General features: G+C 45.0%; 1 protein-coding gene across 1 annotated transcript; it reads right to left on the bottom strand.

Moving 5' to 3' along the window:
* Positions 1 to 848: 848 nt before the first annotated feature.
* rfng (RFNG O-fucosylpeptide 3-beta-N-acetylglucosaminyltransferase) lies at positions 849 to 52,252 on the bottom strand. The gene is made up of 9 exons (XM_034194230.1): positions 51,964 to 52,252; positions 48,328 to 48,866; positions 34,977 to 35,025; positions 30,348 to 30,450; positions 26,009 to 26,162; positions 21,145 to 21,230; positions 18,731 to 18,896; positions 10,277 to 10,368; positions 849 to 1,324 (listed from the first exon to the last, which is right to left on the bottom strand). The coding sequence occupies exons 2-9, from the start codon at positions 48,793 to 48,795 to the stop codon at positions 1,249 to 1,251; spliced, it is 1,194 nt and encodes a 397-aa protein (XP_034050121.1). The 5' UTR covers positions 48,796 to 48,866; positions 51,964 to 52,252; the 3' UTR covers positions 849 to 1,248.
* Positions 52,253 to 121,896: the final 69,644 nt, after the last annotated feature.

Below are 121,896 nucleotides of genomic sequence, written 5' to 3'. Positions count from 1 at the left end.
ACTTCTTCTGAAAGTTCTCTGTTCTCTGACGACTTCCTGGATAAACGGAGCCTGAAATGTGGAAGTTTTCAACTTGAAACGGCGAGACGCTGCCGCCTCGAAGCGCAGATCGCCATCAGGCGCCGTGGGCCGTCCTTACGGCGACACTACCAGACCAAAATCTCTCATCAGCCATTAAAATCTTTACCAAAAACCAGCTGAATTTATCGAATGGTGTCCACTCAGTTGTGCCTTACAGTTTTGAAAAAAATTTGATCAAATAAAGCAGCAGTCTCTGAGCCATTCCTAAACAATGAAAAATCGACGAGAGGGTGGGCCACTCCTCACTCAAAGACTGCCCACAGGCGAATGACGTAACCGGCAGGCGTGAAAAAACTCTCGCATGCCCATGAGGGTTCAAGCATGTCTGATGTAATCACACGTGATTCAAATCCATATGGTTTTTGAAAAAAATAATAAGGTCGGATACTTTTCTAATAGACCTCGTATATAAGTTAGTAGTTTTATATAATGATATAAACTGACAAAAATCCGTATACAAACAGAGGTTTTGCACCCTTGAGTGCTGCCTCGGCGTCACGCCGAACAGTCGCTGAAAAAAAGCTTCTCCCAGCAGGGTGACAGGTGCCTCCTTCTGGTTTTAGCAGACATGAATCCAAGATGGCAACTGTAATGGTTTTTCAGGCTTTTGGAAAAGCCAGACAGTGACGTGGGAACACCCCCCCCCCCCCGTCACATCCAACGCAAGGGGATGCATCAAAACATGCAAATAATGCGTGCGGTGTGAAAGGCCCATAACTCGGATCCATGAACAGTCACGCCCCTCTTCATGTTGCCAGTTTAGATGGAGACCTTCAAACCATCTCATCATGTGACAGCAGATTTACATTGCACACATGCGTGCACACGCAGTTTTGTAAATAGTTTTATTAAGTGAGCTATATAGTAAGAATAAAGTAATACTGCTGTAGGAAACAGACAACTACCTCTTTAAAAGTAAAAATAAAAAATAAAACAGTAAGTTGAGTCTGACTGAATAAAATTCTGCTTCCACAAACTCGTGGTTCCACCACTTGTCTTCTGTGAAGTCATTCTTTGGTTTATGACATCAGCGGTGTGTCGTCTAAAAAAGATCATTCTCCATTACGCTGCCATAAACACGCCACTCTGAGGTGACAAAGAGCCAATCAAAACGTTTTCAGTTGGAGGTGCAGACAGCTGAACCACCGCCGGGGGCTCAGAGCGGCCTCAGTTCTTCTGCTGACCACTGGACTTCGGACACCATTCAGTCTCAGGATACAAATGGCAGTGGACAGTCTTAAACCTGCACAGTGTCAATGACAAAAGGACAGCATCAGCACGACAAAAGGACACTGTCTGCAAGACAAAAAGACTGTCAGCATGACAACAAAAGGACATCGTTGACAAGACGACAAAGGACAGCGTCGGCAAGACGACAAAAGGACACAGTCAAGACGACAAAAGGACACCATCAGCAAGATGACAAAAGGATACAGTCAAGACGACAAAAGGACACAGCACAAGAAAAGGACCACAACAAAAAGAAACAGTTGGCAAGACAAAAGGACACTGAAGACAACAAAATGCCTCGCATTTGGGTTCTATTTTGCTAAATACCTGGCCCTGAATCTTGACAGAATGGACCAGCCACGCCAGAACCCAGCAGGCAGCAGTCCGAACTTTCTAAGCTTAAGGCTGTTTTTTTCTGAATTTAATAATTTGTTTAATTGTTACCATTGCTGCTACACCCGAGCCAGAAAACTGATTTTGTGGATCAAGCACTGGATCTGGTGGTGCAGAATAGATGGATTGTGGTCTTATTTCCAGACTTTGCACTTGTAGGAGCTTGGTTTGAGAGGAAGAGACTTCCTGATTGGGTGAGGAGCCCTGAGGACTATTTATCAGCTCAGGAAGCAGACGCACATGACTCAGAAACTCTGCTGTTCACTCCTCCCATTACCACGCCCTCCACAACTACCCAGCGTTCAGCCTTCCAGCAGACCTGGGGCCGACAGCCACACCTCCCAGAGTCTTCAGTGCAGTTCAGTCCCGTCATCATCACCAGGGTCCTCCACAATATCGCACTCAGCAGCTCCGGCCAGTTCGCCACAGGTTTCACTCACGCCTGAGATGAAAAGTCAGAATATGGATCCTGCAGGTAGCTTTCTGGACTTCCTAGTGTTTGAAAGGTTTTGTGAACAATTCTTCTGCTACAATTCCTTCCATGGTACAAACTATAAGAACCTTAAGAAGCGATACCTGGCTACTGCCCATACGGTGGTTAGCACCCACGCTTGGGCAGTGACGATATTCCCTGAACTCTCTTCTGTGAAGTGTTGGAAAGCGTTAACCCCCCAGACTGGGCCCGGGATCTCAAAGCGTTTTATTGTAAGATGGGCACCTTGGGAATGGGTGTCATCCATGCCCAAGGTGCCTCCGGCTACTCCACACAGATTCACTTTCACTCTCCTTGGCTTCAGCTTCACTCGCGCCAATCCGTTCCTGTCTCCAGCACCACCAGCTCGAGCAAAGGAAGTGGAGCTGCACTAAGGCCATCAGAGGAGACTTCCAGCGGGGAACAACAATGGCCAACATCCCTCTCATCCCTTCCTCTGAGCCAGCTCAGAAGGAGAAGTCTGGTTGTCTTGTGGAGATGTCTCTAGGTTCCAGGGTGGGGATCATCTATAATGATTGTGACTTTCTTGACAGGTCTCTCAGCGAGCCCAGCTGCTCCGATGAGGAAGCAGGGAACACCCACTCTGCCTCCAGTGACGTCACAGAGGGGAAGCCCATCCTGACCCCTGAGGACGTTATGGAGGAGTGAGCCGTCCTTCCTCCCTCCTCCAGCTAGCTTCTTTGATCCTGCAGTAACTCATACTGCCACAGGGCTTCAACCTCTCACAGTTGAGTAAGTTCTTTTAGAAAAAAAACAGACATGGTATCCTCTAAGTCAGAGTAGCTGGCCATGTAGTAGCTGGTAACAGTGACCTAAGCAGTTCCAAAGACAATCTTGAGGGAAGTAATGGTAATCACTCAGGATCCTGCTGTCTGCACAATATGGACCTGGGGGCAGGCCTAGACAAACAGTCTCAAACAGAAAGGTCTACGACATCTCAGGATCCCGCTCATCCCATTCCCAATCTTTGTCATGATACTGATTCTCCTGATGATACAGATTGTTCTGACATTTCTCAAAACCCAGAGGATACCAGTTCCAATCGCAGTCAAAATATCGCTCATACCTTCTGATGGTTTTGATTGGGCTAATATATCCCCAGATCCAGATTGCATCAGGTCCAATCTCACTCTGACTATAGGTTCTTGTGACAATACAGTGAGGACAAATGCTTCTCAAAAGCCAGTCCATACCAGTCCAAACTTCAGTCAATGTAATGATTCTTATGACAATGGAGAGCCAAGTGAGCTTAATTACTTCGGATCTGGCTTGAAGCACAGTAGCTCATACGCAAGTGTTAATGTTTCCCTCGAGAAAGACATGACGGTCTCTACGTGGACATCCAGCTCAACTTCTCTGAACTGAGAAATTAGCAGAACTGCTTTCTCATGTACTAGTCAATGTTTAGATGTCAGTGACCGCCATGAGCAAAGTATTTATAAGTGTAAAAGAGCCTTCGTACTTTCCCGAACAAATATGAGTCCGTCTATGGAAAATTAATGCATATCCTCTGTTGAGAGACTTGCAGCAGTATCTACCCCAGATCTCAAATGTTCTAGTTCAGGAGTCAGTGTTTAGAGGGAAATGGCAATGACGAACATGGTATTTGTGCTCTCACAGCTCCACGTTGGATTCCACCGTGGGCCCAGGAGGGTCGCATGGCTCCTCGTCGGTCTCCACCGTGGGCCCAGGAGAGTTGCGTGGCTCCTCGTCGGTCTCCACCATGGATTCAGGAGGATCGCGCGGCCCCAAATTAGTCTCCACGGTGGGCCCAGGAGGGCTGCACAGGAGGTCACCCAACGGGCCAGTCCCCACTTTTTGTCTTGGGCTCCTGCCGGCCAAAGAACCAGTCCCCTACATCTTCAGGGAACTTCAGCCAGCCTTTCCTTCCTTCAAGGGGTTTCAGCTGGTCTCCTCATCCTCCGCCATTCTCCTTCTGTTGGCGGCCAGCTCCGGTTTTCTATGAAGGTCGGCCTATGGACTTTGTGTTTAATCAAATCAAATCAATTTTATTTATATAGCGCCAAATCACAACAAACAGTTGCCCCAAGGCGCTTTATATTGTAAGGCAAAAGCCATACAATAATTACAGAAAAACCCCAACGGTCAAAACAACCCCCTGTGAGCAAGCACTTGGCGACAGTGGGAAGGAAAAACTCCCTTTTAACAGGAAGAAACCTCCAGCAGAACCAGGCTCAGGGAGGGGCAGTCTTCTGCTGGGACTGGTTGGGGCTGAGGGGAGAGAATCAGGAAAAAGACATGCTGTGGAAGAGAGCAGAGATCAATCACTAATGATTAAATGCAGAGTGGTGCATACAGAGCAAAAAGAGAAAGAAACACTCAGTGCATCATCGGAACCCCCCAGCAGTCTAAGTCTACAGCAGCATAACTAAGGGATGGTTCAGGGTCACCTGATCCAGCCCTAACTATAAGATTTAGCAAAAAGGAAAGTTTTAAGCCTAATCTTAAAAGTAGAGAGGGTGTCTGTCTCCCTGATCCAAATTGGGAGCTGGTTCCACAGGAGAGGAGCCTGAAAGCTGAAGGCTCTGCCTCCCATTCTACTCTTAAAAACCTTAGGAACTACAAGTAAGCTTGCAGTCTGAGAGCGAAGCGCTCTATTGGGGTGATATGGTACTATGAGGTCCCTAAGATAAGATGGGACCTGATTATTCAAAACCTTATAAGTAAGAAGAAGAATTTTAAATTCTATTCTAAAATTAACAGGAAGCCAATGAAGAGAGGCCAATATGGGAGAAATATGTTCTCTCCTTCTAGTCCCCGTCAGTACTCTAGCTGCAGCATTTTGAATTAACTGAAGGCTTTTCAGGGAACTTTTAGGACAACCTGATATTAATGAATTACAATAGTCCAGCCGAGAGGAAATAAATGCATGAATTAGTTTTTCAGCATCACTCTGAGACAAGACCTTTCTAATTTTAGAGATATTGTACAAATGCAAAAAAGCAGTCCTACATATTTGCTTAATATGCGCATTGAAGGACATATCCTGATCAAAAATGACTCCAAGATTTCTCACAGTATTACTAGAGGTCAGGGTAATGCCATCCAGAGTAAGGATCTGGTTAGACACCATGTTTCTAAGATTTGTGGGGCCAAGTACAATAACTTCAGATTTATCTGAATTTAAAAGCAGGAAATTAGAGGTCATCCATGTCTTTATGTCTGTAAGACATTCCTGCAGTTTAGCTAATTGGTGTATGTCCTCTGGCTTCATGGATAGATAAAGCTGGGTATCATCTGCATAACAATGAAAATTTAAGCAATGCTTTCTAATAATACTGCCTAAGGGAAGCATGTATAAAGTGAATAAAATTGGTCCTAGCACAGAACATTGTGGAACTCCATAATTAACCTTAGTCTGTGAAGAAGGCTCCCCATTTACATGAACAAATTGTAATTATTAGATAAATATGATTCAAACCACTGCAGCGCAGTGCCTTTAATACCTATGGCATGCTCTAATCTCTGTAATAAAATTTTATGGTCAACAGTATCAAAAGCAGCACTGAGGTCTAACAGGACCAAGCACAGAAATGAGTCCACTGTCAGAGGCCATAAGAAGATCATTTGTAACCTTTACTAATGCTGTTTCTGTACTATGATGAATTCTAAAACCTGACTGAAACTCTTGAAATATTCCTCTGCAGATGATCAGTTAGCTGTTTTACAACTACCCTTTCAAGAATTTGAGAGAAAAGGAAGGTTGGAGAGTGGCCTATAATTAGCTAAGATAGCTGAGTCAAGTGATGGCTTTTTAAGTAATGGTTTAATTACTGCTACCTTAAAAGCCCGTGGTACATAGCCAACTAATAAAGATAGATTGATCATATTTAAGATCGAAGCATTAATTAATTCATGGTAGGGCTTCCTTGAGCAGCTTGGTAGGAATGGGGTCTAATAGACATGTTGATGGTTTAGAGGAAGTAACTAATGAAAATAACTCAGACAGAACAATCGGAGAGAAAGAGTCTAACCAAATACCAGCATTACTGAAAGCAGCCAAAGATAACGATATGTCTTTGGGATGGTTATGAGTAATTTTTTCTCTAATAGTTAAAATTTTATTAGCAAAGAAAGTCATGAAGTCATTACTAGTTAAAGTTAAAGGAATACTCGGCTCAATAGAGCTCTGACTCTTTGTCAGCCTGGCTACAGTGCTGAAAAGAAACCTGGGATTGTTCTTATTTTCTTCAATTAGTGATGAGTAGTAAGATGTCCTAGCTTTACGGAGGGCTTTTTTATAGAGCAACAGACTTTTTCCAGGTTAAGTGAAGATCTTCTAAATTAGTGAGACGCCATTTCCTCTCCAACGTACGGGTTATCTGCTTTAAGCTGCGAGTTTGTGAGTTATACCACGGAGTCAGGCACTTCTGATTTAAGGCTCTCTTTTTCAGAGGAGCTACAGCATCCAAAGTTGTGCTCAATGAGGATGTAAAACTATTGACGAGATAATCTATCTCACTCACAGTGTTTAAGTAGCTACTCTGCACTGTGTTGGTATATGGCATTGGAGAACATAACAAAGAAGGAATCATATCCTTAAACCTAGTTACAGTGCTTTCAGAAAGACTTCTACTGTAATGAAACTTATTCCCCACTGCTGGGTAGTCCATTAAAGTAAATATAATGTTATTAAGAAATGATCAGACAGAAGGGGGTTCTCAGGGAATACTGTTAAGTCTTCAATTTCCATACCATAACAGAACAAGATCTAAAGTATGGTTAAAGTGGTGGGTGGACTCATTTACATTTTGAGCGAAGCCAGTTGAGTCTAATAATAGATTAAATGCTGTGTTGAGGCTGTCATTCTCAGCATCTATGTGGATGTTAAAATCTCCCGCTATAATTATCTTATCTGAGCTAAGCACTAAGTCAGACAAAAGGTCTGAAAATTCACAGAGAAACTCACAGTAACGACCAGGTGAACGAAAGATAACAATAAATAAAACTGGTTTTTGGGACTTCCAATTTGGATGGACAAGACTAAGAGTCAAGCTTTCAAATGAATTAAAGCTCTGTCCGGGTTTTTGATTAATTAATAAGCTGGAGTGGAAGATTGCTGCTAATCCTCCCCCTCAGCCCGTGCTACGAGCATTCTGACAGTTAGTGTGACTCAGGGGTGTTGACTCATTTAAACTAACATATTCATCCTGCTGTAACCAGGTTTCTGTAAGGCAGAATAAATCAATATGTTGATCAATTATTATATCATTTACTAACAGGGACTTAGAAGAGAGAGACCTAATGTTTAATAAACCACATTTAACTGTTTTAGTCTGTGGTGCAGTTGAAGGTGGTATATTATTTTTTCTTTTTGAATTTTTATGCTTAAATAGAATTTTACTGGCTGTTGGTGGTCTGGGAGCAGGCACCGTCTCTACGGGGATGGGGTATTGGGGGGAATGGCAGGGGGAGAGAAGCTGCAGAGAGGTGTGTAAGACTACAACTCTGCTTCCTGGTCCCAACCCTGGATAGTCACGGTTTGGAGGGTTTAATAAAATTGGCCAGATTTCTAGAAATGAGAGCTGCTCCATCCAAAGTGGGATGGATGCCGTCTCTCCTAACAAGACCAGGTTTTCCCCAGAAGCTTTGCCAATTATCTGTGAAGCCCACCTCATTTTTTGGACACCACTCAGACAGCCAGCAATTCAAGGAGAACATGCGGCTAAACATGTCACTCCCGGTCCGATTCGGGAGGGGCCCAGAGAAAACTACAGAGTACGACATTGTTTTTGCAAAGTTACACACCGATTTAATGTTAATTTTAGTGACCTCCGATTGGCGTAACCGGGTGTCATTACTACCGACGTGAATTACAATCTTACCAAATTTACGCTTAGCCTTAGCCAACAGTTTCAAATTTCCTTCAATGTCGCCTGCTCTGGCCCTCGGAAGACAACTGACTATGGTTGATGGTGTTGCTACCTTCACATTTCTCAAAACAGAGTCGCCAATAACCAGAGTTTGTTCCTCGGTGGGTGTGTCGCAGAGTGGGGAAAAACGGTTAGAAATGTGAACAGGTTGGTGGTGTACAGGGGGCTTCTGTTTACGACTACGCTTCCTCCTCACAGTCACCCAGCCGGCCTGCTTTGCCGGCTGCTCGGGATATGCTGGGGGACAGCTAACGGCGGCTAAGCTACCTTGGTCCGCACCAACTACAGGGGCCTGGCTAGCTGTAGGATTTTCCAAGGTGCGGAGCCGAGTCTCCAGTTCGCCCAGCCTGGCCTCCAAAGCTACGAATAAGGTACACTTATTACAAGTACCATTACTGCTAAAGGAGGCCGAGGAATAACTAAACATTTCACACCCAGAGCAGAAAAGTGCGGGAGAGACAGGAGAAGCCGCCATGCTAAACCGGCTAAGAGCTAGTAGCTGCGCTAAGCTAGCATATTCCTAAGAACACACAAAGTGAATAATGTGTAAATAATTTAGAGGTGATTCAGCAGAGGGAGTGCTTTAGTTAAGGCACGTGAAGATTACACTGTGAAACAAATCGTTATCTAGTTATCTAGATCAATGTAACTATGTAGATTAAAAAGCTAACAGATACAGCAAAGCACCGCTGTGCTCCGGAACAGGAAGTGATACAATACCGCAGTGAGAGCCAGCCACCAGTAGAGGCCTGGTGGTTGGTTTAATGGTTTATTTGTAAATCCTGGTTCCTGGACTGATGCACCCTGGTTCAGGGGTTGTCCCACCAGTCAGCCGCCAACAACCGCTTTCTACGGAGGTCTGCCTATGAACTGTGTGTCTGACAGTTTTGTTACCTCTGGTTTCCAGGCTGGTTCTCCCCGGTTCGCTGGTGGCCGCCTGTCCACCACCCACCTCCTGCCCGTGATGGTTTTTTTGGGGGGGTGGGGTTGTTGGATTTTTTTGTTTGGCGTTTCTGTTTTTGTCCCATGTCCTCTGTTTTTGTATCCTCCTCCAGTCGTTTTTTTTGGGGGGGGGGGTTGAGCTGTCGGGGTCAGCTCTAGGAGGTGGGCAGTGTCATGCAGCCATCTGCGATGGGTTATTTTTTTGGTGTTTGTTCAGATCTGCTTCCATTTTTAATTTAAGTAATATTTCTTTGTTCTTTATTTCTGTGTTAACAGTCCTTCAGGTTTCACTTGATTTTTGCAGTTCCTTTCTCTGGAGTGTTCAGGTTATGACTTGGGGTAAAGTGTTGTATTTCTCTTCACATGGAAGTCTGTTCTCTATTGCACCCTTGTGTTCTCCTTTTGTCAGTACATGTTCTTGTTGTGTAATCAGTTCAGGAGTGCCTTATTAGTTCAGCTGGTTATTTAATTAAGGTCACATTTTGAGTTAGTCTTTGCTGGTCCAGTCTGTTGCTCATGCTTCTCATGTCGTGGTGGTATGTATAATACTGATCATTGCAATTCTTTAAGTGTATTTGTTAGTTAATATGTTCATGTAATTCCCAGGGGCTCTAAGCATTTTTGTCTTTTGTTTGTACTTTGTTTTTGTTTGTGCTTTCTTTACTGTTTTTTCCCCCTCACCCTGTGTTCAGGGTTAGTTTGTATTTTAGTTGTAACCTTCCCTACACTTTCTGTTTATGACACTTCACCCCTACATGGATAAAGACTATTTGTGTTGAATCATTTCACTCTCCTGTTTCTGTATTTTTGCCTCACTGACTGTGTATTAAAACTTGTTTTTTTTTTTTTTAACTCACCTCCACTGGTTTGGCTGTCTCACATTTGGGTTCAATTTTGCTAAATATCTGGCCCTGAATCTTAACAGTCAGCATGACAAAAGGACACAGTCAAGACAACAAAAGGACACGTCAGCATGACAAAAGGACACGTCAACATGACAAAAGGACACGTCAGCATGACAAACGGACACAGTCAACATGTCCAACAAGGGCTGATTTCAAGTGTTTGCACCCTGAACCACTTCTGGGTAAAAAGAAAAAAAAAAAACAAACATATCAGCCAATTTGGCACCTCCCCTTCAAAGTACATCACATGTGACTTAGGAACAAACCATAAATGCAGAGAAATAAATGATCAGTTATTAAATCAATTATAATTAAAGCCCGTTCTCACTCTTTTTTACCTTGTGGGATCTTCTATCAGTGAAAACCCTCCAGTGAAACCAATGGACACCACGTTTCTTCTGTTCTCAAACCCTCCGTAGCTCAAAGTCACCTGGACAAAAACAAACACTGATGAAGTGAGTTCTTCCTCTGCTCCAACTTCAGGAACACCAACCCCGAGTGAGCGCGCGCGCGCACACACACACACACACCCCGGACAAAACTCCAGGCTGAAAATATGGGGTGTCACGACTAGGGATGAGCGAGTACACCACTATCGGTATCTGTTCAACCATCTAAATGATCTGTATCTGTACTTGTAGTGGGCGTAGCCTAAACCAGAAGTGGGCGTGGTTTAACCCAAAATTGCTGGAGCTTTAATCAGTACATTATTTTAAGTCTGAAATTGATATGGATTTATCAGAAGTTGCTCTATTTATTGTTTACTTGAAAACTATTTACAGAACAGCCTCAAAATTGAGATTCAAATCAATGTTTTTGATCACAAAAGTAAGAGAACTATTTACAGAATGTTTTTATGAACTCAGAACATGAATAATTGTCTATAAATATTTATGAACAGCCTCAGAATTGAGATTCAATTTTTTTGATCACAATAGTAAATTAACTATTTACAGAACAAGTTTTTTAAAATAAACTCAGAACATGAATGTTTTTGATCACAATAGTAAAGGAACTATTTTACAGAACAAGTTTTTTTTAATAAACTCAGAACATGAATGATGAGTGATGCTGAAAAACTAATTCATGCATTTATTTCCTCTAGGCTGGACTATTGTAATTCATTATTATCAGGTTGTCCTAAAAGTTCCCTGAAAAGCCTTCAGTTAATTCAAAATGCCGCAGCTAGAGTACTAACGGGGACTAGAAGGAGAGAGTATATCTCACCCATATTGACCTCTCTTCATTGGCTTCCTGTTAATTCTAGAATAGAATTTAAAATTCTTCTTCTTACTTATAAGGTTTTGAATAATCAGGTCCCATCTTATCTTAGGGACCTCATAGTACCATATCACCCCAATAGAGCGCTTCGCTCTCAGACTGCAGGCTTACTTGTAGTTCCTAGGGTTTGTAAAAGTAGAATGGGAGGCAGAGCCTTCAGCTTTCAGGCTCCTCTCCTGTGGAACCAGCTCCCAATTCAGATCAGGGAGACAGACACCCTCTCTACTTTTAAGATTAGGCTTAAAACTTTCCTTTTGCTAAAGCTTATAGTTAGGGCTGGATCAGGTGACCCTGAACCATCCCTTAGTTATGCTGCTATAGACTTAGACTGCTGGGGGGTTCCCATGATGCACTGAGTGTTTCTTTCTCTTTTTGCTCTGTATGCACCACTCTGCATTTAATCATTAGTGATTGATCTCTGCTCCCCTCCACAGCATGTCTTTTTCCTGGTTCTCTCCCTCAGCCCCAACCAGTCCCAGCAGAAGACTGCCCCTCCCTGAGCCTGGTTCTGCTGGAGGTTTCTTCCTGTTAAAAGGGAGTTTTTCCTTCCCACTGTAGCCAAGTGCTTGCTCACAGGGGGTCGTTTTGACCGTTGGGGTTTTTCCGTAATTATTGTATGGCCTTGCCTCACAATATAAAGCGCCTTGGGGCAACTGTTTGTTGTGATTTGGCGCTATATAAATAAAATTGATTGATTGATGAATATGTCTTTGATCACAACAGTAAAGGAGCTATTTTACAGAACAAGTTTTTTTATAAACTCAGAACATGAATATTCTTAAGTGTATGAATGAATAACAGAACAGCCTCAGAAGTGACATTCAATGTAGTAGGAAATTATGAACTACTAAGTATGTATGAAGAGTTGTCATACTCAACACAACTTTCTTTTTTTTAATTTTATGATCAAACTGATTTTTTTTTTTTTTTTTTTTTTTTTTTTTTTTTACTACCTAACGTTCTTGGCATTTCTTTTCCCCACACAAAGTTAAACAATATTGATTAAGGTGTATGTGTCTGTGTGTGTGACTGACTGTATGAGAGGGAGAGAGGTTGTTCGACTGACCAATTTATTTTTATGAACTGCAGTGAGAAAGTGTGAGATACTGCATGCAGCCATATTCAATAAAAATATTAATATAGGCTACTTTGTGTGTTCAGCAATGTGTGTATGTGTGTAAGTGGTCTGTAAGACTTTATTTTTTAATGATGTGTAAACGTGGTCATTCATGTAAACATCCAGTGATGGCAAACAGGGAAATGTCAGTCTTGTTCACTGTATTCTTCTCAAAAGCACCGCGTTCAGTAGGAGCAAAGTTTTCCAACTGACTTTATATCACCAACCAAACGAAGAGCAAACAGTTAAAAGAAAAATAAATAAATAAATTACCGGATGCAGTGACCGACACAACAGGAGCCATTTTCAGCTGTGTCTTGTCAAATGCTCCGCGTACGACACAAAACAACTTCACCAATTAACTTTAAATATCAGACAAACCGAAAAAGAGGAGAGCTGAAGAAAACTTAAGAGTACTGACAGAGAAACGTGAGGCAGAATCCAGCTAACCACAGAGATTGATCCTGTCTGTGTGTGTGAGAGAGAATAGGGAGCCAACAGCTTTCCCTATTTTCATGTTTGTTTTTTCTTTTTTTCTCTGTCATATTGATTCCCCAAAGTCCAACGGCGATGCGATAAGGGAGGCGGGAGCAGGCTCAGTGTGGCTGGAAGCTCCCAGTCTGGACCTATACATTGGTGGCATTTGTGTGATGGTTGTCAGCCACACTGGATTTCGGCAGCTGCATCCAGGCAGACCTATTGAGGATCACTGCTGTCCACCTAAGTTTGGGAAACTCCTAGAAAAGTTGGACGAAACATCAGAAGCCACAATCTGCCTGACCGGGAAGCCATGTCCGGTGGGCTCACCTTCTTTGTGGTCAAAATACATTAAATACTAACACAACCCCAAACCCCAAAATTCCACTTTAAACCCCTGAACATGGGCACCTGGAGCGTGACAACTCATGGATGCCAAGGAAAGCAGCTGCCCAGAATGGTGCAAAGCATTTTTGCCCAAGAGCTGTCCCATTTCGACACTGACATTGCTGCACTCCGTGAGACCAGATTTGCAGGTGAAGGAAAGCTCGAGGAGCCAGGTTACAACCCCTGGCAAAAATTATGGAATCACCGGCCTCGGAGGATGTTCATTCAGTTTAATTTTGTAGAAAAAAAAAAGCAGATCACAAACATGACACAAAACTAAAGTCATTTCAAATGGCAACTTTCTGGCTTTAAGAAACACTATAAGAAATCAGGAAAAAAAACTGTGGCAGTCAGTAACGGTTACTTTTTTAGACCAAGCAGAGGGAAAAAAATATGGAATCACTCAAATATGGAATCACTCAATTCTGAGGAAAAAATTATGGAATCATGAAAAACAAAAGAACGCTCCAACACATCACTAGTTTTTTGTTGCACCACCTCTAGCTTTTATAACAGCTTGCAGTCTCTGAGGCATGGATTTAATGAGTGACAAACAGTACTCTTCATCAATATGGCTCCAACTTTCTCTTTCTCCAACCTGCAAAGCTGATCTGGAGCTTTGCAGGTTGGAGCCTTGTCATGGACCATTTTCTTCAACTTCCACCAAAGCTTTTCAATTGGCTTAAGATACGGACTATTTGCAGGCCATGACATTGACCCTATGTGTCTTTTGCAAGGAATGTTTTCACAGTTTTTGCTCTATGGCAAGATGCATTATCATCTTGAAAAATGATTTCATCATCCCCAAACATTCTTTCAATTGATGGGATAAGAAAAGTGTCCAAAATATCAACGTAAACTTGTGCATTTATTGATGATGTATTGACAGCCATCTCCCCAGTGCCTTTACCTGACATGCAGCCCCATATCATCAATGACTCTGGAAATTTACATGTTCTCTTCAGGCAGTCATCTTTATAAAACTCATTGGAACGGCACCAAACAAAAGTTCCAGCATCAGCACCTTGCCCAATGCAGATTCGAGATTCATCACTGAATATGACTTTCATCCAGTCATCCACAGTCCACGATTGCTTTTCCTTAGCCCATTGTAACCTTGTTTTTTTCTGTTTAGGTGTTAATGATGGCTTTTGTTTAGCTTTTCTGTGTTGGGAAAGTGTAGTGACACGGACCCACAACAGGGGGCGTAAATGAACGGACAATAGAGGGAGTTAAATTTGAACACTTTACTGTTGTGAATGTCACAACCACACACAGCAGATTATAGAATAAATACAAGTCAATGGATAAAGGTGTCGTGTGGGCAGGCTCGACGATAGGAGACGTCCGTCTGGAGAAGAACCGGAACCACACGATTTCCACCGCCACCGAACCCGAAGGATACTGGAGCCGCCAGGTCTCGAGTCACCCAGGTGGCAACCGTCTCAGCGTGTCGGATCTGGTACTGCTGGCGAAGAGCAAAGACAGTCAAGTGTGGGTGTGTGTACACCCCGTAATAACAACGGTGGGAATTCCACCTCCACCTCTAACACACACTCGTGCAGCGTCTGAGTAACCACTTATCTGGTGGGAAGTAGAACAAAACAGTCGCGGCCCACGCCGGTCCTCTGGGTACACAGCTGCAATAAAGTAGCTCTTGAAATCACTTATTATAATATGCAGGCAGAGAAAGTTACCTCCAAAGAAGTACGATATCTCGGCGACGTGGTGGAGGTGTCATCCTGCTTTTATCCAGGGTGAAGTGCAGATAATCGGTGACAGCTGTCATAGTTGATGAGTGACAGCTGTCACCAGCGCCCCCTCGTGCCTGAAGCCCACTCTTCAGGCAGGGTGCCCTCTGGTGGTGGGCCAGCAGTACCTCCTCTTCTGGCGGCCCACACAACATTCTGTATGTAAATCCCATTTCCTTTAGGCGGTTTCTTACAGTTCGGTCACAGACGTTGACTCCAGTTTCCTCCCATTCGTTCCTCATTTGTTTTGTTGTGCATTTTCGATTTTTGAGACATACTGCTTTAAGTTTTCTGTCTTGACGCTTTGATGACTTCCTTGGTCTACCAGTATGTTTGCCTTTAACAACCTTCCCATGTTTGTATTTGGTCCAGAGTTTAGACACAGCTGACTGTGAACAACCAACAACTTTTCCAACATTGCGTGATGATTTACCCTCTTTTAAGAGTTTGATAATCCTCTCCTTTGTTTCAACTGACATCTCTCGTGTTGGAGCCATGATTCATGTCAATCCACTTGGTGCAACAGCTCTCCAAGGTGTGATCACTCTCTTTTAGATGCAAACTAACGAGCAGATCTGATTTGATGGAGGTGTTAGTTTTGGGGATGAAAATTTACAGGGTGATTCCATCATTTATTCCTCAGAATTAAGTGAGTCCATATTTTTTTCCCTCTGCTTGGTCTAAAAAAGTAACCGTTACTGACTGCCACAATTTTTTTTCCTGATTTCTTATAGTGTTTCTTAAAGCCAGAAAGTTGCCATTTGAAATGAAAGCCAGAAAGTTGTCATTTGAAATGACTTTAGTTTTGTGTCATGTCTGTGATCTGCTTTTTTCTACAAAATTTAACAACTGAATGAACATCCTCCGAGGCTGGTGATTCCATAATTATTGCCAGGGGTTGTAGTTTGGTGAAGAGTTATGTTGTGACCATGAGTGAAAAGTGCCTTGCATTTGATGTCTTCTGCCACAGTCTGTATTGTTGTGTGTGAAAGGTAAATGGCACGTCTTTACAGCAGCTGGCAGGGTGCATACAGACAAAAGCTCTGGTTTGTTGTTTGTTTTGGGTTTGTGATTGTCTTTGAATTTACTCAGAAGCCCCTGTGGTGCTAAAACTCAAAAATGGCTTACCAGTAGTCGACAGTGTGCTGAGTCAGTACTAAAAGTTAGCTGCTAGCTGTAACTTCAGCTAAATTTTTTAGCGATTTATTGGTTTAGTGTTATAAAAGGTAACTTTTCAGTCAGCGGATATCAAAACTAACTTTTCAGTTAGCTGTGCCCACCACTGCTGAAAACCCCAGGATCAACATCAACTACTGTTTGGATGGTGGTATTTTCTTGCAAATTTTCACTCAAGTAGACTCGTTCAAAACACCAGAATTACTGAACTCCAGTATGCAGACTACGTGGCTGCTCCAACTCAGACAGAAGACTCAAGTATCCATCAATAAGTTTGTCAGTGCACACACTGTTTTTTGGACTCAAAGTGAACATCAAACTGATGAAGGTTCTTGTCCAACAGATCCTTGGCCAGTCTGTGTCGAACTGTGATGTGAAAATAGAAGGAACACCTCTTGAGAATGTCATGAATTTTCTGTATCTGTGAGGCACTGCATAATCAAATGGCAAATCTGAAAACGATATCAAAATCCTAATTCGCTTGTCTTTGGGGAAACTCCTCTCTCGTGTTTTGCAAATCAAAGAACCTCAATAAAAAGATAAAACCCATGGTCTACCAGGCAGTAGTTCTCTCCACCATCCTCAACGGATGTGAAACACGGACAATGTAGAAACTCAAAAGATTCAATCAGAGCAAACTTAGACGCATTTTCAACATCAAATGAGAGGATTATGCCACCGACATCGCTGTTGGACGGACCTTAAATGGTCGTTTGTTACTGGACTTCTGTGCTAGTTATGGACTGTCCATAACAAACACCATGTTTGAATATCAGGATGCTCATAAATGTACATGGTACCAGAGAACCCTCGGCCGATGGTTCGATTTTGTGATTCTATCATCTGATCTGAGGCCGCATGTTCTGGACACTCAGGTGAAGAGAGGGGCAGAGTTGTCAACTGATCTGGTGGTGAGTTGGATCAGAGGGTGGGGGGGACCTTGGACAGACCTGGTAAGCCCAAACGGATAGTGTGAGTGGACTGAGAACATGTGGAGTTGTCCACTGTCCATCAACTCGCACCTCCGGCGTAGCTTTTCTAGCATCCCTGTGGAGGCTGGGGGCATTGAACCAGAATGGGCAATGCTCAAAGCTTCCATTGCTGAAGCGGGGAGCTGTGGCCTGCAGGTCTTAGGTGCCTCAAGGAGAGGCAACCCTCAAACAGCATGGTGGACATTGGTGGTCAGAAAAGCCGTTCAACTGAAGGAGTCTTTTCGGGGCATGTTACCTCTGGGGACTCTGGAGGCAGTTGCAAGGTACCAAGCAGATGGAAGGGCATCAGCCTCTGCTGTGGGGGAGGCAAAGCAGCCGGTGTGGGAGCAGTTCTGAATAACCATGGAGAAGGACTTCCGGTGGACTGTGAGGCACCTCAGAAGGGGGAAACGGGGAACCATCCAAGCTGTCTAAAGTAAGGATGGGACTCTGTTGACCTCAATTGAGGATGTAATCTGCCACTGGAAGGAACACTTTGAGGAACTCCTGCATCAGACCGGAGCACCCTCTATAATAGGGCAGATCTGGAAGCTGATGGAGGATTATCACCAATTTCCCTGGTGGAAGTCACTGAGGTAGTCAAACAACACCGCAGTGGCAAGACCCCGGTGGTTGATGACATCCATAAAGAAATGCCAATCTCTGTACCCACAAAACGAGAGTTGTGTTCAGGTGCCCCGCAATAAGTCAGAGTCATGGGGGTTGGCCTCTGCCAGGGCTGCGCCTTGTCACCAATCCTGTTGGTGCTATTCATGGACAGGACATAGAGACATAGTAGGAGGGAGGAGTGTTTCCAATTTGGTGGGCCCAGGGTCTCATTGCTGCTTTTTGCAGATGATGTGGTCCTGTTGGATTCATTGGCCTGTGACCTCCAACACACTCTGGATCGGTTCACAGCTGAGTGTGAAGCAGCTGGAATGAGGATCAGCACCTCTAAATCTGAGGCCATGGTTCTCAGTAGGAAACCGATGAATTGCCTACTCCGGGTAGGGAATGCGATCTTGCCCCAAGTGAAGGAGTTCAAGTACCTCGGGGTCTTGTTCATGAGGCAATGGCGCGAGACTGGCCAGGAATCACTGCAGCAAGGGCGGTGTTGCATTCAATCTACCGCACTGCTGTGACGAAAAGGGAACTGAGCCAAAAGGTGAAGCTCTCTATCTACTGGTCAACCTTCATTCCTACTCTCACCTATGGTCATGGAAATTGGCTTCCTCAGGAGGGTGGCAGGTGTCTCCCTTAGAGACAGGGTGAGAACCTCGGTCATCCATGGGGAGCTCAGAGAACAGCCACTACTCCTTCGCATTGGAAGGAGCCAGCTGAGATGGTTCGGGCATCTCCCTAGGGAGGTGTTCCAGGAACATCCATCTGGGAAGAGATCCTGGGGAAAACCCAGGACTAGGTGGAAAGATTATATCTCCACACCGGCCTGGGAACGCCTCGGGATCCTCCAGTCAGAGGGGGTCAATGTGGCCCAGGAAAGGGAAGTCTGTGGTTCCCTGCTGGAGCTGTTGCCCCCGCAATCCAATTCCAGATAAGCGGCTGAAGATGAGTGAGTGAGAATCCAAACAGTGAAGTAGTTCAACTGGTAAAAATAAGAAGAAGCACACTGACCTGCTGCAGCACTGTGGCTGCCGGGAGCTTCTGCAGGTTTTCTAGGTGGGAATGGAATAGCAGGGTGTGTGTCAGCATCACCTCCAGCAAGGCCTCAATGATGTAGCCTACAGTACAATCGTCAGGCAGACGGATCTTCTCCGCTGTACTGATGAAGTTCCCCAAACTGAAAAACAACATTCATGATTTTTCAAGGACACAAAGACACATTTACCCCTGGCATTAAAATCAACCTCAGGTCCAAAGTGACAGTTTGGATCTCCCAATATCAAAGACACGGCTATTTAGGGTCTGCTCTTTTCTCTGTCACTGACCAAGGCAGCTGGTCCCAATGTGCCTAACTCTGGCACATTGTGTGCCTAACTCTGGCTGCACACAGCCCCTAGTGGTTGGATTGAGTCTGACTGTAATTAAGGTGGTTAAACATGGAAGACACATTTCACTGTATACAACCCCTGGCAAAAATTATGGAATCACCGGCCTCGGAGGATGTTCATTCAATTGTTTAATTTTGTAGAAAAAAAAGCAGATCACAGACATGACACAAAACTAAAGTCATTTCAAATGGTAACTTTCTGGTTTTAAGAAACACTATAAGAAATCAGGAAAAAAAAAAATAGTGGCAGTCAGTAACGGTTACTTTTTTAGACCAAGCAGAGGGAAAAATATGGAATCACTCAATTCTGAGGAAAAAATTATGGAATCATGAAAAACAAAAGAACGCTCCAACACATCACTAGTATTTTGTTGCACCACCTCTGGCTTTTATAACAGCTTGCAGTCTCTGAGGCATGGACTTAATGAGTGACAAACAGTACTCTTCACCAATATGGCTCCAACTTTCTCTGATTGCTATTGCCAGATCAGCGTTGCAGGTTGGAGCCTTGTCATGGACCATTTTCTTCAACTTCCACTAAAGATTTTCAATTGGATTAAGATCCGGACTATTTGCAGGCCATGACATTGACCCTATGTGTCTTTTTGCAAGGAATGTTTTCACAGTTTTCGCTCTATGGCATGATGCATTATCATCTTGAAAAATGATTTCATCATCCCCAAACATCCATTCAATTGATGGGATAAGAAAAGTGTCAAAAATATCAACGTAAACGTGTGCATTTATTGATGATGTAATGACAGCCATCTCCCCAGTGCCTTTACCTGACATGCAGCCCCATATCATCAATGACTCTGGAAATTTACATGTTCTCTTCAGGCAGTCATCTTTATGAATCTCATTGGAACGGCACCAAACAAAAGTTCCAGCATCATCACCTTGCCCAATGCAGATTCGAGATTCATCACTGAATATGACTTTCATCCAGTCATCCACAGTCCACGATTGCTTTTCCTTAGCCCATTGTAACCTTGTTTTTTTTCTGTTTAGGTGTTAACGATGGCTTTTGTTTAGCTTTTCTGTATGTAAATCCCATTTCCTTTAGGCGGTTTCTTACAGTTCGGTCACAGACGTTGACTCCAGTTTCCTCCCATTCGTTTCTCATTTGTTTTGTTGTGCATTTTCGATTTTGAGACATATTGCTTTAAGTTTTCTGTCTTGACGCTTTGATGTCTTCCTTGGTCTACCAGTATGTTTGCCTTTAACAACCTTCCCATGTTGTTTGTATTTGGTCCAGAGTTTAGACACAGCTAACTGAACAACCAACATCTTTTGCAACATTGCGTGATGATTTACCCTCTTTTAAGAGTTTGATAATCCTCTCCTTTGTTTCAATTGACATCTCTCGTGTTGGAGCCATGATTCATGTCAGTCCACTTGGTGCAACAGCTCTCTAAGGTGTGATCACTCCTTTTTAGATGCAGACTAACGAGCAGATCTGATTTGATGCAGGTGTTAGTTTTGGGGATGAAAATTTACAGGGTGATTCCATAATTTATTCCTCAGAATTGAGTGAGTCCATATTTTTTTCCCTCTGCTTGGTCTAAAAAAGTAACCGTTACTGACTGCCACAATTTTTTTTCTTGATTTCTTATAGTGTTTCTTAAAGCCAGAAAGTTGCCATTTGAAATGACTTTAGTTTTGTGTCATGTCTGTGATCTGCTTTTTTTCTACAAAATTAAACAACTGAATGAACATCCTCCGAGGTCGGTGATTCCATAATTTTTGCCAGGGGTTGTATATGTGCCTGAAGCATTTTAATGTAAATAGTTGTATATAACTTTTTTTTGCTACATTTGTTCATATTTTTGAATTCTTTCATTACTGTCCATGACAGAGAGGCTGACCAGAGATAGGAATCCATCGACCTTCATTCTACCGCACAGGTATTGGCATCTCCACACCTCAGTCCAGAGACCTCATGGCACCATTATCTCCTCCCAGATACTATACCCACCCACCCCCATTATGGCTTCAGGGTACAACACAGAGAAACCCATCTGTGAGAAGTACTCACCTGGCCCATGGACTCATCTTCAGTGCAAGCCCTCGGCTGATGCAGAAACCAGCTCCACCTGTGGCAAACCAGAACTTCACAGACACCTAAAGTCAAGAGAGGAGATTCCCTGACATGAAAGCAGATGATCCATTCAGGCGCACAAATATGAATCCGCCCCATATCATATCCCAACCGATGAGAAGGTGGACAGGTTGGCCAAAAAAGCTGTGACAAATGAAAACATAGACAACAGTATCAATGTTCCCAAAGGAGAGGGTAAGTGTATTGACAAGAGGGAAATTAAATTACAGCATCAAAAACGCTGGGAGTAGGAGACTAAGGGTAGGTATTTACAGTGGGGGGAATAAGTATTTGATCCACTGCCAATTTTGTAGGTTTTCCCACCTACAAAGAATGGAGAGGTCTGTATTTTTTTTTATTGTAGGTACACTTCAACTCAGAGACAGAATCTAGAAAAAAAAAAAATCCTGAAAATCACAATGTATGATTTTTTAAATAATTAATTTGCATTTTATGGCATGAAATAAGTATTTGATCCCCCAGAAAAACAGACCTTAATTGGTACAGAAACATTTGTTTGACATTACAGAGGTCAGACGTTTCCTGTAGTTCTTGACCAAGATAGCACACAGTGCAACAGGGATTTTGGTCGAATCCTCCATAGAGATCTTCTCCAGATCTTTCAGGTTTGGAGCTTCAGCTCCCTCCAAAGATTTTCTATTGAGTTCAGGTCTGGAGACTGGCTAGGCCACTCCAGGACCTTGAAATGCTTCTTATGGAGCCATTCCTTAGTTGCCCTGGCTGTGTGTTTGGGGTCATTGTCATGCTGGAAGACCCACCCGCAACCCATCTTCAGTGCTCTTACTGAGGGAAGGAGGTTGTTTGCCAAAATCTCGCAATACATGACCCCATCCATCCTCCCCTCAATACGGTGCAGTCATCCTGTCCCCTTTGCAGAAGAGCACCCCCAGAGTATGATGTTTCCACCCCCATGCTTCACGGTTGGCACACTTTTCTTGGGGTTGTTCTCATCCTCTAAACATGGCAAGTGGAGTTGATTCCAAAAAGCTCTATTTTGGTCTCATATGACCACATGACCTTCTCCCATGCCTCCTCTGGATCATCCAGATGATCACTGGTGAACTTCAAACGGCCTGGACATGTGCTGGCTTGAGCAGGGGGACTTTGTTGCCCTGCAGGATTTTAAACCATGACGGTGTTATGTGTTACTAATATAATCTTTGCGACTGTGGTCCCAGCTCTTCAGGTCACTGACCAGGTCCTCCTGTATAGTTCTGAGCTTTCTCAGAATCATCCTTACCCCAAGAAGTGAGATCTTGCATGGAGTTCCAGACCGACGGAGATTGACAGTCATCTTATGTTTCTTCCACTTTATAATAAATAATCATAACAGTTGTTGTCTTCTCACCAAGCTGCTTGCCTGTTGTCCTTGTGCAGGTCTACAGTTTTGTCCCTGGTGTCCTTAGACAGCTCTCTGGTCTTGTCTGTGGTGGATAGGTTAGAGTGTGATTGATTGAGTGTGTGCACAGGTGTCTTTTATACAGGTAACAAGTTCAAACAGGTGCAATTAATACAGATAGAGTGCATAATACGAGGGCTTCTTAAAGAAAAATTAACAGATCTGTGAGAGACAGAATTCTTGCTGGTTATAGGTGGGAAAACCTGCAAAATTGGCAGTGGATCAAATACTTATTTCCCCACTGTATTTTTAATAGCTAGTAGAGCAACAGATTCAGGAAGGACTTGTAGACAAAAAAAAAAAAAAAAAAAACAGGTGGAAAGGTAAGGATGGAGTCACTATTGCTCGAGTGAGAATTGGACATACTTTCTAGAACAGTACTGTCTTCGTCCCAGGAAAGCACCAGGATGGACTATGTTTGGAATATCCACAGCAGAGACAGTGCACCATGTCCTCATGTATTGTAATAAATATTCCAGAGAAAGGCAAGAGCTTCTCTCAGAATTTAGAAGAACAGGCCTGAAAGACATTTCTGTAGGAAGTATTTTAGACATAGGATCAAGTGGGAGTGGAATGTGTTGGCTTTTCGAATACTTGAAACACATTGGACTCATCTAGAGGATTTAGTAACACTATAACGGACTGATGTGGAAGGTGGTAGCAACGCAACAATAAGGATGCCTGCTGCCGTTAAACACCATAGAAGAAGGGAGGGATGCACTTGATTTCTTCATGCAGCATGTTTGTCTCTGCTAGAGGCTCAGTGTAGTGCACACATGAGTATCGTCATCGACAGACCTGTGAAAAATCCAAGAAATTAGGTGATAATTTTTATGCAGTCACAGCAGCTGCTGTCCACTATGAGAAAACGTAGTGCATGTTCACATTCACTGTGAATGCAGCCAGTTAAAAACAGTCTTGTTTGTGCACGCTTATAAGTGTTGTCATCGATATAACTGAAAAATCTAAGAAATACATCTGTATGATTTGACAGCCTGAAAAACAGTGGAGAGTCATGCGTGTTCACGGGGGGAAATACAGTGGTCCCTCGCTATAACGCGGTTCACCTTTCACGGCCTTGCAGTTTCGTGGATTTTTTTTTTTAGTGCAATTTTGCATGCTTTTTTTTTTTTAACAGAGCATTGTGTTCTGTGTCCTTATCAGGCGGGCCAGTCGCGGCACCGGTCGGCATCACCGCGATTGCTCTCACTGCCTCCGATGTGCTTACTGAGTCTGCGGGCTCGGTAAACGCAGCAGTGGGACACTCACACCGCCCTCCTGTCTGCTGTGCGGAGCTGCGGCAAATCTGGTAACAGGTCCAGAGACTACGCTCGCTGTTTTGATGCGGATGTTGACCGCAGCCGCAGAGCTCTGTGGCCACCGAGAGAGGACTTGGATTCATTGCGGGTCCCGCATCCGTACCTCCGGAGGCAGTGAGTAAAGGGAGAGTTCTGCGTGTGTCTGTTTATAATCTTCTCGCCCAGAAGAAAAAAAAGAGTGTTTACACAGGAGACAAAAGTGAGAAAATGTTAATGCCTGTTTGAGAAAAGTGTATAAAGTGTGTAGTGAGGGGTTTTACAGCCTTAAAACATCTATTACAATTGCAAAAAAATAGCGCTGACTACTTTGCGGATTTCGCTTATCGCGGGTTATTTTTAGAATGGAACTCCCGCAATAAATGAGGGACCACTGTATATCGGGGTTAAAACAATATACAACTTCTCCAGTTCTACCTATAAAGGGATGCTATATGTAAAACCATTTCAGTGATAGAAACCATACATAAAGCAAATGTTTCTAAGTTGGCTTTCTTGAACTTCAATGTAGTGAAGTGCTGGTTACCATTTAGCATAGCTAGGTTTTTGCTAACCTGGCTTGCAGTGTTTAATGTTATTTTGCTATCCCAGAATTGCTTAACATTAATGTTAATGGCACTACACCAAAAATGATCAATGGATGACTTGATTAAGTTTAAGTACACCTGCATATAAAAAGGAAAGACCAATATTGGCTTTGCGTGCCTGAATCATTCGTGTTTCCATCTGTCTTCTCAACTGAAGCTGATTGTTGGGCACGGAATCGTTTTTTTTTTTTCCTGTCTTGCTTATCGGGTCTTGGTGTAACCATATCGGGGAGTTATTCTTTAGGCATAATTTACCAGGTCGTGTTTGGAGCAGACTACAGAATTTATTATACTTGTCAAAATGAAAACAGGAACTCCACTTTAAATGTATTTTGTCCCATTTTCAGCTTCAGCTAAGAAAGAAATAGTTCTCCACACACGTCCAAAATTCTAGAACTCATCAGATAACCTGTTGCAGTGACTGGAGGCTCTTTGGTGGAGCTCTGCTTTCATCGTGACAAATGAATGGACTATTTGTGGAGTGTCATTATGTTTACCAACACCAACCCGGCGTGTGCACCTGACATGCAACCCCCTCCCACTCCACCCCCCAAAAAACAGAATCTGCATGATTCACGAGCGCCTCATTTTCAGGTCGGAAAAGCCGGATTTATCTGGAAGAATCACACCCCTGCACTTAGTTTTCCAGAGAAATCCTGAAAACATCCAGCACAACAAAAGGCATCTGTGATTGTGTCAGCGTTTCAAAACAACCAAAGACAGAAAGCTATGTCCACCATGCCGTGTAGAACCTGAGGCACCTGCACAGCAGGCCAGACCCAGAAAAACGCACCAAGTCCTGCTCCTCCTCAGAATCTCCCCAAAGAATCCAAAGTAACTTGTAAATCCTGGAATTTAAAAATTGATTTTCATATGGGGGAAAAAATAAGCATACCGTGGATATTCAGTTTATTTATATAGCGCCAAATGTCACCTCAAGTTGCTTCACAAGAGTAAGGTCTAACCTTACCAACTCCCAACCCCAAGGTCAAGTACATAGGCAACAGTGGTCAGGAAAAACTCCCTCAGGTGTTTTCTGAGAGACACCCAAGCACAGATTCCTAGACTTAAACCATGCCCAATAAAACTGACAACTGTGGCGAGTTTCAGCCAAACTGAAACCTGGTTTACAAGTGAACAATCCAAAGAGGATCAGAAAACAGGCACCAGTGTTACAAAGGACTGGGACAGAGAATTATGTCTTTGTCCACAATCTATAAACACACTGACTACGCTCAGTCATGACAGTCCCAGGTCAGAACGTCATTGATTTGTTCAATCGATGGATGGCTTTAATTTGTTCACCTGCAGCAGGAAAACCTTCTGACTGGGGTTGTTAACATCTTTTACACTATGTATTTAACACTCTGTCTTCAAAAATCAGCCTGTGTGTCAGACTTCCAGGGAGCCTGTGTTACCCCTCGATAAATGTTGACGTGAGGACGGAGACATTCATAGACACAAAGCGCCGCACTGACCGAGCCGTCGCTCTTCACTCTCTCTGCTGCCTCCACGGGGTGGTCTAGACTGGGCCGGCCCAGGTACACGTCCTGGCTGTGGTGATAGGAGGACAGCAGCCGCAGCAGGCTGGGCAGGACAACATAATTATCATCATCCACATGGCAGAACCACCTGAAACACACACAGTCAGGATCATGAAGTACAGCACCATCTACGGGCCAAATGCATATGCCTATTGTGAAGATTCCGAGTCAAAAGTCTTTTCTTGGAGCTGGTGTGGAAGCAGACATAGATGTTGTGTCTTTTTACCGCCACAGTTATGTTTTCGCCCATGACTGTCTGTTTGTGAAGATCCTGGAGACCACAATTTTTCATATATTGTATTATATATTGTAAAATTTCAAGGTCATAGGTCCAACGGCAAGGTAAAAAAAAAAAAAAAAAAAAAAAAACCTTGGAAAAATCCCTGTGCTTTAACAGTGAATGAATTTAAAAAAAAATTCATAACTCTGTCAACAAAGATCAAATATCTTTCATATTTGAAAGCGTTATGTAGGATGGTATCCTTCATCGACTGATGCAGATCGGATTCAGATTACAGATTTTGTGGCCATCTAAATTTAACATTGAAAACCCCATATAATGTATATTTTACATTATATCTTAAGCAAATGTGCCCCAATCATTCTAACATTTGAAAGTGAGGTGTTTGGCCTTAAGAACACTGCCCAGTCCTTCCAGTACCTCATGGGCTCTGTACTACGTGACCTGCCATTCTTGTTTGTGTACCTAGAAGAAATCTTCGTAGCCAGTTCCTCCCAAATGGAACACTTGTCCCACCTGTGGTTACTGTTTGAATGCCTCAGCCTTCACGGGCTGATCATCAAACCAGCTAACTCCTAGTTTGGTTCAACCACCATTGACTTCCGCGGGGACAGAGTCACTAAGGACAGACCCTGCAGCGGGTCCGTAATCAACTTTTCTGCAGCGCGGCTTTGCTTTGAACCAATCGAAGCAGTGGTTTTCAGATTGAAGCAATGTTTCGATCTATTGCTTCGTTTATTCTTTCTTTCACTTAATTTTCCCCCGCTGAAACCCTAAAGAGCATCTGTGAGTATTATTTACCTTTTCTATGTTAAACCGACCTGTTATCGTCTTCTGAAACAGTTGATAGATGTATTTTATAACTTAAAAACGGGACTGATGCTAATGCGTTAGCAAGTCTATGGCATTTTCAATGTTAAAAGTTAGCATTAAGCAGTTGCAGCTGTCATCACGTTCGGGTGCATTTGTTTTCAAATTGTAATATTTCTTAAATTTATTTTTGTTTATATATTAATCTAATAATTATTATATACAATTTTAGAGAAAGAGACAAAAAGAACCGGAATAGAAACACAACAGAAAATATAAAAGCAACTAACAATGAACATACATAAATAAATAAATAAATATATATATATATATATATATATATATATATATACATACATACATACATACATAAATAAGTGTTTCCTGTGAACACCTAGTGACTCTTACACCTCCATTTCATCCCTGTCTTATTTAAGTTTAATGACAGTTTGTTTCGGTCAAACCATATTTTCAATGTGTTAATTTCTTCAGTGATTTCCTCCAGAACTATCTGCCAAGCTAGAAAACTGCTGCATCCTAGTAAGAGCAGAATACTACTGGAATGAATTTGAATAAGGAAAGTTGTTTTTTTTTTCTCACCTAAATGGATGCTGCACTCACTCCAGTTTATCATCTGGAATAGTCCCAGATTGCATTTCAGAGCTTCTAGAATTCAAACATTTTCGTGCAGGTGGTGTTGGGGGGTAATTTTGGGTTTCAGCTTTTTTTGTTTTTCACCACTTTCATCCCTGAATGTCAATCGTGAGTCACTTTTGTGCAGATTAAAGTTACTAACTGGGACTCCTGTCTTGTTGCGAGAAAGAAACGAGAATCGTCCTCCGTTCTGTTCACACAGCTCCAAACGTTGCGCGGCTCTCTGACGAGTCAAGTTAGAATGATAGAACCCAGTCTGAATTAATAACTTTAAAGCGAAATACCGTTTTGTTTATTTTTATTTATGTCCAGAGATCAAGGATACAGTGACCAATTTCATATTTATTTACTTTAAGACTCAGTGAAATACATAGAAAACCTGTAAAGCCTACTTTTAGTACAAAATTCATGAGGTATCAATAAGGGAATCGATAAGGAATCGGATCGATAAGCAGAATTGATAATGGCATCGATATCGATAAAATCTTATCAATACCCATCCCTACAGATGGCAGTTGGGTGGACAGACTCCCGTGGGTCATGCTGGGCCTACGAACTGCCCCTAAAGAGGACCTCCAGTCCTCAATCAGCGGAGGTGGTTATGGTCAACCACTGCGGGTTCCAGAAGATTTCATTCATGGCACCACCACCCCCTAGTTGGCTGCCCACCAATGGAGTGAGCTTCAGGACAAGGTTAGGCTTTTCGTGCCCGTGCCTACTTTACAGCATGGCCTTCCTTCTTCCTACACTCCTTCACGCCTGCAGTCAGCGGAACAAGTCTTTATTTGCCATCACCCTATGATGCCCCATTTCACATATTCAAGAAAGGGGACAAAAACTTTGTGGTCAACATAGGCAGCAAAGCTGAGCACATTTCAGTAGATCACTTCAAGCGTTCGAGCACAAACTGCTACATAATGTAGCTTGCCCGAGACCCCACGGGGGATGCCTGTGGTTCCCTTATCCCACAGTGCCTCCAGCGCTCTGATACGGAGAATTCATTGCAGTCAGATTATTCGCACGCTCCCTCAATGACAACTATTCTTTTTGCTTATGGCAAATTCTTGGGGGGGAGCATATGTGGCGGACAATGAACATGTAATGGACATTATGGACATAATTCACTCTACTACGTGTCATCAGCTGTGGTTAAAGTGTGTTCCCTGTTTTGCAAGTGACAAAACACTGACATAACACTGACATGTGTGAAGCACACACCAAAGTGTCTCGGCCCAATTAATGTTTTCCATTCAGGACCCCTGTGGCTAATGGGCGGGGCCAAGCTGTTCTATAAAGTCTGAGTGTTGTGTGAACCAAAACAGAAATAAATGGCACACCGTTGTGTTGTCAAAATGGGAAATTGTTTCATCCATCGCAATTTCAACAGTATTAAAACAAATAAATGCACGAGTTTAGTGACAAGCAGTCACTCACTCATAACTCATCTTCAACCACTTATCCGGGATTGGCTTGCGGGGGCAACAGCTCCAGCAGGGGACCCCAGACTTCACTCTCCTGGGTCACAATGACCACCTCTGACTGGGGGATGCCAAGGCGTTCCCAGGCCAGTGCGGAGCTATAATCTCTCCACCTAGTCATGGGTCTTCCCCGGGGTCTCCTCCCAGATGGACGTGCCTGAAACACCTCCCTAGGGAGGCATCCAGGGAGCATCCTTACCACATGCCCAAACCATCTCAGCTGGCTCCTTTCAACGTGAAGAAGCAGCGGCTCTACTCCCGAGTTCCCCACAGATGACCAAGCTTCTCACCCTATCTCTATGGGAGACACCAGTCACCCTCCTAAGGAAGCCCATTTCAGCCACTTGTACCCATGATCTTGTTCTTTCAGTCATGACCCAACCCTCATGACCATAGATGAGTAGAAACAAAGACTGACCAGATTGAGCTTTGCCTTTTGGCTCAGCTCTCTTTTTGTCACAACAGTACGGTAGAGCAAATGCAACACCGCCCCTGCTGCACCGATTCTCTGGCCAATCTCATGTTCCATTGTCCCCTCACTCGTGAACAAGACTCGGAGGTACTTGAACTTGTTCACTTGGGGCAACACCTCATTCCCTACCCAGAGTAGGCAATCCATCGGTTTCCTGCTGAGAACCATGGCTTCAGATTTAGAGGTGCTGATCCTCAATCCCGGCCACTTCACACTCAGCTGCGAACCGATGTTCACAGCCAAGTGAGTGTTAAAAGTCACAGGCCGATGAAGCCAATAGGACCGCATCATCTGCAAAAAGCAGTGATGATACCCTGAGCCCATCAAACTGGAAACCCCCCTCCCCGACTACACTTCGATATCCTGTCCATGAATTCTGTCCTGACTCATGGCGAGCATGAAAACTGAAAATTTAAAAGGATGGTAATAATTTTAGTGCACAGAGCTCCTTCATCTTCACTTGTTCAAGTGGGTAAAGGCCATGCTGAGAACTTTGTCATTCTACGTTTTAGTGGTGGAGCGCACAGATTGAAGAGGATTTATTTATGCCTTTGGACAGTTACATCACTGCACAGTCTGGCATCAGAATTACCTGTGAAATTTTAGTTTATGACTCACTTTTTCTGGGATTCGATGAATTTGTCGTATTCCACAGACATCTTGCAGCACAGAGCCTGACGCGTGTGAGCAGCCGAGCAGTTGGTGTTGATGATGTTGACTCCTGACAAAGACACAGCAGAAGATGCCATCATGCTTCACTGACTCAGCAACAGTCGGGCAAAGAAAAGTGTCCAAACACAAAAAATACAAATCAGATTCAATAAACGTGTGGTGCAGTTTCTTGACCTGAGATATATGTCAGTAAATACAGAGGCATCTAAAAATTTGAAAACATCATGAATATTGTCAGCTATTTCAGAAAGTTTAATTTTAGATATTCTAGACCAAGCTTTCTCAAAGAGTGGTCCGCAGACCACTAGTGGTTCATAAGTGTATCGGTAAAATCAAAGTGGGTTTTTTTTTTCGGCTGAAAAATGTGTATCTCAAAATATTAGAATATTTTATTTGCAGTTTATGTAGCTCAGTATTTCTACAGTATAAAAACAATGAATCGGTCAGTCTAGTTCAGTCCACATGACCAGAACCATGGGGAAGGCCGCTGAGGTGGCAGTTGTCCAGAAGACACTCACCGAGGTCTTAAGTAGATATGATCTTTCTCTTTGTTTTCAAAAAGCGTTTCCTAAACACGGCACTGTTTCAAGAAATATCTGCGTCCACAGGAAATCACTGAAAACAATACTGTAGTATATATGCCAGGCCTGTATGTGGCGCTTTAACTGTCCCACAAAACACAGAGAAGACGACATGGAGCATGAGCATAAAAAGTGGAACTTCTGCTTGGAGTCACAGTGGATTATAAATGGACTGAAGCACAAGAGAATGATGACGCCAGGGAATCATGTTAATCCAAATATGCAGATATAACAGATGCGTTTCAGGCGCAGTATCCAAGACACTCAGCAGAGACAGACGTGACATCTTGTGGCTGGGGTTAAGGCTGAGGTTAGGGAGGTGGGACTGTGACTTCACTGTTTCACAAAAAGTACATGTTGGTTGTACACGCAAAAACCTGAAGGCGGTATTTTAAAAAGACCAAAGACCAAGTCCTCAGCCTGAGTCCATCAGGACGCTCATTCCTCTGTTCATAAACGAAGAGGACACCATCCATTAATCTACAAACATTCAACTCAACAACGGCCCATACCTCTTTTCCAGCATTCACTTGATGTTGGATCCAGCTTCTTTAAAGCAGAAAACGAGCTTTAGTTTGAAGTAAAAATACACCATTAAGAATTATTACAGAGCAGGGGCCTCATGTATAAATGTACAAAAACATGGTGAACATCCTCAAAATGGTAACAGCACTCAGGTTTCCAGACATAGGACAGAAGCTGCTGCCTCATCACAGCTGCATTGTTGCGCGCGCACACACACACACACACACACACACACACACACACACACACACACACACACACACACACACACACACACACACACACACACACACACACACACACACACACACACACACACACACACACACACACACACAGAGCTTGGCTCCATGAAGCTACAGAGTGACATGCAGATGGATTTGATACATTGGGGAAAAAGTCAGAATACATCATTTCCAGGAGTTAATGGACTTCATTAACGTGCCACAGTCATGAGAGAACTTAAGTAGGTGACAGTGCCACAGTCTTGAAAGAACTTGGAGGTGAAAGAAAATGTAGACATGTCCTCTGAACATGGAAGCTTGGCCCACCTCTTCTTCAGTGGTTTTGAAGCTTCACTGCCAGCAAAGTTTAGCTGGATGAATAAAATCTATCAATGTGGTATGCACTGATAATAGGATTTTTCGCCCTGGTGTAGTGTGTAGTTGCAGAGTCTTGGTGTACAGTAACGTAGTGTAGATTTACGTACAGTACCGGTATGTTGTGTAGACTTTCTTAAGAATGGTTACCAAGGCTACGGTTACTGGAGTTGCGCACAGAAATGCGGCCAGCCCAGAGTGCAATACAGTGAGGGGCCCGGGGTTGTCTGTGCCCACACAGGTGCTGACCACGCTGGGCTTCCTGGCAACAGGGGCATTCCAGCGTGAGCTGGCCGATCAGTCAGGTGTGTGCCAGTCAACCTTGCGCCAAGCCATGCCAGCTGTGTGGAACGCAATCATCCGAATGTCATCCAGGTCCATCACATTCCAACATTACAGCGCATTTTGCAGCGAGAGCCGGTTTCCAGAATGTAATCGGAGTTATTGACTGCACACATATTGCTATAAAGGCACCATCACATGATGAATTTGTTTTTGTTAATAGGAAACATTTTCATTCCATCAATGTTCACATCATATGTAGGCTAGAGGCTGGCACAGTGCACGATGGGTGGCTACTTGCTGTGTAAATAGTGTATTTGTGTAATTGTTCCAAATGTAAAGCAGCGCAAGTATATTTGGGCATGTGCGCATTGAAATTTTTTTTGTTATTATCAATGCGTTTCCTTTTTCTTGTTGGTGAGACTGGAGCTGCAGGGCGTCTTAACTGATTGTCTCCCTTTGTTCAGAATTTGTCAATAAATGTGTGTGTAAAGTTGTGACGTCACCCACTGTCAATGGTGGCACACCTCATGTTTTTAACCTCAGTGTGTGTGTGTGTGCGCTGTTCTGAGATGACAGTGTTTACATTCTCTCTCTCTCTCTCACACACACACACACACTTTTCCAGTTTCATGATTATTCCATTCAACAGGGTACCAAATAAACTATTTCTGCATGTGTCCACGTCATTTCCAGTCCACTGTAGCTCACACAGGGCATAATTTCTTTTCTGTGTTCATGTTGTCTGATCTGACAGTGCGTGGAATCCCAGCTCCAGGGGGTACTTAAATGGATCGTGCTTGGATCCATGCCTACACACATTTTGATACACCCGGCTATTTTTGTGCCTACTCCAGTTTCTGGGTTTTGGTGTACGCCATGTTTCAATGGCAAATCCACACAGGTCTTGGGGCCTCATGTACAAACATGATAAGGAAATTACTTCACTTCACTTTATTTGTGTCCCCCATGGGGCAATTAGTTTTGCAGCTTGAGAATACATTAAAAGCACATGACACACAGAACACATATCAGTACCATGGTGCAGCATCACAAACAATTACACAGTCCAAACATTAAAAAATACAGTCCATTAAAATGCTTCCACAGTTTTAACTCCTTCCTTGGCCTGTGTTCAGAAAAGTAATGGCTGCAGGAACAAAAGAGAACTTAAATCTGTTACCCTTCACAGAGGGAAACCTGAGCCGTGAGCCAGAAGGTAAATATTGAAATCACTAAAAAGAGGATGAGCAGAGTTCGACAGTATACTCAATGCTTTTCTCTTTACTTGTCTGTAGTATAGGTCAGACAACGTACTCTGTGGTACTCCCAGTACCTTTCCACAGGCCTTCACTATTTTAACCAGTGAATTTTTATCCTTAAGACTGAGATTCCCATACTAGCACAACATAGAAAAGGTTAAAACAGACTCAATACAAGATTTGTAAAAAAGAATCATAACAGTCTTATCCACTTGAACATAAGACAATTTATGAAGACAGAACAGATATTGTTGACCATTTTTACACAACATGTCAGTATTAACATTAAAATTTAGCTTGTGGTCAATTATAGTCCCCAGATACTTATACGTTTCCACAGACTCCACCTGCTGGCCCTTAATGAAGGTAGCCTGAGCTGGTGTGAGCTGTCGTCGGAAGTCCACAGACATCTTTTGTTTTAGCCACGTTTAGTTGTAAATATGACTTATCACACCACTACAAAATCTTCCACCACCGGTCCATGGTTATTCTCATGATTTTGTAAGAGACTAACAATCAAATCAAATTCATTTATATAGCGCCAAATCACAACAAACAGTTGCCCCAAGGCGCTTCATATTGTAAGGCAAAGCCATACAATAATTACGGAAAAACCCCAACTGTCAATGACAGTATCGTCTGCAAATGTCAAAATAAAACGATTTTCGTGATGGCTTTGACAATCATTAGTGTACAATATGTACAGAAGTGGCGAAAGGACACAGCCCTGAGGAGATCCTGTTGAGGACAAAAGGGTGTCTGACATGCACTTACTCTGACTCTCTGTGATCGGTCTGTTAAAAAATCTAAAATCCAAACAACAATATTAAAATCTACAGAAAAATTATTCACAAGTTTGTCGATTAAAATATGAGGTTGGATAGTATTAAAAGCAGATGAAAAGTCAAGAAATAAAAGTTTGGCATGTGCTTTGTTGCCCTCAAGGTGTTTAAAAACAAGATTTAAAAGTGTGGCAGTAGCATCCTCCACTCCATAGCCAGCCCTATAGGCAAACTGGAAGGGATCTAATAATGACTCTACATGTGAAAGCAATTCATGTTACTGAATTACTGATACGTGGACATGCCAATTTCCAGTCACGCTACCCGTCTGTCTCGTCTCAGTCCACCCAGCTATCAAGGGGTCCTGGTCTCTGCTGGGGAACTAATCTGAGATGGACCGGTGTCCCACCAAGGGCAGTCATCAGTCATACACCAACACTTGGGGCAGGACCAACATCTTGTGAAGACTGATTTTTTTTTCCTCCTTACTGTCAGAACTGTAGTTTTTAACCAGAACAGTCAGGTGGAAGCCTGAGATTCATACCTGCTTTCACTTGTAGCTCCTTGTCGTCACCGTCAGTAAATATGTATGTCTGCAACAGACAGACACACACAGTTAACAACACTGCAAATAAACAAATGAACCAATGTCAGTGAGTACATGAGTTTAGCAAAGAAGAGAAAACTAGCCAGCAAGGTCACGGATGACCAAGTCCACCAGATGGCAGGACTCAAATCCCTCTGTTTTTCCCAACTATTACCAGCCAGGTAGCTTCACAACAAAGGACCAAACACAGGAGAGTAAAAGGAAAAAGCTGTTCAAGCTTTCAGTATAGGCCGTATAAAATCATCTTAAAAACAACAGTAATATTATTTTTCTCAGTTATTTCTGGGACAGTTTATTTTCTGACAAAAACCGTGAGTCGAAACTTGACACATTCTCCAGAAATGCTGGTTTGTCAGATTGCAAATGATAGAGAACCATGACCTACTTTCTCTGGGTCAGGCTCTAAAGTCCTCAGACAAACAGAGTTATACAGAAATAAGCCCTTAGCATAAACTTTATTTTGTTTGAGCGAGCAGCCAGCTAACATCACTCCATCTTTCTTTACGCCGATTGGCTGTCACTGTCCTTGCACAGCCTGGGGGAAGCCCCCACCTGATCAATGACATCACTACCAAATGTAAGTCATGGCTTCTGGTTGCTTGAATTTCTCCCCTTAAGGGGTTGAAAGTCTACATCATTTCCAGACAGCGTTAATTTGGATCAAATCGGTAAAAATCACATTATGAATCCCTTATTTAAATTATGAGGAATAAAATTACAGCAGTGCCAAAAACAATTCTTTTCAGGATGACTTAATCCCCTATTGCTCCTGGTGTGTAGTGAGCGCCTTGTATGGCAGCACCCTCAAATCGAGGTGAATGTGAGGCATTATTTGTAAAGTGCTTTGAGCGTCTGATGCAGATGGAAAAGCACTATATAAATGCAATCCATTTACGTCAGCACATTGTCTTAATAGCCCCATTAATTTATGGATTTTTACAGGCTACTGACAGCCCCGTTTCCACCGAGTGGTTCGGGTCGGACCTGCACTGTGTTTTCTGTGTCAGAATGGTTAGTCTCACTGGCAGAATCCTTCTGATAAGTGGAAACACTTATATTGACGAGCGCGCACTTGCACGGTGCCCGCGGCTTCTCCACTTGACATGGAGGCAAAACTGAGTATTTCATATTTTTTGTTTTATTGTCTTGTGGATCAAGGCATAATGTCATTGCATGCAGACAGAAGCGTGACAAGCAGATGAGGAACTACGGGAGTCTTTTTGACTTGCAGCACAAAGTGGCTCGTTAAGAGCAAAGACTCGATCCATCAGCCACAAAAGGAATTAAATTATTTTCAGATGTCATTGTGTAAAGGTGGATAAGTTTAAACATGATTTCATTGAAACGGACAGGTAAGACTATATTATTTACTCCTTCTGTGAATGGTTTTAATATTTAATAATAACGTGTTATGCCACTAACATACAGTACATTAACTGTATTCAAAAAGGAAACAATATTTATTTTAAAAATAACTGATATTTTCAGTCCCTCGTGTAATTTTTCAGATTTGAAATGTACGTATGTACATTTTTTGAAGAAAAAAAAAAAAAAAATCCACACTTCCCCATCACATTTTTTCTAATGTCAAGGACAGTAAAACAAACTTTCAAAAAAAATTTATCAGTCGACTATGACTACAAAGCTAGAAAAAAAAGAAGTTTATCTGTTGCATTTCGAAACTGCCTGCTTTATTTATTCATTTTATAATCTTATATCTTATAATCTTTCTGCTCGCCAAGTGCTTGCTCATAGGGGGTCGTTTTGACCGTTGAGGTTTTTCTGAAATTATTGTGTGGCTTTTGCCTTACAATATAAAGCGTCTTGGGGCAACTGTTTGTTGTGATTTGGTGCTATATAAATAAAATTGATTTGATCACCATTTTGTGTTCTCAACTCTGCCAATATCGTCACTGCTGTCAGACTGAAGGTTTTCCTCCAAGGTCCCTCACTTTCATCTAAACAAGACTCAAAACCATAAGGCTGTGTTGTCCACAGCAGCTTCAGAATCCCCTTCAGACTGGAATTAAAAAAAAAAAAAAAAAAAAAAAAAAAAGCACACACAAGAAAAAAAAAAAAATCTTCAGTAAACAGCTCGACCTCCACTGTGTTTACAATTGATTTGCGCTTGAATCAGCAGGTCCTGTTCTGGTCAAATCAAATCAAATTTATTAATTTCTATAGCACCAACAGAAGATGAGATTGTCTCAAGGCGCTTCATACAACACAATACCGAAAACAGAGAAAATGTTAATTTAATGTTAATTTTGATACTGTTGACCATAAAATTTTATTATAGAGATTAGAGCATGCCATAGGTATTAAAGGCACTGCGCTGCGGTGGTTTGAATCATATTTGTCTAATAGATTACAATTTGTTCATGTAAATGGGGAATCTTCTTCACAGACTAAAGTTAATTATGGAGTTCCACAAGGTTCTGTGCTAGGACCAATTTTATTCACTTTATACATGCTTCCCTTAGGCAGTATTATTAGACGGTATTGCTTAAATTTTCATTGTTACGCAGATGATACCCAGCGTTATCTATCCATGAAGCCAGAGGACACACACCAATTAGCTAAACTGCAGGATTGTCTTACAGAAATAAAGACATGGATGACCTCTAATTTCCTGCTTTTAAACTCAGATAAAACTGAAGTTATTGTACTTGGCCCCACAAATCTTAGAAACATGGTGTCTAACCAGATCCTTACTCTGGATGGCATTACCCTGACCTCTAGTAATACTGTGAGAAATCTTGGAGTCATTTTTGATCAGGATATGTCATTCAAAGCGCATATTAAACAAATATGTAGGACTGCTTTTTTGCATTTACGCAATATCTCTAAAATCAGAAAGGTCTTGTCTCAGAGTGATGCTGAAAAACTAATTCATGCATTTATTTCCTCTAGGCTGGACTATTGTAATTCATTATCAGGTTGTCCTAAAAGTTCCCTAAAAAGCCTTCAGTTAATTCAAAATGCTGCAGCTAGAGTACTGACGGGGACTAGAAGGAGAGCGCATATCTCACCCATATTGGCCTCTCTTCATTGGCTTCCTGTTAATTCTAGAATAGAATTTAAAATTCTTCTTCTTACTTATAAGGTTTTGAATAATCAGGTCCCATCTTATCTTAGGGACCTCGTAGTACCATATCACCCCAATAGAGCGCTTCGCTCTCAGACTGCAGGCTTACTTGTAGTTCCTAGGGTTTGTACGAGTAGAATGGGAGGCAGAGCCTTCAGCTTTCAGGCTCCTCTCCTGTGGAACCAGCTCCCAATTCAGATCAGGGAGACAGACACCCTCTCTACTTTTAAGATTAGGCTTAAAACTTTCCTTTTTGCTAAAGCTTATAGTTAGGGCTGGATCAGGTGACCCTGAACCATCCCTTAGTTATGCTGCTATAGACATAGACTGCTGGGGGGTTCCCATGATGCACTGTTTCTTTCTCTTTTTGCTCTGTATGCACCACTCTGCATTTAATCATTAGTGATCGATCTCTGCTCCCCTCCACAGCATGTCTTTTTCCTGGTTCTCTCCCTCAGCCCCAACCAGTCCCAGCAGAAGACTGCCCCTCCCTGAGCCTGGTTCTGCTGGAGGTTTCTTCCTGTTAAAAGTGAGTTTTTCCTTCCCACTGTAGCCAAGTGCTTGCTCACAGGGGGTCGTTTTGACCGTTGGGGTTTTACATAATTATTGTATGGCCTTGCCTTACAATATAAAGCGCCTTGGGGCAACTGTTTGTTGTGATTTGGCGCTATATAAAAAAATTGATTGATTGAATAAAAAGACAAAACATAAAAGAGCACAAGAAAAAAAACACTGCCGTATATGTGCCGGGAGATCATTCCACAGAGCTGGGGCACGGTAGGAGAAAGCTCTGTGACCCGTAGACTTTTTATTCACTCTGGGAAAACACAAAAGTCCTGCACCCTGCCAGTGCAGGGACCGAGCCAGTATGTAATGCTTGTCCAGGTCAGCCACACAGGGAGGTGTAAGTCCATGAACAATTTTAAAAGCCAAAAACAGAACCTTAAAATCCGATCTTGCAGCAACAGGAAGCCAGTGAAGAGATGCCAAAATGGGAATAATATGGTCAAACTTTCTGCCTCGAGTCAAAAGTCTGGCAGCAGCATTTTGAACCAGTTGAAGACCCCGAATGTTGGACTGCAGCAAACCAGAAACTAGAACGTTGCAGTAGTCCAATCTAGAAGAGACAAAGGCATGTATCAAAGTCTCAGCATTAGCCATAGACAGGATGGGTTGAATCTTTGCTACATTTCGCAAATGGAAGAAAGCAGTCCTCGTAATTGTCTCTAATAGGATCAAAAATTACCCCAAGATTCCTCACTTAGTCCGTATGATGTATAACACACGAACCCAAGCTAAACGGCAGCTGGTCAAATTGATGCTGATGCCTCGCTGGACCAAGAACCATCATTTCAGTCTTATCAGAGTTTAAAAGTAGGAAGTTACTAGACATCCAGCTTCTCACTGATGCAAGGCAATCTTCTAAGGATTTTATATGAGTAAGATTACCAGCAGTTATCGGCACGTACAGTTGATTATCATCAGCATAGCAATGAAACGCAATCTCAAAACACCACAGTATATTCCCAAGGAGTGCTAATAAAGGGAAAAGAGCAGAGGGCCTAAAACGGATCCCTACAGAACCCCAAACTTCATGTCCCTAAGATCAGAGGTAGTGTTATTGTACAAAACACAGTGAGAATGATGTCAACCACGCAAGGGCGGTTCCAGTAATCTCAAAATGATTCTGCAGCCTATCGAGTAGAAAATGATGATCCATGGTATCAAACACAGAAGTGAGATCCAAAAGCACCAGAACCACACTGGTGTCCGAGTCCATTGCTCGCAGAAGGTTATTCACCACTTTACTGAGAGCTGTCTCTGTGGAGTGATATTTTCTAAAAGCAGACTTCAGTGGCTCAAAAAAGATTATTCTCAGTAAGGTGGTCCACTAGCTGCAGCGAAACCATTTTTTTCAGAATCTTACAGCAAAATGATAGATTTGATATCGGCCAACAATTTTTCAATACACTAGGTTCAAGATTGGACTTCTGAAGTAAAGGTTTAATCACTGCTGATTTGAAACATTTAGGAACAGACCCAGAAGTTAGTGAGAGATTTATAATTTCCAGCACAGTTGGCCCAAGAGTGGGCTGCAGGTCCTTAAACAGTTTTGTTGGTATAGGATCAAATAAGCAGGTTGTGCTTTTTGTTGATGTCACAAGTTTCATCAGTGCGCCTAGCGAGATACTATCAAAATCTGTAAATCTAGGTAACACCTCAGTGGTAGCATCCACCTCCATAGCAGGATGCGGTGGTTGGACCAAGGTATGATATGCTGAACCTAATATCTTCAATTTTCTTCTCGAAATAATCCAAAATGTCCTGTGCTGAAAAGAGAGAGTGGATGTGGCTGTCCATGAGTAAGAAAAGCTACTGTGTCAAACAAAAACTTTGAGTTATGCTTGTTTTTATTGATCAAATCAGAGTAATAGGTCTGCTTTGTAGCCAGTAGTGCATGCCTAAATAGCATCATGCCACACAAGGTGGAACACCTCTAATTTGGAAGTAAGCCATTTCAGTTCTAAACCTCTAGCCTTCTACCTAAGGTCACGCATGAACCAAGGCAACTGTGGCATGGGAAGGTGTGGCCTTAAAAGGAGGTGCAACCTTATCAAGTATAGCCTTGAGCGCTGAATTCAAGCCATCCACAAGACCGTCTACTGACTGAACATTCTCCAAACCTGAAGCCAAAATTTCAGGCAGTCTAAGCTTCGGGTTCAGTCATAGTTGAAGGTTTAATGTGTCGCCACAATAGTAGACAAGGTTTTCACTCCGCTAAACGCAGCAACGTAAATGTAAACCTAATAAATGAGTGGTCAGAGACCACTGAGGTAAGAGGCAAAATGTCAATGTTCATGACAGCAAACCCACGTGCGAGAACCAAATCCAGGGTATTTCCACTAATGTGCATCGAATCCTGAATGCATTGCTGGTATCCTAACACATCCACAAGTTCTATAAATGATTTGCAGAGGGGATCAGAAGGCTTATTTATATGAATGTTAAAGTCACCAATATTCAAAATGTTGTCCACACGAGCTGACAGGCTAGAGATGATGCACCAAATTCATCTAAGAATTCAGAGTGTGGGCCGGGAGGCCTATAAACAGTGGCAAAATAACATGAATCAGACTCAGACAACTTTATTGATCTTAAAAGGGCAATTAATTTCACACCCAATTACCGCATACAAATGTACAGCAATTAATCCACAATTATCACTCGCTGAATGTAATAATGGCCCACATCAGAATTAAAACAACCGCACATATACATCCGATTGCTTATGTACGCTAAACTTTGAAACAGTCCATCATCCGAATTGAGGAAATATGAGTGTGTGTGTGTGTGGGGGGGGGGGGGGGGGCTGCAGCTACACATAGTCGCGCAACCAGCTTGGGGGGAATGGGGAGCTGCCGCAGCTAAAGCTGCACTGCGCCGCGCAGGGGGGAGGGAGTTGTTTGAGCGGGGGATGGGATGGGGTGGGGGATGGGAACAAGAACACAAAGGAGGAGAAGGGAAGGGTAGGAGCATGCGTATTTGTCACTGTCCATGTGTGAGTGGCAGATGAGTTAAGTTTATGTCAGTTTCTGTCCGTGTGTGCTGGAATTGCAAAAAATAAGAAGGCAGCCATTCACCAAGGCCGTAGAAATTCTTCTGGAGGAAAACAATGGGGCATTTTGACCTTCAGAGGCTGATAAGCCTGTCATGTTTATGGTTGAGCAGTGAAAACACATTTGCAGCTCTCATAAACAACCAAATCCAATTTATGAGTATTCGCTGGTCTCCAACATTTGCTCTGAGATGTTATGGCTGCACATTAAATTCAAATGTCTGACTGGCAAACTGTTTTGGGAAGGTGCTCACCAGCCTTCACATGAAGGTGAAGTTGAGACCAGTGGCTCTCAGTTTCACCATTTTTTTTAATGTTGAGTAAAAAGCTGCAGAACAGCTCGGCCTGGATATGATGGTCTAAAACGTAAGTCGTGCTACGATTTTGAAGCACTGATGTAAACACAATATACCACATTATTTCAGTTCATCTTGAAGCTAAAAGTCAACACTCCAAGAACATCTAGATTGTTTCATTTCAATGCCATTGCGGTGGTGAACAGTGGCGAAATTAACTGCAGCTTTACAAGACTGTACATTTTCCATGTCCTACAACTCCAGTTCCAATGAAGTTGGAAAAGAGTGCAGGTACTAGACTGGCCTGCCTGCAGTCCAGATCTGTCGCCCATTGAAAATGTGTGACGCATTATGAAGCACAAAATACGACAACGGAGACCCCAGACTGTTGAACAACTGAAGTTGTACATCAAGCAAGAATGGGAAAGAATTCCACCTACAAAGCTTCAACAATTAGTGTCCTCAGTTCCTAAATGCTTATTGAGTGTTGCTAGAAGGAAAGGTGATGTAACACAGTGGTAAACATACCACTGTCCCAGCTTTTTTTGAAACGGGTTGCAGGCATCCATTTTAAAATGAGCAAATATGTGCACAAAAACAATAAAATTTATCAGTTTGAACATTAAATATATTTTCTTTGTGGTGTATTCAATTGAGTATAGGTTGAAAAGGATTTGCAAATCATTGTATTCTGTGTTTATTTCCATTTTGCACAATGTCCCAACTTCATTGGAATTGGGGTTGTAATTCCAGTATGGCTTTTCTTCAAATCATGCAGCCCAAGAACCCATCAATCAAGATTTGATCATCATGATGAGTCACCAATTCAGAAATGACATCACAAAATTAATCTAGAGATTTAAACATGCAAAAACAGACATCGGCGGAAGATATTAAACACAAAATACTTCTTACTTATGGTACCAGCAACGCAGCACTTACAGTGAGGAAAATAAGTATTTTAACACCTTGCGATTTTCAAGTTCTCCCACTTAGAAATCATGGAGGGGTCTGAAATTTTGTCCACTGTGAGAGAACATAATCTAAAAAAAAAAAAAAATCCAGAAATCACAATGTATGACTTTTTAATAATTTATTTGCATGTTACTGCTGCAAATAAGTATTTCAACACCTGCCAATCAGCAAAATTCTGGCCCTCAAAGACCTGTTAGTCCACCTCTAAAACGTCCACCTCCACTCCACTTATTATTCCAAATTAGAAGCACCTATTTGAGGTCTTCAGCTGCATAAAGACACCTGTCCACCCCACACAATCAGTAAGACTCCAACTACTAACATAGGTAAGACCAAAAAGCTGTCCAAAGACACCAGAGACAAAATTGTAGACCTCCACAAGGCTGGAAAGGGCTACGGGGCAATTGCCAAGTAGCTTGGTGAAAAAAGATTAACTGTTGGAGGATCAACTGTTATTAGTAGAGCCCGACAGATATATCGGTCAGCCGATATTATTGGCCGATATGAGCCCTTTTCAAAGTACTCACTATCAGCCAAAATTTTGCCGATAGAGCACCGATAATTTCTCATAAACAGAACAGTTACTGAAATAATGTTTGTGTCGGCAATGTAAAATGTCCTTGCACCGTTTGTCCAGTAGATGGAGCTCTGACTCCATTCAACTGAGAGCTGCTTACACCCCTGCTTAAATGTGTTCATCACCGGCCCCCATAGTTCGCCGTCACACTGCACTGATCGGCTGACAAAAGCATACAAATAAGTTTATAAGGATGTTTGTAATATCTTTGCGATTACATTCACCCCACATTTCTCCCATTTCAGTTCAACTCAGTTTGATTAACTCAGTTTATGTAGTAATGTGTCTAAAGTGCTTCATTGCGTTGGTCATGCTTTTTATTAAGCCCATGTTGTGTAGACCTTATTTCTAGCATGACAAACTTTTGTTTACTGCTAAGAGGTTGAAACATTCAGATTCACTGGTCGTCCGGAAGGGTTCTGGAAATTACTGCCATTCGCCATTAACCCTCTGCGGCTGACACCATTGTATACGATGGCTGGGACCAAGCTTTACTAAATTGTAAATAACTTTAATGATATGAGATAGAAACTTACTCTTTTTTTTTTTTGCTGAAAAGTTAACTCCGGACTTTCGATCCACCGTCGGCCATCTTGGTACTCCTCATACAAGATGTGTGATGACGTGCGCAATGTGAGTGTCCAATCGGAATTGGTTCTCCGTCACATGGTTTTCCAAAAAACAATCGTAGGGCAGATTTACCTCACGTGATATGGCAAAGATCGTTTTCAGTTTTCAGTAGTGATATCTTACTAGTTGGCCCGTTTGAATAGCCCCCTAACTGCTCCAATATGAGGACAAAGCTTCAGCTTTTAGCTCATACCTTTTTTGTTAAGGGTCCAAAAAAAAGAACATTTTATTCATTAAAAAAATAATAATATCGGCTGATTTATCGGCTGTCAGCAAATCAGCCGATTTATCGATTATCTGCATTTTTTTTTTCATCCAAATATCGTTATCGGCATCAGCCTCAAAAAATCCATATCGGTCGGGCTCTAATTATTAGAAAATGGAAGAAGCTAAACATGACTGTTAATCTCCCTCGGACTGGGGCTCCATGCAAGATCCCACCTCGTGGCGTATCAATGATCCTAAGAAAGGTGAGGAATCAGCCCAGAACTGCACGGGAGGAGCTGGTCAATGACCTGAAGAGAGCTGGCACCACTGTTTCTAAGGTTACTGTGGGTAATACACTAAGACGTCATGGGTTAAAATCATGCATGGCACAGGAGGTTCCCCTGCTTAAATCAGCACACGTCCAGGCCCGTCTTAAGTTTGCCCATGACCATTTGGATGATCCAGAGGAGTCATGGGAGAAAGTTATGTGGTCAGATGAGACCAAAATAGAACTTTTTGGTCTTAATTCCACTCACCGTGTTTGGAGGAAGAAGAATGCTGAGTACCATCCCAAAAACACCGTCCCAACTGTGAAGCACGGGGGTGGAAGCATCATGCTTTAGGGGTGTTTTTCTGCACTGGGGGTGTTTTTCAGGACGACTGCACTGTATTAAGGAGAGGATGACTGGGGCCATGTACTGCAGATTTTTGGGGAACAACCTCCTTCCCTCAGAGCATTGAAGATGGGTCGTGGATGGGTCTTCCAACATGACAATGACCCGAAGCACACAGCCAGGATAACCAAGGAGTGGCTCCGTAAGAAGCATATCAAGGTTCTGGAGTGGCCTAGTCAGTCTCCAGACCAAAACTCAATAGAAAAATCTTTGGAAGGAGCTCAAACTCTGTTTCTCAGTGACAGCCCAGCAACCTGGCTGATCTAGAGAAGATCTGTGTGGCGTAATGTGCCAAAATCCCTGCTGCAGTGTGTGCAAACCTGGTGATGATTTCTAGGTGGGAGAACTTGCAAAATCGCAGGGTGTTCAAATATTTATTTTCCTCACTGTAACTAAAATGACTAAACCAACTGAACTATAAAAACACAATAAATCAATGACACTAACAACACTGTTAAACTAACATGAACCACAATAATATTTAAAAGCCCGAACTCCCATGGTGCACTGCAGCACAGCACTGGTTAGCAAAAACTGCAAATTTCCCCCAAAATATTTGTCCTATCAACTTTGTTTTTGCAGCATTCATCCTTGACTCAAAATACATAAGATACTAAACGGCAAATGTCTGGTCTCCCTGGTTTCTGCGTGATCAATGCCATGCACACACACCACTTGGATATTAATATATTGATTATGAAAATATTGATGTATTTTGTTTTTATTTTTGGTGCCATATGCCCTGAGAAATTGTCATGAACATCGGGAAATTAGCCTGATTTCACCTGCCCCTGATAAACACTCAGAAAGCTCAAGTTATGAGGAATATGACTTTTGGCGATGTCATCTCAGGTCAAGCCCCTAAAATGAATGGGGAAAAATGTTTTTTTTTTTTAGTGGGAAATCAGTGTTTTTTGTGGACTTTGATGGTGAAGTCAAAATGGTTAAAATGTGTATTTCGGAAGGATGTAGTCACATGACTAGTGTTGCTTATTAGGTGGATAGATTTTCCAAAGATAATGTTTTGAGGAGGAAAGTAGGAAGCTTTTTAAATTTGTATTTATCTTTTATTGTTTGAGTGCCTCTGGGACAGACTGCAGAAGTGAAGCCCAGCACAGAGTGAGAACGGTCTTCAAAACATGGATCTAACCACGGCTTTTATATCCTTTCCTTTTGTGTGGCCAGGAGAAAATTCCTACCAAAGCGTGTTTCCTCTCCCAGCGGTCATGTTGTTTGCGCCGCGCTATCATCTCATGCTAAGCTAAGATGCTAATTGTGGGACACACAGAGTCAGAAAGACCGTGATGAGTGGCTGTTAATCGGACAGCCAGGACGTGGACCAGCTCCCAGCCCTTTGAGTTACTGACTAAAGGGCCCCTTTCACACCGGTGCAAATGTAGACTTGCGTATTGCGGCGTTGTGTGGCATTTAGACTATGCCCGAAATGCACGCGTACTCTGCGTTTTTCCCGCGTAATCGCGTGTTGTTGCATTCACAGATTTGCTTGCAGCTGCGTATGTTTGCTTTTAATGTATGCGTACTCATTTTGTTTTGTTTTTTTTTTTGTTTTTTTGGTGTTGTAGAAATGTACTCCATTCTCAAAATGGTAAAAAGCAAACGGCACTCATGTTTCCAGATGTACAGCAGGACACACTGCTTCCTTGTCAGGGCTGGGATCATCAGACTGCAAAGTTCAAAGTCCTTGTGTGTGTGTGTGTGTGTGTGTGTGTGTGTGCGCCCCCCCCCCCAAAAAAAATGTAGAAAATATTGCCATTTAAACTCACAAGCAAACTTAACATCCCGTTTGTTTCACACAGTGTCACCGCATCAACCAACCAATCCCGTTTTACGACAACTGTCGTAACACCTACGCTTTGAGAGAGGCATTTTATTCCACGGAATCCCGCGGACTCTGATCTGTATCTGTTATACAGATCAGTGTCCATGGATTTATAAAACTTGTATAATGGCCTTAAAAAAAAGAACGCTTTGCGATAAGCATTTTCCAAACTCAATTACAATCACAGACCATCAACAGAATACACTAACTCCGCCTCCCCCCAATGATGAAATCCACGGAATTCCGCAGAGGTTTCACAGCCCTGTAAATCCTGTCATTACTTCCTGTCCAATGGAAGGCAGCATGTGAAGCTGGGGGGGCACATCTCCAACACATGGTCCATCAGCACCGCATCCCCCCAAGGCTACGTTCTTCTCTTCTACACTTCTCCGTGTACACTAGCGCCTCCACTCACCAGTCTGTGAAGCTCCTGAAGTTTACGGACGATACGACCCTCGTCGGACTCATCTCTGATGGGGACGCATCTGCCTACAGACAGGAGGTTGACCACCTGGTGTCCTGGTGATCACCATCACCCAGGACCTCAAGTGGGAACTGAACATCAGCTCTCTCACAAAGAGAGCACAACAGAGGATGTATTTTCTGTGGCACCTAAGGAACTTCTACACTGCCATCACTGAGTTTAACATCTCCTCCTCCATCACCGTCTGGTACGCTGCTGCCACTGCTAAGGACAGGAGCAGACTGCAGCATATCATCCATGCAGCAGAGAAAGTGATCTGCCATCCCTACAGGACCTGTACACCTCCAGGGCCCTGAGGCGAGCAAGAAAGGTAGTGGCCAATCCCTCTCACCCAGGACACAATTTTTTTTGTCACCCTCACCCTTACTTGGCAATAAATTCAATTCTGAAGTATTTTAGAAATATAGTCAAGTGAGAGGGGGAAGTGTTGGCTGGAAGGGTTGAAAGGCACAGGACTCATCCAGAGGATTTAGTTCTGCTATAACACACTAATGCAGAAGGTGGCAGCAATGCTACAATAAGGATGCTTAAAGAAAGTATAGAATCTCAGATTGAGTTCAGATTGTCTCGCTGACCGGGTCTGTGGGCGTCTAGCTCAGCCTGGCCACACTCGGAATAGTTGCTGAAAAAAAAGCTCCTTTCAGTGGTGCTCGTCACTCATTTATCTGTTTTTTTTTTTGCTCCAAATTTTGTGGTTATGACTCACAGACTATGTGCATTGAGCCTCATTTTCACGTCTGAAAAGCCGGATTTATCTGGAAGAATCACACCATGATGTAGCCACAGCTATCCGCACACGACACATTTCTATCAGCTAGACTGAGAATATAGCTAAGTTGTTACTCAGCCACATTATACCTTCTATAATTATTGAGCACACATCCCAGCTGTTTCTCCTTACCTGAGATTTAGCTCTTGAAATCCACGTCTGAACCAGCAGCTCCAGCCTGGACTTATGGTACTTCCTGGTAGTCTTCACAGCGATAAAAATGTCCTTCAACTCCACTGGGTCATGGAACCTAGGACCTGCAAACTCACCAACACTTAAAGGATGCACAGATCCTCCTCCTGGGACTCTGAGAGAGTCAGTTCCTGTCTTTGGACTTTGGTTGTCAGCGTTAATAACATTAGTCTCTGTGGCTTTTCCCTGCCCGGTCATGCTTCCACTTGCCACTGTGGACAAGTCTGATTTGAAGGCAGAGTCAGAGCCTTTGGTCGTGCTGGTGGGTCTGACTTGAGGTCGGGGTCGAGGGAGGTCCACTCGGTGTACTGGGGGCTGGAACGCTGGGATAAGCAGAAACAGGAGGCTGCAAAATGCAACGGAAATCAGGAAGCAGAGCTTGCTGACGCCCACTGAAGCTATGTGCATCCTGACAGGTGTTCATCAGCCTCCAAGGCTGGCGGCACCTCCACGCCATCCTTACATCATCAACGAAAATCCTTCAAGAACACAGACACTTCAGCATGAATTCAGAGCCACAATCTGCACCTCTGACCACAAGAAAGACAACTTCAAAACTATCTCACCTTCATTAAAATACAGCATGATAAAATACTGCTAGACGGTGGAGGTTCAAGTTCAACCACTGTTTGTGGTGCAGCTGCTTTTCTATGTTCTATATAATGAACCCTTATAAAAAGCATTTTATATCACTTGATGACTCCAAAATGGCCAATGAGTTAAATGATTTTTATTTGAGATTTGAGACACATGATTTCTCTGAAAAGTGTAACAAGGAGCTGGACTCCCTACCCCCCTCTGATAATGCGTCACATAGACTGTGGATTGATCCACAACAGGTCGAACGTCTTTCAGCATGCTCCGTTAAAAAAGGCTGCAGGGCCAGATGGGATTTCATCATTTTTGTTAAAAACATTTGCACAGGAGCTTACTGCAGCTTGGTGTCCTGTTTTTCAACAGTCTGTAGACACCCATACAGTCCCTGCCCTGTGGAAACGTTCTATGATCATCCCGGTGCCCAAGAAGGCAAACCCCAGCGAAGACAATGATTTTAGGCCTATAGCATTGACATCAGTTGTGATGAAATGTTTCGAGAAATACATTGTGACCAGGCTGAAAATAGATGTAGATGGCAAATTAGATCCATTTCAGTTTGCTTACAGGTGAGGGCGATGCAACGATGATGCGATTTCCACCATCATGCATCTTGTTTTAAAACATCTTGATGACAAGTCATCATATGCCCGATTACTTTTTATTGACTTCAGCTCCGCCTTTAATACGCTTCAGCCATACTTACTAATTCAGAAACTTAAAGCGTTGGATGTCAACCCGTCACTTATACGGTGGTTTCACTCTTTTTTGACAAACAGAACACAGCAGGTTAAGGTAAATTCTAGCCTGTCCCAAATCAAAGACATCAGTACAGGAGCACCACAGGGACGTGTGAGCTCACCTGTCCTTTTTACTTTAAATACTAATGAGTGTTCAGCCAAGCACCCTGGGAACTATATTTTTAAATATTCAGACGACTCAGCACTTCTGTGCTTACTTCAACAGAATGATGATTTGAATATCTATCATTCAGAGGTGAGGCAGTTTGTTGAGTGGTGTGATTCCAGTTACCTTACTTTAAATGTTAAAAAGACAGAGGAAGTCATTTTTGATCCAAAGTTAGTTGGCAATCACAACCCTGTAATTATACACCAGCAACCAATCACACAGGTGCAATCGTACAAATATCTTGGTGTCTGTATAGACAGTTCCCTTACATGGAACACTCATGTTGACTGGTTATGTTCCCGCTTGAATCAACGACTCTATTTTCTACGGCGTTTGCGTTTTCATGGAGTCAACCAAAAAATTATGTTACTGTTTTATCAGGCAGTTCTTGAAAGCATTCTAAGATATGGCATAACCACTTGGTTTGGGAACCTTCCTGTGTCCCTAAGATCAAAATTAAACTACCTTGTTCTCACAGCAATGAAAATCATTGGTTTGAAACAGTATAACAATCCTCAGTCAATTTTTGATCAGTGCGTGATGAAGCAAGCGGACAGAATTCTTTCTGACTCCTCCCATGTTCTGCACACGCAATACGAGTTGCTACCATCGGGCCGGCATTTCAGAGTCCCCCATTGCAGACTGAATAGATATAGGAACTCTTTTGTTCCTATATCAATCATAGCCCTTAACAAATATCATAATAAACACCGCTAACAATCAGGCACATTAGGAGGTTTTAGTACTTGTATGTTTTTTTATTTATTTTTATTCTCTATTTATGTATTTATTTATTTATTGTTATGAACTGTTTATGTCTTGTTCTGTATCTTTGTATGGGTCATGATTTTTGAGAAATCCAAGACAAATTTCCCCATGGGGACATTAAAAGTATATATCTATCTATCTATCTATATGTTGTTACAGCAGGCACTCTTACAAAATAGGAAGTATTATTTACTTAATGAGTACCAGATTTACACACACTGCTGAACATTACAACTGTATAAAAATAAAGGAGAATAACTTCATTTTACTCTACAAAACATGAATACACTTATTTACAAAGATAAAAGGAACCAACCACCCCATAAAGTTAGATGCTCAAAATATTAACAACAATTTTATATATATATATATATATATATATATTACATATATATATATATATATATACACACACACGTCCCTTTGGCTGCTCCCTTGTTGGATATACATGTTGATTTGGCACAGGTTTTACACCGTATGCCCTTCCTGACATAACTCCACTAGAGGTGGGCGATACCGGGAATTTTGGTATTGATCTGATACCAAGTAAATACAGGCCCAGTATCGCCGATATCAATACCGATACATTTTCATATTTAAGCTTCATAGATCCAAAAGACCTACGACAGAATTTCGGCAAACATTGTACATGACAACAAAATACTTTATCACAATCAACATTTTTGTTTTAAAAAAAATATCACTCAACACAACTTAAAACAAAATCTCCTGAGGTAAAGGGCCGGTTGTGTGACGCAGCGCTGCTCTTACAACCAGAAAGTAGACTTTGATGAATCTGCATGTGCGTGCGGGAGAGAAAAAAGCTTGAATACCGATCTTTTTACACGAGGATCGTTCAATATCAATACCAGCGTTGGTATCGATATTAGGATCGATCCGCCCACCTCTAAACTACACATTACATGGAGAAAAACAGCTGAAACACTTCATTTCTTGGTGTCAAAGCGCTGTTAAGTGTGAGAAGGAATAAAACGTTAAAGTAGTAAAAATGTTTTAGCATCATAACTTTTTAAATGTGTTCCACGCTTGAAATGCAAGAACGGATTAATATTAACAAATGAAAGTCAGAAAAAAAACCAAGTGTTTTGGGTTCATCTTGTGTGCAGTGAATCAGATTAAGTCAAAGTCCCTTCGATTATCTTTTTTATGTGTATTTTCCGAACCAAAGTCTCCGTTCAGAGAAATCGACTAAATAAAAGTGATTATTTGTGTTCCACTTAGACCGAGTAAAACCAAAGCTTGGATAAAACGCTTATGTTACGACAAACACAGAGATAAACTCACCAGGAGTCCTCCGGCACGACATTTATCTGATTTTTACTCTTAAATCCTTCTGAAGACACAACGAATCTTTGGAGTTTCGCCGCAATGACACAGAGTTCACTCTCGATAAACACTTAAAATATCCTCTCAACTCGCTCTTTTTTGTTGTTTTTGTGTTTATCTTCACATCCGCAACTTTTTTTTCTAAAGCCTCGTGGTCTTTTTTTGTTCAAAATATCAGTGAGTTCGGCCTTTAAATAGTCCACACAATCACCCGAAAGTATGAAGCGATCCACGACCCGTGAAGCTCAGCTCACACTGCTGTGTCAAACACCCAACAACAATAAAACTCCCACCCGGGGAGAATTTTTCAAAATAAAAGTCAAATAAGCGGCTGCTTGGAAGACCTACTTCCGGTTTGAAGTGAAATTCTTTCCGCCACCTAAACCTGCAGAAAGTCAACAGCAGTTTCCAGCTCCTTTACTCATCTGGGGCCTGTACTACGAAGCGGGGTTACTGGCTTATCAGGGTAACTTCGGGAGTAAGTTGATGACGTGTGGAGTAACTTCCCGTTAACCCGTACTACGAAAGGTGGATAGGTTGTGATTGAGGTATGCTGCCATGGCAATTTATGCTGTGTGCCAAACCTGCTCCGAGCAGGTTATGTTCTCGGTTAGCTTGAGGTTTTCACTTAACCACTCCCTTTATAAGTACCGTCCATCCACCTTCAATCACTCTGAAGACAATGCCAGCCTACCTGGATGATCTGTTTGATATTGGGGCACAAATTGTGAGGGGCTCTCTTCACAGGGCGAGGGTTTTAAAGACCGCCAGAATCCGCTGACATACCCGGACGATATTCTCTATGAAAGATATAGATTCTCAGCCGAGGGAATTCATTATCTTTGTCAGCTGATCGGGCCAGAAGTCTGTAACATCACCCATCGTACACTGTAAAAAAAAGACTGTTGTTTTTACAGGAAAACACTGGCAGCTGTGGTTACCAGGGAATTCCTGTAAAAAATACAGCAGTTAAATGTACAAAAAAAAGAGAGCTCTTGTTTGTAGATTTAACAGTTCTTTTAATGTGAGTCAGCCGTGGTTCATTCACTGTAAATCCATATACATATTATGTCTGTAATGTTATCTACTGTGCTGCTGTATGTTTTACAGGAATTCCCGGGTAACCACTGCTGCCAGCGTTTTCCTGTAAAAACAAGTTATTTTTTACAGTAGAGAAGCTTGAATCTATGGAACTATGGAAACCACCTGGACAACTGAGAGCCTCCACAGAATTTTTTTACAGTGTAGCAATGCCCCGACGATCGAGCAGATAATGTGCCTTGTGCCTATTTTGCCAGTGGACAATTTATGTATTCCATCAGTGATGCTGAATATCTGAGCAAGAATACTGTATGTTGTATGATTCGCAAGGTAGTACTTGCTCTGTCTAAACTGTTGGATGCATTTGTCGTTTTCCCTGGCCATTTATCCGCAATGCAAATCAAAGAAGGGTTTTATGCAATCGCGGGTAATTACTAATATCAAAACAGGTCTAATGCATGTCCATTAATTAGGCGAAGTGGGGCTTATCAATCAATCAATCAATCAATTTTATTTATATAGCGCCAAATCACAACAAACAGTTGCCCCAAGGCGCTTTATATTGTAAGGCAAGGCCATACAATAATTACGTAAAAACCCCAACGGTTAAAACGACCCCCTGTGAGCAAGCACTCCAGCAGAACCAGGCTCAGGGAGGGGCAGTCTTCTGCTGGGACTGGTTGGGGCTGAGGGAGAGAACCAGGAAAAAGACATGCTGTGGAGGGGAGCAGAGATCAATCACTAATGATTAAATGCAGAGTGGTGCATACAGAGCAAAAGGAGAAAGAAACACTCAGTGCATCATGGGAACCCCCCAGCAGTCTAAGTCTATAGCAGCATAACTAAGGGATGGTTCAGGGTCACCTGATCCAGCCCTAACTATAAGCTTTAGCAAAAAGGAAAGTTTTAAGCCTAATCTTAAAAGTAGAGAGGGTGTCTGTCTCCCTGATCTGAATTGGGAGCTGGTTCCACAGGAGAGGAGCCTGAAAGCTGAAGGCTCTGCCTCCCATTCTACTCTTACAAACCCTAGGAACTACAAGTAAGCCTGCAGTCTGAGAGCGAAGCGCTCTATTGGGGTGATATGATACTATGAGGTCCCTAAGATAAGATGGGACCTGATTATTCAAAACCTTATAAGTAAGAAGAAGAATTTTAAATATGGGTGAGATATGCTCTCTCCTTCTAGTCCCCGTTAGTACTCTAGCTGCAGCATTTTGAATTAACTGAAGGCTTTTCAGGGAACTTTTAGGACAACCTGATAATAATGAATTACAATAGTCCAGCCTAGAGGAAATAAATGCATGAATTAGTTTTTCAGCATCACTCTGAGACAAGACCTTTCTAATTTTAGAGATATTGCGTAAATGCAAAAAAGCAGTCCTACATATTTGTTTAATATGCGCATTGAATGACATATCCTGATCAAAAATGACTCCAAGATTTCTCACAGTATTACTAGAGGTCAGGGTAATGCTTAACAAGCTATGAATATAAACCTACCGTTCTGAAGGATGTTTTTATATTTCATCTTCACCTGCTGCCAGGTGCGTTTGGCACTGCTATTGCATCTGAAATATTGACAGGATTAGGAATAGCAATCATACGTACAGTCAAGGTAGCCTATTTAGGAAACATTAAATGAACCTAACATTTATTAGTAGGCCTATGCCCACTTCTGAATCGTGTTGCATCTGGGCGTAATTAATGACATAAGGTCATTTTTTTTAACACATATTAGACATTCCACAGGTTAATCATCTGTAACAGATTTGGAGAACAATTGAATTGTACGTACGCATTTACCCAATCAGCAATACGTTGCCAACAAGCCTGTCGCTTTATTGGCAGATGATGTGTTCGATTTCCCCCTTAACATTAATTTAAATTCCTCGTAGCTCCGCATAATAATCGTGCATTCTTCTTCAGTAAAGAAAGGTGACCACGCCATCATTGAAAAATGGTGACGTGTGCTGCAACCTGCCCCTTTTATGTGAACGCGCACAAACTCCAATTAGGTTAACACAGGTTCAACAAATCAACATCTTATTCAGCGTCGCAGTATTGATTAATACCACTTGAGAAAACCAGGTTTTGTCAACCCCGGTTTAGGAGGTTGACTCTGGGTTACATCTGAGTAAGTTAACCCCGCTTCGTAGTACAGGCCCCTGATGTCTCACAAACCACACATGATGTGTTTAAATATAAAGGCTTATTTTTTCAGTCACTTCAATCTTTTTCAGCATACACATATAAACTGTGTGTATATATCAGCTGTTCATGAATAAAATAAAATAAAAAAAAAAAAAAAAAAACATGGGGAAAATTGGATGCTGGTTGCTGTATTTTTTACTGCCATCATAAAAACAGGAAAACTCATGAAACTAAAAAAAGCCTCAAAATACACACTTTGTACTTCGCTTTATTTGTAAAATACAAAGATGGAGCCATCACTGGAGAAGTGATGGCTCCATCTTCAGTCTTTCGAGACTGAAAGCAAAGACCAAAACCAGACAAGTGACCGTGAGAGACCTCCTTTTTGCTGATGATGCAGCCCTTGTGACCCACAGTGAACATGACTTGCAGCAGATGATCAACCAGCTTGATGTGACCTGCAAAGCATTCTCTCTGGCCATTAGCATAAAAAAACTGTGGTCTTGCATCAAGGAGACCTTACACCAAGTATGATCGAGCTTAATGGCAAACCACTGGAAGCCGTGCAAAAATTCTGCTACCCGGGTTCCACTGTCACAGCAAGACTATCCTTGGAGGAGGAGCTAAATGCTCGCATCGGCAAAGCGGCGACTACCTTCGGGAGGCTTACCAAACGGGCTTGGAATAACAAATACCTTTCAACAAAGACAAAGCTCCTGATCTATAACAGCTGTGTGCTTAGCATTCTCCCGTATGCCTCTGAAACATGGACAATCTATAAGAGCCAGGAGAAAAAGCTAACTCTTTCCACCTTAGATGCCTGTTGAAAATCCTCAACATCAAATGGCAGGAACGTGTGCCCAACTCACGTGTGCTGGAGAGATCAGCCACCACAAGCCTTATCTCCATCTTGAGCAAGCGGAGAATGAGATGGCTTGGTCATGTGCGGAGGATGGATGACTCCCAGATCCCCAAGCAGCTTTTGTTTGGAGAGCTTGCAAATGCACGTCGCCCAGTAGGTCGCCCCAAGCTGCGATACAAGGATGTCTGCAAGTCTACCATGAAAGACTATGCAACTGATCCGGCTTCATGGGAGACCCTCACATCAGACATCAGAAAGTGCGTGGAAATCAGCCATCCACAAAGGCGCTGCCAAGCAAGAACAAGACTTGGTAGCAGGCTGGAAAGAGAGACGCCGGCATGACCCTGTCCCTGCCACAGCCGACAGCTACCCGTGCCGCTACTGTGCCCGACCGTGCAAGGCCAACATTGGTCACGTAAGCCATGAGAGGAGGTGTAGTGCAAGACCCGCTCACAACCGAGACCATCCTCATTCGATGCAAAAGCCAGAGATTAGACATGCTTCGCCAGCCCTTGTATATCTGGTCATCATTAAATAAATAATGCTTCCCATTTTGTAGCCTTGGAGGCTGTCATGTTATGAGGGAAGACAGAAGTAGTAACCATCACAGAACTGCTCTTTATTTAGCCACAACAACAGGTGACAAACTGCACACGAACCAAACCAATCCTACTTTAGCCCGACAACCGCCCCAGCTATGAATTGGGCCGGATACTGGCCCCCATTTTGGAGTAAGATTTCCCACTCCTAAATGACCAATAGGAGAGCAGCGCTCGTGCCACATCAATGTGAGGCTGACGCATGGGCTGACGTCAGTGTCTCGGCCGCCAACCAATCACAGGCTAGGATAGAGAGGCCCAATTCAGGGCCGGTTGTCTAATCTCTAATCTCACTTATACAGCTAGTGCCCCAGGTGGTCACGGACGAACAATAGAAACCAATCTCCCAACATCTCCCCCTTTTGAGAGTTTAAACCAAAGCAAGATCCCAAGCAGCTGCCATATTAGTCAAGTGTCTTAGATTGTCCATTTATCTAATATACAGTAACTCTTCAGCATTCCTTTTTGCAGACAAACTTTCTTTCCAGTATGACCAGATGTAAATGTTTTCAGCACAATTTCCCCCCCCCTTTTTTTTTTTTTTCCCATTTTCTCTTTTCTTTTTCCTTTTTTTTCATTAGTCTCAACAAGCCATGTACAGAACGATGCAGGACATCACAGGGGTAGACTGCCCTCAGTCCTGAAAGGGATTATTCTGCCCTTTTAAAACTCATCAGTCTCTGAATCTAAGAGGCAGTTTTATTTCATGGAATTTGTCCTTGCAGGAGTGGATGATGGGAGGGGAGACCCTGAGGAAGGGCCTGCTGGAGGCTCGCTCATCGGCGGTTCAGATGGAGCAGCCACAGCTCTAGCTGGGGAACTGCAGTTCTGCTGTGGTGCTGTAGGCTCGGCACTTTGCTGTTCTGCTGAAGTTTCAGTCCCAGGAACAGCCTGGAAGTGATGCCTGTTGTGATGGGCCACGTTCCCATTGACCATCCCCACAAGGTAGGATCTCAGCTCCTTGGACGTGCTGATGACTTTGGCAGGTGTTGTCCACCATTTTTCTCCATCAAGCTTCACTCTAACATTTGGGTGAAGTTCAGGGAGTGGGTGTGCTGAATGTCTGCGGTTGTAGAAAAACCTGTAACCATCTTTTGCTGTGGTGCCCTTTAAGTAGACTTCATCTGGGTTGACTGGACATGGCAGTAATAACTTTTCCAGGACAGGAACAGTTGTGCAGATTTGTCGACCAGTCATGAGTAGCGCTGGACTGGCACCTGTTGCTGCTATTGGTGTGGAGCGATAACTCATAAAGGCTAAGCAGGGGCCAGGCTGTTTGAGGATGTACTTGGCAGTCTGAATGGCCCTTTCCCTTTCTGCAGCTCCATTTGATTGTGGGTAACGGGGGCTGGAGGTTATGTGAATGAAGCCATACCTCTGTTTGAACTCTTGAAACTGTCCCGTTGTCACTGACCAGTTCTAGCAAGATGCCCCATCTAAGGAACATGTGTTTGAGCTTGTTGATAACCTGGTTGCTGGTATTGGTGGTGAGGGGAGCGATCTCAATGTCTCTAGAAAAATAGTTAAGGGCAACTAGATAAGTCTTTCCCTCTAACTCATACAAGTCAACAGCAATCCTCTGCCAAGGGCCACTGGGCAGGGTAGTTGTCACCAGTGGTTCATGTCTCTGTGTAGGCTTGTCCTCTCTGCAAAAGTCACGACTTCACTTTTCTTGTGATCTGTGCTCCGATGTTTGGCCACCACACCGTCAACTTAACTCACTCCTGACACTTGGTGAGGCCCTGGTGACCTTCGTGCAGTTGGTCCAGAACACCAGCTCGAAGTGCTGTTGGAACTAGAATGCGGACATGATACAGGACCAGACCATCCGACGCTGGTAGGTGGCTTCTGGCTTCATGGTATCCCTGCATTGGTGAGCTCACCACCATATGGCGAGGCCACCCATGTCTGATGAATGTGATCACTTTTTATATTTCAGCATCCTTTAGTGTGATTCTGCAGATTTGCTCGAGCTTAGGTGACATGATTGGTTTGCTAGCCAACATACAAGTAGTATTCACATATGCCTTTACCTGTGTTTCTGTCTCAAACACATAACTGTCTTTCAAAGGATGTCTGGAGAGAGTGTCTGTGACTACCAGCTGCTTGCCAGGAACATGTTCAGCAGTGACACTGAATCACATTAGGTGCATAAGCAGTCTCTGACATCTTAGTGGTGTTTTGGTCCAGGTCATAGGAGTTGATCAATCACACCAGTGGCTTGTGGTCAGTTTGCAAATGGCCAGGGCCCATACCTTGGATGCAGCATGAGAAATGTTCACAGGCCCAGACAGAGGCCAGACTCTCCTTTTCTATCTGCGAATACCTCTTCTCCTCATCCGTGAGCATGCAAGAGCAAAAGGCAAGAGGCCACAACTCTCCGTCATGGTCTTGCAACACGGCCGCACCGAGGGGAGGTGATTGTCTAGTGGTTAAATGTTAGGCTTGAAACCAGAGGATCCTCGGTTCAAATCCTAGCCTGACTGGAAAAAGGGCGCTTGGGCAAGGTCCTTAATCCCCTAGTTGCTCCCGGTATGTAGTGAGTACCTTGTATGGCAGCACCCTCACATCGGGGTGAATGTGAGGCATTATTGTAAAGGGCTTTGAGCATCTGATGCAGTCCATTTGCTGTAACTGCTGGCATCGGCACTGATCACTGTTGGTTTGTGGGCGTCGTAGTAACAAAGGGTTGGTGCAGCCATCAGCATTGCTTTTGCCTCATTGCGTGCTTGCTCCTAAGGCTCACCCCAAAGCCATGCAGCCTCTTTCTTCAGCAAATTAGTCAGTGGATGTAGCACTGTGGACAGGCCTGGCAGGAATTTTCCCACATAGTTCACTAAACCGAGCACCTGCCGTAGCTGTTCCACATTTGAAGGGCTAGGCATCTTAACAATAGCCTCCACATTGCTCTCATCAGGCTTCACACCATCCGCACTAATGATGTGTCCAAAGAACTGCAATTCAGTCTTTTCGAAGTGGCACTTGGCCCTGTTGAGCCCAGATGATTTGACCACCCACAACACCGCGTCCAGATGGCAGTTATGCTCTCTCTTAGTGGATCCGTAAACCAGGATATCATCCATCACAACAACCGTCTCTTCCAGGCCTTTGAGCAGGTTACTCATCAGCCTCTGGAAAATCTCAAATGTCATCCCAAATGTCAGATGTTTGAAGCAAAACCAGTCCATAGCTTTTGGCAGCTGGGTTCCAGTGAAATTTGCCAGAACCTGCTAGAGGCATCCAGAGTGGAGAAAACTTTGGCTCCAACCACCTTAGGCATTATATCATCCAGTGTGGGCAACAGTGATGCCGGCGTTACTCTAATCTGACCACTTTTTTATTAACGAGTAATCTAACGCGTTAATCTTTCCAAATCAGTAATCAGATTAAAGTTACTTCTCCATGTCACTGTGCGTTACTATTATTTTTCATTGTGGGTCGATAACAGCATTAAACTTGGTCCGTGGGCAGGAGGTCAGGGTTCGACTGAACTGCCCACTTTAAGCGAGCTGTGATCTTTTAATCCGCGGTTTTTTGCAGCTGCTCGACTCGTCCTCACCTCTTAAAGCGCGGTGATCAGCACACCTGCACTGAGCTTTACAAAGACATTTTTATACTTTTTTCCTCCTTTATTTAGAATTCTGAGCTGAGCCGCTCTGTATCTGGTCGTTAAAAACAGCTGATCCTCCGCGACGCGTCAACAACTAACACTGTTTTCCACTCAAATGCACCTAAACTCTCTTTCTGAGGACCACATGATGTGAAAACGCAATAAAACTTTCTTACCTGTAAATCTGGTCATGTTTTCTGCATAAATAAATGCTATCCATTCTTTGTGCTCAAACGCCAAAGCAGGAGCGAATCTAGATGGAATGGGGGCGTGGGGCAAGGATGTGCCCCCCTCCCCCACAACACCCCTAGATTAAAGGTGCAATTTTGAAGCCGTTTTTTACTACAACTAATATTGCTTAAAATAATAATAATTTCAACAAGTAAAATGTTTAGAGAGAATTTAAATGTTAGAAAAATGTTAGAATTTAATAGTTACCTTTATAAACAATGTAGGCTCGAAATTGCAAGTTTTACTGTTACAGTGCTGTCAACAGTTAAATATGAGGTCAAGAAAGACGTCTTTATTTTACTTTTCATAAAACAAGTATTTATTTTCATTGAAGTCAAGAAAGGGTGACTATAAAGTGAGTTTTGGCAAAACAGGTATCATTGTCATGTTGAGGTGGCAGAGGGTTGTTGTCGGCAGCTGGGAAAAGTAACTAAAAAAGTAACTAGTAATCTAACTTAGTTACTTTTACAATTGAGTAATCAGTAAAGTAACTAAGTTACTTTTACAATTGAGTAATCAGTAAAGTAACTAAGTTACTTTTTCAAAGTAACTGTGGCAACACTGGTGGGCAAAATGTAACATTCACACTTTACATCCTTATTCAACCGTTTTAGATCCACACACTGTTGTGTGGGCCGCCAGAAGAGGAGGTACTGCTGGCCTACCACCAGAGGGCGCCCTGCCTGAAGTGCGGGCTTCAGGCACGAGAGGGCGCTGCCGCCACGGACACAGCCGGGAGTGACAGCTGTCTCTCATTATTTTCTGACAGCTGTCACTCATTCTTCATCATCTCACTCCATAAAACCCAGATGTCATCTCCACCTCACCGCCGAGATATCGTACTTCTATGGAGGTAACTTTCTCTGCCTGTATTAATTGATTCCAAGAGCTATTGTGTTGCAGCTGTCAACCAGAGGACCGGCGTGGGTCGCGACTGTTTCGTCCTACGTCCCGTCAGATAAGTGGTTAAACAGACGCTGCACGAGTGTGTGTTAGAGGTGGAGGTGGCATTCCCACCGTTGTTGTTACGGGGTGTACACACACCCACACTTGACTGTCTTTGCTCTTCGCCAGCAGTACCAGATCCGACAGTCGGGGACGGTGATCACCTGGGAATTCGGGACTTGGCGGCTCCAGTGTTCACCAGGTTCGGTGGCGGCGGAAATTGTGTGGTTCCGGCTCTTCTCAGGACAGACGTCTTCTATCCTCGAGCCTGCCCACACGTCACCTTTGTGGATTGACTGTTATCAGATTCTGAGATTGTCTGTGTATACGTTGTGCACCTTCACAACATTAACTTGTTACTTTTTTGGCTCATCTATTGACTGTTCATTTGCGCCCCTGTTGTGGGTCCGTGTCACTACACTTTCACAACAGGATATCTCTGCCAGCGTCATGGATCCCGAGGGGCGTCACCCATCTGTTGAACAGCCAATGGAAGAGCAGGGTGCACAGGCGTCTGCAGCAGGCGTGCTTGGCGAGTTGCAGCAAATCCTCACCGCCTTTACCGCTCGGCTGGATTTGATGTCCGAGCAACACGTCATCCTTAATCGCAGGATGGAGGCTCTCACCGCACAGGTGGAAGCGCGCGATCAGAGCGCTGCTGCGGCTCCTCCTCCTGCCGACCCGGTGCCGGGTATTAACATTCCACTGGTCGTTCAACAAACCCCCCCACCATCCCCTGAAGCATACATAAGTCCCCCTGAGCCGTACGGGGGTTGTGTGGAGACGTGCGCGGAATTTCTGATGCAGTGTTCGCTCGTCTTTGCACAACGACCCATGATGTACGCGTCTGACGCCAGCAAGGTGGCTTATGTTATTAATTTGCTTCGGGGTAAGGCACGCGCCTGGGCTACGGCGCTCTGGGAACAGAACTCACGGTTGTTATCAGCATACACTGGGTTTATGGGGGAGTTCAGAACAGTGTTTGATCACCCTAACAGAGGAGAGACCGCTTCAACAATGCTGCTGTCAATGCGACAGGGGCGCCGGTGCGCAGCTGAATATGCAATCGACTTCCGCATCGCGGCTGCGATCAATTGCTGCTGCGAATAACGTTGCGCTCCACGCCGCCTTCATAAACGGACTGTCATTGGTCCTGAAGGTAGCTAAGGAAGAACCGCGGGATTTAGATGGGCTTATCGATCTCGTTATACGGTTAGACAATCGGTTGGAGGAGTGCCGTCGGGAGCGAGGCGAAGGACGTGGCTGGATACGCGCCGTCCCTCTCCCTTCCGGGTTCGAAAAGGGGCCGCCCTCCCCATGCTCCACAGCCGCAGCGCTCCGTGGGGCAACAGCTCCCCCTGCTGACGTTGTTAGGGAAACGCACAGGGCCAAAATGAGGAGGCTGGTCCGCGGGGAGTGTTTTCTCTGCAGCTCAAAGGAGCACATACAGAAAAACTGCCCCAAACGGCCACAACGACAACAACCGCCCTTAGAGACTGGGCTAAGGGGGGGGTCATAACATTCACGTGGGACACACACAGATTGCCATACGACTCCCAGTTACAATCCTGAGCGGGGAATTAACCCTTCAAGCCCCAGCACTGGTGGACACGGGGTCAGAAGGGAATTTGCTAGACAGCAGATGGGCAAGGGAGGTAGGACTCCCTCTGGTGGCGCTTCCTTTGCCATTGCAGGTGCGGGCACTAGATGGTACCCTCCTCCCTTTAATCACACACAAGACACAACCAGTAACTCTGGTGGTGTCTGGAAACCATCGGGAGGAGATTGAGTTTTTTGTAACTCCTTCTACCTCCCACGTGATTTTGGGCTTCCCATGGATGTTGAAGCACAATCCCCGGATTGATTGGCCGTCTGGGGTGGTGGTTCAGTGGAGCGAAACCTGCCATCGGGTGTGTTTAGGATCCTCGGTTCCTCCCGGTTTACATGCTAAGGAGGAGGTCAAAGTCCCTCCCAATCTGACGGCAGTGCCGGTTGAGTACCACGATCTTGCTGACGTCTTCAGCAAGGATCTGGCACTCACCCTTCCCCCGTACCGTCCGTACGATTGTGCCATTGATTTGGTTCCAGGCGCTGAGTTCCCGTCCAGCAGGCTGTACAACCTCTCACGACCTGAGCGCGAATCAATGGAGACCTACATCCGGGACTCATTAGCTGCCGGGCTGATCCGGAACTCCACCTCCCCGATGGGTGCAGGTTTCTTTTTTGTGGGCAAGAAAGATGGCGGACTCCATCCATGCATTGATTACAGGGGGCTGAATGAGATTACGGTTCGCAACCGATACCCGTTGCCATTGTTGGATTCCGTGTTCACCCCCCTGCATGGAGCCAAAATCTTTACTAAGCTGGATCTTAGAAATGCGTATCACCTGGTTCGGATCCGGAAGGGAGACGAATGGAAGACGGCATTCAACACCCCATTAGGTCACTTTGAGTACTTGGTCATGCCCTTCGGCCTCACCAACGCCCCCGCGACGTTCCAAGCCTTGGTTAACGACATCTTGCGGGACTTCCTGCACCGATTCGTCTTCGTATATCTGGACGATATTCTCATCTTTTTTCCGGATCCTGAGACCCATGTCCAGCATGTACGTCAGGTCCTGCAACGGTTGTTAGAGAACCGACTGTTTGTGAAGGTCGAGAAGTGCGAGTTTCACCGCACGTCTTTGTCCTTCCTGGGGTTTATCATCTCCTCTAACTCCGTCGCCCCTGATCCGGCCAAGGTTGCGGCGGTGAGAGATTGGCCCCAACCAACAAGCCGTAGGAAGCTGCAACAGTTCCTCGGCTTCGCTAATTTCTATAGGAGGTTCATTAAGGGCTACAGTCAGGTAGTTAGCCCTCTGACAGCCCTGACCTCTCCAAACGTCCCCTTCACCTGGTCGGATCGGTGCGAAGTCGCGTTCAAGGAGTTGAAACGACGATTCTCTACTGCGCCAGTTTTGGTGCAGCCCGACCCTAGCCGCCAGTTCGTGGTTGAAGTGGACGCCTCTGACTCAGGGATAGGAGCCGTGCTATACCAGAGCGGAGAGACCGATAAGGTTCTTCACCCGTGTGCCTACTTTTCTCGCAGGTTGACCCCGGCTGAACGGAACTATGACGTCGGCAATCGAGAATTCCTTGCGGTGAAAGAGGCTCTTGAGGAGTGGAGACACCTGTTGGAGGGAGCGTCTGTGCCATTCACGGTTTTCACTGACCATCGGAACCTGGAGTATATCAGGACCGCCAAGCGGCTGAACCCCAGGCAAGCCCACTGGTCACTGTTCTTCGGGCGTTTTGACTTCCGGATCACCTATCGCCCCGGGACCAAGAACCAGAGGTCGGATGCCTTGTCCCGGGTACACGAAGAGGAGGTCAAAACTGCACTGTCGGATCCACCGGAGCCCATCCTGCCTGAGTCCACTATCGTGGCCACCCTCACCTGGGATGTGGAGAAGATCATCCGGGAGGCCCTGGCACGGAGCCCGGACCCCGGAACTGGTCCGAAGAACCGTCTGTACATCCCACCAGAGGCCAGAGCTGCAGTCTTGGACTTCTGTCACAGTTCCAAGCTCTCCTGTCATCCAGGGGTGTGAAGGACCTTCTGGTGGGCGTCTATGGAGGCCGACGTCCGGGAGTACATCCAGGCCTGCACCACCTGTGCCAGGGGCAAGGCAGACCACAAAAGGTCCCAAGGACTTCTCCAGCCGCTTCCTGTGCCTCATCGCCCCTGGTCCCATATCGGCCTGGATTTCATCACGGGCCTCCCGCCGTCCCAGGGCAACACCACCATCTTCACGATAGTGGACCGATTCTCCAAGGCGGCCCACTTCATGGCCCTCCCGAAGCTCCCAACAGTCCAGGAGACAGCAGACCTCCTGGTCCACCACGTCGTCCGTCTGCATGGGATACCTACCGATATCGTCTCTGATCATGGTCCCCAGTTCTCCTCACACGTCTGGAGGAGCTTCTGCCAGGAACTGGGGGCCACTGTGAGCCTCTCGTCCGGGTATCACCCGCAGACCAATGGACAGGCAGAACGGGCCAATCAGGAATTGGAGCAAGCCCTGCGCTGTGTGACGTCCACACACCCGACGGCCTGGAGTGAACATCTGGCCTGGATCGAGTATGCGCATAACAGCCAGGTGTCGTCTGCCACCGGCCTCTCCCCATTTGAGGTGTGTTTGGGGTATCAGCTCCCATTGTTTCCCGTGGTGGAGGGAGAGGTCGGTGTGCCCTCGGTCCAGGCCCACCTGCGGAAGTGCCGTCGGGTGTGGCGCTCCGCCCATTCTGCCTTGTTGAAGGCTGTCTCTCATTATTTTCTGACAGCTGTCACTCATTCTTCATCATCTCACTCCATAAAACCCAGACGTCATCTCCACCTCATTGCCGAGATATCGTACTTCTATGGAGGTAACTTTCTCTGCCTGTATTAATTGATTCCAAGAGCTACTGTGTTGCAGCTGTCAACCAGAGGACCGGCGTGGGTCGCGACTGTTTCGTCCTACGTCCCGTCAGATAAGTGGTTAAACAAATGCTGCACGAGTGTGTGTTAGAGGTGGAGGTGGCATTCCCACCGTTGTTGTTACGGGGTGTACACACACCCACACTTGACTGTCTTTGCTCTTCGCCAGCAGTACCAGATCCGACAGTCGGGGATGGTGATCACCTGGGAATTCGGGACTTGGCGGCTCCAATATTCACCAGGTTCGGTGGCGGCGGAAATTGTGTGGTTCCGGCTCTTCTCAGGACAGACGTCTTCTATCCTCGAGCCTGCCCACACGTCACCTTTGTGGATTGACTGTTATCAGATTCTGAGATTGTCTGTGTATACGTTGTGCACCTTCACAACATTAAATTGTTACTTTTTTGGCTCATCTATTGACCGTTCATTTGCGCCCCCTGTTGTGGGTCCGTGTCACTACACTTTCACAACACACACACTCACTTCATCCTTGTTGCATTTGGGCACACCAGTATGTCAGCTCTGTAAGTTTCTGAATGATCCCAAGGCTTAGTATGCGCTTTAGCGCTTTCTCCACTTTTGGAAGGAGTGGAAAAGGGACTCTGCGTGGTGTATTAATGCTGTATGGAACTGCTTCCTCAGTCAGCTCAATTTTGACAGGCTCACAGTTCAGTAGTCCTGTTTCCCCAAACACATCGCTTGTTAAGTCACTACTGATAGTGTTGACTCATGCTACCAGTCCAATGCGATTTGCCACTGTCTTGTCCAGCAAGTTACTTACGTGCTGTCCTTTAATGACTGTAATCCAATACTGGCATTTCTGACCTTTGTATGCAGTGGTGGCGAGGAACTTGCCCACACATCTGACTTTCCCACCTGGGCTGTATACTGTTGGCCTGGACTTGTTCAGTTTTGGTTTTGTAGTAGTTCATTGAAAGTCAGTTCTGTCATAACAGTGATATCTGCACCAGTGTCAATTTTGAAATCCACTGGGCTTCCATTCACCAGGCAGTAGCTCAACATCCCAGTCCGTATCTGGGTCTGACTCCTCAATGACGTCTGGCTTTGACTTTGTTGTTGCTCTCAGGAACAGTTCTCCAATAAAAAAATGAATCCTCATCTCTGCTCTGACTTCTTTTAACATTTTCGTTTTACACACAGCCTCGAAATGTCCCATCTTATTGCACTTTCTGCATCTTTTATTTCGAGCTGAACAGTTTTCCTTTTTGTCATGCACCCCGTTGCATCTCTGACAGTTCTGTTTATTCTCAGTGTATTTCTGTCCTTGTGCCTGCCGTGGTTCATCATCCTGTTGTTGTACCGTTTCTGTCTCACCCCGTTCACTGTAGTTTCGACACACTCTGCACTTTGCTGTTTCACCTGCTCACCAGCTGTACGGCTCTCTCCAGAGCCAGGTCCGCCTCTAGCTGGAGGTTTTGGGAAACCTCTTTGTCCATTATAGCGATGACAACACGGTCTTGGATCTGCTCATTCTTCCCCACGCTAAACTCGCAGTGCCGCACAAGCTCATAAAGGCTCAGCATGAAAGCCTCGACTTTTTCACCGGCCCTTTGGCTCCTCTTGTGAAAACAGGCACTGTCATGGATAATGTTTCTTTTTGGGACAAAGTGTTCATCAAAGTTCTGCATCACTAGATTAAACTCATACTCTGGATGTGGCCTGTCCTCTGTTGTAGCAGGTAACACAAACGACCTGTAAATAGGTTTGGCATTTCTCTCCATAGAGTACAGAAGTGAGTACACCTGCACTTTGCCACTCTCTCTGTCGAGAACCGGGAGAATTTCTGCTGTTTTGCCATGTTGGCCACTCAGCAGGTTGTGTGAAACTGAATGGCTCCGGAGGCCCAAACTTTGCAATCATACTCTCAAAGTAGGCGTGCAGTCCTTAATTCTGACACCGTGTCATGTTATGAGGGAAGACATGATTAGATAACTTCATGGAACTGCTCTTTATTTAGTCGCAACACCGCGTAACAAACCGCACACGAACTGCACACTAACCGAACCAGTCCGCACACAAACCACACACAAACCGAATCATTTTGTTGCATAGTTTTCATCAGTCTTGTAATAAATACAAGACTGATGAAAAATATGCAACAAAATTTAGATGGTGCAAGGTGGCCTGAGGAGAGGAGACGTGGCCCACACAGCGGTGGAAAATAGGGAGCCGTATCTCTCAGCCCAGAGTCCAGTGTGAAGTGAGGTCCAGATGGATCCGTGATCGGGGCCAGGTGGTCTTCTACGGAGCTGACAGAGGCTGGAAGGAAGACGACAGACAGCTCACAACTGCCAATTAACAACTCAGATCAGTAGAAGCGAAAAGACGCCAAGCCTGAAGTCAGAAAAAAAAACTCTGCGTAGGAGCGCACAAAAGCTCTATACAAATCAGATAGAGGGGCCAGGTACCAGTTTGAGGAAACTGAGTTTCTGGCGCAGGTGGATGTGTTGAACCGGGTTAAATACTGTGCAACGTGATGAATGGCAGGTGTGGTAATCTCCAATCAGCTCCGTGTCCAACCACCTGGGAAGAGAGAGAAAACAGAAACCAGACAGAACCCAAGGCAACACACAACAGTACCCCCCCCCCCCACCCCCAAGATCCAGGATGAAGTCCCACCATACCCAGGAACATTCCTCTGGCCCGTAGCCCTCCCAGTCCACCAGGTACTGAAAACCCCGACCCCGGTGGCGAACGTCTAGGATCTTTGTAACCGTCCAGGCAGGGAGACCGCACACAATGCAGGCAGAAGGTGGAGCAGGTGCAGGCGGGCAGAGCGGACTGGTATGCACCGGCTTCAATTGGGAGGTGTGAAACACAGGGTAGCACGGCAGACGGAGGCGAACGGCAACCGGATTCACCACCCAATCCACCACAAATGGTCCAGTGTATTTGGGAGACAATTTCTTAGACTCAGTCCGAAGCGGAATGTCTTGAGAGGACAACCACACCTCCTGCCCGGGTTGGTAGTCTGGGGCCGGGGCCCTGTGTTGTCTGGTCTGTTCCATGGTCCGCAGGAGGGCGGAACGGGCTGTCCTCCACATCCGATGACAACGTTTGATATGTAGGTGCACGGAAGGCACCGCAAGGTCCTCTTCTTGACTGGGGAAAAGTGAAGGTTCATAGCTTAGCGAAGCCTCAAATGGAGACAGTCTGGACCGGAACAGGTCTGAGAGTTGTGAGCGTATTCTATCCATGGGAGGTGGTTGCTCCAATCAGACGGGTGGGAGGATGTAACGCACCATAAGGCGACTTCCAGTTCCTGATTAGCCCATTCCGCCTGGCCGTTGGTTTGGGGGTGGAACCCAGATGAATGGCTGACTGAAGCACCCAGTGCTGAACAAAAAGCCCGCCACACTTGAGATGTGAATTGTGGGCCTTGGTCAGACACAATGTCACAAGGAATGCCATGCAGCCAGAAAACCTGGTGGACCAGGAGGTTGGCGGTCTCCAGAGCTGATGGCAATTTGGGCAGAGCCACGAAGTGTGCCGCCTTGGAGAACTGGTCAACTATGGTGAGTACCACCATGTTTCCCTGGGACGGGGGAAGTCCCATGACAACGTCCAAGGCCATGTGAGACCAGGGGCATCCGGGTGTAGGAAGAGGACGGAGTAGGCCGGAGATGGGTTGGTGGAGGCTCTTACCCCTGGCACAGGCAGTATAAGCCTGGACGAAGTCCTTGACGTCTGCTCAGACTGAAGGCCACCAGAAGTGGCGCTGAAGAATGTCCAAGGTTCTCTGGATTCCAGGGTGACAGGCCAGTTTGGAGGAGTGACAAAACTGCAGGAGCTGGGATCAAACCTCCGGTGGAACAAACAGCCGTCGGGGATGTTGCTCCAAAGCCTCCCGGACAATCTTCTTGATGTCCTACTCCAGGGTGGCCACCACCAAGGATGGAGAGAGGATGAGGTCTGTAGATGGAGGATGGCCAGGGGAACTGAAGAGATGAGAGAGAGCATCTGGTTTCTTGTTTTTGGATCCAGGTCTGTAAGTGATGGAGACATTTTGAGACTTTTGTGAGATTTTTGTGGACTGGATGTACTGGAGGCTTTTGTGATCTGTCCATACTAAGAAAGGGACTGCAGCCCCCTCCAGCCAATGTCTCCACTCCTTGAGGGCCACTTTGACAGCTAGGAGTTCCCGGTTACCAGTGTCATAATTCTGTTCCACAGGAGTTAAACGACAGGAGATGAAGGCGCACGGATGGAGGCGACTGTCACCCTCCGCCCACTGGGAAAGCACAGCTTCTATACCCAGATCAGAAACATCCACTTCCACAATGAATTGGGGGTCCGGGTTAGGTTGAATATGGACCGGGGCCGTGGAAAATAGATGTTTGAGACGATTGAAGGCCACTTCAGCCTGCGGGGGCCACTGAAACAGACTTTAACAGAGGTGAGAGCAGTGAGTGGAGATGCAACCTGACTGTAATTGCGGATAAACCTGCAATAAAAATTGGTTGAAACCGTGGAACTGCTGTAGTTGTTTGACCGAGGTGGGAGTTGGCCAGTCTAACACGGCTTTTACCTTGGCCGGATCGGACTGTATCTGGTTGTGTGACACAATGAACCCTAGAAATGAGACAGTGTCCTTGTGAAAACTGCATTTTTCTGCCTTAACAAAAAGCCGGTTCTCTAACAATCTGTGGAGGACCAGACGGACATGCTTAGTATGCTCGGACAGCGAGGAGGAGAAAATCAAGTTGTCATTGAGATGAACAAATACACCCACTAGGTGGTAAGCGTTCCTGAGGTCCAATTTGGTGAATATAGTTGCACCGTGCAGGGGCGTGAATGCGGAATCAAGGAGGGGGAGAGGGTACCGGTTGCGTACTGTGATGGCATTCAGCCCCCTGAAATCAATGCACAGGCGCAAGGTACCGTCCTTCTCACCAACAAAAAAGAAGCCTACCCCTAGTGGTGACGACAAGTGCCGAATCAGCCTGGTGGCCAGAGAGTCCCGGATATAGGTCTCCATCGCTTCCCTCTCCGGGCACGACAAGTTGTACAACTGACTGGAAGGAAACTTTGCGCCGGGGAGGAGATCGATGGACATGTCGTATGGTCTGTGAGGAGGGAGTGACAGAGCATGATCTTTGCTGAACACCTCAGCAAGGTCATGATAAATTTCAGGAACTAACGAAAGATCAGGGGGTGTGGAGTGACCCTCCTCAGCACCACTGCCGGGCGGAACCAAGGAATGAAGGCACCGTCTGAGGCAGGCTTCACTCCACTGGGTGATGGTCCTGGTCGGCCAATCAATCCGGGGATTGTGTAGTACAGCCCAAGGATGTCCTAACACCAGTGGGGATATGGAGGAAAATACAAAAAAAAACAAAAAAAAAAACGGATTGTCTCACGGTGGTTGCCGGACACCACCAACGTGACCGCTTCGGTCAGGTGGGTGATGGGGGGCAGGGAGGTGCCGTCTAAAGCATGCACATTTAATGGTGACGGGAATGCTTTGACCGAGATACTTCGGTCACCACCTTGAGATCTAAGAAATTTCCCTCAGCCCCAGTGTCTATTAGTGCAGGTAATGAGAGTGTAAGCTGACCAAACAGGATTGCAGCCAGGTATGAGATGTATTAACACCCGTGAACTGGACCTGGCTCACCCGAAGCCGGGAACTTACGGATGAGCCTTTTCTTTTGGACGCATGGGACAGGAGTTAAGTACATGCCCCTTAGCTCTGCAATAGAGACATACGCCAGCCTCCAACACCGCTCATTTGGGGATAATTTTGCCCTGCCCATCTGCATGGGTTCATCAGCAGTGGGAGCTGGAGGACTGGAGAGAAGAGGCCCAGCGGAGCTCGGCAGAGAAGGACCTCGTCCATGTCGCGCAGGGATTGAGGTGGGTGTGACACAGTCAGCCCTCCGGCTTCTCTCCCTCCGACGTTCCCTTAAACGGTTATCAATTTTAATAACCAGAGCAATAAGTTGATCAAGATCGGCTGGCTCATCCCATACCGCCAGCTTGTCTTTGAGAGCCTCCGACAGGCCGTGGATGTAAACACTTTGCAGTGCCTCGGGATTCCAATCTGCTTCTGGAAGTCAACGGAATACTCCACGGCACTGCTGTGCCCCTGTCAGAGGGTCAGGAGGCGCTGCGAGGTGCCGTGCCTCCGCATGGGATGATCAAAAATAAGTCTAAATTCTCGCACAGACGTTTGGTACGAATCCAAAAGCGGGGTTCATTATCCCAAAGTGTGGTGGCCCAGGTACGAGCCTCCCCATGGAGCAGATTGATCACATAAGCGACTTTGCTGGAATCAGTCTCTTATCAGTCTCTTTGCTTTTAAATTCAGATAAAACTGAAGTTATTGTACTTGGCCCCACAAATCTTAGAAACATGGTGTCTAACCAGATCCTTACTCTGGATGGCATTACCCTGACCTCTAGTAATACTGTGAGTGTGAAATCTTGGAGTCATTTTTGATCAGGATTTGTCCTTCAATGCGCATATTAAGCAAATATGTAGGACTGCTTTTTTGCATTTGCGCAATATCTCTAAAATTAGAAAGGTCTTGTCTCAGAGTGATGCTGAAAAACTAATTCATGCATTTATTTCCTCTAGGCTGGACTATTGTAATTCATTATTATCAGGTTGTCCTAAAAGTTCCCTGAAAAGCCTTCAGTTAATTCAAAATGCTGCAGCTAGAGTACTGATGGGGACTAGAAGGAGAAAGCATATTTCACCCATATTGGCCTCTCTTCATTGGCTTCCTGTTAATTCTAGAATAGAATTTAAAATTCTTCTTCTTACTTATAAGGTTTTGAATGATCAGGTCCCATCTTATCTTAGGGACCTCATAGTATCATATCACCTCAATAGAGCGCTTCGCTCTCAGACTGCAGGCTTACTTGTAGTTCCTAGGGTTTTTAAGAGTAGAATGGGAGGCAGAGCCTTCAGCTTTCAGGCTCCTCTCCTGTGGAACCAGCTCCCAATTCAGATCAGGGAGACAGACACCCTCTCTACTTTTAAGATTAGGCTTAAAACTTTCCTTTTTGCTAAAGCCTATAGTTAGGGCTGGATCAGGTGACCCTGAACCATCCCTTAGTTATGCTGCTATAGACTTAGACTGCTGGGGGGTTCCCATGATGCACTGAGTGTTTCTTTCTCTTTTTGCTCTGTATGCACCACTCTGCATTTAATCATTAGTGATTGATCTCTGCTCTCTTCCACAGCATGTCTTTTTCCTGATTCTCTCCCCTCAGCCCCAACCAGTCCCAGCAGAAGACTGCCCCTCCCTGAGCCTGGTTCTGCTGGAGGTTTCTTCCTGTTAAAAGGGAGTTTTTCCTTCCCACTGTCGCCAAGTGCTTGCTCACAGGGGGTCGTTTTGATGGGGTTTTTCTGTAATTATTGTATGGCTATTGCCTTACAATATAAAGCGCCTTGGGGCAACTGTTTGTTGTGATTTGGCGCTATATAAATAAAATTGATTTGATTTGATTTTATCAGTCGCGTAGTGGGAGGGGCGCTGAGGAAAAAACCAAAGAGCACTGCATCAGAAAAGCTGAGCAAGTATTTACATCACCGGAGAATGGATCTGGGTGGCAAATGTGGGGTTCGTGGGTCTGGACTGTCACTGCAGGTGCCGTTACTGAAGCCGGAGGAATGGAAGCTGCTACCAACACTGGAGGAGACGGAATGGGTGGGGGCGTGTTTTTTAGCTGCTCAACCTACGTGGACAGTGCTGTGAGATGTGCCTGTGAAAGTGCCAGCTGTTGTGTGAGTGTCTGAACCTGCTCCAGAAGAGTGTTCAGTTGTTCTTGCTGCTTCCCCAGGAACTCTCCCTGCAGAGAAATGGCCCGCTGGACTGGGTCCATTCCTGCTGGATCTATGACGCTGGCCAGAAACTCCTGTTATGATCTGCCCGGACAGAATTGGACCCAAAATGCAGAGAACAGAGAAAATGGATAAATAACAAGGTTTATTACAAGACTGATGAAAAATATGCAACAAAATCTGGATGGTGCAAGGTGGCCTGAGGAGATGAGGCGTGGCTTGCACAGCGGTGGAAAATAGGGAGCCGTATCCATCAGCCCAGAGTCCAGTGTGAAGCGAGGTTCAGATGGCTCCATGATTGGGGGTCTTCTACGGAGCTGACAGAGGCTGGAAGGAAGATGGCAGACAGGTACGTGGATGAGCACACGAGTGACATAGCGTTCACAACTGTCAATTAACAACTGAGATCAGTAGAAGCATAAAGACGCCAAGCCTGCAGGCAGAAAAAACTGCGTAGGAAAGCACAAAAGCTCTATACAAATCAGATAGAGAGGCCAGGTACGAAACTGAGTTTCTGGCGCAGGTGGATGTGTTGAACTGGGTTAAATACTGTGCACCGTGGTGAGTGGCAGGTGTGATAATCCCCAATCAGCTCCGTGTCCAACCACCTGGGGAGAGAGAGAAAACAGAAACCAGACAGGACCCAAGACAATCCACCACATATACAGCTCTATGCTCAAGACTACTGCAACACAGTGGCCCCTGGTGGTCACCATACACAAACTACAGTAGTCTCGGATGGACAATAGAAACCAATCTCACAACAGAGGCAGATGAACACCTGTCAGTCGGCTTCAACAAGCTCTGCTTCCTGGTTTCTATTGAGCTCTGCAGCCTCCTTTCCCAGCCTCCAGGAGACCAGGTGGAATCTCAGTCAAACTATAGAAGTAGAGAAATGGAATGCCAACTCAAGATCTTGTTCCACTGAGTTCAGTTTGTGAGCTTGCGACCCCAAGATTTCAGCCACTCAGCTGCAAGAGTTGGGCTAATTTACTTCCAGTCGTCTGTCACCAATAACACCAGATGCGCTTGTAGAGGACAGTTTCTGTGTGTTTACTTATGCTTTCTGCTGTGGCTTCAGCAAATATGTTCAAAGTGTAGCTTGCATGAAGTACTTGTTGATTTTAAATCATATTCAGGACAAAACTTGCTAATATTATTGATAAGAGCGTGCAGACTGTCAACAACTGTGGCGGAAAAAAAGTCAATAATAATTAATTATTCATAAAACGTGTATAAACATACAATAAAAGCAGACATCATTTGTCATTTTGAAAAAAGCATCATAGTACAACTTAAATATAACAGCAGAAAACTCATAAATAGCACAGTAAAAGTCATCAAACACCATAATAAAATTGTCAATACACAACAAAAATCAAACACTGTAAAATAGTCATAGTATTTCTTTAAAGTAATAACACTTTGAGCATTTACTACATGATCAGTGTTGTCACAGTAACTTTGAAAAGTTACTTTATTTACTTATTACAGTTACTGCATAAGCGGCTGATGACAACTTGTCGGCAGCTGCTGAATGTAACTAATAAAGTAACTAGTAATCTAACTTGTTTATTTTCAAGATTGGCTACTGAGCAAAGTAAACAAAAATGGTTACTTTGCTGATTAGTTACTTTGCTGATTACTCAATCTTAAGAGTAACCAAGTTAGATCACAAGTTACCTTATTAGTTACATTACTTATTGTTGTTGGCAGCTGCTAAGACAGTAACTGCATAAAGTAGCTAATAAAGTAATTGCATAAATTTGCTAATAAAGTAACTGCATAAAGTAACTAATACAATAACTGTATAAAGCTGCTAATAAAGTAACTTTATAAAGTAACTAATAAAGTAACTGCATAAAGCTGCTAATAAAGTAACTGTATAAAGTAACTAATAAAATAACTTTATAAAGTAATTAATAAAGCAACTGCATAAATCCACCAAGAAAGTAACTTTATAAAGTATTTAATAAAGTAACTGCATAAAGTAACTAAATAACTGTATAAACCTTCTAATAAAGTAACTTTATAAAGTAACTAATAAAGTAACTGCATAAAGCTGCCAAGAAAGTAACATTATAAAGTAATTAATAAAGTAACTGCATAAAATAACTAAATAACTGTACAAACCTGCTAATAAAGTAACTTTATAAAGTAACTAATAAAATAACTGTATAAACCTGCTAATAAAGTAACTTTATAAAGTAACTAATAAAGTAACTGCACAAAGCTGCTAATAAAGTAACTGTATAAAGTAACTAATAAAATAACTGTATAAAGCTGCAGTGCTAATAAAGTAACTTTATAAAGTAATTAATAAAGTAACTGCATAAAGCTGCCAAGAAAGTAACTTTATAAAGTAACTAATAAAGTAACTGCATAAAGCTGCTAATAAAGTAACTGTATAAAGTAACTAATAAAATAACTTTATAAAGTAATTAATAAAGTAACTGCATAAAGCCACCAAGAAAGTAACTTTATAAAGTATTTAATAAAGTAACTGCATAAAGTAACTAAATAACTGTATAAACCTTCTAATAAAGTAACTTTATAAAGTAACTAATAAAGTAACTGCATAAAGCCACCAAGAAAGTAACTTTGTAAAGTAATTAGTAAAGTAACTGCATAAAATAACTAAATAACTGTATAAACCTGCTAATAAAGTAACTTTATAAAGTAACTAATAAAATAACTGTATAAACCTGCTAATAAAGTAACTTTATAAAGTAACTAATAAAGTAACTGCACAAAGCTGCTAATAAAGTAACTGTATAAAGTAACTAATAAAATAACTGTATAAAGCTGCAGTGCTAATAAAGTAACTTTATAAAGTAATTAATAAAGTAACTGCATAAAGCTGCCAAGAAAGTAACTTTATAAAGTAACTAATAAAGTAACTGCATAAAGCTGCAGTTACCTGTGACCTGCAGCTGTTCAGATATCTGTGCTCGCAAGTCACAGCTGGAGAACACCTGTAGTGGCTGGTAGAATATGACCTCGCATAACTTCACTGTGATGTGTGGACATCAGCTTGCTGTCCTAACATGGGAATAACTTAAAACATATCACTTCAGTTGACCGCCTCGTCAGCGCACCACAATGCTGGTGAATATTGTGCCATGCAGAAAATCACCTCAAGGCATGTGTTTCTGCGGGATTTCCCCACATTGTAATAATTAAAACATATCACATTTGCAACGCGGTCAGCAGCGGATCACTGTGCACTGAACACGCCATGCCAGCTGATGTGTTCATGAGATGGCAGCTGACTCTTCATGACACACTAACCTGGCTAATATCTTCATGAGACGAGCGCATCAGGTAAGCCATGTAAAACATAAAAGGGAGAACAGTAATCCACGTCATTTCATTACTTCCTGGTGTACATCTAGGCTAGGTCTGCGAGCGTGCATGAAACCATTGCCACAGTTTCGTGCACGCCTGTCCGACCGTGTGTCCCTCCTGACAGCAGGAGGAATGTTTTGTGGATCCCCTTTTCGTTTCTTGTTTGTGGATTTTTGACCGTTTTTTTTCGTCCAATTTCATGTTATGTGTGAAGGGGCCCTAAGTAATGGCTAACTTGCAATGATGTTAGAGTTCTTACTTAGTACAGTGCAGTCTTGTACAAAAGTAGTTTTACTTTTTCATTCTTGGTGAAGAACTTTGTAATTGATTTGGAGACTGAACAGAGGTCTACATACAGATATCAAATGGAGTTGCTTCCAGTTTTATACTCAATGGTTGGGTTTCATCACTGATAACTTTGGACCAGAAGCTGTAGAATTTCAGCATGCAGTAGTAGTAGTAGTAGTAGTAATAGCAGTAGTGCTCTGTTTGCTTTATCTGCTAAGTAGATGTTGTCAGACGCAGGTCAGAAAATTTAGAATTCCCAGTTTGAGATTTACACAAACCAAAATTGGTTTATAGGAGAATCTTGCACAAAGCCATTTGTCTATGTTTGCTTTGTTACTGATATTTATCTCTAGTACTTCCAGATGGCGTTTGTCCCAGAGTTATCAATCCTTTAGAGACATAATTCATTTCAGCCATAACCTTTGACAACCCCTCTTTAGAGGTCAGCCTGCTGCTGAGGGTCCTGCAATCCATTAGTAGATACTGGTTCTACTTATATGATGTAAGTGTTGTTAAGAAGACAGTTCAGTTGATAAGGTGTTTGCCATTTTTGTCAGTTTTGTCAAGAATTATCGTGAGCATTTTTTACGAGTCTGAATGGTTGTCTGTGTTCGTTTATTCTGGCTGTTCTGCTGTCTCAAACAGCTTATTGAGTGGTGTTAAACAGTATAAATAACTGTTGGAGCATGGAGACAAAATTATGGAACACTATTTGGACATTACTTTTGAGTGAATGACCATATATAAAAACACTTCTACCGGTAACCCATGTCCGTTTGTTAAACAAGATCAACAGAGGTACCACAACAAGTGAAATCAACAAGGCAACTGAAATATGACCACTGACAGAGACTGTGGAGCTTCTGCCCGATTCAAAAGATCTCAACCGCACAGCAGAGGCCGGCATGCTGGAGCTGAGGCATTACAGCTAAATGCACCCCCAAACAGAATACTCAACAAAACTCTAAGAAAATTCCATTTGTAGAGATAAAGGATCCTGGAGCAATCATTGGAGGCAGCAAAGGATACCAAATGATCTAAAGCAAATCCATTAATGCCAATTGAAGTTAATGATACAACAGTTGATATCAATAATATCAACACTAAAACAAATGAGCAAATTTGTGATCCAACACCTAACTGATAACTACAGTTGGAGTTTCAGGGGTCCCTAAACAGAACCACTGCCCATGGGCTTAAATATTACAGTACACAACTCTCAATTGGAACATTCATTTATAATGACTAATAACAGTCCTATTAATCTGATGGGTAGGGTTATGTAAGTTGAATGCATCCATTCACAGATGGATTGATAAGATTCCTGAAGAAAACCATACAGGCTGTTCAAGTGCTCAGTAAAACAGAGGACTGCTTATACTGCTGGACATTGCCAGATTTTGACATGATAAATACATTTTCAGTATCAAAGGTTTATCTGTTTGCTAAAACACCTCCCAGCCCTCAGACTCAAAAGATCTCCATCACGGGCCTTAGGGCCCCTTCACACATAACACGATTTAAGTCAACTAGCGCACAAAGGAGGAATTGAATGCCAATCATGAAAAATCGTAGCTGGCTCTAAGGCCTTGTACACTTGTTGCTACAACTATTTATGTACACCAGCGGCTGAAAGACAGAGAGCCCATCGAACCCTCTCAGGCCAGGTGTCGGCCAAATTCCAGGTGACAAACACGAACATCTAATACCTCTCACATGTTACTTAGAAAATGTGTGGCCATTTGCACTATCATCACGAAAGCAGTCAGCAGACGATCACTGTCGAGCTGGATATGAAATTTGTCTAAGTGTCTCACAAGCGTGGCTTTGCAAATGTGTATCGTATGTGTGGGCATGTGTCCCCCCCCCAAAACACATGTGGCGTACATGTGGGAGGCACCCGTGCATAAAATGCTGATATGTATGCTGCCCAGACATGATCACAGGCAGGTCTGAGTGCACACAGCACAGTGAGGTGCCTGTCAGCTGCAGACCAGAGACTCACTATCATCTCACATAACACAGAAATAGAGTGACACGTTGGTGTGTGCGCTGGACGGACAGGAGGTGTGACCGCCGACAGCAGCAGCTGTTAAGATCTCTGGTTTTGGATGTCCCAGCTGGTAAATGTACAACTGTCCACTGTGATGCCTGTGTGTCTGCTTGCTGTCCTCATGCGGACATACATAAAAACATATATCATTGTTGCAATGGGCTGCAGTGAGTGAGCGCATGACGCACACATTGACAAGCTGCCCCAGGTGGTATGGACCATCAGATCATAACACGCAGCGGGTGATCTGAATGTCATCCACGTGAGCTCTGTAACACAAGACGGGGTGTTTGTCCTGCGGCGTGCTGTCCACAAGACACGTGTGGGGCCAGACATGCACACGGGGCTGACTGGACACACCGGACCAGTAGATATGGACATGATTAGAGCAGATGAACTGCTTCATTCATGTCATTTCATGACTGCATGTCTGTGACCATGGGTCATCTAAAGAGGAACAGACGGTTCATACTTGTATTGTCTGCTTGATAAGAGGGATTCAATAAAATGCTGTTTTTTTAATATGGTGTTTGTTTGTTTTCTTTTTTAATACGTTTATCTTCTTGTTGATTTCAGGCATTTTCCCACACCTTTTACAGGACAGCAATGGTAGCACAGTGGTAAAGTTTCTGGCTGGTAGTCAGAGCTTTTAGAAAGTGCAGGTTCGAATTTCATGGGTGGCATGTATTTTTCTTTTTTTTCACTGCAGCCGCAAGATGTGGTTACACATGTTCCAGCTGCTCGCACTGTGTTCCCGCTGCAATGGTGTTGTGAACACTGGTGCATGACACAGTCACTTGCATGAAACTGTAGCAGCGGGATTGTTCACACCTGCCTGTCGGCTCAATGTTTTCATGGTTCGCTCATACGAGCTGTTCTTCCGTGATTTGCCCTGATTTGTACTTATTCATACTCTGTGTGAAGGGGCCTTTATGGTTGTCAGCTGTGAAGTGTTCAAATTATTCACATTATTCAAATAACCCAAAACTATTCATATTGTTTGCTGGTCCACAAGGGTGTGCAATACCAGTGCAATTAACAAAAAAAACAAAACAAAATTCATGTCCTCATGTAACTGTGGCTCTTTCAACAGGTTCTGAAGCTAAACCTCACAGAGTGGGTGTGATTGCTGTGAAGATGTAGGAACACGGATCCACAACAGGGGGCGTTAAATGAACGGGCAATGGATAAGCCAAACAGTAACAATTTAATGTTGTGAAGTGCACAACGGAATACAGACAAATACAGTTTTGGTGCTACAAACAATTATATGTTGAGTGACGTGTTGGCAGGCTTGAGGATAGGAGACGTCCGTCCAGAACCGAGCCAGATCCCACACGGCCGTCACCGCCAACGGATCTGAAGAACACCGGAGCCGCCAAGTCCTGGATCCCCAGGTGGCCACCGTCTCCAGCTGTCAGACCTGGTACTGCTGGCAGAGAACAGAAACAGTATAGATGAGTGTGAGTTCGCACACTCAGTAATCCCACAGTCTGTGTTCTTTTGGGAGGGAGCACCTCCACCTCCAATCACACACTCGTGCAGCTCCTGTCTAACCACTTATCTGGTTGGGGTGTGAAGCGAAGCCGTCGCTGATCACACCAACGCCAATCCCACAGATAAGGCAACACCACAGGAAAACGGCTGCAAAAGAGTTCAGACTATTATTCAGTTTTAAGTCAGCAGAGAAATTATCTCTTCTGGTAGCTGATTTCTCAGCGGGGAGGTGGAGTTGCAGTCCGGCCTTTATGGTGGTGGTGATGTGATGTGGATGAGTGACAGCTGGTGCTGATGACGAGTGACAGCTGTCACTCCCGGTTGCTATGACGCCCTCTCGTGCTTGAAGCCCGCACTTCAAGCAGGCCGCCATCTGGTGGTGGTGGGCCAGCAGTACCTCCTCTTCAGTGGCCCACACAACAGTGATGGTGTTACGCTGTCAGACTATGATCTACGGCGGGTGACTCTAAATAAATCATGTTGACCTAATAACATGAGTTAAGCCACACAGAGTTACAGTAAAACTTAATGCAAAATTGCCAATGAATTGAACAATTCAAAAAGAACAATTTATAACAACACGATATGATACAATTCAGTATGCTAGCCATATGAAAGAGAAAATAAGTGCAGACTTGAAAGTCTCTGCAGAATCTGACTGTTTTATTGATGCAGGGAGATCATTCCACAGAATAGGGGCATGATAAGAGAAAGCTCTGTGACCCACAGACTTTTTATTCACCCTAGGGTCACAAAGTAGTCCTGCACCCTGAGAACGTAGAGCCCGGGCCGGTACATAGGGTCTAATTAGATCAGCTAGGTAGGGAGGTGCCAGTCCATGAACAGTTTTATAGACTAGTAGCAGAACCTTAAAATCTGATCTCACAGGGACAGGAAGCCAGTGAAGAGATGCCAAAATGGGTGTAATGTGGTCAAACTTTCTGCTTCATGTCAAAAGTCTGGCAGCAGCATTTTGAACCAATTGGAGAGTCCTAATGCTGGACTGCGGTAAACCAGAAAATATAACATTGCAGTAGTCCAATCTAGAAGAGACAAACGCATGAATCAGGGTCTCAGCATCAGCCATAGACAGGATGGGACAAATCTTCGCTATATTTCGCAGGTGGAAGAAAGCAGTCCTCATAATATCTCTAATGTGGAGGTCAAAGGACAATGCAGGATCAAAAATTACCCCAAGATTCCTCACTTTGTCAGTGTGATGTATGACACACGAGCCAAGGCTAAGCATTAGCTGGTCAGATTGATGCCGATGTCTCACTGGACCAAGAACCATCATTTCAGTCTTATCAGAATTTAAAAGTAGGTAGTTGCTAGACATCCAGCTTCTCAGTGATGCAAGGCAAGCTTCTAAGGATTTTATGTGGATGAAATTACCAGCAGTTATCGGCATGTATAACTGAGTATCATCAGCATAGCAGAGAAAGGTAATCACAAAATGCCACAATATGTGCCCAAGGGGTGCTATATAAAGGGAGAAAAGCAGGGGGCCTAAGATGGATCCCTGTGGAACCCCAAATTTCAGATCACTAAGTCACTAAGTTTAGAGGTAGTGTTACTGTACAAATCAGTTACAACAACTGGTCAGGTATGATGTCAACCATGCAAGAGCACTCCCAGTAATCCCAAAATGATTCTCCAGCCTATTGAGTAGAGTATGATGATCCACGGTATCAAAGGCAGTACTGAGATCTAACAGCACCAGAACCGTAGTGGTATCAGAATCCATTGCAAGCAGAAGATCATTCACCACTTTAGTGAGAGCCGTCTCTGTGGAATGATATTTTCTAAATGCAGACTGCAGAGGATCAAAAAGATTATTCTAAGTAAGGTGGTCCAAGAGCTGCTGTGAAACCACTTTTTCCAGAATTTTAGAGCAAAATGTTAGATTTGATATCAGAGTTTGCCTTTTAGAATAAATAGTTGTGTGTGTTAAGGGCACCAAAATCTGAAAAGTTTGGTGCCCCTCAGAAAAGTTCGGTACCAAACCTACCGCTACGCAGCATAGCGGCAAAGCAACTAGGGGGGTCTGGGGGCATGCCCCCCACAAAATTTTGATATAAAAGGATGCAAATTGTGCATTCTGGTGATATCTGGGGCAGATCTGGGGTGAAATTATGGAAGAACAAAAAACGAAAGAGATCCACACAGCCAGTTAGCTCCCAAACAAGCCTTTAATTTTTTTTTTTTTTTTGCCAGCTTGCACTCGACCGAGACGGACGCACTTTTCTCTTCTCCCTCCCTCCTTATCTTTCCTGCTTTTGTGGCGTGTTGTCTGTGAGGCTGCAGCTTTGCTCTTCTGGAAACGACAAAAATGGATCTGTTAAAGTGGTCTCTGAACGCAATTGACACTATTTTTTCTACAAGATCTTCGGGAGCGGAGGACCCAACCTGTCCTGCTGGGACGCATGTGATGGGTTACGTGATGGACTCGTGGAGGAGATGGCAGGTCATGTGCCTTTACATGCTTTCTGTGGAGGACGTTGAAGATGTGTACATATTCGGCTTGGTGGTGACCGGCTTTCTGATGTGTGGAGCGGGGCACTTGCTGGTTTACCGGAAAATCAAGAAAGTGGAAGCAGCTTTGATTGGTCTGCCCTATATGATTGATTCGATTGGGAAGGCAGTGGCTGCGCAGTCAGCGGGGGTTAACCGCGCATTGGATGACATCTTTAGGAAGATTGCAGCCCTGGAAACCCGCTATGACCGTCTGTGAAGACCACATTCTACATTTCTACATTTCAGATGCATTGGGAGCCACTCTGTTCTCAGAACTGTGGAATCTTTCAGGCGTCTGTTAATCTGGCTATTCATTTGGCTTCCCCATATACAGCTGCACTTCAAGGTCGCTGTGATAAGATACCTCCTCAGAAGAACAACACTCTTATGCCTTGCTCCCTGGTCTTCCCCCCTCCCCTCAGCTTCTCCAGCTCTGACGTGAACTGTGGACTGTCCAGGACTTTCTCAGCCTGCGCAGGGCTGTTCCCTTCCCCCCCCAGACTGTCAAACAAGGCCGTCGACGGCGCCGAAACTGGCTGCCTTCCGGAGTGTTCTGATAAACTGGTCCTTTCAAATCTCGGTTGTCGTCCTGTGTCCTTGTTTTGTCTCTGTGATTATTGTTTTTTGTGCTGATGGGATTTTTTTTTTCCTCATTGCCGCTGTGTTATGCAGCGGCTATGAGGGTTTTTTTTCTTCTCCTTTTCCCTCGTGTTTTGCTTCATATATATGTTTTATGTACCGGGCCGGCCTATGTGTTGTGTGTTATGTGTGTTGTTTGTTATGGGTCGGTGTTGGTTTGCTCAGCCCTGCTGTTGACCAAGGCAGGGATGTACATCTGGAGCTGGTCCCCGGGCGCCTAATGGCGACCTCTGCTCCTACTGGCAAATAGGATGGGTTAAATGCAGTAGCCACATTTCATTGTGCAGGAAAGTTCTTCTGTTCTGTGCATATGACAATAAAATTTCCTTGATCCTTGATCCTTAATAACACACCAAAGGTGATGTTTCGGGCCTCGCCCTTCATCAGACAGGATGAAATTATGGAAGGAAATTTTTGTGTTTTTGGAGTAATATTTTCTGAAATTTCAAAATTTTCTAACCTTGTCAGAAGCTGAGATGACCAAATGCCAATATGCACAGGCAGATTGGCATGGGGTCATCTCAGCTGCCGATGTTTTATCAAACATCCAGCCCATTAACAATCATGGCTGCCATGAGTGTTGATTACACTTGTGATTACAGAAAATCTATTAGCAGTCATCATGGTCATCTGCCATTCTCTGCAGCACTTCAAGGTGTTCTTCCTCAGAAATAGGAATTAAGCTCAGAATCTAAGGCAGCTCTTCCCTCAAAAACTCTGTCATAATTGTGTTTATAAACCAGTCACCATTTGCTTTTATTATACATCTGTGTAGTTAATAAATAAAATAATCTTCAGGGATGATTTGCTCGCTCGCGCGCGCACGTACAAAATAAAAAAAACAACTCTCCGGTGGCTGCTGTTCGCTCTTCACTCAAAAACTCTGTCATAATTGTGTTTATAAACCAGTCACTGTTATGGAATATGTGAGATGCATGGTACGTGCATGTCCCCTGCGTTGTGTCTCAATGTAATCTCTGACGTCACCACGGTGGACGTGCGAGACGTGCGGGTGACGATGGTGGACGGCGCAGTACAGGTTGGCTGACACGACGGAACCCAAGGTGTGGACATTGGCAATTATTAACGTTATTACATGGTGTCAGAAGCGTTTTCGGACCTACGATGCCGAAGTTCAACCCACCCGACAGCTTCTGCTTCGAAAGACCCGCTGAATGGAGCGACTGGAAGAAACGCTTCATGCGCTACCGGACGGCTACGAAGCTAGATCAAGCAGATGAGGAGGTTCAGGTTAGCACCCTCATCTATGCCCTGGGCGGGGAGGCAGAGAACATATATGGGTCATTTACTTTCGACAATGTGGATGATCGTGATACTTTCGAGATAGTTATGGGGAAGTTCGATGCATACTTCATACCTAAACGTAACGTCATCCATGAGAGAGCCCGCTTTCATCAGCGAGTGCAGCGTGTGGGGAGAGGGCAGACATATATTTGCGCTCTTTATGAACTCTCTGAGCACTGTGAATTCGGAGCTAATCGCGAGGAAAACTGTTGGAGTTATTCTGTAGATACACTGTTTTATTTTATCATGCATGTTTTGTGTTCTTTCTGCTCTGATAAAGTGTATTGTACTGATGTGATGGGTGAAGATTACTTAAGATATGTGACATGACGTGTTTCTGCAAGTTGTGGTATCTCTGTGTGCACGCTAAGCTCTTTTTCAGGACATGTGAAGATGACTCAGGCAGGATGCAGCTGTAAGCGGAGCAGTGAGATAAAGAATAGAGAATTGAATGTTCCAACCACAGTGTGATTATGATACATTAGTCCTTGTGTCAGAAGAAGTGTGATTAATCGTTAGATGTCTTAAACACATCTTAATCGAGCCCAAGATTAAAAAGGTTCTGAACGTCCTGAATGTATTGTGCAATCTGTTATGTGTCGGACGCAGCTCGGAGAACCGACCAGCGTTTGAAGGACCCAGTATGAAATAAGCAGAGCACGGTACAAAGGCTAACTGAATTTAATACATAACAGTGATCATAATAATAATAAAAGGTGCGGTCTGGCGTGGTGCGCTCCCAGCAGCGCTAATGGTCCGGAGCCAGAAGCTGTTTCGGACCCAAGGACCCCGCCGACACCCCCCAGGTGGCCGCAACAACCGAGTCTGTGAAAGAAGGAACCATTATGTGAGTCCACACTCTACACACAGAACACTTAAAGGTGTACAAACAGCAAACACCTCCTGGCTTGATTACTGATCAGCTTCCAACCTGCAGGCATGGAACATCCCGTTCACAAATCACCGCAGTGGAAGCTGATACATGACTAACATACAGCTCAATACAATAAGGTGTGAGGGACACCACATTTACTGACTGTATAACTGTTAGTCACAAAATCCAACGTACCTCAGGAAGTGTGCTGACGAGCGTGAGACCTCACCCTCTCCTCTTTCACAGACCGTGCATCAAACCTGGACGTTCTCAGCGTCCGCTGCTGATGAGATGGCTCCCAAGACGACGATCTCACCCGTCTGGTCACAAGGTCGAGTCTCTGGCAAATGCACACTGTGCACTTCAGTCTTAAATGCCAACATACTCCAATCCCTCCAGATGCACCTCAGCTGTGAGTCCTGACGAGTCGCAGGTGATCAGGGTGAAGTCCTAACAGCCTCAGCAACACAGCCACTCAGTCCCAAATGCACGCCACCTGGGAGGAAACACAAAAGGCAAACAAACCGGCAGCCAGGCCCCCCCAGCCATACAACACAATCAGCAGTTCTGCGGCAACAGCTCGCTGTCACTCTTCCCCTCAGGAGCTGTACCGCCCATGTATGTAGGGAAGTCCTAAATAAAAAGAGCGGGAGCGCAGGCCAGACTTTAGTGTAGCTTTGGTGTACAGCCTGACTGCACTCCTCGCGAGCTTAAATTGAATTCTATCTCTCACTTGTTTTATTGCCTGGTTGTCTCTTCCTCTTATCAAAGATACAGTATTCTAAACCCGACAAAGACTGGGGGCACGTCCAGGATCCCAACAGACCTGACGGTTCCAGCGAGCGTGATCGACACCAGAGAAATCCTTGGCCAAGGTAACTCAGACCCTTTGACGGGACTGGCTCAATCAGTTGGCTGGGATCTGAAAGGTTGACGGGATCACCGAGAGGGAAAGAGACCGACGGAGTGTGAGTATAGAATTTGATTCTGATAAAATTGTTGTTGTGAATGGTGGCAGTAGGCTGCGTAAAATAGAAATGTTGAAATAGTGAAATAGTGACAGAAAGTTACGGTTATTAAAAATAAGTGCACAGTGAAAAGGCAGTTAAACCTCGCAGGGATGGTGGAGTCCCCTAATGCAGGACATTAGTTAAATTCCACGGGAGGGCGAGCTCCCCTGGCCTAAGAATACGCGAAATAAGTGCACAGTGAAAAGGCAGTTAAACCTCGCAGGGATGGTGGAGTCCCCTAATGCAGGACATTAGTTAAATTCCATGGGAGGGCGAGCTCCCCTGGCCTAAGAATACGCGTACGGTTATTAAAAGTGTTTCTATGTATTTGTGTAAATAAAATAACTGTGTGTGAGTGTAATAAAGATGACTGAGTGAGAGTGTGGAGTCACTTTGACTCCCCCCACAGGAAAGTAAGTAGTAAGTTTTGAGAAGAAGCAAAGGCAAGGCCTTCCCGTGCCCTCCGGGGTGGCGAAAGGGAACGCACTTCTCAGAATAGTTGATTACTACCCTGTGATTGTAACAACACCAGTGGATTAGGACCCTGTAGGGGCAAAACCATCACTGGTCTAAAACATTCTGAAAACACAAAATGGGAAAATCTAACAGTAAAAATGAGAGACCTAAGTCCCGGGACGATCTAAAAACAAAAGATTGGATATACATGAATAAAATTGATCCAAATTCAACAAAACACTTAGATAAGTGGATAAAAGATCATGGATTTGATGGACGCCTGCAGAAAGAGTCATTAACTAAACTAAAGAACAGTATTGAGAAGAAGTGTGGAACAAGTAAAAAAAAAAAAAAAAGAAGGTCAAGGTGAAATTGTAGCATGGGAAAGAGAAGAGAAACGAAAGAAGGGCCTTAGAGAAGCAAAGGAAAGACAGAAAGAAACAGTAAATGATAAGAAGGAGCAGGGGAACGTGATGTTTCACAGACAAGAAGATAATGAGACAGGGCCTGCGGCTCCAAAAGTAGAAATGGTAGTAAAATTGGATACTACAAAACACAGTCAGCCAGAAGCTGAAATAAAGGAGAATAAACTCTATCCAGATTTACCACAGGGACAACCCCCATCATATGTAGACCCTACACAACACGTCATGAGAACACGATCCAAAATACCAAAAGATGAAGAAAAACAACCTGGACCATCAGCCCCACCGGCTGATCAGGAACCAGGTGGATCAGGAGTCTATCCAATGATTCATGTGGCAAATCCACATACGTCAGGACCAAAAACTATTCTTGTGTACCGAACTTGGACACAAGCAGACGTTAAGGCAGCTGTGGAAGGTGCAACTCCCCCACGAGAAGATGTAGCCCAGTACATTATTGACATAACCGCTTTGGTTAAATCCTACAATCTTAGAGGGGATGAAGTTCAACAAGTCATAATGGCAACTGTGACAAAGGATTGGGCTGATGTAAAAGGAGATTGGGATCCTGCAGAGGCAGACCACACTCCATTAGCCCATGATAGTCAGGAATTGGAAGATCGATTGGCCGCACTATTGCTGAGAATTAAGCAGAAATACCAGCAGAAGTCAAATTACACAGAAATAAATCGCACAAAACAGAAAGATGATGAACCATTCGAAGACTGTCGACATCGAATGGAAAAAGTTTTTAAAGTGCACAGTGGTCTTCTACCACTGAAAAATGATAGCGTGTATGAACAACAATTGAAAAATGCACTCCATGCCAACTCCAGATCAGATATCCGAGCATGGGTAGACAAACACATGATAACGCTCCCAACAGCTGGGTTACAAGAGTATGTAGACCACGCCATACACGCAGAAAGAAATCTGAAAACAAAAAAGGCAGCCCGCTACTGTATATACAAATTTGGCCCAGGCCTGGCAGTACTCTTTGGATCTGTCGGAGTTGAGACAAACTGAACAATTATTGGAGGAAGGTCTGATGACCTGTGAAAACAGAGAACACGTAGTAATGATGTCACCTAAAGATCTACACATAACTATGCTATTCACTCCACGAAAGGATGAAAGGTATGGAGCAGGATTTCTGAAAATTCCATCAGAATTACAGACAGTAGCACACCTATACACAGACAGAAAAACCACCTCTGTGTGTAGTGTAGTGCTGACCCAAAGTGCAGACAAATGGTACAGAGGAAAACCTGAGGCTGTGCCGCATATTTCACTGACAAGGGCAGACACTCAGTCCTGGAAGGACCTTGGAAGAATTGTTAAAATAGCTGAGGAAGCAACTGATTGGCATGAAGCAGATGCATTGTCGGTGTGGGATTTCAGTCCATCCACAGGCTTGTATCGGAAATACAAGTTTGTAAGTGCTTGGACGACACCGGTGATACATGAAGTAGATCTGGATGATTGAAATTTAACAACATCTGTGTTGTTGACACAGGAAGATGAGACTTTATTGGCCAAACTGCCTCCTCATCTCTGGGTGAATGCACCCACAGATGTAGGACTGTTGAAAAATATTCCGCCAGTCAAAATTAAGCCACGATCTGATTGGAGACCACGGATCAAACAATATCCGTTAAAACCTGAAGCAGAAAAAGGAAATGATGACTTTTCTAGGTATCTGTAATTATTGCAGAGCCTGGATTCCATGTTATGCAGAGATGGTGCAGAAATTGCAGGATTTAATACACTCTATACCAATGGCTATGACTGACAAAATACAGTGGAATAAAGAAGCTGAAGAACAGTTTACAGCTCTTAAACAAGAACTTGTGAGTTCCACAGTATCGTCTCTGCCCAATTATGCCAAGCCATTCACTCTCATGGTGGACACAAAACGGGGATTCATGTGTGCAGTCTTGCTACAACAACATGGTAATAAAAATAAACCAGTTGGCTATTATTCCAAACGTTTGGATACATTCTTATCGCCTGCCAGACAGACAATGAACCATTAATAGATTCTGACCTTTTATTGGATATGCAAAAACAGGCACCAGCGCAGGAACGACATTTGTGGTTGAAAAATGGGGCAACCCCAAACCCCAAAGGACTTTATTGTATACATAACAAACCCATCCTACCCAAAAGCTTATTCAAAGCAGCTGCAATTGCGACACATGGGTGTGTCGACAGGGGGGGATGGTATATATGGTAGACCAATACTTTACTACCTATGGATTTAATTTATACTCAAAAAATTTTTGTAAAGCCTGTGTTACCTGATTGAAACACAACCCACAGGGAAGTATAAGACCCCGGAGAGGGCAATTCCCAAAACCACAGTATCCTTTTCAAATTGTTCATATGGACTTTATTGAACTAAATCGATGTGGACCTTATCAATACTGTCTAGTATTAATTGATGCCTTTTCAAAATGGGTAGAAATTGTTCCATCACAAAAAGCAGATGCTTTAACAGTAGCAAAAGCACTGTGTAAGACAATTATTCCGTATTATGGAATACCAGAGACATTGTACAGTGATAATGGAACACATTTTGTAAATGAAGTTGTACAAAGAGTAGCAGAACACATGAAAATTAAGTTAAAACATCATTGTGCTTACCACCCACAAAGTGCAGGATTAGTGGAAAGGACAAAGGGCACAATAAAAATAAGATTAAGGAAATGTATAGAAGAGACAAAACGAACCTGGATTGAATGTTTGGACCTAGTAAAATTGTATATGAGAATAACACCAACACCATCAGGTTTAACACCATTTGAGATACTTTATGGACGACCATATCGTCTACCAATTTTTGACATGGATACTAAAACAGCAGATGAGGAACAAACATTAGCAGATTTTATGAAAAAGACATTAACACAGAAAGAGATAACTTAAACACATTTACTGCCGAATAATTTTGATGTTCCACAGGACGGCCTTCCAGTAGTCCAGCCAGGAGACTGGGTGTTCATCAGAGTGATTAAGAGGAAGAACTGGTCCAGTGCTCGTTGGGAAGGTCCATACCAAGTGCTGTTAACACCAACTGCAGTAAAGATAGCGGAGAGATCAACGTGGATACATCTAAGTCACTGTAAGATACAGCGTGTGTTGGCTGCCTCCACAGTGTAAGGGGAAGTCTGGCTACAAAGGGAGTCTATTTAATTAGCAATAGATTGTCTCAATGCCAGTGAAACAGGGAGATCCTTGCACTATTAGGTGAGGTTGGTTAACAACACTGTATCCTAGCAATCATGACTGAACTACAGCAGACCCCGGAGCGGCGTGCTCAGCGCTGCCGCTGCCGGACTGTTGGTAGGGCAGCCGGTTGCGTTGTGATCTTAGTGTGTTTCGTGCTCCTCGGATTCCTGGCCTGGTGGTTGACCCAAGAATTGCAGCTCACTGTGGACCGAGCCAGAGAACAACGGAAGCAACGTCAGAAGAGGTTTATTCATAATGTGAATGAGACAGATGGACACCCTCATATATACCATACTAATTTGTGGTACAGAGATGTTCATTTATTGGCTATGGAATTACGTTACTAATTGTTATGTTTGTTCGCAAATGCCTATATCCTCAACACACCCAGCTCTGACGGCTAAACCGTACCCTGCTAGGGTGACAGAATGTCTTATCATACGGATGCATAATCAAACTGTATTTCGGGGGCAGCAGTTCTCAGCAAATCTGATAAGATGTAACACCACTTGCCTCAGTGCAACCACTTATATGATAGGGATTTCAACAGAGGACGTACAAGCGTGCCCAAGTGCTGCTCCATTGACTAGACTGAAGGGAAATGCAAAAATATCATCACGTTAAATTGTCATCACAACGGCCATTCCCGATTTGCTTTTACGGGACAGGGAATAAAACTGTAGGTAAAATTAAGAAATGTCTGTGTACCCAAATGTATGTTTTATCAAATAATTTAAGCCTAACCAAAACATAATATGTGGATGGTACTTATCTTCATCACATTGGACGGGGATGTAATTATACAGGCTCCTGTCCATGGGGAACGGATGAAGCATGTGCTTATGTTAGTAAGTTTTTGCTACCACCTGTAAATGGTACTCCGGTGTATGATGACATCTATTGGCTTTGTGGTTCCAGACTGTACATGAGTCTCCCACCAAATTGGGGTGGTGTGTGTGCACCTACCCAGGTGACTGACCATACATATGTGGTAGTGCCAAGGACCTCCACAGAGAAGAATGGCAGCACCAGACGGAGGAGATTGATATACCCAGATGTGTTACCACATGATCACATGTGGGGCTCGGATGTACCAAAGGACCAAAAATTGTGGTCTGTAGGAGATAAAATAGCACATTCATTGTTCCCCTGGATAGGACTGGGAAAAAAAAAAATTCATTAATGATTGAAACTCTGAATTGTCGATTGGGTCTGTTCATGAATGTAACTGAGAAAATAGTAGCAGCTCAAAACACTGAAATAGATGCTTTACGTACCATGGTGATGCAAAATCGCATGGTTTTAGACTTGCTTACTGGTTCACAGGGAGGAGTTTGTGTTCTGCTGAACACAACATGCTGTACTTTCATCCCAGACTCCATTCATTCAGTGGATGTGCAGGACGCATTGGAAGAGCTGAATAAACTTCGTGATGCAATGCATAAAGACACCCTAGCCGTGAACCGGTGGAATCCCTGGTCCTGGTTGACTTCAGGACCATGGTGGCAGTTACTATTGAAAATGGTGACACCAGTTATTATAGTCCTAATTCTGATTGGACTTTGCATGTGTTGTGTGATCCCTTATATCAAAACAATGGTTGGCAAAATGGTGTCAAATACATTTGTACAGTGTAATCTGGCTTTCCAACAAACTATGTCAAAATATCAAGCATTGAAACAGTCAGACCTTAGTGGAGAAAACTATAATGACTGTGTTGAGAATTATGATGATATTGAAAAGCTTGAACTGTTGACGTGATGAGTTAACACACTGTTAGCCTATGAAGCTTTAGCTGAAAATGTAATAAGACAAGTGGTGTAGTCGAATAATACAGATAAACGGTTCATTTATACCAGTCAGCCGAAGTGACGTGTGGTGGTGGTGTGGAGATAATAGAATTTTTGACAGATTGCCTAGGAATGTGTCAGGCTACTGTGCTTTAGTGTCCCTACTCCTCCCAGTAAAAGCCATTCCCATTTTAGCCAAGGACTTGTTGACGCACCTAAAGTCTGTGGTGCCTGAAAATTGGCATAGAGTAAAAAGAGATTGGAAAGGAGAGGGAGAGCCAACATATATTGACGTAATAGGAGTCCCCAGAGGAGTACCTGATGAGTACAAACTGGCTGATCAGATAGCAGCTGGATTTGAATCCTCCATCTGTTGGTGCTGTTCAATTAATAAGAACGTAGACAGAATAAACTACATCCACTACAACGTGTAGAAATTGGGAAATTGGACAGAGGAAGGTCTTAAAGCGGTACATTCCCAACTGGCAGCCACCTCACTGATGGCCTTCCAGAACCGCATAGCCCTGGACATGCTGCTCACTGAGAAAGGAGGAGTCTGTGCAATGTTTGGAGAACAGTGTTGCACATTCATACCGAACAACACAGCAGCCGATGGAAGCCTGACCCAGGCCATTGAGGGCCTGCGGACACTGAACAAGAAGATGAAGGATCACAGCGGCGTTAATGCCGAATTCTGGGACTCGTGGCTGGACGTGTTTGGGAAGTATCGCACTTTGGTCTCCTCTGCGCTTATATCTATAGCAGTTTTTGCTGCAATTCTGACCTTGTGTGGATGCTGTTGTATTCCTTGTCTACGTGGTCTAGTCAATAGAATGATAACCACTGCTATCTCACCAGCCAGACAAGATTCAGCTCAGGCATACCCCCTTCTGGGTAACCATCCAGAAGATGACGATAATGAGACTGATGAAGAAGACAACTACGACCACTATCTTCCAGATCTGTTCCCTGATCCAGGTGATTATGGTGAACCTGACGATGACCTCAACACCAACGATAAGACCTCCCGAGTGTAAATGTATTCTTACCATTGTTTAATGACCCTGCAGCTGAAAATCTGAATAAGAAGTGGTTGCTTAGTAACAATTGTTTACTTTTAGGTGAAGATGTAATACCGTTGGAATGCATGATAAACAGAGGGGAAATGTTGGAGTTATTCTGTAGATACACTGTTTTATTTTATCATGCATGTTTTGTGTTCTCTCTTCTCTGATAAAGTGTATTGTACTGATGTGATGGGTGAAGGTTACTTAAGATATGTGACATGACGTGTTTCTGCAAGTTGTGGTATCTCTGTGTGCACGCTAAGCTCTTTTTCAGGACATGTGAAGATGACTCAGGCAGGATGCAGCCGTACGCGGAGCAGTGAGATAAAGAATAGAGAATTGAATGTTCCAACCACAGTGTGATTATGATACATTAGTCCTTGTGTCAGAAGAAGTGTGATTAATCGTTAGATCTTAATCGAGCCCAAGATTAAAAAGGCTCTGAACGTCCTGAATGTATTGTGCAATCAGCAGTTCTGCGGCAACAGCTCACGCGCTATCACTCTTCCCCTCAGGAGCTGTACCGCCCATGTATGTAGGGAAGTCCTAAATAAAAAGAGCGGGAGCGCAGGCCAGACTTTAGTGTAGCTTTGGTGTACAGCCTGACTGCACTCCTCGCGAGCTTAAATTGAATTCTATCTCTCACTTGTTTTATTGCCTGGTTGTCTCTTCCTCTTATCAAAGATACAGTATTCTAAACCCGACAAAAACATTAGGGACCGGATAGTGGTGGGCATCAGGGATAAAGAGCTCTCCCGAAAACTACAGCTCATGGACAAGCTCACATTGGAAATGACAGTTCAGGAAGTTAGACAAGAGGAGGAGGTTAAAGCCCAAGTTAGCTTGCAAGGTGGCGAAGCTGCGTGCTCCGTAGAGGAGGTCGCGCGGGGGCTCAGAAAATTCAAAATGGAGTCGCATGTACAGCACAACGACACAGAACAACAGCCTAGACACTACGATTGCGGCAATACTTGCGGTAGGTGTTGTGAAAGTGTAGTGACACGGACCCACAACAGGGGGCGCAAATGAACGGTCAATAGATGAGCCAAAAATTAACAATTTAATGTTGTGAAGGAGCACAACGAACATACAGACAATCTCAGAATAAGATTTCAGTCAATCCACAAAGGTGACGTGTGGGCAGGCTCGAGGATAGAAGACGTCTGTCCTGAGAAGAGCCGGAACCACACGATTTCCGCCGCCACCGAACCTGGTGAATACTGGAGCCGCCAAGTCCCGAATTCCCAGGTGATCACCGTCCCCGACTGTCGGATCTGGTACTGCTGGCGAGAACAAAGACAGTCAAGTGTAGGTGGGTGCACACCCAGTAACAACAACGGTGGGAATGCCACCTCCACCGCTCACTCAATATGCTGATGTATTTACAGTGATCCCTCAGAGGAAAAGAGTGCCGTCCTGCACTCACTCAGCCTCCACAGGAAGAGGGACCGGTACTCCTGCAAACACTCACAATATACAGCTTATAAGTAAACATAAATGGCTGAGGATATTACCTCCAATGAAGTACGATATCTCGGCGATGAGCTGGAGATGACGTCTGGGTTTTATGGAGTGCGATGATGAAGAATGAGTGACAGCTGTCAGGAATTAATGAGTGACAGCTGTCACTCCCGGCTGTGTCCGTGGCGGCAGCACCCTCTCGTGCCTGAAGCCCGCACTTCAGGCAGGGCGCCCTTTGGTGGTGGGCCAGCAGTACCTCCTCTTCTGGCGGCCCACACAACAGTAGGTGTGGGAAGACGGCACACAAGCGGAAAGAGCACTGCCCAGCAGTTAAGTCCACATGCCACAAATGTAACAGCTGGACACTGGGAAAGAATGTGCAAAAGCAAAGTGTTAAACGAAGTCTGCGAGCACGAAGAGAATGATGATTACAATGTAGCTCGCTTTCTAGGCTCAGTCAAAAGCACAATGTCAAGCAGCAGCGAACAGTGGACCATCAAGCTGAACATAAACAACACACCAGTTAGCTTCAAGATAGACACTGGCGCAGATGTGTGCATTATGAGTGAAGAGACTTTTAAAACACTCACAGGTGCGATAAAACTCCATCCTTCAAGGGCCACGCTCTGTAGCCCAGGAGGCCAATTGAACTGCATCGGCCAGTTTACAGCGAGCACTGTGCACAAACACAGACGACACTCATTCATAGTGCACGTTGTGAGGGGAGAGAATGTGAGCAACCTCCTCAGCAGGGCGACAGCACAGGCAATGGGGCTTGTTAAGAGAATACACGAAGTCAGCAGCGCTGGGGGGGAGCTCGGCCTGCTGAGAATGCAGCCGGTGAAAATTGAGCTGCAAGACGACGCAAAACCCTATGCCATCCACACCGCAGTCCCCATTCCTCTCATGAAGAGTGTGAAGCAAGAGCTCGACAGGATGGAGGCCACAGGTGTCATTGAAAAAGTGACCGTGCCCACGGAGTGGTGTGCCCCTATGGTGCCCGCTCCCAAGAAATCAGGACAGATGCGCATCTGTGTCGACCTGAGTAAGCTAAACAAAGCCGTCAAGAGAGAGAGGTTCGTCCTGCCGACAGCTGAAGAGATCACAGCAGAGCTGAGTGCGTCCACGGTGTTCTCCTCGCTGGACGCCGCTGCAGGGTTCTGGCAAATACCACTAGACGAAGGAAGCCAGCGGCTCACCACGTTCATCACACCTTTCGCCAGGTACTGTTTCAAGCACCTCCCCTTCGGGATATCCAGTGCCCCAGAAATATTCCAAAGAAAGATGGTGGAGACCCTGGAAGGCCTACCGGGCACTGCAGTGTACATGGATGACATAATAGTTCATGGGAAAAACATGGCTGAGCACAATGACCGCCTTCAGAAAGTGTTGGAGTGCCTGGAGACAGTGGGGCTCATGTTGAACAAAGGAAAATGTGCACTGAGGCAGCGAAGACTACACTTCCTGGGCCATGAAATAGATGCAGAGGGCACATGACTGGACCCAGCAAAGGTGTCTGCAATAAACAAGCTGGAGCCACCGAGCAACGTCACCGAGCTGAAGAGAGTGTTGGGCATGGTGAACTACTTGGGGAAATATATCCCCAACCTGGCCTCAGTCGGACAGCCCATGTACGAACATTTGAAATCCAAGTCCTCCTGGACCTGGGGTCCAGCACAGCAGTCAGCGTTCCAGCGCATCAAAGAACTTCTTATGACCCCACTTATCCTGGCATTCTATGACGTCGGCAAACCCACAGCTGTCTCGGCGGATGCAAGCAGCTACGGCATCGGGGGCATACTAATGCAACAGCACAGCGAAAGGTGGAAACCAGTGGCCTACTGCTCACGGCGTCTCAGTGAGGCAGAAACCAGGTACGCGCAGATAGAAAAAGAATGCCTGGCGAGCGTCTGGGCCTGTGAACGGTTTGGGAAGTACTTACAAGGCCTAGAGGGGTTTAGGCTAATTACAGACCACAAACCTCTCGTCCCACTAATGAACTCCAAGGACCTGGATAACGTCCCCATCAGCTGCCAAAGGCTACTGATGCGACTGATGAGGTTCAACCCCACTGCTGAGTATGCACCAGGGAAAACCCTTGTCATGGCAGACACCCTATCCAGGAGTCCCATTGGTGGCACACCAGAGGTGGGCGACATGAATGCAGATGTAGAATGCTACGTGGCATCCATTGCCAACAACATGCCAGCCACCGAACGGAGAATGGACCACATCACTGCTGCGGACGACACACTGCAAGTCGTGACCCAATACATACAGTCGGGGTGGCCCGATCATGTGAGCCAGACACACCCCGCTGTCAGTGAGTATTACCCCATGAGAAGTGAACTGTCAGCCTACCAGGGCCTAGTGGTCAAAGGCAATAGGATAGTAATTCCGGAGAAACTGAGAGCTGACATATTAGAGCGCATCCACGGTGGTCATCAGGGATTGACTAAATGCAGCGACAGAGCTAATGCCTCCGTCTGTTGGCCAGGCATCTCAGCCGATATCAAACGGAGAGTCATAACCTGCCACCACTGCCAAGAACATCGCAGAGCCCAGTCTAGGGAGCCCCTGATGTCCATGCCACTTCCAGACAGGCCATGGAAAAGGATAGGCATCGACTTGTGTGAATACAACAAACAGAGCTACCTTGTCATTTCTGATTACTATTCATGATTTATCGAGATTCTCCACATGACCACCACCACCAGCACCAAGGTGGTTACAAAACTGAAAGCTACCTTTGCCCGTTATGGAGTAGCAGATGAAGTCATCAGCGACAATGGGCCCCAGTTCTCTAGTGAGGAGTTCAAAGACATGGCTCGCGAACTAGACTTCACACACGTGACATCTAGCCCACGTCATCCTCAAGGGAACGGGCATGCTGAAAGAGCAGTGCAAATCGCAAAAGGCATCCTGAAACAAAAAGACCCCCTCTTAGCACTGATGTGTTACAGAGCCACTCCGTGCAGTAGCACAGGGGTAAGCCCAGCTGAACTCTTGATGGGTCGCAAAATCCGCACCACATTGCCATCCATCGACCGGAACCTGCAACCCAAGTCACCAAACAAGCAGGCAGTTACAGCCAAAGATGCAGCTGAGAAAAGGAAATAGGCGTATTACTACAACCAGCGTCATGGCATGAGAAGTCTCCCACCACTGCGACTGGGGGACCGTGTCCTCACCAGACTAGACAGCCAGAAATCCTGGACCACCCCAGCATTGGTGACTGCCGAGAGTGTCACACCAAGGTCATACGTCATCGAGACGGACCAGGGTGCAACACATCGGCGCAACCGTCACCACCTCCAGTTGGGTACCATCGCGGGGTCGCCGGTGTCGGGTGCACAGAGTCCTGCACCAGAGAGTCTGCCTGCGAGTCCAGCACAGCCCGTGGACTCCTCTGCAGCCGGCAGTGTGAGCACTGCTACTGAAGGCCCGATACTGACCAGGTCGGGCAGAGTGAGCAGGCCTGTCCAGAGACTGGACCTATGAATGAAAAAAAGAAAAGGAGGGGAGAACGAAAAGAGTTCCAGGAACATTGTGAAAAAGAGTTCCAGCAATACGGAAATGTACACTTATGAATGTGATTGCAAAAGAGTTCCAGAAACATTGTGAAAAGAGTTCCAGCAATACGGAAATGCACACTAACGAATGTGATTCTATGGCATACTGTTGATAGGAAGTTCCAGAAACACTGAAAAGGAGTTCCAGCAATACAGAAAGGTACTCCAAGAAATGTGATTGTGTTACATACTATTAAGTGTGAAAAGAGTTCCAGCAGCATTTTGACCAAGGTTACCTTAAAGGAATATAGGATGGTGGGTGATCAATTCAGTTTCATTTAATACACTACAGCAGGCGATTAGACGCCGCAATAGTTATGTTTGTTAAATATCAGAAAGTGTTGCTTTAATTAATGTTCTGTTTAGTGCTTAAATTACACAGTGAATGGGTTAGCCTCCATAGATGTGACGCCCAAGGTTAATACTGTAAAGAACTTTAAAAGGGGGAGATGTTATGGAATATGTGAGATGCATGGTACGTGCATGTCCCCTGCGTTGTGTCTGAATGTAATCTCTGACGTCACCACGGCGGATGTGCGAGACGTGCGGGTGACGATGGCGGACAGCGCAGTAAAGGTTGGCTGACACGACGGAACCCAAGGTGTGGACATTGGCAATTATTAACGTTATTACAGTCACCATTTGCTTTTATTATACATCTGTGTAGTTAATAAATAAAATAATCTTCACGGAAGATTTGCTCACGCGCGCACATAGAGCAATTAAAAAAAAAACTGTCCGCTGGCTGCTGTTCGCTCTTCCCTCAAAAACTCTGTCATAATTGTGTTTATAAACCAGTCACCATTTGCTTTTATTATACATCTGTGTAGTTAATAAATAAAATAATCTTCACGGATGATTTGCTCGCGCGCGCACGTAGAGAAATATAAAAAACTCTCCGCTGGCTGCTGTTCGCTCTTCCCTCAAAAACGCTCCATTTGATCTGTGTATAATAAAACGCGGCATTACAAACAGAGGAGAAGAACATTTTTTGATGAAGTTTTGTGTATATGTCGGTCTCAGAAAGTCAAATTCTGCGCAAATTTTGTCCAAATTTGATAGATTTCTGTACAGTTATGAAATAAAAAAGGTGGATTCCAGTGGGGAATGCAAGTCTAAAGAGTTGTGTGCCCGCCCCCAAAGTAGGGTGCCATGGGTTTGTTGGGAAAGTGTAGTGACACGGACCCACAACAGGGGGCGTAAATGAACGGACAATGGAAGGAGTCAAATTATAACACTTTACTGTTGTGAATGTCACAACCAAACACAGCAGATTCAGAATGTGCAACAGTCAATTAATAAAGGTGTCGTGTGGGCAGGCTCGACGATAAGAGACGCTCGTCTGTAAACGAACCAGAACCACACGATTTCCACCGCCACCTGAACCCGAGGAATACTGGAGCCGCCAAGTCCCGGAGTCCCCAGGTGGCCACCTTCCCGGCGTGTCGGATCTGGTACTGCTGGCAGAAAGCAAAAGACAGTCAAAGGGTGGGTGTGTGAACACCCAGTAACAATGGTGGGAATGCCACCTCCACCTCTCACTCAACACGTTGCAGCGGTCTCAGATGAAAAGGAGTGCCGTCTTGCACAGCCTCCGCAAAAACGACCGGTTCTCCTCTTCTGTTAGACCTCAGTGCTGCTTTTGATACTGTTGACCATAAAATTTTATTACAGAGATTAGAGCATGCCATAGGTATTAAAGGCACTGCGCTGCGGTGGTTTGAATCATATTTGTCTAATAGATTACAATTTGTTCATGTAAATGGGGAATCTTCTTCACAGACTAAAGTTAATTATGGAGTTCCACAAGGTTCTGTGCTAGGACCAATTTTATTCACTTTATACATGCTTCCCTTAGGCAGTATTATTAGACGGTATTGCTTAAATTTTCATTGTTACGCAGATGATACCCAGCTTTATCTATCCATGAAGCCAGAGGACACACACCAATTAGCTAAACTGCAGGATTGTCTTACAGACATAAAGACATGGATGACCTCTAATTTCCTGCTTTTAAACTCAGATAAAACTGAAGTTATTGTACTTGGCCCCACAAATCTTAGAAACATGGTGTCTAACCAGATCCTTACTCTGGATGGCATTACCCTGACCTCTAGTAATACTGTGAGAAATCTTGGAGTCATTTTTGATCAGGATATGTCATTCAAAGCGCATATTAAACAAATATGTAGGACTGCTTTTTTGCATTTACGCAATATCTCTAAAATCAGAAAGGTCTTGTCTCAGAGTGATGCTGAAAAACTAATTCATGCATTTATTTCCTCTAGGCTGGACTATTGTAATTCATTATTATCAGGTTGTCCTAAAAGTTCCCTGAAAAGCCTTCAGTTAATTCAAAATGCTGCAGCTAGAGTGCTGGCAGGGACTAAAAGGAGAGAGCATATCTCACCCATATTGGCCTCTCTTCATTGGCTTCCTGTTAATTCTAGAATAGAATTTAAAATTCTTCTTCTTACTTATAAGGTTTTGAATAATCAGGTCCCATCTTATCTTAGGGACCTCGTAGTACCATATCACCCCAATAGATCGCTTCGCTCTCAGACTGCAGGCTTACTTGTAGTTCCTAGGGTTTGTAAGAGTAGAATGGGAGGCAGAGCCTTCAGCTTTCAGGCTCCTCTCCTGTGGAACCAGCTCCCAATTCAGATCAGGGAGACAGACACCCTCTCTACTTTTAAGATTAGGCTTAAAACTTTCCTTTTTGCTAAAGCTTATCGTTAGGGCTGGATCAGGTGACCCTGAACCATCCCTTAGTTATGCTGCTATAGACGTAGACTGCTGGGGGGTTCCCATGATGCATTGTTTCTTTCTCTTTTTGCTCTGTATGCACCACTCTGCATTTAATCATTAGTGATCGATCTCTGCTCCCCTCCACAGTATGTCTTTTTCCTGGTTCTCTCCCTCAGCCCCAACCAGTCCCAGCAGAAGACTGCCCCTCCCTGAGCCTGGTTCTGCTGGAGGTTTCTTCCTGTTAAAAGGGAGTTTTTCCTTCCCACTGTAGCCAAGTGCTTGCTCACAGGGGGTCGTTTTGACCGTTGGGGTTTTACATAATTATTGTATGGCCTTGCCTTACAATATAAAGCACCTTGGGGCAACTGTTTGTTGTGATTTGGCGCTATATAAAAAAATTGATTGATTGATTGATTGAATAACAGATTTATAAATCTCACAAAAAGGGCTGAGAGTATTATCTCCAGATGAAGATGATATCTCGGCAGTTTGGTGGAGGTGTCTTCCTGCTTTTATACCAGATGTGTTGATTAGTGACAGCTGTCACGGATGATGGGTGACAGCTGTCACCACGGCTTGTTCCTGAGGCGGCAGCGCCCTCTCGTGCCTGAAGCCCGCACTTCAGGCAGGGCGCCTTCTGGTGGTGGGCCAGCAGTACCTCCTCTTCAGCGGCCCACACAACAGGGTTCCCGGGTAACCGCTAAAATCGAACCCTGTATATTAGCCTATAGTTTTTCAATACACTAATGGTTTAATCACTGCAGAGTTGAAACATTTAGGAACAGATCCAGAAGTTAATAGTGATCTTTGGAATGCCTGGCTGTTTGATCAGTGGACACTGTTACCACTGTGATTGGTGAATCATCACCCATTGTACTGGCTCATGATTGTGTTGTGCACGTAGTACATGCAGTCTTGCACGTATTGAACACTTCTGCTACCCAGTGCAGAGTGCAAAGGAGCTAAGAATGTCAGGTCATCATTCTTCTAAGTCCTCATTTCCCTTGAAACATTCCCCTTTCACTCCAACTACTCCACTTCCAGTGGAGGTTAAGACTAATGATCATAATTGTGTTGCCATTATTGATGTGAATACATCTCTGTGGCCAGCATGGCAAGAACCACTGATTGACAATGCAAAAGATACATGATCAGTACATCTCTACACTGGCGATTTCACTCACAGACCAAGTGGGAATACACATCTGACTGGATATGCGGTTGTAAATGACTGGGCTAAACTCAGGAGTTTGACCTGCTGATACATCAGCAGGGGCAGCGGAGATACATATATAACCTTTATTAAACCAGATAAAAAGCCCACTGAGATCAAAACCTCTTTTCCAAGGGTGACGTGGCCAAGAAAGGAAGTAGGCAGCACACATTCATAATAATTAACAAATTAACATCAGGAAAATAAAAACAACAACAAATAAAATACCATCAGTTAACAGATAAAACAGTCAGCTCAGTCATAGTTACAGTAGAATAGTGTACATACAGTAATAGTGTACATACACAACTACAGTAACTACTACAACAACAAGACACAGACTGGACAAAAACAGGAAACAAGAGGACACTGACATGATCTTAGCATGAAGGTTATCTTATACAAACTCAGTCAAAGGACGGCACACAGAAAAAAAAAACAAAACAATTCAATTGAAATAAATCAATTAAAATTGCAAGTCTAATTTCATACATTTTCAAAACTAAATAAGTTATACTGTGTTAAAATTTTGCAATGATGATACGAAAATGGTCTTTTATCTAAAATTTTCAGTGCTCTTTTATAAAGCCTTTCAATCGGTTTTAGAATTCACACCTGTTAGAGACCAGCTGCTTATGCAGTAACCTACATGAGAAAAAAATCATACAGTGCAAGAACATCATAGCCACTTGATCTGTCACTGACCTCCTTATTTGGTTGAAGTTAAACACATTGTATTTGATTATTTTAGTTAGCATTTTAATATGATTTTTAAAGGAGAGTGTCAAGTCCAGCAACACTCCCAAATATTTGAATTCTTTAACTAACTGCAGTTCATCATTTCCAATGTACACACTAGAGCTCTCAATATTGGAAGCCTTTTTTGAAAAATACATACAGTTTTCTGTATGTTTAACTTCAGACATGATCCATTAAGCCAATTTAAAATATACTTTAGGGCTGACGTAAGAGTTTGAGCTGCTGCCTCAGGTGATCTTGCACTGTGTGGATTACCGCGTCATCAGCGTAAAGTTGTATGTCCACATCCTCACAAACATTTGGTAGGTCATTAAGGAATAATGAAAATAAAATGGGCCCCAAGATAGATCCTTGGGGGACTCCTAGTGCACAATCTAAGTAGGGGGATTTAATACCATTAACCACAGTGGCCTGTTTTCTATTTGACAAAAAAGATGCCATACATTTTATGGCACGCTCAGAAAAATTAAAAGATTGCAACTTTAATAATAAAATATTATGATTCACTAGATCAAACGCTTTACGCAAATCTAAGACAACTGCTACTACACAATTGTTTTTTATCCAAATGACTTTTCACTTTTCCCATGAACATTGTTATGGCAGTCTAAGTTGAATGATAAGTATGAAAACCAAATTGCATGGAATGCAGAGTAGTTTGGCCACTTTGTAGATGTTAAATCAATTGCTTGGCGACCCACTTTTCTTTCTTTTTTTTCCCCTGTCTGCATATATAGTAATGGTAAATGCCATACTGGCAGAACCATTTATGAACATTAATACCCATATATGCAATTTATTCTTGCAAGACAGAAGGTATGTAGTGCATAAGTGAATGTGGTGCGTGTGTGTGTGTGTGACCCCCATCCGCCCTTCCTGTTCAGCCTACAACATCCTACTCAAAGTCAACTGACAACTTCTATCAGGAAGGGCCGACCACCAAAACAACACAAAGACAGACAAAAACGAGAGACAAGTATTGACGACAATAACTGTGACGTGAGACACAGAGGAGACGGGGCCCCAACCATACAACATACCATGACAAACAACCACACATGAACAAACAGTGACAGCAACAGTCTGTTGTCTAATTAGTGAGCATCCATACCCTAATCTAGAACACCGTAGTGTTAATCCCCTTAAGAGCACCCAAAAACTGAATTGTGGTGATGGCCACCCACACACAACCATCCACACACAGAGACCCAGACCACAGCTAAATATCTGATCACTACTGTGGCTGGTGTGTTGGGCTAAGACAAGAGTACAGAACCTTACCATATGACATGGACCACTCCGGCACATCAGAAGCCATGCGGCCAGTCGCGAGCACCAACAGAAATGGGTCCAGGACGCAGGGCCCGGGGGAACAAGGAGAGAAGGGGCAGCGGAAGTGCACAGGGGCCAGGAAAGGCAGCCCCCAGAGCCACCGGGCAGCACAGCAAACCAACAGGGGAGCGGCCCGACGGGGCCGGAACGCACCCCCGACACCACCCCTCCCCACGGAGGCACAGGGAACAGCCCCATACCCAAGGGAAGCACACAGGGTCCCGGCATAGGCCCACCAATAGGGGGAGCCCCAGAACCACAACACCAGGGCCACGGCCCCCAAAGGCGGGAGTGAGCAGCGGCAAAGACGGGAGCAAAGGAGCCACCGCAACCAAATCCAAAGCACAAGGTAGGGACCACCAAGCCATACGAGGGTGGGCCTGGCCCTCAGACAAGAGGCGAAGCCCAACCCCGGGGCCAGTAAGAGTACAAGGCCCCCCAACAGCCAGGCTCCCCCAGCGCAGCTCCCAATCCCCCCCATCCCGGATCCCACCCAAAACACCAAAGCCCATGATCAGGAGACCGCCCAAGCGAGAGCGGGGTCCACCCCGCGGAGACCACGGCCCCCATCCCCCCAGCAGCCGCCAACCCCCCTCTTTTCAAGGACTTTAGAAAAGACTGACAGTATGCTAATTGGTCTGTAGTTACTACCAAAACCAAGGAGGTTGTTCCGAATTCCCCACTTTCGCCACTAGATGGAACCATTTACCAGCTGACAGGACTGTTCTGTGATATGTTTTGGTCAGGCTTTGTTTTAGGCACCCAGAAAGTACCTTTGAGGTCTTTATTTGCACTCTGCTGCCATTTTAGATTTAGTTCTTTTCTGACTGTTGAAGAGAATGGCCACATGAGTAAATGAGCAAATTATTAAAGACCAGGAGACATCTGAAACCCTGCTTCCATGTCACTCTCTAACCGGAGTCCACAGTAGATAAAGGGGCCAGCTCCAGTTGAACGCGTCAATCGCTAATATTGGTCCTTCGAGCCGGATATCCTATACCTACGGTGGCCCAATGACTGAGCAGGGAGCAGCAGTAGCCTCAGGCACCACATCAAGACCAATAAGGAGAAGACATGCCCCGGCGCCTCTCCAAGACTATGAAGTGAGCCTTCCTCAATCCTTGTTGGGCACCCGAATCTTCAGTGCCAGCACTCCAGAGCTGCAGTTACCAAGCAGAGGGGACAACTCTGTTGCAAGTGGTGACCAGCCAAGGGCAATTCTCGGGCATCAAGTCGGACCAGCTTCACGGGGATTGGAGCATGGTATGTCCGTTCTCTCTGGTCAGTTGATTGAGAGCCTTAGCTTCCATGGTTCTCCTGCCTCTTTATCTGAGGGAAGCCAGCGCAGCAGTTTGGTGGAATCTGACGAGGAGAGTAGTAATGCTTCATTCCACCCGGCTAGTTACCATGAGCTCCCACAAAGCATCCAGCAGACTCCAGCACCACAGATCTACAATATGGGAGGCAGTGCACCTGTTCAGCTGACCATGTCGACACACGGACAGGACAGGTCAGTACCACCTCCAAACCAATCAGTAATTCTGCCACATAGCTCCTCATCAACACCAGCCATACCTTTGGTGACGACATTGGCTGGATCTGCTGTTCATCCAGGAACAACACAATCCCAACTGATGCCCCAGCCTGCGCAACCATATCTTAAGGGCCCTTCCGCCTACCAGCCTATCATACCCAGTGCTCAAGTGCCATACTTATCTACCTTAGTTGGTCAGCCTGCAACTACAGCCACTGTAGCACCCATATACCAGGCACCCATATTACTCACTTCCCCTCCATCAGCCTATCAATATGCTTCAGTGGCACCTACACACTTGAGCTATTGGCCTCCATCAGTTACTCCATATCCAGCATACCTACCTCCCAGCGGCATGCCAGTGCCATCAATTCACCAAACCTCCCTTCCTGGTTTACCATGGCAGTATCAGCTGCCAACTAATGCGGCTGCTCAGTCAGCTCCCTACCATTCTAGTACACAAGTCCCACTGAGTTATCAGCCTCCATCTGTCCCATTGTCCATGCAGTACTCATACCAACCATTGCCAATAAATCTGCCAGCATATCAATAAGCTCCTCCAGTCCAGCCAACTGTCCAGCCCCTACCGTGTTTGACCCTGACATTATCACTACCAACCCAGTCTCTAATTCAACCAGTGCCTGTACTGAAACTTCCCAAATTGGAACATGACAGTGAGAGGGAGTTCACAGATCTGAAAATGGCTTTGGATCGTCTCCTGGGTCCCCATCCTGGGCTCTCAGAGCACTATAGATATAGAGTACTTATGGAGCAACTCGTCTTGTAGGATGCACGCCTGATCGTACAGTCATGCCGACATTACCCTCAACCTTACACAGCAGCAATGCAAACATTGCAGCAACATTATGGACAACCCCATCAACTAGCCCAGAGTGAGATTGCGGCCATCCTGAATGCTCCAGATGTGAAAGCAGGTGATATCAAGGCATTCCAAAGTTTCGGTCTTCATGTTGATTTATTAGTTGGAATGTTGACCTCTCTTGAAGACCCTAACGGGATAGAGCTGATGTCCACAGGTCATGTCGATTGTCTATTAAGTAAACTTCCCAAGTACTCAAGAGACTCATTTGTGGAGCACTTACAGGCTCAGGGTCGGCTTAACACCAACAGTTTGAATCCCTATAATCTACGAGATTTGGCAGACTGGCTCAAGAGCAAGGCAGAAGCCCAACGACTGTCAGCCAAGATGGTACAACGCCACCAGTCAGGAAAGACAGAAGGCCCAAAGAAAGATAAACTCTTGCCTGTGAGGCAGAGAGATAAGCCTGTAGCTATCTATCATGGCTCAGACACAAAGCCAGCAAAAGCCAAACGTATCTGCCTCTTCTGTTGTGTGGGCCGCCAGAAGAGGAGGTACTGCTGGCCCACCACCAGAGGGCGCCCTGCCTGAAGTGCGGGCTTCAGGCACGAGAGGGCGCAGTCGCCTCACAGGAGCAGCCAGGGTGACAGCTGTCACGCATCACCTGCAACAGCTGTTACCCATCATCTGATCAGCAGGGGAATATCAGCAGGACGACGCCCCCACCTCTTTGCCGAGATATCGTTCTACCTGGAAGGTAACGTACCTCAGCTGTCTGCTTGACAATATCCTTTGTGACTTTTGTGCATTATTTTTTGGACTGTTTTTCCAACGAGAGGTGGAGGTAGCATTCCTGCCGTGCTGATTCCTGGGTGCAAACGCATCCTCATTCACTTGCTTTTTGTTCCTCGCCAGCAGTACCAGATCCGACACGCGGAGGCAGTGGCCACCTGGGAGTTCGGGACTTGGCGGCTCCAGTATTCCCGGGGTCTGGTGGCGGAGGAAATCGTGTGGTTCCGGTTCTGCTTTGGACAGGCGTCTCCTATCTTCGAGCCTGCCCACACGACACCTTGTGAATTGACTATTGTCTATTGTTGCAATCTGTTGTATTTGTTGTGCACATTCACAACAGTAAAGTGTTGTTATTTGACCTATTCCATTGTCCGTTCATTTGCGCCCCCTGTTGTGGGTCCGTGTACCTACACTTTCCCAACAGGATATCTCGGCCAACGTCATGGACCCCGAGGGGCGTCGACCGGCCGTTGAACAGCCAATGGAAGAGCAGGGTGCACAGGCGTCTGCAGGAGGAATGATCGGTGAGTTGCAGCGAATCCTCACCACTTTTACGGCTCGGCTGGATCTGATGACCGAGCAGAACGTCCTCCTTAACCGCAGGGTGGAGGCTCTCGCCGCGCAGGTGGAAGCGCGCCCTCAGGGCGCTGCTGCGGCTCTCCCTCCTGTCGATCCTGTGTGCAATAGTGACGTTCCACAGGTCGTTCAACGACCCCTCCCACCTTCCCCTGAAGCATACATAAGCCCTCCAGAACCGTACGGGGGTTGTGTGGAGACATGCGCGGACTTTCTTATGCAGTGTTCGCTCGTCTTCGCACAACGTCCCGTCATGTACGCGACTGATGCTAGTAAGATAGCTTATGTGATTAATCTGCTTCGCGGCAAGGCACGCGCTTGGGCTACAGCGCTCTGGGAGCAAAATTCACGGCTCCTTCTGACATATGATGGGTTTGCGAGGGAGTTCAGAACAGTGTTCGATCACCCAAATAGAGGAGAGACCGCTTCAGCCGTGCTGCTGTCAATGAGACAGGGGCGCCGGAGCGCAGCTGCTTATGCAGTCGACTTCCGCATCGCGGCTGCGAGGTCCGGCTGGAATAGCACTGCCCTCCGCGCCGCCTTCGTAAACGGACTATCGTTGGTCCTGAAGGAGCACCTGGTGGCTAAGGACGAACCGTGGGATTTGGACGGGCTTATTGATCTCGTTATACGATTAGACAATCGGTTAGAGGAACGCCGTCGGGAGCGAGGCGAAGGACGTGACCGGATACGCGCCGCTCCTCTCCCTTGCGGGTTCGAAAAGGGGCCGCCCTCCCCACGCTCCACAGCCGCAGCGCTTTGTGGGGCAACAGCTCCCCCTGTTGACGTTGTTAGGGAAACGCACAGGGCCAAAACGGGGAGGCTGATCCGTGGAGAGTGTTTTCTCTGCAGCTCAACAGAGCACACACAGAGAGACTGCCCCAAACGGCCAAGACGTCAACACTCGCCCTTAGAGACTGGGCTAAGGGGGGGTCAAGACATTCAAGTGAGACACACACAAATTGCCACACGACTCCCAGTCACAATCCTGAGCGGGGATTTAACCCTTCCAGCCCGAGCACTGGTGGACACGGGGTCAGAAGGGAATCTGCTAGACAGCGGATGGGCAAAGGAGGTAGGGCTCCCTCTGGTGGCGCTTCCTTCGCCATTGCAGGTGCGGGCACTAGATGGCACCCTCCTCCCTTTACTCACACACAAGACACAACCAGTAACTCTGGTGGTGTCTGGAAACCACCGGGAGGAGATTGAGTTTTTTGTAACTCCTTCTACCTTCCGCGTGATTTTGGGCATCCCATGGATGTTAAAGCACAATCCCCGGATCGATTGGCCATCTGGGGTGGTGGTTCAGTGGAGCGAAATCTGCCATCGGGTGTGTTTAGGATCCTCGGTTCCTCCCGGTTCCCAGGCTAAGGAGGAGGTCAAAGTCCCTCCCAATCTGACGGCAGTGCCGGTTGAGTACCACGATCTTGCTGACGTCTTCAGCAAGGATCTGGCACTCACCCTTCCCCCGCACCGTCCATACGATTGTGCCATTGATTTGGTTCCAGGCGCTGAGTTCCTGTCCAGCAGGCTGTACAACCTCTCACGACCTGAGCGCGAATCAATGGAGACCTACATCCGGGACTCATTAGCTGCCGGGCTGATCCGGAACTCCACCTCCCCGATGGGGGCAGGTTTCTTTTTTGTGGGCAAGAAAGATGGCGGACTCCGTCCATGCATTGATTACAGGGGGCTGAATGAGATTATGGTTCGCAACCGATGCCCGTTGCCATTATTAGATTCCGTGTTCACCCCCCTGCATGGAGCCAAAATCTTTACTAAGCTGGATCTTAGAAATGCGTATCACCTGGTTCGGATCCGGAAGGGAGACGAATGGAAGACGGCATTCAACACCCCATTAGGTCACTTTGAGTACCTGGTCATGCCGTTCGGCCTCACAAACGCCCCCGCGACGTTCCAAGCATTAGTTAATGATGTCTTGCAGGATTTCCTGCACCGATTCATCTTCGTATATCTAGACGATATATTCATCTTTTCTCCGGATCCTGAGACTCATGTCCGGCATGTACGTCAGGTCCTGCAGCGGTTGTTGGAGAACCGGCTGTTTGTGAAGGGCGAGAAGTGTGAGTTTCACCGCACATCTTTGTCATTCCTGGGGTTTATCATCTCCCCCAACTCCGTCGCTCCTGATCCGGCCAAGGTTGCGGCGGTGAGAGACTGGCCCCAACCCACTAGCCGTAGGAAGCTGCAACAGTTCCTCAGCTTTGCAAATTTCTACAGGAGATTCATTAAGGGCTACAGTCAGGTAGTTAGCCCCCTGACAGCCCTGACCTCACCAAAAGTCCCCTTCACCTGGTCGGATCGTTGCGATGCTGCGTTCAAGGAGTTGAAACGGCGCTTCTCGTCTGCACCCGTTCTGGTGCAGCCCGATCCTAGTCGCCAGTTAGTGGTTGAAGTGGACGCCTCGGACTCAGGGATAGGAGCTGTGCTTTCCCAGAGCGGGAAGACCGATAAGGTCCTTCACTCGTGTGCCTATTTTTCCCGCAGGTTGACCCCGGCCGAACGGAACTATGACATCGGCAATCGAGAACTCCTTGCGGTGAAAGAGGCTCTTGAAGAGTGGAGACATCTGTTGGAGGGAACGTCCGTGCCTTTCACGGTTTTCACTGACCACTGGAACCTGGAGTATATCAGGACCGCCAAGCGGCTGAACCCCAGGCAAGCCCGCTGGTCACTGTTCTTTGGCCGTTTTGACTTCCGGATCACCTACCGTCCCAGGACCAAAAACCAGAGATCGGATGCCTTGTCCCGGGTACATGAAGATGAAGTCAAAGCGGAATTGTCGGATCCACCGGAACCCATCATCCCGGAGTCCACTATCGTGGCCACCCTCACCTGGGATGTAGAGAGAACCGTCCGGGAGGCCCTGGCACGAAGCCCGGACCCCGGAACTGGGCCAAAGAACAAACTATACGTCCCACCAGAAGCTAGGGCTGCAGTCCTGGACTTCTGTCACGGCTCCAAGCTCTCCTGTCATCCAGGGGTGCGAAGAACCGTGGCAGTTGTCCGGCAGCGCTTCTGGTGGGCGTCCCTAGAGGCCGACGTCCGGGATTATATCCAGGCCTGCACCACCTGCGCCAGGGGCAAGGCTGACCTTCGCAGGGCATCAGGACTACTCCAGACGCTTCCTGTGCCTCATCGCCCCTGGTCCCACATCGGCCTGGATTTTGTCACGGGCCTCCCGCCGTCCCAGGGTAACACCACCATCCTCACGATAGTGGACCGATTCTCCAAGGCGGCCCACTTCGTGGCCCTCCCGAAGCTCCCAACAGCCCAGGAGACAGCGGACCTCCTGGTCCACCACGTCGTCCGGCTGCATGGGATTCCAACAGACATCGTCTCAGATCGCGGTCCCCAGTTCTCCTCGCAAGTCTGGAGGAGCTTCTGCCGGGAACTGGGGGCCACGGTGAGTCTCTCGTCCGGGTACCACCCTCAGACCAACGGGCAAGCAGAACGGGTAAACCAGGAGGTGGAACAGGCTTTGCGCTGCGTGACTGCCGCGCACCCGGCGGCCTGGAGTACCCATTTGGCCTGGATCGAGTATGCTCATAACAGCCAGGTGTCTTCAGCCACCGGCCTTTCCCCTTTTGAGGTATGTCTGGGGTATCAGCCCCCATTGTTTCCGGTGGTTGAGGGAGAGGTCGGTGTGCCCTCGATCCAGGCCCACCTACGGAAGTGCCGTCGGGTGTGGCGTGCCGCCCGTTCTGCTTTGCTAAAGGCCCGGACGAGGGCAAAAGCCCATGCAGACCGTCGGCGGGCCCCGGCCCCTGCGTATCGGCCAGGGCAGGAGGTGTGGTTATCCACAAAGGACATTCCCCTCAAGGTGGACTCCCCCAAGCTACAGGACCGTTACATCGGCCCATTTAAGATCCTTAAGGTCATCAGTCCAGCCGCGGTGAGGCTTCAGCTTCCGGCCTCACTGCGGATCCATCCTGTGTTTCATGTGTCCCGAATAAAACCACATCACACCTCACCCCTCTGTACTCCGGGTCCGGCACCGCCTCCTGCCCGGATCATCGATGGCGAGCCGGCTTGGACTGTACGCCGGCTTTTGGATGTCCGTAGGATGGGCCGGGGCTTCCAGTATTTGGTGGACTGGGAGGGGTACGGCCCCGAAGAACGCTCCTGGGTGAAGAGGAGCTTTGTCCTGGACCCGGCCCTCCTGGCCGATTTCTACCTCCGCCACCCGAACAAGCCTGGTCGGGCGCCAGGAGGCGCCCGTTGAGGGGGGGGTCCTGTTGTGTGGGCCGCCAGAAGAGGAGGTACTGCTGGCCCACCACCAGAGGGCGCCCTGCCTGAAGTGCGGGCTTCAGGCACGAGAGGGCGCAGTCGCCTCACAGGAGCAGCCAGGGTGACAGCTGTCACGCATCACCTGCAACAGCTGTTACTCATCATCTGATCAGCAGGGGAATATCAGCAGGATGACGCCTCCACCTCTTTGCCGAGATATCGTTCTATCTGAAAGGTAACGTACCTCAGCTGTCTGCTTGACAATATCCTTTGTGACTTTTGTGCATTATTTTTTGGACTGTTTTTCCAACGAGAGGTGGAGGTACCATTCCTGCCGTGCTGATTCCTGGGTGCAAACGCATCCTCATTCACTTGCTTTTTGTTCCTCGCCAGCAGTACCAGATCCGACACGAGGAGGCAGTGGCCACCTGGGAGTTCGGGACTTGGCGGCTCCAGTATTCCCGGGGTCTGGTGGCGGAGGAAATCGTGTGGTTCCGGTTCTGCTTTGGACAGGCGTCTCCTATCTTCGAGCCTGCCCACACGACACCTTGTGAATTGACTATTGTCTATTGTTGCAATCTGTTGTATTTGTTGTGCACATTCACAACAGTAAAGTGTTGTTATTTGACCTATTCCATTGTCCGTTCATTTGCGCCCCCTGTTGTGGGTCCGTGTACCTACACTTTCCCAACATCTTCTGCAAGAGTGTGGAACACTACCTGTCACAATGCCCTAACATCACCATCTGCACAGCTGAACAAGTGGAAAAATGGATCACTGATGGTAAACGTTGTCGGTGTTGTGGTCGCACCAGTCATGGGCCAGAGGCATGTACCCAGAAGAAGGCCTGCAGCGAGTGTCAGGCAATACAACTCAGGGTCCTGCATGGCATCGCTACGCCAAGCTCAGGTGTCTACCTGACCACTCCCATTGAGGCTGCACTTACACCCACCAAGCAGGATGGAAAGGTCTATTTAAAGGTTGTGCCAGTTATTGTGAGTCACCGAGATAAATCCCTGCACACCCATGCCATCCTAGATGATGGAGCAGAATGCACAATCATCCTACTTGCAGCAGTCCATTACCTTGGTCTCACAGGTGAAGTGGAGCATATGGCCTTGAGAACTGTGCACAACGATGTTGCACACCTCATTGGTTCCACTGTGGATTTCCATGTGTCACCTGCTGCACAACCTGATCAGAGACATCCTTTTCAGGGAGGCTTTACAGCTAATCGTCTATCTCTAACTGACCAATCATATCCAATGGCAGCCTTACAGAAGCGTTACCAGCATCTAAAAGGGATCCCTATTCAGCCTTTCGATAAGGCACATCCACTAATCCTTATTGGTGCAGATAACACGTGCCTTATCACAGCTAAGGAGCCTGTCCATCTTGAGCCCAGTGGTGGCCCTGCTGCAATCCATACAGAGCTCGGTTGGGCTCTGCAAGGTCCAGATGGTCTCACACCACACAGGGTCCAGACTCAGGCCGTTTACTTCACTACTGTCCAGTCAAGGCCTGATGATTTGTATCGCCAGGTAGAACGCCTGTGGCAGGTCGACGTCTTGCCATACCAGAGTGAGAAACTGGCAGTACGCTCCCAACAGGACCAAGAGGCTGTTGATATTCTAGAATTACGCACCACTCGAATAGAAGTGGATGGCATCCTTAGATATGTCACTCCACTGCCTCGGAAGAGAGATGCACCACCTCTCAAGGCACCAATGGATGCGGTGATGGCTACCTTACGAAGCACCGAATGTTGGCTATTAAAGGATCCAGTCAAAGCTCAGATTTATGAAACAGAAATACAGAAACTCATCAACAGTGGATGTGTGACCAAACTGCACCCTGAAGAAGCGGATCATTCATGCGAGTCATGGTTCATTCCTCACCACCTCGTGGAGCACAACGGCAAGCACCGCCTCATGTTCAATTGTTCATTTTCATACCAGGGTCTTGCCCTCAATGATCAGCTGCTTGCCAGCCCTACCCTTGGACCATCTCTTCTTGGAGTCCTATTGAGATTTAGAGAGTGTCCTGTCGCAGGAAGCAGAGACATCAATCAATCAATCAATCAATTTTTTTTTTATATAGCGCCAAATCACAACAAACAGTTGCCCCAAGGCGCTTTATATTGTAAGGCAAGGCCATACAATAATTATGTAAAACCCCAACGGTCAAAACGACCCCCTGTGAGCAAGCACTTGGCTACAGTGGGAAGGAAAAACTCCCTTTTAACAGGAAGAAACCTCCAGCAGAACCAGGCTCAGGGAGGGGCAGTCTTCTGCTGGGACTGGTTGGGGCTGAGGGAGAGAACCAGGAAAAAGACATGCTGTGGAAGGGAGCAGAGATCGATCACTAATGATTAAATGCAGAGTGGTACATACAGAGCAAAAAGAGAAAGAAAGAAAGTGCATCATGGGAACCCCCCAGCAGTCTACGTCTATAGCAGCATAACTAAGGGATGGTTCAGGGTCACCTGATCCAGCCCTAACTATAAGCTTTAGCAAAAAGGAAAGTTTTAAGCCTCCCATTCTACTCTTACAAACCCTAGGAACTACAAGTAAGCCTGCAGTCTGAGAGCGAAGTGCTCTATTGGGGTGATATGGTACTACGAGGTCCCTAAGATAAGATGGGACCTGATTATTCAAAACCTTATAAGTAAGAAGAAGAATTTTAAATTCTATTCTAGAATTAACAGGAAGCCAGTGAAGAGAGGCCAATATGGGTGAGATATGCTCTCTCCTTCTAGTCCCCGTTAGTACTCTAGCTGCAGCATTTTGAATTAACTGAAGGCTTTTTAGGGAACTTTTAGGACAACCTGATAATAATGAATTACAATAGTCCAGCCTAGAGGAAATAAATGTATGAATTAGTTTTTCAGCATCACTCTGAGACAAGACCTTTCTAATTTTAGAGATATTGCGTAAATGCAAAAAAGCAGTCCTACATATTTGTTTAATATGCGCTTTGAATGACATATCCTGATCAAAAATGACTCCAAGATTTCTCACAGTATTACTAGAGGTCAGGGTAATGCCATCCAGAGTAAGGATCTGGTTAGACACCATGTTTCTAAGATTTGTGGGGCCAAGTACAATAACTTCAGTTTTATCTGAGTTTAAAAGCAGGAAATTAGAGGTCATCCATGTCTTTATGTCTGTAAGATAATCCTGCAGTTTAGCTAATTGGTGTGTGTCCTCTGGCTTCATGGATAGATAAAGCTGGGTATCATCTGCGTAACAATGAAAATTTAAGCAATACTGTCTAATAATACTGCCTAAGGGAAGCATGTATAAAGTGAATAAAATTGGTCCTAGCACAGAACCTTGTGGAACTCCATAATTAACTTTAGTCTGTGAAGAAGATTCCCCATTTACATGAACAAATTGTAATCTATTAGACAAATATGATTCAAACCACCGCAGCGCAGTGCCTTTAATACCTATGGCATGCTCTAATCTCTGTAATAAAATTTTATGGTCAACAGTATCAAAAGCAGCACTGAGGTCTAACAGAACAAGCACAGAGATGAGTCCACTGTCCGAGGCCATAAGAAGATCATTTGCAACCTTCACTAATGCTGTTTCTGTACTATGATGAATTCTAAAACCTGACTGAAACTCTTCAAATAGACCATTCCTCTGCAGATGATCAGTTAGCTGTTTTACAACTACCCTTTCAAGAATTTTTGAGAGAAAAGGAAGGTTGGAGATTGGCCTATAATTAGCTAAGATAGCTGGGTCAAGTGATGGCTTTTTAAGTAATGGTTTAATTACTGCCACCTTAAAAGCCTGTGGTACATAGCCAACTAACAAAGATAGATTGATCATATTTAAGATCGAAGCATTAAATAATGGTAGGGCTTCCTTGAGCAACCTGGTAGGAATGGGGTCTAATAAACATGTTGATGGTTTGGATGAAGTAACTAATGAAAATAACTCAGACAGAACAATCAGAGAGAAAGAGTCTAACCAAATACCGGCATCACTGAAAGCAGCCAAAGATAACGATACGTCTTTGGGATGGTTATGAGTAATTTTTTCTCTAATAGTTAAAATTTTGTTAGCAAAGAAAGTCATGAAGTCATTACTAGTTAAAGTTAATGGAATACTCAGCTCAATAGAGCTCTGACTCTTTGTCAGCCTGGCTACAGTGCTGAAAAGAAACCTGGGGTTGTTCTTATTTTCTTCAATTAGTGATGAGTAGAAAGATGTCCTAGCTTTACGGAGAGCTTTTTTATAGAGCAACAGACTCTTTTTCCAGGCTAAGTGAAGATCTTCTAAATTAGTGAGACGCCATTTCATCTCCAACTTACGGGTTATCTGCTTTAAGCTATGAGTTTGTGAGTTATACCACGGAGTCAGGCACTTCTGATTTAAAGCTCTCTTTTTCAGAGGAGCTACAGCATCCAAAGTTGTCTTCAATGAGGATGTAAAACTATTGACGAGATACTCTATCTCACTTACAGAGTTTAGGTAGCTACTCTGCACTGTGTTGGTATATGGCATTAGAGAACATAAAGAAGGAATCATATCCTTAAACCTAGTTACAGCGCTTTCTGAAAGACTTCTAGTGTAATGAAACTTATTCCCCACTGCTGGGTAGTCCATCAGAGTAAATGTAAATGTTATTAAGAAATGATCAGACAGAAGGGAGTTTTCAGGGAATACTGTTAAGTCTTCTATTTCCATACCATAAGTCAGAACAAGATCTAAGATATGACTAAAGTGGTGGGTGGACTCATTTACATTTTGAGCAAAGCCAATAGAGTCTAATAATAGATTAAATGCAGTGTTGAGGCTGTCATTCTCAGCATCTGTGTGGATGTTAAAATCGCCCACTATAATTATCTTATCTGAGCTAAGCACTAAGTCAGACAAAAGGTCTGAAAATTCACAGAGAAACTCACAGTAACGACCAGGTGGACAATAGATAATAACAAATAAAACTGTTTTTTGGGACTTCCAATTTGGATGGACAAGACTAAGAGTCAAGCTTTCAAATGAATTAAAGCTCTGTCTGGGTTTTTGATTAATTAATAAGCTGGAATGGAAGATTGCTGCTAATCCTCCGCCTCGGCCAGTGCTACGAGCATTCTGACAGTGTGACTCGGGAGTGTTGACTCAAGAGTAGAATGGGAGGCAGAGCCTTCAGCTTTCAGGCTCCTCTCCTGTGGAACCAGCTCCCAATTCAGATCAGGGAGACAGATACCCTCTCTACTTTTAAGATTAGGCTTAAAACTTTCCTTTTCGCTAAGGCTTATAGTTAGGGCTGGATCAGGTGACCCTGGACCATCCCTTGGTTATGCTGCTTTAGACGTAGACTGTGGGGGGGTTCCCATGATGCACTGTTTCTCTTTTTGCTCCGTATGCATCACTCTGCATTTAATCATTAGTGATCGATCTCTGCCCCCCTCCACAGCATGTCTTTTTCCTGGTTCTTTCCCTCAGCCCCAACCAGTCTCAGCAGAAGACTGCCCCTCCCTGAGCCTGGTTCTGCTGGAGGTTTCTTCCTGTTAAAAGGGAGTTTTTCCTTCCCACTGTAGCCAAGTGCTTGCTCATAGGGGGTCGTTTTGACCGTTGGGTTTTTCATAATTATTGTATGGCCTTGCCTTACAATATAGAGCGCCTTGGGGCAACTGTTTGTTGTGATTTGGCGCTATATAAAAAAAAGTTGATTGATTGATTGATTGATTTAAACTAACATATTCATCCTGCTGTAACCAGGTTTCTGTAAGGCAGAATAAATCAATATGTTGATCAATTATTATATCATTTACCAACAGGGACTTAGAAGAGAGAGACCTAATGTTTAATAGACCACATTTAACTGTTTTAGTCTGTGGTGGAGTTTTTCTTTTTGAATTTTTATGCTTACATAGATTTTTGCTGGTTATTGGTGGTCTGGGAGCAGACACCGTCTCTACGGGGATGGGGTAATGAGGGGATGGCAGGGGGAGAGAAGCTGCAGAGAGGTGTGTAAGACTACAACTCTGCTTCCTGGTCCCAACCCTGGATAGTCACGGTTTGGAGGATTTAAGAAAATTGGCCAGATTTCTAGAAATGAGAGCTGCTCCATCCAAAGTGGGATGGATGCCGTCTCTCCTAACAAGACCAGGTTTTCCCCAGAAGCTTTGCCAATTATCTATGAAGCCCACCTCATTTTTTGGACACCACTCAGACAGCCAGCAATTCAAGGAGAACATGCGGCTAAACATGTCACTCCCGGTCCGATTGGGGAGGGGCCCAGAGAAAACTACAGAGTCCGACATTGTTTTTGCAAAGTTACACACTGATTCAATGTTAATTTTAGTGACCTCCGATTGGCGTAACCGGGTGTCATTACTGCCGACGTGAATTACAATCTTACCAAATTTACGCTTAGCCTTAGCCAGCAGTTTCAAATTTCCTTCAGTGTCGCCTGCTCTGGCCCCCGGAAGACAATTGACTATGGTTGCTGGTGTCGCTAACTTCACATTTCTCAAAACAGAGTCGCCAATAACCAGAGTTTGATCCTCGGCGGGTGTGTCGTCGAGTGGGGAAAAACGGTTAGAAATGTGAACTGGGTTGGCGGTGTACACGGGGCTTCTGTTTAGGACTACGCTTCCTCCTCACAGTCACCCAGTCGGCCTGCTTTCCCGGCTGCTCGGGATCTGCCAGAGGGGAACTAACGGCGGCTAAGCTACCTTGGTCCGCACCGACTACAGGGGCCTGGCTAGCTGTAGAATTTTCCACGGTGCGGAGCCGAGTCTCCAATTCGCCCAGCCTGGCCTCCAAAGCTATGAATAAGCTACACTTATTACAAGTACCGTTACTGCTAAAGGAGGCCGAGGAATAATTAAACATTTCACACCCAGAGCAGAAAAGTGCGGGAGAGACAGGAGAAGCCGCCATGCTAAATCGGCTAAGAGCTAGTAGCTGCGCTAAGCTAGCGGATTCCTAAAAACACGCAAAGTGAATAATGTGTAAATAATTTAGAGGTGATTCAGCAGAAGGAGTGCTTTAGTTAAGGCACGTGAAGATTACACTGTGAAACAAATCGTTATCTAGATAACTAGATCAATCTAACTGCGCAGATTAAACAGCTAACAGATACAGCAAAACACCGCTGTGCTCCGGAACAGGAAGTGATACAATACCGCAGTGAGAGCCAACCACCAGTAGAGGCAAGCAAGCTCCAATCAAAGCAATGTTTCACCAGGTGCGGCTTTTACCAGAAGACCAGCCACTGTTAAGATTCATCTGGCGGAACCTGCAATGAGGAGAGGAGCCTGATGTGTACCAGTGGCAAGTCTTGCCATTTGGCACTACCAGCAGCCCATGCTGCGCAACCTTTGCATTACAGAAGCATGGATCACAAGGACGGTAATGAAGACATACTTCAGTGTCTGGAGCAGTCCTTCTATGTAGATAACTGTCTCCAGAGTGTCCCAATGGCTGAATATGCCAGGCACCTGGTGAACAAACTGCGACAGGTTCTCGCTGAGAGAGGGTTCGAGATACGACAGTGGGCGAGTAATGATCCTTCGGCTGTATCTTTCTTACCAACTGCTGCTAAGGCTGAGAGCACAGAGCTGTGGATCATGGAGAAACACACTGACCCTTAAGAGCCAGCGTTAGGGCTCATTTGGCATTGCCATACTGACCGATTGAGCTACAGGTGTCGACCCATAGAGAAGCAACTCCCCACCATGCGGTACATATACCGTGTTCTCTCAAGCCAGTACGACCCATTGGGGGTCATTCTCCCCTTTCTTACCCGGGTCAAAATGCTTGTACAGAGATTGTGGGCAAAGGGAAGAAGCTGGGATGACCCAAACCTTCCCCCGGAACTCCTGGAGGCTTGGAACCATTGGGAACAAGAGTTGCCAGTGCTGTCAAGGATATCTCTGCCACGAACCTACATGTCCTCTACATTGGCTACTGGAGTCAAAGCCTACCATCTTCATGTCTTTTGTGATGCCTCAAAGCATGCGTATGGGTCAGTGGCATATCTGACTAGTGAGAGTGGTGATAACATCCATGTTGCCTTAGTGATGGCCCGGTCAAGGATGGCACCTAAACGGCAGCTGTCAATGCCACATTTAGAGCTTTGTGCGGCATTGACTGGAGCCCAGCTCTCTGCCCTACTTCTCAGAGAGCTCACTGTAAAGATCACCAAAACCTTTCTCTGGACTGACTCGACAACCGTTCTGCATTGGCTGAAATCTGAGTCTTGCAGACTCAAAGTCTTTGTGGGGACTAGGGTCTCTGAGATTCAGGAGCTCACCCGAGATCAGGAGTGGAGATATGTCGATTCCCCGAGCAACCCAGCTGATGATGTCACCAGAGGCAAATCATTGGCTGAGCTCACTCCCCCAAATCATTGGATTGAGGGGCCTATGTTTCTCCGCCAATCACCTGAACATTGGCCTTCATTGCCCATCTGTGATGAGCCAGAGGATACTGGGGAGTTCAGGAAGAGTTCATTCTGCGGACTTACCCAGATATTGTCATTAACCACCATCCCAGATGCCACCCAGTTTAATACCTGGGCATATCTGGTGAACGCCACCCAACAGACCTTAGACAGGGCAGCGGCTTTAAATCCCGTTGTACCCACATCAGATCTAAGA

This window comes from Thalassophryne amazonica, chromosome 18, assembly GCF_902500255.1.
Source record: "Thalassophryne amazonica chromosome 18, fThaAma1.1, whole genome shotgun sequence".
NCBI lineage: Eukaryota > Metazoa > Chordata > Actinopteri > Batrachoidiformes > Batrachoididae > Thalassophryne > Thalassophryne amazonica.
Note: the sequence above shows the minus strand (reverse complement) of the source record. Positions and strands in the feature narration are given on the sequence as shown.

Coding starts and splice junctions, on each gene's coding strand:
- rfng (XM_034194230.1), bottom strand. CDS start 48,795: ATGCACATAGCTTCAGTGGGCGTCAGCAAGCTCTGCTTCCTGATTTCC. Junction 35,026..48,327: donor TTTCAAGAGCTAAATCTCAG/GTAAGGAGAAAC, acceptor TGTCTGTTGCAG/ACATACATATTTACTGACGG. Junction 18,897..21,144: donor AAGATGAGTCCATGGGCCAG/GTGAGTACTTCT, acceptor GTTGTTTTTCAG/TTTGGGGAACTTCATCAGTA.